Source organism: Pinus tabuliformis, chromosome 5_1, assembly GCF_031772625.1.
Source record: "Pinus tabuliformis cultivar Carrire ecotype Pingquan chromosome 5_1, CPIR1, whole genome shotgun sequence".
NCBI lineage: Eukaryota > Viridiplantae > Streptophyta > Pinopsida > Pinales > Pinaceae > Pinus > Pinus tabuliformis.
In genome coordinates this window covers 783,518,266-783,640,161 of record NC_142305.1, presented here as the reverse complement: position 1 = coordinate 783,640,161, position 121,896 = coordinate 783,518,266, and the positions used below count along the sequence as shown (strand labels likewise).

The 121,896-nt window shown below is 36.6% G+C and overlaps 1 protein-coding gene across 2 annotated transcripts; it reads left to right on the top strand.

The window, feature by feature from the left end:
* Nucleotides 1–22,309: 22,309 nt before the first annotated feature.
* On the top strand, nucleotides 22,310–95,613 carry LOC149167282 (uncharacterized). Of its 2 annotated transcripts, none has more exons than XM_089432923.1 (3): nucleotides 22,310–23,270; nucleotides 23,534–24,319; nucleotides 95,184–95,613. In XM_089432923.1, the coding sequence occupies exons 2-3, from the start codon at nucleotides 23,555–23,557 to the stop codon at nucleotides 95,448–95,450; spliced, it is 1,032 nt and encodes a 343-aa protein (XP_089289049.1). In that variant the 5' UTR covers nucleotides 22,310–23,270; nucleotides 23,534–23,554; the 3' UTR covers nucleotides 95,451–95,613. The 2 variants fall into 2 exon arrangements, with proteins under 2 accessions (XP_089289049.1, XP_089289048.1); XM_089432922.1 differs by having other exon boundaries at nucleotides 22,312–23,136.
* The last annotated feature ends 26,283 nt before the right edge of the window (nucleotides 95,614–121,896 follow it).

Below are 121,896 nucleotides of genomic sequence, written 5' to 3'. Positions count from 1 at the left end.
GGACAAGAAGGGGAAATAGAATTAATGAAAGGAGAAGGAACCAAGTGAAAGGGGGGAAAATAATGGAAGAAGGAACATAAAGGACATTTAACTAAACATGCAAGGATTAAATAAAGGGGAGGAAGAAAATTAGTAAGAAAAATTTAAAGGAAAACAATGAATATGTTTTGGAATATCTTGCAATCATGTATGGCTACGAGATATTATATTCTCAATAGTGCGCTTGATATGTTTTATTATACTATATGGTTACAAAATATTATTTTTAATCATGTCCTTTTTCGAAATATTTTATTTTTGGAAATGTTTTATTTTTTAATTTTAACGATGATTTTGATCAATTACAAATTGTTTTATGGGAATTTTTTTAACATTTACAATTTCTAAATAATAAGATAAAAATAATTTATTAATGCTAACATTATAATCAAATATGTTTAATGAAAAAATGAGATAACATCCGCATATCATAAAATCTTCTCAATAAAATTAATAAATATAAAGCATTTCCTATGACCCTGTTATATGAAACTACCTTGTTATATGGTTTCAATAGAACTTATATTGTTTCTTATCACATTGCATTTGAACCTATTTTCCTTGGTGGAAAAGATGGAATGTAAATATTTCCCTTGGGCAAGGTTTTTTTATTAGCTATGTACTTTGTAATGGCAAGTGGATTTTTCTTATTTATCGTAATTACTAGGGTAAAATTGAAGTGTGTCATTTTAAAGTTGTTTTAATTTTATGCGATAAATATAGTTTTTATTTTTATTTTTATTTTTAGTGTATATTAGTATAAAATAATGTTTTATAAAATAAAAGTGAAATAAAATAAAATATTTATTTTATTTATAAATAATGAATAATATTAATTAAAATATCATAATAATATTAAAGTTGTATATATTTAAATAACTTATTCATAAAACTATGTATCTAATGTTTAATAAAACTATTTTAAAAAAAAATTGCCACACTATCTTCACAAGTATTTTACTATACATTACTATAATTTGAGACATAATAAGTTTATGCTTACTAATAATGAAGTCTTCACAAGTACTTTAGCCTTGCTACACGACCTTCATAAGTATTTTACTATACATTACTATAATTTAAGACATAATAAGTTTGTGCTTACTAATAATGAAGTACACGATCTCTATACATTACTATAATTTGAGACATAATAAGTTTATGCTTACTAATAATGAAGTACAATGTTTGATGCAACAAAAAAATCAAATAATTATGATTAAATCTTACATATTAAGAAAGATGCCTTGCAAATTGTTAGTAATTAATTTAGGATAATATATGATTTATTATAAAAGAAAGAGAAGCTCAAAGTAATTAAATAGATTAAGGAATTATAGAGATATAATGCATAATTGCTAAAGTAAGTATTAATATCCATATTCACATTGAGTGAATGGTTATTATAAAAAAGAGGAAGGTTTTGGAGAAATCTATTTACATTACAAGTTCTCTTAATAATTATTGAATTTTGTCCTAAGTGAGGTGAATGTGTTTGGATAATTGCAAGCTTAGTTCAAAGTTTAATTCCCAATTCACTTATATGTTTGAGTTGCTTCTCTTTGACTTAATTGTGTTATTATCAATAAATGAACCATTAACAATTATAAAAATATGATTTCTTTTATTGAAACTCAATGTTTAGTTGGACTCAATGTGTTGCTTATGTGTTTGAGGAAATGGATTGGCCAAACCTAGATAATAACTATGCTTAATGCTTCCACAACAATGTCTATGATTCTAAAGTATGTAAGTACATATTGTAATGAAAGATATGAAAATCTATATTTTTATTGTTTTTCCTAATCAAAACTACTCAGCCTTTTGAAGGTATTGTAATTTTTCAAATGGGTTTTGATGTAGGTTTCATGAATTGCAATCCTATATAAATTGATTCTAAGAATTTACATCGACCTCTATGGTTACCAAAATCTAAACCTAAAATTTTAACATAAAATACAACTCAATTGACAATGTTTCCATAAGTCAAAATAATGAATAATATTAATTAAAATATCATAATAATATTAAAGTTGTATATATTTAAATAACTTATTCATAAAACTATGTATCTAATGTTTAATAAAACTATTTTAAAAAATTCTTGCCACACGATCTTCATGAGTATTTTACTATACATTACTATAATTTGAGACATAATAAGTTTATGCTTACTAATAATGAAGTACAATGTTTGATGCAACAAAAAAATCAAATAATTATGATTAAATCTTACATATTAAGAAAGATGCCTTGCAAATTATTAGTAATTAATTTAGGATAATATATGATTTATTATAAAAAAAAGAAGAAGAAGAAGCTCAAAGTAATTAAATAGGTTAAGGAATTATAGAGATATAATGCATAATTACTAAAGTAAGTATTAATATCCATATTCACATTGAGTGAATGGTTATTATACAAAAGAGGAAGGTTTTGGAGAAATCTATTTACATTACAAGTTCTCTTAACAATTACTGAATTTTGTCTTAAGTGAGGTGAATGTGTTTGGATAGTCGTAAGCTTAGTTCAAAGTAATTCCCAATTCACTTATATGTTTGAGTTGCTTCTCTTTGACTTAATTGTGTTATTATCAATAAATGAACCATTAACAATTATAAAAATATGATTTCTTTTATTGCAACTCATTGTTTAGTTGGACTCAATGTGTTGCTTATGTGTTTGAGGGAATGGATGAGTCAAACCTAGATAATAACTATGCTTAATGCTTCCACAACAATGTCTATGATTCTAAAGTATGTAAGTACATTTTGTAATGAAATATATGAAAATCTATATTTCTATTGTTTTTCCTAATCAAAACTACTCAGCCTTTTGAAGGTATTGGAACTTTTCAAATGGGTTTTGATGTAGGTTTCATGAATTGCAATCCTATATAAATTGATTCTAAGAATTTACATCGACCTCTATGGTTACCAAAATCTAAACCTAAAATTTTAACATAAAATACAACTCAATTGACAATGTTTCCATAAGTCAAAAGTTTTATGAACTTACATTTTTTCAACAATATGGACTTTTCTAGTAATTTTAATATTCTATAGTTGTCAATGTTAACAATGAACCCCAAAGAAATGAATTGACCTACTTTTAAAGAAAAACTCTATGGTAATCTAGATTGCATTTGCATATTCATAAGCATTAATCACTACATCAATATTGCTAAAATTTCAATCAATGATCTGGAATGCTCAGAAAAAGAAAAGGGAGGTATGCAAGTCTTCATTTAAATTTCTTGACATGTCAATACATATAAATTTAAAGATATAACTATGAAATCATGAAGACAATCAAACCTGGATATATCTATTGACATTCAATATGTAAATGCAATATGTAAATCTCCATGGATATATCTTTTGACATCCAATAGGTAAATCTCCATGGATATATCTGTTAATGGCCAACATCCAAATCTCCATGTTTAATGTCTAGAGAGAGGCACATTCACATTTAGTTATGTTTGTCATGTTAATTAGATCAAAAAGCCTAATGATTCGATTGACAACAACCTCGTGGATGGAATAGCCTTGGAATGGACAACCCAAACATTGTTGATGAAGAGGACATGTCACACATCCTAAGCCCCAATGATATATATGGGCAACGAAGAAGAAGAATAAGAAATATTGAACCCACCAAAAGTCTTAGTAAATCATCACAACACAATAAAATAAACATATCACGATAATGCATCATAGTTATCATAATTAAGAAAGAACAAAATAATGCATTATAGTTATCATAGTTAAATTAGAACAAGATAATAATAGAGACACCACATAACCAAAATTCTAATTAATATGTGTAAACATCATTACCTCGCTAACATAAATTAATAATATTTAATTGTTAACCTTCATTAAAAAAACAAAATAACAAAATATAAATTTTAACCAAACTCGAACTGTTTTGAGACTGAACTGAAACGTAGAAATCATTTTCCAAAACTTGTATAACAAGAATTCAAATGGTTTGGAAATGAAAACAAAACGCAGAAAAATTTGAAGGAAAATCTTATTAATGAATATAAACTGAGAGTGTTTTGACGCTAAAGTGAAACATACTGAATTTTATCAAAAATAATTATATATCAGCTCAAGTTAAAATAAATCAGATAATTTTGGGCCTCGACATTCAGAGATTAAGGTTTTTTAAATTCATGTGTCCACCCATGGAACACTACGTTACCATTATCGTTCATGTAACCTAAAACCCGACGTGGAACTAGAGTAATGCTTTAATTGTTAGTCCATCTGGCCACTGTATCTCCTCTTGGAACTCCCGTCCAATTCGACGACATGGATTAACCCTCGTGATCATACGGTGGAAAGGTTTCGAGGTTATTCATTTCTCAATTTTGCTTGGGATTCGAACTCATTGCTTGGTAACAGTCTCTTGGAGCCTACTCTGTTGCCGCTCTTCCTGCATCCGCTCCATCGGGTTCGACCTCTAGACTTCATGCATCGAAGGGCTCCGTAGACCCAGCCTTTCTGTCTGGCATCTATCTCTCCATTAACAGGTATACTTATCTCTTTTTAACCATTCAGGATTTTCCTACTTACTTCCATTCTGTCGCAGCTTTTGCCTATTCATACTTCAATCGCATTAATCGTATCTTTATGACTATGATACCTTGCAGGATGCCGGTTCACAGTCTCGGTTCTCTCTGCTGCTCCTGGTGGAAAATTGCTCCTTTAGCGTTGGTCTTTAAGGAATGCCGGGTAAGAGCTCATCCTGATCTGACGCCCTCGGGCTAGAGGGCTATGGTGGAAATGTTTCAAGGTTATTCATTTCTTGATTTTGCTTGCGATTCGAACTCATTGCTTGGTAACCATCCCTTGGAGCCTACTTTGTTGCTGCTCTTCCTGCATCCGCTCCATCGGGTTCGACCTCTAGACTTCATGCATCGAAGGGCTCCGTAGACCTAAACTTCTGTCTGGCATCGATCTCTCCATTAACAGGTATACTTGTGTTTTTTTAACCATTCAGGCTTTTCCTAATTACTTCCATTTTGTCGCAGCTTTTGCCTGTTCATACTTCAATCGCAGTAATCATATCTTTATGACTATGATACCTTGCAGGATGCTGGTTCACAATCTCGGTTCTCTCTGCTGCTCCTGGTGGAAAATTGCTCCTTCAGCGTTGGTCTTTAAGGAATGCCGGGTAAGAGCTCATCCTGGTCTGATGCCCTCAGGCTGGAGGGTTTGGGTTAGGGTGTTATCTGGTCCTTAGTACACTGTATTCTGATGGCTTCTTGGCTTGTTTTGTTCTTTCTTAATTATGATAACTATGATGCATGATCATGATATGTTTATTTTATTGTGTTGTAATGATTTACTAAGACTTTTGGTGGGTTTAATATTTCTTATTATTCTTCTTCGTTGCCCATATATATCATTGGGGCTTACAATGTGTGACATGTCCTCTTCATCAACAATGTTTGGGTTGTCCATTCCAAGGCTATTCCATCCACGAGGTTGTTGTTAATCAAATCATTAGGCTTTTTGATCTAATTAACATGACAAACATAACTAAATGTGAATGTGCCTCTCTCTAGACATTAAACATGGAGATTTGGATGTTGGCCGTTAACAGATATATCCATGGAGATTTACCTATTGGATGCCAAAAGATATATCCATGGAGATTTACATATTGCATTTACATATTGGATGTCAATAGATATATCCAGGTTTGATTGTCTTCATGGTTTCATAGTTATATCTTTAAATTTATATGTATTGACATGTCAAGAAATTTAAATGAAGACTTGCATACCTCCCTTTGCTTTTTCTGAGCATTCCAGATCATTGATTGATTAGCAATATTGATGTAGTGATTAATGCTTATGAATATGCAAATGCAATCTAGATTACCATAGAGTTTTTCTTTAAAATTAGGTCAATTCATTTCTTTGGGGTTCATTGTTAACATTGACAACTATAGAATATTAAAATTAATAGAAAAGTCCATATTGTTGAAAAAATGTAAGTTCATAAAACTTTTGACTTATGGAAACATTGTCAATTGAGATGTATTTTATGTTAAAATTTTAGGTTTAGATTTTGGTAACCATAGTGGTCGATGTAAATTCTTAGAATCAATTTATATAGGATTGCAATTCATGAAACCTACATCAAAACCCATTTGAAAAATTACAATACCTTCAAAAGGCTGAGTAGTTTTGATTAGGAAAAACAATAAAAATATAGATTTTCATATATTTCATTACAATATGTACTTACATACTTTAGAATCATAGACATTGTTGTGGAAGCATTAAGCATAGTTATTATCTAGGTTTGATCCATCCATTTCCTCAAACACATAAGCAACACATTGAGTCCAACTAAACATTGAGTTTCAATAAAAGAAACCATATTTTTATAATTGTTAATGGTTCATTTATTCATAATAACACAATTAAGTCAAAGAGAAGCAACTCAAACATATAAGTGAATTGGGAATTAAACTTTGAACTAAGCTTGCCATTATCCAAACACATTCACCTTACTTAGGACAAAATTCAATAATCATTGAGAGAACTTGTAACGTAAATAGATTTCTCCAAAACCTTCCTCCTTTTTATAATAACCATTCACTCAATGTGAATATGGATATTAATACTTACTTTAGCAATTATGCACTATATCTCTATAATTCCTTAATCTATTTAATTACTTTGAGATTCTCTTTTTTTAATAATAAATCATATATTATCCTGAATTATTTACTAACAATTTGCAAGGCATCTTTCTTAATATGTAAGATTTAATCATATTCATGAAACCTACATCAAAACCCATTTGAAAAATTACAATACCTTCAAAAGGCTGAGTAGTTTTGATTAGGAAAAACAATAAAAATATAGATTTTCATATATTTCATTACAATATGTACTTACATACTTTAGAATCATAGACATTGTTGTGGAAGCATTAAGCATAGTTATTATCTAGGTTTGACCCATCCATTTCCTCAAACACATAAGCAACACATTGAGTCCAACTAAACATTGAGTTTCAATAAAAGAAATCATATTTTTATAATTGTTAATGGTTCATTTATTCATAATAACACAATTAAGTCAAAGAGAAGCAACTCAAACATATAAGTGAATTGGGAATTAAACTTTGAACTAAGCTTGCAATTATCCAAACACAATCACCTCACTTCGGACAAAATTCAATAATTATTAAGAGAACTTGTAATGTAAATAGACTTCTCCAAAACCTCACTCTTTTTTATAATAACCATTCACTCAATGTGAATATGGATATTAATATTAGGGCCCACTAAAGACCATAAATGCCTACAATACTACATGCTTTGCACCAAATGTAATATCTGAATATTAATTTCACAAGCACTCACATACCCTATATTAAAAGCTTGTAATTTGATAGATTGTGATGATAAAAAATCTGTAAGTAATTAGCGGAGACCTCCAAATTGACCAAAAAGAATAAGGGTGCCTAGTAATCATGTGGTTGTGTTTAAGCCCTGACCTTCCCGACCTGGAATATCTACTTTATTTCAATTGGACAATCCAGTCCTACTTGATCTCTGTGTAAACAGATGTGATAACATAAACTCGAGTTGCTCTGGAGTGTATCTCAAATGCTTGCTTTCACTGGCAGAATGATCAAGCAATATGCTGAAATTTTCAATGTAGTTCCTATAAGCAGAGATGGATAAACCAACACATAGAAAGCAAGCTGCAACAAAAAACCCAAATTTCTCATTATGGTACTAAAACTTAAGGAGGATGAAGCACACAGGTATGATGAAATACTAATAATTCTGTCCTTGACATATAGCTTGGAGCTGGATTGATTTCCTGTTGAAATGGCCCATGTCTGCAAACATGGCCTCGGCACCTAGATCCAGTCAAGACAAAGAATTGATGTTAGTGTTTCTATTTGTATAGCTTTAGCATAAATAATTGGGATGAAGTTATGAATTTTGTTTGAGAAAATCATTGGTATGGATTTATCAATTGAGTTAGAAAATAGTTCCAAGTATACTATATGATAAAATGAGACACATATCATCATGCAAATAATCAATACCTGTTATAAATAAGACTACACCTCCAAGCATCACCCATCCTTATTAGTGATATTCATGAAAGAAATAGTATATATAATATGGGTTGAATGCCTTGAATGCTCCAGGATAATATTTCACAATATTATATTGTCCTATCATGATGTTGGTCACAAACCAGGCAATCATTATGGGTGAGAACATGAAGCTAACTTTACTTGTACCGAGTTTTTGAAAAAGGAACAGTAGTAACAGGATAAAAAATGACACGAGTACAACAACGCCTGCATGAGTTAACATACGAAAACATAAATTATGTCAGGAAGTGGGATGCCATAATTCACATTATACACACAGATGATATCATGTTTATGATAGGGAGCTGCATCCCTCCTTCAAATAAACTAACCCATACTGGAAAACTTGATTACATCCCAATATACTCATGGAAGCCAAGCTAATAGTGTCTACTTCGCATTCTTGTATCATCTTACCTTGGCTCATGTTACTGTTCCTTGACTGAATTCCTTGCACAGCTGACAACACTGCAGGATTAAAAAAGGCATCATAATTTGGAACAAAATCAACATGTGTGATGGAGCATTGAGTTGAGGTGCCAAGCTGATACCAGTTTGACATGAAAGAATTTTTTGAGATTCATTTATGGGAAGACCTGATATTTCAATAGTCAGCGCTCTAGCCAATCACCATACAAGTGCCCATCATAACAACAATCAAAAAAAAATTCTGAGTCGTTGCACTCTTCTCAAGCAATTCCTTTGTCTTCGAGTTGATAGCCTTTCCACCATTTTGCGTACTGAAAAACTTCAATCTAGTATCTGATGCAAGGCGCATGAATTGCTTGCCAGTGCTTTTTTCAAGGTTGACAACCCCTGTATTCTTTGCCAATTCAAGCTATTGCAATTCCTCATCTACACAGTAATTACTTTCTGCCACTGTATTTCTACTTGCATAACTTCTCTCATGTGAGGAGGAATGAGTTCCTCTAAGCTTGAGATAATCTTTTATGCTTTCAACAACCTAGTTGATAAATTCAAATCCTTCCATGTTTGGGGCATCTTTGTAACCATATTGGGCTATGCATTTATATACACCCTTTGGCTCTAGTTTTCCAACCATAAATCTCTCTGACAAAAGCACTGTCTTGACTGGAACCCTTCTTATGGTGACAATGACAAGAACTTCATGCAAAGACCCCACATTCTTTACATAATGCTCAATAATCGGTGGTAAGTCGGAAATAAGGTCACTGCAGAAGAAACAAATTCCTAGTACACGTGAATTCACCCTGGCAAGCAATCCATTCAAACCTTCTATGCTAAGTTTTCTCTGTGCTAAATATTTATACTTTTTCTGCCTTCCATAGTTCCAAGAGAACATTATGGTCAGAAAAATTTATGCAATTAGGAAGGGACACCAACCTCCTTGTGGTACCTTATTCAATATAGATGATAGATAAACGCCTTTAGAGATAGCAAAAAATAGAGTGAAGGGTAGTATAAGCAAAATATTTTGTGTGAACGATGTCTTGTGCACTATTTCTCATAGATTATCCTTCTAATATTCTCACAAGTGAAGGAAACAAGTTTTTTCAAGTCCCAAAAGTCAATAAAAACAACATATTATCAATACAACAATGCAAAGGTTTCTATCTTCCTATATTTTACATCACAACTGAGCATCAAGGGCTGGCAGTTCCAAAGGAGCGTGATCAATTCTTCTTAAAATTTTCCACAACCAAAACAACACCATCAAGACCAGTAACAATATAAGTAAGAAAAATAAAATATCTAACCATATATATGCTATTATTCTCCGCTGGTATTCCATAAGTGGTGAAGTTTCAAGAGCTGATGCAGATTCAAGCAGCAAGCTAGCCAATGTTGTCAATTTGCCAGCCCGAGGGCGTCAAACCAAGATGAGCTCTTACCCGGCATTCCTTAAAGACCAACGCTGAAGGAACAATTTTCCACCAGGAGCAGCAGAGAGAACCGAGACTGTGAACCGGTATCCTGCCAGGTATCATAGTCATAAAGATACGATTAATGTGATTGAAGTATGAATAGGCAAAAGCTGCAACAGAATGGAAGTAAGTAGGAAAAGCATGAATGGTTAAAAAAACACAAGTATACCTGTTAATGGAGAGACCGATGCCAGACAGAAAGGCTAGGTCTACGGAGCCCTTCGATGCATGAAGTCTAGAGGTCGAACCCGATGGAGAAGGATGCAGGAAGAGCTGCAACAGAGTAGGCTCCAAGGGACGGTTACCAAGCAATGAGTTTGAATCCCAAGCAAAATCGAGAAATGAATAACCTTGAAACCTTTCCACGGTAGGATCGCGAGGGTTAATCCATGCCGTCGAATTGGACAGGAGTTCCAAGAGGAGATACAATGGTCGGATGGACTAACAGAGCCAGGTACATAATGGTTAGATGAGTTTAATGTTAAACAGCAATAGCTGCATGCTATGCCATGTGCTGGCACCATGCACAAACCATAATCGGAAAAGAGTTGCGAGCCGCGTGGCTCACATGTCAGAAAATCAGTCCACCTCAGTTAATACAGTGTACCATACGCATTGACACTCAGAACATATCCCAATCTGTAATTAATGATGATTTTTGTAATATTTAGATAAGATCTTTTGTGGTGGAACTGCCACGTCACACCACCATCTACAGCAAAGTCGTGGACCAAAACCAGTGGAAGCCTTGTATGTTCTATGGGGACCCAACAATGAATCGTTGTTCCTTCTTCAATCTCAATGAGCTTGAATTCTACTCCTCCCCATGTCAGAACTGTGGCCAACAATGGTGTCTGTATCTCCACAAAATTAATCCCACAGAATGGCATTTCGTATATTCTTCAAATAAACAAAACCAGCCTTTGTTGTCTATATATATAGGTAAACCGGAAGCTCTGCAAGATAAAAGCTTCAAGTCCATGGATTTCAGAGAGGAGAACCAAAAAAAATATAAAAACCGTTATTATTTTTTCTATTAAATGATTGGGCAGATCAACAATTAAAGCATTACTCTGGTTCCATGTCTGGTTTTAGGTTACATGAACGATAATGGTAACATAGTGTTCCATGTGTGGACACATGAATTTTAAAAACCTTAATCTCCGAATGTCGAGGCCCAAAATTATCTGATTTATTTTAACTTGAGTTGATATATTTCATTACAATATGTACTTACATACTTTAGAATCATAGACATTGTTGTGGAAGCATTAAGCATAATTATTATCTAGGTTTGACCCATCCATTTCCTCAAACACATAAGCAACACATTGAGTCCAACTAAACATTGAGTTTCAATAAAAGAAATCATATTTTTATAATTGTTAATGGTTCATTTATTCATAATAACACAATTAAGTCAAAGAGAAGCAACTCAAACATATAAGTGAATTGGGAATTAAACTTTGAACTAAGTTTGCGATTATCCAAACACATTCACCTCACTTAGGACAAAATTCAATAATTATTAAGAGAACTTGTAATGTAAATAGGTTTCTCCAAAACCTTCCTCTTTCTTATAATGGGGCAGATTTTAATACCAGCATTAATACACAGCTGATTCACGTGTTAATACACAGCTGATTCACGCATTGATACATAGTTGATTCATGCGCGCAGATCCCAACCAAGGAACTTGATTCACACATGGTTCTTCAACCTTCTGGTTTTGTTCAACAGATGGTTACAGTGGCAGTGACTACAGAGTGGTAGCGACTGTGGAGGGGACAGAGAGTGTAGTAGACAGTGGACAGAGAGCAATAGGTAGTGGACAGAGAGCAGTAGGTAGAAGGGAGTTACAACTATTTTGGGAGCTGGCTCTGAAATTGATTCGTATGTATTATTCCTTCAGGTTGGTCTTCATTATATACATGAGGGAGACTGTTCACTTCATCTCCCGATGACTGTTCATGTCTCTTATTATTTATTTACATTGATTTTATTTATTCACCCAATCCTGATGATTAGGTGTCAACATAAATATTACAATTAAAAATAAAAATAAGCATCCAATTATAATTTTTTTAATATAAAATTTAATAAATACAAATCCATTACAAATAAACTTATTTGTACTTTTAAAAACAAAAAGACCATCCAGCAAGGACAAAACCACTATTTTTCAGTTGAAATTCGTCGTGAAGCCCAAAATGTGGGATTGCATGAACTTCACCCACTTTGACCTCAGTCTAAGATGTAGATGTTGCACCAATATGGGCGACCTAAATAGAAGTTCAAACTCATCTCAACTTTTAAAAAAAGCAAAGACCAAATGAAGCATCAGTATTCACACTTAATAATCTTCTTTTAGTTCTTTGATGGTAAGTTTAGCACGTTATAATTTTAACCTTCTAATGGAGTTTCAAGGTAAAAGATTTTAATTTATAATTCTTTGAAAATCAAATTTCCATTTATAGTGAGAAGCATAATGATCTTCCTTTAGTTCTTTGATGGTTAGTTTAGCACGTTATAATTTTAACCTTCTAATCGAGTTTCAAGGTAAATGATTTTAATTTATAATTCTTTGAAAATCAAATTTCCATTTATAGTGAGAAGTGTATTTGTTGCTGAAAATTCCGAGATCTCCTTCTGTTTTTTTACGAATTTCGCAAATGCACTCTCTGTCAAAGGTTGGGCACAAATATCCATTTGGGGAAATTATATATTCCTCATTTGAAAACAACGTGCTCCTCGATTCCTGTAAAATACTTTTCACTTGATATAGCTTGTGGTTGATATGTTGATCTAGAATGAATAAGTTTTGTGTTGATAGTTATATAGTTCTCATATGAGGATTTTCCAATTTTCTTTTTTTTATCCTTTCAATCCTACATCGATTTGGATAATTTTATATGTCCAGGTTGCATATGTAGACTCTTGTCATATGTAGACTCTTGTCCTATGTACCAGTTGTATATGTGGACTCTTATCTTGACTCGTGTTTTTCTTTTTACCTTGGACACTAAATCCTTTTCTCTTTTTAAATATCTAACTTCATTAACCATTATCATTATCTTTTTCAGAAATTATTAAGGTACACCCATTTAATCAATAAAATAGTTATCATTTACATGTAAAAGGAAAGAAAATCACTCCATATCTATCTATTTCAAGATAATTTTGGAATTTTTTTAATTGGAAAATGATAACTTTGAATATATTGATAATAGTATTTTTAAAAATTATATGGTAAATGTTAATATTAAAAAAAACAATTAAATTATATAAATACAATCACGAAAAATTTAAATTTTTCCACCTTTTTACTAAATTTTAAAAAAAGTAAACTTCTACCAAAAGTTTCAAATAGAATCCACTTGGAAAACCTGCCCACAACAAAAAGTAATTTGCTTAAAATATGCCATTATGTGGGCTCAATTGTGAGGTCATTTCTAATTATGATTGTGGCCTAACATTACTATACACTATAGACTAGTAAAGCCATCGAGGAATATTGCGATTTTTGTTACTGTAATTTCTCCCTAAAACATGTTCAAAAGACTAAGACACTTACGTTAACAAAAGATGTTAGTGACCCTTTCTCACACCAAACCATGCAACTCTACTGTAACTTGTATGGGAGGACCAGGGAAATCATACTCTTGGCTATAAAGGTACACACCATATAATCTAAAATGAAATTAGTGGAAGAGAATTGCACTCCGTGGCCACAGGTTCCGCTGAAGACAGATACCCTTGAAAAGATTTCCCTATCGATTGCCATTGATGGCCCTCCTCGCACGGGGCTGTGGATTTAAACATGGTGCTATCTCCTATGCATAATCCCGAACGGCACGATGAAGAGCAATGCCAACAGAACCTGCAGACATCTCCGGAAGGGCAACTCTTCCCACCAGTGGCAATGGCGCCCGCAATCATTGCGAGTTTGAAAATCAAATTTCCATTTATAGTGAGAAGTGTATTTGTTGTTGAAATATGATGATCTATTCCCAAATTAAACATAGAATTTATAAACAATGAAGGTAAATGGAATTGCAACTTCTAGTGCTTTAAAAAAATTCTTAGTAGATTATGTAGGGGATTTCAAATCAATCTAGATACGTTTCCAAGAAAACATGAACATAATCCATTACGGAAGGGATAGAGGAAATTTTATGCTTGTAACGACAAGATAAAACATCTTACTCTAGGCCACAAGATACACAATAAATAAGTCATATCAAACAGATTACAATCTAATTTTGACATCTTTTACACCAAGTGAGATGCCTTTTAATGCAACCACCCTATTCAATGATAACGTTGAGAACATATAACTAATTTGAATAGTCATTACTGTCCTTTGCAATGCAGGGCCAAGTTTTTAGTTGGATTCATCCCCACTGGTGATATGGCCTTTTAAAGGTATTTATGAATCAAGGCTCGTTGGCCTTGAGAGTTGGTACCATTTTGTGTAATGACAATTAATCAGTGTTGATCCTTCCACAGTCAATAAAAGAATATCACAAATGTGCACCCTCGTGCACATATGCAATAGCTGTTGTTTGTGGCCTTCGATGTTGCCCCGTTCAGTCTAGGTGGATCCCATTATAAGCTTTTATAAGGTAGCAGGACAGCTGGCTGACTTGATAACATCTACCACATCCTTTGTATTCCCGACAGAAATGAAATTTTACATAATATTCGGAAAAACCGAATACGACGTGGTATCTTGAATTCATCATTTCCAACATTTTTCAGTAGAGCGGAGCTCCATATTCATTTGTATCATAAATTGCGTGATTACTTACCCTATTAATTTTAATAGGGTCAATGATTTGGTTGGCCACATATCTCAGATATTGAAAATTAAATACTGCAACTATATAAAAAACATAGGCATTTATTTGTTATATTCTATATATTGACATCTGATTTAATAGTCGATACAAGAATCCACCCTGCAAAGAGTTTGCAAGTTCAAACATAGGTGAAATTACTTTAGTGTTTATCTTTTTATCGTACATTTTGTCATGTGCAGGTTGCTATTGTAAATCAGGTAATACATTTATTTGTTATATTGTATATATTGGCATATGATTTAATAGTCGATACAAGAATCCACCACGTAAAGAATCTGCAAGTTCAAACACAGGTGAAATTACTTTAGTGTTTATCTTTTTATAGTACATTTTGTCATGTGCAGGTTGCTATTGTAAATCAGGCACTTCCTCGCATTTTGCACCTTTTAACAACCAAAGAGACCAAGAAAACCATAGTGAAAGAAGCGTGCTGGATAATCTCCAAGATTACTGTTGGGACCAAAGAGAAAATTCAGGTGGGAATGGCTAAGTATTTATATTGTTACTTGCTACCAATGTCATATTTTGTAAGACGTAACTTCAGCTTTTTGATTTAATATACTCCATTTTCATTGCAGACTGTGATCAATGCCCAAATATTTCCGCCACTTATATCCCTGCTAGCAAATGCAGAATTCAGTATAAAGAAAGAGGCAACATGGGCAGTTTCAAATGCAACGTACAGTGGAAGTGACGACCAGATAAAGTATGAAGCTTTTCTTTCTTTGCATTCTTGATTTTTTACATTCATTTATTTTGATGATGTTAGGTTGATGACATGATTTCTACAGTGCTCCGATCCGAGGACTATAACGGTCTGCCTTGAAGGTCTAGAAAACATATTGAGACTTGGCGAGGCTGAAAAAATTGCAGGCATCACAGATATTAATGTATATGTGGGCCTAATTGAAGATGCTGATGGCTTGGATAAGATTGAGGGCTTGCTGTCTTATCAAAACACTCAGGTCTACGAAACAACACTTATGATCCTTGAGAATTATTTTGCCGAGGAAGATGAGTATGTATTTCCAACATCTTGAGACTGCTTTTGGTTCTTCTTACAATAAGCAGCCAGGATATCCACCTAGTGGTTTTAATTTCATGTAGAAAGAGGGCTAATCCCCTTGTATATTGTATTTAATATGTGTATATCGAAAGAAACTTTGGTGCCACAATTTTACGATTCGATTCGTTACTGCAGGAGAGTGAAGACACTTGCACAATCCCGAATGAATTAGATGATGGCATTGATCCTATACAGCTATGGGAGACACTTTGGCCATAAACACAAGAAATTTTATGATGTTTTTCTCTGTTCCTTCTTTAATTCTGACCTTGTTATAAGTATGTCAAGTATGTAAAAGCTATATCTCTTCCATTCAATACGGTTATGTTTCCACTACAGTCAGCTGCAGTTCCACATTGTAACACTTATTCTTTCCGAGTTTCTGTGCCAGAAGTTTTATGAGAATTAAATTTATCTAAACATATATTGCAAGACATGAATACATTGCATATGCACGCTGGACATTACAGGAATACATTTTAAGTATAAAGCACAACACTACAACACTACGAACTAGAAAAGCAATAAAAACAATCAAAGTTAAGGTTTAGGAGGAAGCGCAGGTAAATTCAATATTGTTCGTATCTATGAGAGAAGAGTCTGGCCCATGCTGGTGAAGAACGCTGAAAGTAGTGCAACTTCCAACTGATCAGCCTTCAATACATTTAACATAAACCTTTAAAAATACCAGTCAAATACAGTTCTGTGGCAAGGTTTGAACTCACCAGAAGCAATGTTCGGCAGAAACATGGAGCGCTGTGCCCCGGGCTCTGTAGGATACAGAGCAGAACGAGCTTCCATGTAACCGTATCAATCTTCCTCGCGCAATTACTGGGGAGTTATTAACAGCGTGGAGTATCAATCTTCGTCGCGCAATTGCTGGGGAGTTAGTAACCGCGTGGAGGTATCCATGGGGAGTTAGTAACTGCCGGGAGGTATCCATCTTCGCTATATAGTTGCTGGAGTTAGTAATTGTTTTGAGCTATTGATCTGACGGTAGAAGATGGTTCTATCGTTTAACATAGATAATCGAGGGTCCATAATCGCACATGATAGCAGCTGGGGGTGTGGATTTCAGAGGGAACGCCTTACGACGTAATTATTTACTATTTATTTAAATATATTTATAATGTATGTATTACAAGTTAGACTAAGCCTATTATAATGTATATTATTTACTATTTATTTAAATATATCTACAATGTATGTATTACACATTCAATTTTGCTTTGACTTGTGTATTAGTTTGTTTTTGACCAAAAACTTATGTTGCTCATCCATAGTTTAATATTAGAAATTCAATTTTTGTTATTTATTATTATTATTTAAATTTATTTTTTTGTTAAATTGATTGGTTGAGGTTTTTTAATAATTTCAATTTGTGTTAGTTATCAATTTTTTGTTTTTAGATTTGTTTCCTTTTTATTTAACTTTTTGATTTTGATTTTTTTTCATTTTCCTATTATTTCCATTTTCATAAATTATAGTTTTTTCTCCATATTTTCAATTTAAAATAACTTATTATTATATTAAAAACATGTTTTAATAAATTATATATATTACTAAAAAAATAAAACACATAAACATATATATTAAAGTGTCTATATGTTAATATAAACAATATTAGTTAATTATATTTCCTAATTTTGGTGATGACACTAAATAATACAACATTTTATTGGTTGTTTTATTTTTATGATAATATTTATCTCTATTATTTTTTAGTTTAATTAAACTATAGTTTAAACTAAGTAGCAGGTACTAGCTACTAGTACTATGTTATTGTTTAAAAATATATTTTAATAAATTAAATTATAAACAATTATATATATTATAAAAATAACACAGACACATATATAAAATGTATATTAGTTAATCATATTTCTTAAGTTTTAGTGATTCAACAATACAATATTTATTAGTTGTTTTATTTTTATATTTTTTTATCTTTGTAGCTTTATATATATATATATATATATATATTAGTTAATCATATTTCTTAAGTTTTAGTGTTTCAACAATACAATATTTTATTAGTTGTTTTATTTTTGTGATAATTTTTTTTTTTATCTTTGTAGCTACTATGTATCCCTTGTTATTATATTCAAAATATATTTTAATAAATTTAATTATAAACAATTATATATATTTAAAAACATCACACTCACACACACACATATATATATATATACATATATATTAAAATGTATATTAGTTAATCATATTTCTTAAGTTTTAGTGATTCAACAATACAATATTTTATTAGTGGTTTTATTTTTGTGATAAAATTTTTATCTTTGTTATTTTTTTTTGTTTAATTAAGATATATTTAAGCTAAGCCACAGGTACTAGCTACTATGTAGCCCTAGTTTGTTATTGAGTAGTTTAAGTAATAGACAAATATTTTTTTCCCGAGCTTTTTTATTATTATTATCTATTTTACCCAAAATGTAGTATTTTTTTTTTAAATAAAAAATTTAAATTGTTTAATTTGCAAAATTCCAATGTCTCAATGATTTTGCATGACATTGAATCTATTTATCTACTAAAAATATATTTTAAACAACACGAAATCATAAACTCATTAGAAATTATATTACCAAAATTTAAAGAAAAACCTATAATTTATTAATTAAATTAAACCTATTATTATTTAAATTAATTTTATATAATAATTTTGTTCACTATTATTAATTAAATTAAATTTTATAATATAAAAGAGGAGTCGTGTATTGATTCACAACCTTCCCATGATAAAATAAATATAATTATTTTAAATTTTTTTTTTTTTTGAGATTCACAACTTTATTATGACTTTAAATAAATATGAATTAAATATAAAGAAATAAAATGTTTATCCGAATTAGGTTATGCGATGATAGTGAAGAAAGATGTTAAAGAGTATTTTATTGGCTATAACCAAATACATGAGGTAAAATATTTAATATTAAGTTTTAATTTTATTTGTTTGCAATTTTTTTTATTTATTAGTAAACTGGGGTTTACATTGCAGATCACAAAATTGAGGTAAAATATTTAATATTAAGTTTTAATTTTATTTGTTTGCAATTTTTTTTATTAATTAGTAAACTGGGGTTTGCATTGTAGATCACAAAATTTTGTTCAAGTTTTTTTATTAAGAAAGCTAGATCATATCAAAATTAATGGTTGATATGCAGATTAAGATGACAAATTACAAATAGGTAGTAAATATAGAGATGTCAAAAATAAATAACAAAATTGTTAATTTGTGGGTTTTGATTTAAAGAAATGGTTGAAAAAGTAAAGAGGGAATAGCTGGTGTTGCCTAAAAAGCCTCTTGAGAAGTCTACTAGAGGTGGAGGGGTGGATAGAAGCATGAAGAATATAAAAACAACACAGTCAACACTGTTGTATCGAAACCAATTGAAATGGATACTTGTAGTCTAGATCTTGTTGCTAAGCACCCAGAGAGGAGAGTAGACAAAGGTAGAAGCTTGCGTTGTCACCTTCCAAAAGGAATGTTAAGTCGAATTGCTAGCCAACAAACTAGAATGCCGTTAGCGTTGTCACCTTCCAAAAGGAATGTTAAGTCGAATTGCTAGCCAACAAACTAGAATGTCGTTATATATATATATATATATATATATATATATATATATATATATATATATATATATATATATGTGTGATCTAGGCAGATTCACTCGAAGGGATCACATCCCACCGACTTATTAGCAAAGCGTAACCTCGAGGGCATCGAGGAGAATTGACCCTGTGACCCCTTATTAGCAAGATGCTTTAACAATGAGAACTTGACCAATTAAGCTAACCCTTAAGGATATATACATGTTTATTTATTTTAACCATTTTTTTTGTAAGCACGTGTATTTACATTATATTAACACTGAAGAAATACAAATTGTACAGTCTTAAGAACATGGGGGGGGTGAGCCTCTCACCCATCATAAACCTCTGTCATTGTGCGGGGAAACTGAAGAAGAAGTCACAAAAAATTATCAACCCCTCGAAGGGGAAAATAGAGATAGAAGCCATACTTCTCATGCTTACAAATTAAGTAGGGTTGACAAAAAATCAAAATTTCAAGCTATGAACCTAGTGGTTCTAAGCCAATTGCATGCAAGCCGAACCAAAGGGCCAAAATGACCTACCTGAGATAATTCGTGGAGCATAGGGTGTATAATTTCATGTAGTTTCACAAGCTCATGCAATTTACTAAAGCATAGGACAATAATCTACTTCTACTTTCGACCAACGGAAGCCAATAGATCGATGAAAATAATATGAACAAGAAGAATACAAATCAATGTCACATAACACAATAAGTTTCCCCGGGGAAAGCCACTGCTCAAAACCCCACCTATTTGTATTGCATTAAATCAGAAATATGAGTGAAGATACAAAGCTTGTTCTCACTAGAACAATTCCGCACAAGTATGCTCAACTCTCTACCTCACAAGCCCGCTATTAGCCAACACTTAGCCAATTTCCACTGCTTGCCAAGCCCCTATTTCCTTGCACAATTCCTAGGATGAATAGCCCGTATTTAAAGGGAATTCATGCTTCCAAAACTGCGCAATCCAAACATAGGTCCTTCTCTGATTGCATGCATGATATTTACAACTCAGTAAATCATACAACTGATAGTACATTGTCCCTACACTCTAGTCTCAACTGGGTCTTTCTCTGAACTGACATGCATGAGTTTCTCATGAGGGAATCTTCAGTTAACTAGAGTAACACTTGTGGATGCACCAGTGCACCAATTGACTGTTAGTCCTCTATTAGTTCCACAAATAGTTAGAACTAATTTAACTGATCATAACTCAGTAGACTAAGTTTATCTAATTACAACTCAAATAAACTCATCCTGGACCCCTAAAATTAAGGGAGAACACTTACATGACTTTCAAGAGACTTCCAATTTGAAATTCCTAATCTAATTAAGTTAATTAAACTTAATTAACTATTTACAAGTTGCTATGAGAATAGAATTCGATTTTTAATTCACATTTTAATTCAAGGACAAATTACACATGAATTTCTTGTTGCCATTTCTCAACGTAGGGAATTAACACTGACCTGTGGAGGGGCCACACTGGAGTTGCATTGAAACAATACTGGAGTTGCCTTGCACTTGAGCATTACCCGCTTCCCTTGGAACCTCTTCAAGTATGTAGCAGCCATAGGGGCTAGGATGAGAAGGGGAGGAGGGGGGGATTCCGCTGTGGGGTGAGGCAGAGCACATATAGCGTAACTGTGAGTGGGAGAGGTACAATGAGCAAGGACTAGGATAATTGGGGGAGAGGACAAGTCCATAGGGGAAGAATTCGAAGGTGAGGGAGCAGGAGAGGAGGGGGAAGGCACATTTGGAGGGAAGTCAATATTCAAGTCCTTGGCAAGCCTTTTGAGGGAGGAGGAGGCATGGCTGTGAGAAGCCGAGAGCTTTGCAATCTACGTAGTTGCTCTCAATTTCTCCCGCTCCCTTTCCTTAAGTTGGTGAGCCAAGAGGTTGCGAAGAGCCCAGAGTATGGCCCGACCATGAATCGTCTCTGCCTCCTCTAATTCAAGCACTTGATGTCTTATGTGGGGAGGAATGCCATAATTAAAGAGGGCGACAACAGTGTTATCATCAAAGGTGGTGGGAGAACGCCCTCTTCCCCTCCCCCTGTTAACGCTGCGGTGCCCACAATTCATCGCAGATTTATGAGAGTCAGGGGAAGCATAGTGAGGCTCGGTTCAAGCAGATGCCACAAAGGGGAGGTTGGAGACCAAACTCTGAGTAAAACGACCAAGGGAATGAAGTGCAGGGAATTCATGATGTAGAGAACTATACGCTGGGGAGTGACAGGTGAGGCAAAGGGACGAGCGTGCGAGGACATACCTCAGCCGCTATGAAATTTATTGTTCATTGAAACCACCTAGAGGAAGACTGCTGCCAAGTGGAAAGCACTACCAGTTTGCTTGGGATCACGTGGTTTCATCTATGCATACACCTAGATCCGGGGATAACCAACAAAATTGATAACTTAACAATTTCGTATTTAAACTGCGAAAATACCATACATATATAATATTTATAAATAAAAATTAAATTGTAATAAAATTAATATTTACTTAAAAAAAAATTAATTTCGGATGGTATTAAAATGTTCACATTGAAAGCAGGTTGAACAAGAAAAACCTAGATTTTTTTCCAAGAGAGACGAAGCCATTTTTTCACCTTCCCAAAAGAACACCCGATAACGGAATCATTGAATGTTATCACATGGGAGGAATGGGAGGAAACTGCAGCATTAAATGCTATTGTGCGGAAGCTCTCAAAAGAGGAAAAGCCAAGATCGTCGAATAACAGGCATGTCATCGTCACTTCGTTAAATTTAATTAAACGATTTAAAATGCGAATGGCATCCGATCTTCTGTTCTGGCGGCCGAAATGGTTATGTCTCTCGGATAATCTCACAACTTCTCGGATCCCCAAAAGATTTTCACAAATTCCTTTTTTCAAATCACATCTTGCCTCGGTGCGAAAAACTAGATAAATTTCCGTACCCAGTGCTGCAAATTATGGCTTATATGTTTTATGCTCTGAATCGGTTTTGTTTGATTCTTTAACCTCTGGATCCGAATCGCCTGCAACTGTTTGGAAAAGATCTCAATTGAGTTCGTAGAAAATGATGGTTGCACCCAGCAAATTTCGTGTTTCTGTGGCTCTGCAACAGCGTTTTGTTCTCGAAATTACTTTCTGTTTGCCTTACAAGTGAAATTTCACCATTGCGGTGTTAAGTTTTGTGAAATCGGCTTCTGGCAATATATTCAATGTAACAGTTTAATGACTGGAGCTTTTAGGTTTTTCAGTGAGCGAAAAAATTCGACAAACACGGAAATTGAGGTTACGCAGCGATTTTGTGGAGAAAAATTGACGGGGATTCCGGGCCACCAACTATTTCGCAGTACTTTGATCGATGTAATCGATGTTCGTGTCAATGTTTGAATGGCGCCTGTAAGGGTTTAACTTTACACTTTACAGATGCGGTTGCGGTGATTTTCTGCAAATGCAGAGATTAGCAAACGGCAAATAGTCCTCGACGCCTATTCCGTCTGTGCAATCGGTACGAGTCAGTGGATTTTACATGTTGGAATTTTCAGCTCCTGATTTTTTATCGAATGGCGAAGCTTTCGGCCGACATTGTTGGCGAATTTCTTTTATTGATAGTAGAAGAAAGGTTTTAGGTCCGATTGCAGGGTAATTTTATGGTTCTGCATCATACTAATGTTAATCTGATGAGGAATGAGTCTTCACTGTGTGATTTTCTTATGAATTTAGAATTTAGAATTTTAATATCTTGTAAACTTCATAAATTTGCCATTTTTCCCTTTCTCTAAGTGAGAAACTCTTCACCGAGGGGTTTTTTAGGCTTTAATTTTCGTTCTTGCTGTGAATGTATTATCAGCAACTTGCTTTACTTGCGTGAATTTAATTTCTGTAAATTTGTCTCTGTTTTCCAGCTTTAAAGATCTTGCAGGAAAATGCCAGTGGTGGATAGCCGTTCAACAGGGCAAAGCCCCTCTGCGACAAGTAGTTCGTCATCCAAGAAGGAGAAGAAGAAGCAGGCTAAGGAAGAAAGAGACAGACAAAAGCAAGCCGAAAAGAAGAAACGGCGGCTTGAAAAGGCTCTTGCAACGGCTACTGCGATTCGGATAGAGCTTGAACAAAAAAAACAGAAGAGAAAGGAAGAAGAGCAAAGATTGGATGAAGAAGGAGCAGCTTTGGCTGAGGCTGTTGCATTACAAGTACTGGTGGACGAAGATAGAGCAATTCAAACTTCGTATTCAAATTTGACTGAACTTGAAAATATGTGTGATCCCAAACCCTTATCAAATTTAAGAAGGAAAGAAGTCGGGCAGCAAATTGTAGTAAAGGAACGGGACAGTAATGGGAGACATATAAGGATATTGGACACCAGGGAAATTGATGACCAATCCTGGATCAATTATAGAGTCTTGGAAGGGAGATCGGTTTTAAAAAATGAAGAATTTTACCAAGGTGAAGATGGTTCGTGCTATGCTGGTGAAAGCACTAGCAGCGTAGAAGAAGAATTCAGAGTAACTAGTAAAAGGGCAAGGGATGCTGAAATAGCTGCTGGATTGGCTGCTGCACGCGCCGTGGCTGCGCTTCGGATCGCTGAAGAGGCAAGAGCCGAGGCAGAGGCTGCTAGAATAGCAGCAGAGTTGTCCATGGCCAAGAGTTTGGAGAAGCGAAACTCGTCACAAATGGACCGGATTTTGCACGAGGTAGGCATTTTTAAGGAATTTTATCTTCTCATTTCCTATTTCTTACATTACTTGATAGGCATCATTGATGCCTTAATCAGTGCAATAGCTCTGGCTTTCATTTTCTTCGTAGAGTTTGGATTGGAAAAGGATCATTGGTAAATAATGCAAAGGATTATATTGATGAAACAAACTTCAAGCACTAGAAAAGGCAGGAAATATTTGTTATAAGTCGTATTCACATGTACTAGAACATCTGCCCAAACTCATGTCACTCTGTCAGATTGTCCATTTCTATTTTGAGAAGCTGCTGTGCAAGCTATTAATTTAATCCTTGATTCATATCCAGGAACTTGATGTATTTATTTTTACTTTAAGGGGGCAGATTATGAAAGGAAGCTTTTATTCATCTCATGGCACAACTCCATCGGAGAGTATCATATCCTATCTTTGGTGAGAAGGGTGTACATTTTAACTTTTTTTGCGGTATAATACCATCACTGTTGTCATACCTCTTTAGAGACACACCTTAACTAATTTGTGAGCTTTGGCCACCTTTCTTATATAGGATTAGGAGTTGGATTTGCATGTTAAAGAACAAAAATTATAATCTAAAATCGTGTTCTGAAAGCAACACCAAAATTGCAAAACAACCTATAGCGAAATGTTAGGACTGGATAATTTAGATAGTCGGATTTCAGTACAATTTGTGGGAGCGAAGTAAGGCAGGAGATCTGGCCAGAATAAGGAACCGGGTCAGCTTCAGATGGAATCATATCTGATAGAATTACCCCCATCTTTGGCTCTTGTATGGATCAAGTTTTACTGACATCCTTTGGACTCTGGAATATTGTCCAAAGGAAGTATTCAAATACTTGGTGGAAATGCAATATGACAATGAATTAGATCTGCTGATATTACAAAGCAGAGGTATAGACTTGAAACATTGAGAACATTGAGTTAACAATTAGCAACATCTCCATGTTCAACCAAAATACCATTAGTATGGTAGGTAGTGTTGCATGATGTCACACCTTTGAGGTATGTAATGCCTTTTTAATGATAAATCATTGTAACTTTTAGAGGCACCGTTTCACTTTTGGAGCCCTTACATGCTACTTGGAGTGAGCCGTCCACCTTAGGAGAGCATTTATACCATGCATGTGGTCTCTAACACACATTTATGATGGGCGATTTGATATTTAGAGCATTATTCTTCATTTATGAGGCATCACTTGGGGTCGTGAGACCTATTCACTTTTGTATCATGGAATTTTTTATGTTGTTTCCTTATCTCTAGGGTTAGTAAGAGATAAGGGAATTAGTTTATGTTTTTAGGGCTTCTATTAGACGAGGAAGTGCTAAATCTCATATAAATAATAGAAGTGCTCTTCATCATTTGTAGATCATTGCTACTTGTGGAGATATATAACTACTTGTCTACTTTTCTTCTCTTTATTTTAAAAAGCTATAGTCGGATGACTAGAGCAATTTCTGGTGGAGATGTTATTACGGATATCTTGCAACTTTTATGGATTTTTGTGGCTAGAGTTCATGGATGCAAATGATTTCTTGAGTAAGTGGTCTCTCTAAATATTGTTGGATTTATTTATGAATGATTAAGTGTAATCGTATTTTTCTAGCGGAGAGTTTTCTCTTGATTTTCTTGGATTTTGTAAGATAATAAGTAGTTTTTTCAGGGTTTGTAGCAGACAGCCCTATATATCCCACTAGATCCACTTACTTTTTCCCAAGTGAGTCCTTAGTTGACCCCATATACCCCAAAAAATTAGTGGGCACTAGTCTTCGCATGATAGTTAATATTAAAACCCAAAATTTAACTTTTATTTTATTGTTTTATGGTTAAATTGGGGTTTATAACAGCTTTATACGAATTTTCAGCCATAGTTAGGCTAGACATCTAGGGTAATTGTACATTTAATAGAATTGATCTTATCATCATATTTTACAAGGTGATTTATTTTACAGCCCTTCTAGGGCTAGATGTCTTGTTTCCTCTGGCTGTTATATGCATTTGAATTTTCAGTTTTAGCTATTTAATTAAATCGTAGTTTAATTCATTATTTAAGCCCTAGTTTCATTTGCTAATCACTTGTTTAAGGGACGAGTTTATTGCTGCTTTCATTACTCGTTCTATTGTTGTAATACATAATCTTTTATGTAAGTTTTACAAAAGCCAATAGCATTTTCTTCTTTTGTAGTGTTTTGGGATCTTCCTTTGATAAATATTGTCTTCTAGCCTTATAAATTGACCTAGATTCTCATGTGTTCAATTATGGAAATTGCATCAATCAACTACTTTGTCCTTACCTTGAATTTCATATCTTGTTTGGTGGTAATTTGAGTAGCTAGATAGGTGTCCTCAGACTTGATTTTCCTCTTGCTTGAGGAACTTCAGAGGCTTCAAAGGAAGCCTCCCTTGTAGGATCCTTCCCTCACTAAAAAGAGTGGTGTTATTGCTTATGTGACAACGGTAACACTTCGATGTTACACCAGTCTTATTCCCTTGTGAAGGCTTTGCACAAAGGTGTTACATTTTGTAATAACATGGCAACAAAGCAAAATGTAGAGCCTCACATAAATGGAAACCCTCTATCTAGTTGCCATGTTTCAGATTGGGAGGACAATCCACATGCTCAGTGCTCTACCTGACACATCCTCCTTCACCCATCAAAATCCTGGAACCACTCAATCACTGCACATTGGAACCATGACATTACATCCTGTACCAACTATAAATAAAACTAGTAAATATAGACATGACCAAAAAAATAGTTTAGCTCCTAAAAAGTAGGAAAGACAGAGAATGAAGAGAACTGTGGCATTACTGCCAAATATAGCACATCTAAAATAATGTATCACACATTGATGAAAACAATCTCATTAGACTCCTTTTTTTGCAAGGAACCCAAATATGTACTCAGAGTCAACATGTAAGCCTTGAAAAGCAAATTGCTAAAATAGTAGTGTCATGAAACTACTTGCATCTTGCCTGAAATAGGCTCAACGACCTCATGGCTTGGTGAGGACCAAGAAGGTGTAAAAGTTTCCGACATATGGGTTTTGAAAGTTTGGCTCTTCCAAAAGGAAAATTGCTAAAATGGATCAGTTTCTTGGAATTTGATGAAATTGACCTTGCGACAAGCATTGATCATCGTGAAGACTTGGATGCGTTTGTAGTGGAACCAACCTATAATGGAATCTAGCTGCATCTTAACCGTCCAGTTGCGTAGGCAATCTGGGGGTTAACATGACTATGAGGAAGCCTTCACTTTAGTAGCCAAGTTGACTAGCATATGAACTATGTGAAGTCTTGTAGTGCATTTAGGTTAATAGTGCACAAATGGATTGATGAAGTCTACATGTAGCAACCATTAGGATTTTCATAACCTAGAAAAGAACATATTGTGCCCAAATTGTGAAAGGCTTATGTGGCCTAATCATTGCACCAAGAGCGTGTTATTTGAGCAATTGACAACCTAATATTGCAGTCCTAGAAAAGGATTTTTCGCAGACATTTGAAATGATAGGCCTCGAAGGCTACATTAATAACTTGTGATGGAGGTTTGCCAAGAATTTGAGAATGTTTTTCTATCTTAGACCATTAATGCCAACGATCTATTCAAGAAATATACAGTGTTTGGTTATAAAGCCTATAGGCACTTCAATGGATATTTTCACAAAGTTAACAAATGATGAAGTAGGGTAGCTTATTAGCAAAAATTTGTGTAAACAGTTAGTGGGAATCTTAATTTATCTAGCTAGAACTTGGCTAAACATCAAATATGTTGTTGGTGTAGTGTCAAGTATATGGCATAACCAAAAAGTAAGGTGTTAGAAGAATACCGATAGAATTTTGTGGCACAAGAAGTTGGGGAATGGACTGCACTAATATGAAATAATGTTGGTTGGATATGTTGATTTTGACTGGGATGGATGTGCAAATGGCATAAAATTTACATCTGGATATGCTTTTTACATTTGATTGATGATGAGAAGTTGAAGTAGTAAGAAACAAATAACTATGGCAGTGTCTTCAAAAAAAGTAAAAAATAAGGGAGCTTTCTTGCAACTTGAGAAGTTTGGCAAAGGAGAATATTAATTAATATTAGAGTTCTGCAGGGGGAAGAGACAATACTATTTTATGATAGTCAGCAGACAATTCAATGGGCAAAATATGTAGTATTCCATGCAAGAAACAATCATATAAAAGTGCTAGAAATCCACACTCCAGGTTTGGTCTATATTTTGACAATTACACGCGATTGAAAACATAAACACATTGAAATGCCAAACTTTAAAAACAACTTGCACGACAGAAAATACACCATCAATGTCTAACTTTAAAAACAACTGCATGAGAGAAAATACACCAGCAATTATGTCATACACAGAGCACGCAATTATAATAGCCAAAACCAATTTCTTAGTTTTCCTTCAATAAGAATCCTAGGGCTCCCATCCCAGGGAACGTGGCCCTTTACAACTCCTTGAAAATACCCAATTTAAGAGAAAAAGCATTGTCCAGAATCCCTGGGCTGAGGCTAAATCCTTCAAGCCCTCAACTGCCCAAAACACCACTGCTGTGGCAATCCTTCACCATAGAATTTATCAGCTGTTCGACTCTTTGCTGCTGTAGCCTTAGGGCACTTCCAACCCTTCTTCCAATCCTCATTCAGGACTGTATTCCTTTACTAGCCTTGCAGGATAACCAAAAGTTCTCACACAGACCTTGGCCTGTGCTAAACTAGCAGGCCGACCCTTCCACAGGGTTTGACACCTTGCTGCTTCCCTGCGGATGCACGTACAAACCCCCTTTTCTTTGTGGTCTGCCACAACAGGGCTCACAACCCCATCCTTGTTGCTGTGTAGACCTCGCCCTTTCCTTTGGGCCCTAAACCCTTGCACACAGACCCTGTGGCCTTCCTTGTTTGTAGTGGTTTGTGTATATCACCGGGCTGGCCACCTGCCAGACCTCGGCCTTTCTGTGGTTTCCTTGCAAATCAGAACCCCAATTAAGAAGAAACATCCATTATTCTCCTTTCCATAATTGATCTCAAGCCTCTCCATTGGCTTCTAATTTATACTTTTCCTTAAAGTGTTTAATACCATGGGTCATCAGAATACCATGGGTATATACCATGGATCATTAAAAAATCATGGGTCTATGGGTACAAAGCCCCATCACTTAGCCCATACACTCATAAAATCATTTTTATGAGTGTTTTCCTCTCATATAGCCAGCACTAAGGGTATGTGAGAGTGCCTCCCAATGCTACCAAGTTTCAACACTCCCTCTTAGTGAGGGAGCTTATTCCATTCCGTGGAAGTCTCTTTGTTTCCCACGTTGGAATACAATCCTCTTCCACAACTACTCTCCGACACTCATCGTAAGCTTCTTCTCTGTCACTGAAGCAAAACTTGTTGTAAGAGCTGATACCTTCTTGGAGGTTACCTTGCTACTAGAAGCCTCTTGCTTCTCCTTATCCTGCATGGTCTTTAAGCTAGACCATGACACCTTCTTGTTGGTTTTGGAAGACTCCTTTCTTCCATCTGAAAGGCACACTCTTTTGAGGTTGCTGAATCTCCCTCTGAATCTGCGAACTCCCTCTGAAACTTGACTCCCACTGAGTCTCTGAAACCTTGTTTTTTCCTTGGTCAATAGTCTTGCATTTTAGCCTATATATATTATTGACCACTCTCTCTAACTCCAAGAACCACCCTTGGGTTAGAGTTATATCCACTAGGTTTGAAAATTACCTTTCCATCTTGGAATTGTGAAAATTCCTACACTGGAATCCTATTGCAGCAATTGGTATTATTTCTCCTAATTGTTAATTAATTTAACAATTATCTTCTACGACAAATATCGAAATAAACACATTGCAACCTTCAAAAATAAAATACTGCGGAAAAATAATGCGCTGGAAACTGAGAAATGCTAGCACACACATAAAATTAACACAATTATTTTTGGACAAAAGTCCCTGGAAAAACCCAATGTGGGAAAACCGGTGCAACAACTGAGGGTTTTATTATTATGCAACGGTGAGAAATTCTGAGTATGACTGGATGCCGATATTTGGCAATCCTATAGAGAAAAATACTGACAAAAAATCTAGTGTGGAATTTCCTCACCCCACAGGGAAACCTCGACACAACTTGCCTTCAGAAACTCGGCCATCTGACCCTCTGTGCAGTCTGCTTGACGTCAAGCCTTTGACTGGTCTCTGATGAAGTCGTTTTGCCTTCTACTGGCTAGAAAAATGCTTCTCCAGCACTCTGGGACTCCTTCCCTGCCTTTGGAACTGAAGACGTCTTTCCCTTTCAACAAATCGAACTTGCCTCTAGAAGCTACTGCACAGCCCTTGCGTTAGCTTCTCTGTGGCTCTTCTGCCTCTTTGAAAATGCATTCAATGGATCTGGAAATTCTTCCTCTAGCCTCGTTGTCTCTGCCCCTCACACACTGCTTCGATCTCTAGCTCTTTCCGGCAATTGACTGTTGCTACTCTAGAAATCGATCTGCCAAGAAATTGAACTGCTCAAGTGTCTCAAGTGATCTCTCCATCGCCACATCGTTCTCCTCTTAGAATCCTCTATTGGAGCACCAACGACCAAGATTAAAACTTAATCAATGGCTAGGATCATCTTTGGATCGATCCATGTGGGTTTCTAGATGATTCTCGCCTTGACTTAATTAATACTGATTAATTAACCATATTCCCTAAGTTTAGACTTAGGAAATATTTAAAAACTGATTAATAATCTAATTAAGTCATTTTTAGGTGGAATTTCCAAAAACGATTTCTGGGTTTTGGAAATCTCATGCATTCTAGCCTCTCCACCAAATTTCGCTGCTAGAACACATCCGATGCTACAAAAACTAACACCCCCTCTTAGCGAGGATTGTGTTCTAGTGTTGAACACCCTGTGACAACACTCTGTCTCTGTATCATCTCCTGTCACGCTGCTGTTGCCCACTAGCTACTACGTAACTCTGATGTTGCATCTGTGCTGCTGTTGACACTGCCATACTGCTGCCAACACTGCATCTGCACTGCAACTCCCTCTCATTTGTTGCTGCTGCAACTGCAACTATTGCAACTGAGAAGCATCCTAATTACCGAATCAACTGTGATCAATATGATGCATCTGTCTCCCGAGTCTCTGACTGCTACTAGCATCTGTACTATCACTGAAGGATCTGCGCTACCGCTGACTCTGCTCTGTGCCAACTGCACTGCTGCTGACTCTGCTCTGTGCCAACTGCACTGCTACCAACTCTGCACTGCACTCCCCAACTTTTGGCTGGTACTAGTCTCTGTAACTGTCACTCGGTCTTTGACTGCATCAACTGCCACTGATCCATCCTGCTACTGAATACTGTGGGCCCTCGTAGCCAGGTAATGATCCATGAGGTGGACTCCTCAAGGACCCTGCCCAATCTCTCTAGCTCTTTGGGGCTACAACACCAGATCTCCTCACCTCACTCCTGGAGGTATATCGGCAAACATTGCGAAGTCTTCCTTTAGCTTAGAGGAAAGCCTATCGATCTCCGCTGAAGCTGCCCGATGGTCTTGCTTCTCCTCCTTGTCCTTCTTCCTGAGAGGACACTGGGTACTGTAGTGACCAAGCTCACCACATCTGAAGCACTTGACCTTTGATAGGTCCTTCTTCTTCTTTCTTTGCTCCCTCTGTCCCTGACTGGGATCCTTTGATGTGAGGGCTACATTCTCCTCCTCCTTCACCACCTTGAGTCCGCTGCCACTGTTGCCGCTGATGGAGCTCTTTAGCAGAGCTCGCCTCAACTCCTCCTGCTACAAGTCGACCCACGTCTTGTCCCACTCTGGTAGCTTGTTTCTGCCCAATATGCTTTGGACAAATACTTGCCACTTTTCAGAGACACTATTTAGTGCTAATCTCACTAGCTCTGTTGGTTGAGGCACTGCTCCAACAACTACGAGCTGGTCTTAGACCCCCTGAATTCTGGTAAGGTAGGGGTCTATGCCTTCCCCTTTCTGCATCTGGATGAGTCTCAGAGTCTCCTCTAGCTACATCTTCCGTTGCTCAGGAGTACACTGGTATAACATGGAGAGAGCATCCCACATCTGTTTGGCATTATCTTTCCCAGATATATGTGAGACTATATGATCCCGGAGTCCATCCAGGATCAACCGCTTCGTTGTGCCATTTCCTTCTTATATTTCTTCTATTGATCTGCATCCATGGGAACTGCCACTACAACATCAACGTAGGCTTTTAGGCCATATTCATCTAGCAAAAAGGACATCCTTGCCTTCCAGATGATGTAGTTGGAATCTCCATCCAACTTGTCTTGATCACGAAGCCCAACAGTGGCCATTTCAACGAACTTTTGAAAACTCCCTCTTTCCTTCTGCTCGATTGTTGCTCTGCTACTCGCACTCCCTTCTAGAGTGAGAAGATTTGCTTACAACTATTGTCAATCTGCAAGGAAAATCGAACTTCTTGAGACTATGTGCTCTTCTCTCTTCCACCCCGACACTGGTTTTGCTTCAGCGTACTACTACAAAACCCCCACGTCTAGGTAGAGATTTGCCCAACGAAAGCACTGAGGTGCTACCTTTTCCTTTGGAATCACTCGATTTGGAAGGATCAAATTTTGCTGCCCCTCTTTCAGAAAAATTGGTCTTCCTCTAGCAACTTGACCTCCTGGCAAAAGACTGCACTGCCCTTGGGAATTTCGGCTTGCTATCCTTGCTGAGCAGCGTCCTTTCCTTCATTTCTGATCTCTCCAGCTGATCAACTATGCTCTGATACCATGTGAAAATTCCTACATTGGAATCCTATTGCAACAACTGGTATTATTTCTCTTAATTGTTAATTAATTTAACAGTTTATCTGCTATGAAAAATATCGAAATAAACACACTGCAACCTTCACAAATAAAAACTACGGAAAAATAATGCATTGGACACTGAGAAATCCTAGCACACACATAAAATTAACAATTATTTTTGGACAAAAGTCCCCGGAAAACCAGTGCAACAACTGAGGGTTTTATTATTATGCAGCAATGAAAAATTCTGAGTACAACAGGATGCCGATATCTGGCAATCCTACAGAGAAAAATACTGGCAAAAAATCTAGTGAGGAATTTCCTCACCCCACAGGCAAATCCTGAAACAACTTGCCTTCAGAAACTCGGTCCTTTGACCCTCTATGTCAACCTCTGCGCAGTCTGCTTGACGTGAAGTCTCTGACTGGTCTCTGATGAAGTTGTTTTGCCTTCTGCTGGCTGGAAAAATGCTTCTCCGGCACTCTGGGACTCCTTCCTTGCCTTTGGAACTAAAGACATCTTTCCCTCTCAGCAAATTGAACTTGCCTGTAGAAGCTACTGCGCAACCCCTGCGTCAGCTTCTCTGTGGCTCTCCCTGCTCTCTACAAATGCACTTGTTGGATCTGGAATTCTTCCTCCATTCTCACTGTCTCTGCCCTTCACACATTGCTTCGATCTCTAGCTCTCTCCGACAACTGACTGCTGCTACTTTGGAGATCGATCTACCAAGAAATCGAACTGCTCAAGTCTCTCAAGTGATCAGTCCATCACCACATCGATCTCCTCTTATAATCCTCTGTTGGAGCACCAACGGCCAAGTTTAAAACTTAATCAATGGTTAGGATAATCTCTGGATCGGTGTGAGTTTCTAGATGATTCTCACCTTTGACTTAATTAATACTGATTAATTAATCATATTCCCTAAGTTTAGACTTAGGAAATATTTAAAAACTAGTTAATAATCTAATTAAGTCATGCCTCTGCAGAATTTCCAAAAACGATTTTTGGGTTTTGGAGATTTCATGCATTCTAGCCTCTCCACCAAATTTCGTTGCTAGAAGACATCCGATGCTACAAAAACCAATAGGTATATAACTTTAAACCCCTGTGCCTCAATTGTTGAGACTGAAAGCATGTTGCATCTGATTTTTGGTACCCAAAGCACATCTTGGACTCGCAACAATCCACCTGACTCCATCCTGAATGGTACAAATCTTGATTCCTCTCACTACATGCTGACTCTGATTGCCAATCCCAGTCGGTTAGGCTCTCAAACACTTCTCATATTCCTGTCATATGCTTCGAAGCCCTGTTTTCTAGGAACCAAGCACCCTCATGAATGGTGCTCCTTGAGAAATGATAGATAAGAGAAAATTCATCCTCCTCGAACCTCCTAACGAAACCATCCTTGTCGATTGTAGCTGGAGCAACCACCTCATGCTACATCCATTTCCCTCCTTTCTTCTTATGTGGACACTGGCTCGAAAAATGGCCAAACTCATCACATGCAAAACATTTCACTTTGCTCATGTCCTTCTTGCTGCTATTACTGGACTTCCTTTTGCCCTTCAGATTACTAGCGAGGGCCAACATTCTCCTAATCAGGACGCTTCCGCTGAAGATCCTTGTCCCGAAATTCCTCTTGGATGAAATCCTTCCACAACTTGTTCCAATTTGGAAGTGTCTTTCGTGACATTTACTCCTTTACTAAATGGCTTCCATTGCTCTGAGGAGCTCTTCATTGTAGTCCTTACCAACTCTGGTTTTGCCAGTCTCCCCTACAGCTGTAAGCTCATCACAAACTTGCTGAATCCTGGTAAGACAGGAAGTCACGTTCTCTGAACCTATCATCTTGATTTCTCTGAGCTTCTCTCTCAATCCCATTTCCAATTTTGGTTCTTGTTTTGAAACAACACTTTCAGAGCTTCCCACATGTTCCATGTGGTTCCTTTTCTAGTAAGATGAGATATCAAATGATCCTTTACTCCATCAAGGGTGATCAACTTGGCCTTCATATCTGACTTGTTATACCATGCCAACTCTGCCGCGTTGGTTGGCATAGTGATCTTGGTGTTGTCATACTCCCATGGATGATTCACCAACAACACTAGCTTGATTTTCCTTCCATGAACTGTAGTTGGATATCCCATCCAATCGGTCCTTAATCCTCAAGCTAGAAACCGACTTGTCCGTTGAATTCTTACCCAAAAATCTAAGAGACCAACTATCAATTCTTTAACAACAAAACAACTCGGCTCCCTCTTAGAGCTGCCACTTGTGCATGCACAAATTTGACCCAACTTCTCTTCAAAGTCCTCTGATACCATGTTAGAAATCGACACCCTAGTTCGGTTTATATTTTGATAGTTACACACATTTGAAAACATAAACACATTGAAATGCCTAACTTTAAAAACAACTTGTACAACGAAAAATACACCAGTAATTAGATCATAAACAAAACACACAATTTTAATAGCCAAAACCAATTTCTTAATTTTCCTTCAATAAGAAACCCGGGGCTCCTATACTAGGCAAAGTGGCCATTTACAACTCCCTCCAAATACCCAATACAAGAGACAAGAGACAAAACCTTGTCCAAAATCCCTGGGTTGAGGCAAAATCCTTCAAGCCCTCAACTTCCCAAAACACCATTGCTATGGCAATCCTTCCCCACAAAATTTACCAGCTGTCCGACTCTCTGCGGCTGTAGCCTTATGGCACTTCCAACTCTCAGCTAGGATTGTATTCCTTTACCAGGTTTGCGGGCTAACCAAAAGTCCTCACATAGGCCTTGGCCTGTGCTAAACTAGCAGGTTGGCCCTTCCACAGGGTTCGGCATCTTGCTACTTGCTTGCGGATGCACCTACGAGCCCCCTTTTCTCTGCGGTCCGCCACAACAAGGTTCACAACCCCGTCCTTGCTGCTGTGTAGACCCTTTCCTTTCCTTTCCTTTGGGCCCTAATTGTGGCCTTCCTTGTTTGCAGTGGTCTTTGTATATCATCCATGATATCGAAGCAGAATCCAAAGAGAACCAGCACTGAGAAGTGCTCTAGTGATCCTCGACACTGCCTGCCCAGTCAGCATTCGAATAATCATGCAGTTTCATATTTTCGGCAGTGTATCTCAATCCATGAGAGATTGTGCCTCGAAGATATCTTAGAAGATTCTTGGCACAGATCCAGTGAGGCTCAACCAAATATGAGCTCACCATGCTAACTGCAAAACATATGTCCGGATGGAAGTTCACCAAGAACATCAACGCGAATGAGTTTATGAAACTTAGAGGCATTTCCCAAATCTGGTCCGACATCACTACCATATAACTTCTAAAAGTTAAGATTCTTGAAGTAGTCACAGGCTTGCAGTTTATCATTCCACATCCGGAATCCAACTCCCTCTTACTTCTGCAAATGAGAGGGACTGCACCTGTCAGAAATAGGTCGTCCTCATAAGGTGTTGTTATGAGAGGTCTATCATCCACAACCTTCGGGTAATGGTTTGGATCGGTTTCACTCCTAGTGAATCTCAACTTCATCAGACAGCTATCAATCCTCTCATACTACACTCGGGTGTTTTTCTTCAAGCCATAGAGGGCTTTCTTCCACCTGTATACATGAGATTCCCGATCATGAATCTCAAACTCCTCGGGTTGTTCCAAACCTGTGGACCTGCTACATGAGGGGAACGGTCCCCTTATAAGATTTTCCTTCGGTACATCTTAGACATGTACCTTCATGCTCTACTTGAATTTAGACATCCCTATCACCATTTGACTCACATCAGGTAGGGCCCCATAGGTAGACCTCCGGTGTTGTAGATGCGATATGTCAATTGACATGATCCCCAATGGACCATCCTGCAACTTGATACAAATTGCCAACCCTGAACCCATGAGAAAAAGCATCTTTGAAAATTATATTTTTTAACACGTACCTTTCCATCAATGAATGCCACCCTGAAACCTTTGACTTCCATTTCCGAGATGGACACCATGTTCTTCTTGCGATCAGGTACATAAAAGAGATTCTGTAAATGAATCGAGTTACCCTTATTCAATTGAGAATTAACATTCCCTACACCCTTTCCGGGATAGGTGGCATTGGCTCCAAGTATAATCCCACGATTGTTTCCATCTCTACCAAATTAGAGAGTGCACCCATCTATTCGATGAAGTACCTTGAAGCACTACAATCTATAAGCCAGATTCCCAAAGAATGTGAAGGAGAGGGCCAATACAAGATAATGCTTCTTTATCTTATCAGAAACAACATTTGATTCTTCATACCTGGGGTTCCCTGCTTTCTATGAAGAGTCGGCCATTTCCTTGATGACCTGCATTACCTGTCATTCCTTTGATAATTGAAGATGTCCCTGGAATGATTGTTATCATCATCAAGTGATGTGTCCTTGCCATTCGGACACTCCTTCGCATAATGGCCGAACTAGTTATCTGCCTTTCCTTCCACCCTGAGATCCGGTCTTCCAATGAAGTGATCTTGAGGCAGGCCATATTTCGTTGTGCCATTCTGATAATATTCTATGCTTCGACTTCACCCTTGGTGAATTTGAAGAGGGATGAGGAATCCACTGATCCTTTTGTCCTTTCCCAACTGTCTTTGGTGATTGCTCTTTCACTCTTGCTTGGGCATTGTCTTCACCTCAGCTCCGATACCATGTTAATTTTAGGTATGTTCTATGCTTAGAGCAATTTATTTCAATTTTCACAGTTAGCTCCATATCTTTTTTAGATTAGCAATCACATCAGCATTAAAGTAAACTGCAAATAGAACATAAACATAAATCGCAGAAGACAAGCCAAGACAAGAGGACACAAGATGTGGCGCTAGCCAGGGACAAACCCCAATGTGGGGAAACCCTTGATCAATTCTTCTTATATGTTCTTCAATAGTTCAGCAGAGAGAGAGAGAGATAGTATGTTTACAACGAATTCAACACTTTGACTTATCTAGATAAGAGCATAGATCATCTCTAAGAAGATGATACATGAGATCAGTTGAAGACATGTTGCTTCAATTGATTCTCCAAGGTGACTCCTTCACCTATCGTTGAGCTGCATTTCGTCATCATGCTGCACCTCACCGTGCTGCACCATGCTGCACCCATCATCACTATGCTGCATCTCATCACACTTCATTAATCATGACTGTACCCATCACTGTATTGCATTATGTGCCATTGCTGCACCATGTTGCCATCCTGACCTATGTGTTGGTTGCACCTTGCTTGCTTGTTGTCCCTTGCTTGCTTGTTGTCCCTAGCATGCTTGTTGTCCTTAGCATGCTTGCTGTTGCATGCTAGTTGTCCCTTGCATGCTAGCTGTAACATTGCATGCTTGGTGTATTTGCTGCTAAGTACCATACAACTGTCCCAATGTTAGTTAGTTGTCCCTTGCATGTTGCTTTCCTTCGGAGACAGATGCTCTCGCTGTTCCGACAGTTCTGGTTGTTCCCGGCAGTTCTGGCAGTTCTCGGCAGTTCCGATAGTTCCGGCTTTTTCGGCAGTTCCGACTTTTCCGGCTTTTCCGGCTTTTCCAGCAGTTCCGGCTTTTTCGGCAGTTCCGGATTTTCCGGTAGTTCCGACTTTTCCGGCAGTTTCAGCTTTTCTGGTTTTTCCGGCAGTTCTGGTAGTTCCGGCTTTTTTGGCAGTTCCGACTTTTCTGGCTTTTCCGGCTTTCTGCCCTTTGGATCAGGGCAGTGTTATCCCTTAGGATCTCTCCTCCTACTAAAACCCAAAGACAAGTAGAGAGAGGAAGAGATCCCAAGTGTGTGTTGAAATGACTTGAAGGCCACCTCTATTTATACTAAAACGTTGGGCACATGTGGGGTTTATTTGGTTGCTGGCCGACCTTGACGAATTGTCTTATAACACAAATAAATTCATAACTCCATGAATACTAATTGGAATCAGATGATCTTTAGATTAATCCTACACCTCTCGATGAGAGGGATCCAAGAAAAATATCAGCTGCCATAAAATGATAAATAAGATGACCCACATGGAGTTTGGCCCTAGTTGCCAATTTGAACAACTTGCCAGTCCCGACCTAGCTACGGTTTCCTTGCAAATCAGAACACTAATCAAGAAGAAACATCCATTATTCTCCTCTCCATGATTGATCTCAAGCCTCTCCATTGGCTTCTAATTTATACTTTTCCTTTAAGTGTGCAATACCATGGGTCATCAGAATACCATGGGTCTATGGGTGATAAGCCCTATCACTCAGTCCATACACATTAAATCACTTTTATGAGTGTTTTCCTCTCACATATCTAACACCAAGGGCACATGAGAGTACCTCTCAATGCCACCAAATTTCAACAAAAAGTACATGTTCATAAGCTGAGTTAGTTGTAGGATGTGTTGATGTTTGTAACGTAGGACATCTATTTCTGCATTTACTAGGTGTCAAGCATGCGGTGATCGTTCAGAGCCTCCTTCGGAAACTTGCTCAATTTATTGAGTCAATTGTATCTTTGATTTAACCTATAAGTCTAAGTTAGGAAAAAAACATTAATTAAATTAATTCATTAATATTGCCTATTGAGCTAGGAAAACTAGGGAAATTGAATTTTAATTACATTAGTGAATTTGTTTCAGCTTTCAATCTCAACCACTGATCTCAGGTGGGTAAGGATTCAATCCTATCCATTCATCACTTTGGAGATTAGGGTTAGGGATTTAGCTGAATGAAAAATTGTAAAAGCAAGCCTAGGGAGAGGCCATCACTTTGGAGATTAGGGTTAGGGATTTAGGTCAATGAGAAATTGTAAAAGCAAGCCTAAGGAGAGGAGAAAGACATAATTCTAAGAGTGGTTCTTTTAGTGAGTGTGATACTCAAGGCCAAGAGAGGAAAGTTGAGAGATATTTTTGCAGCAAGGAAGTCACCATAGTGCATGTCGTATAATTGAGTTTGCAGGGTTGTGCCACTAGTGGAAGGAGGAGTTCGATTTGGAGGAGCCACATCCTCACATGAGCTGCAGATCCAATTCAATCATACAGGTTCATGGAGCAGGGTTGTTGATTGGGGGTTTGATCCGTGATTTTTCACAGAGTCATATAGGCCATATAGGTGCCCAATTTATTTCAGAAAATTTGTTGTAACTTGTAATTTTCTCATTGGGCGATTTCCCTGGCTAGAGAGCCCTCTCTATTTTGATAATTACAGGTTCGTGGAGCAGGGTTGTTGATTGGGGGTTTGATCCATGAATTTTCACAGGGTCATATAGGCCATATAGGTGCCCAATTTATTTCAGAAAATTTGTTGTAACTTGTAATTTTCAGATTGGGCTGTTTCCCTGGCTAGAGAGCCCTCTCTATTTTGATAGTTAAAAGTGGAGATTAGTTGGAGGAGAATTTCCTGTAGGTGATTGATTTGCTATGTTTTGCTTTTGTTGTCTAATTTTTTTTAGTTAAAATTCCAACGTATTTTATATTCAGTAATTGCAGAAATATTTTCTAGGGTATAAAAATTACTAGGAATTAAAATCAGATATGGAATTTAGAAATTGACATGGTATCAGAGCATCAAATTTGAACAAGGGGAAATTAGATTTCATACAGGTTTACAATAGATTTACGTTTCTAGTTGCAAATTTATTTTTACAATAAAATTTCTTATTTGGGAGATGGCTGCAACCCGGTTAAGATTTGAGGACACATTGGAGGGCACATCAAGCTTCCTTTCTTGGAAGGTGAGGGTTACATTGATCCTAATGTAGAATGGTTTATGGGAGTTTGCTAATAGAAAACTCACTCTACCGACAGATGCTGTAGAACTGGTCATCAACAATCAGAAAATTGCAAAAAATAGGAGGATAATCTTGGATGTGGTGAAGGATCATGTGATTCCTCACCTATTCGAGAAGAAGAGAAGAAGGGAGATGTGGGTGGCTCCGTTGAAGCTTTATCAGAACGATAACACAAACATGAAGATGGTGTTGAGAGAGAAACTTAGGAACACCAAGATGACCAGATCAAATACTATGACTAGTTATTTCACTTCGATCACTTAGTTACATGATAAGTTGGCAATAGATGGGGAGACCATGATTGTTGAAGAGATGGTAAGGATGGCTTTGAATGACTTCATCAAACTATGGGCTCCTTTCATCAAGGGCACTGTTGCGCGAGAGCATCTGCCCGATTGGGACAGGTTATGGGATGATTTTGTCCATGAGGATTTGGGAGGAATATCTAGGAGGCCAATAAAATGGTGATGATAAGAACCTTGCCCTTGCCAACCAAGCAATAAAGGGTAAAGGAAAGGTCAATAAAGATATAGATGGAAAGGCTACTTCATAGGTTGGAAAGAAGGAGGATTTGAGCAAAGTAAAATGCTTTGTGTGCCACAAGAGTGGGCATTATGCTTCACAATGTTCGAATAAGAAGGGCAAGGGGAAGTAGCAATAGGTAGTGACATTTGTAGATAATCGAAGTCAAAGAGTCTGCTTCGGGGTTTGAGAAGGAGTTCTTGTTGGTATCTTTCCTTTTTGGCACAATTTCCAGGGGTGCTTGGATAATGGATGGTGGTGCTTCTCGTCACATGACGAGATCACATGAGGTATTCACTAGTTTGTTAGAGAGGGACTTAGATTTGTATGGTGTAGAGGGAGTTGAGACCATTTTGTTTCAGCTGGAGTTAGGAGGTGAAGGATGTGTTGTTTGTTTCAGGGCTAATGAAGAATTTACTCTTAGTGTTAGCCATGGAGGACATGGGCTATGTTGTCTATTTCTAGAGTGGACAAGTCGTCGTTCGGTCGAGACTCGCCTTGACTCAAGACGAGTGATTGGAGGTAGAGAGGGTAATCTGTACATGTTGAAGGCTCAATGTGTAAGAGCCCTATTTCATGACTGTTTCAACCTATGCAAGCTTTGGCAAGAGGATGGGTCACTTGCATCATAGAGCATTGCCCATACCAAGGGAAATTGTCACTTGTTTTTTGTGTTGATGTTTTTAGCTTGGGCAGGTACTTCTGCACAAGCTTATGTGTTTAGGCCTTTAGATGTTGCACAAAATATCCTTAGAACAGTTGCTATAGTGTGAGCAAGTTGCATTTGTAACTTAGCCTAAGTTAGACTTAGGAAAAGCATATGATTATTATGTTGGCTTATTGGGATAAAGTAAATTTAGGAAAAATAAATTAATTACTGTAATGGTGATGTTTTAATCTTAACCCTTGATCTCAACTGAGGTGAGATCTAATCTTGGCCTCAATCGCTTTGGAGATTAGGCCAATGTAAATTTATAGAAGCAAGGCTAAGGAGAAGGAGAAGACACACCATACAACAACACAAGATTGAGAGAGGCATCTTAGTGAGTGTGTTGGGTTCGAGGAAGCGAGCAACAAGGAGATCCAGATCAACCAAGGAGGGTTTGATCAACTGGATCAAATCTAACTGTTGTATGCATTTCCTTAGTTGGGCCATTTTTCCAGGACGAGAGCCTAAGTTTGTTTTGAAAGTTAATGAAGCACTGTGATTGGGTTGAATATGTTTTTTCGTTGTGATTGAGATTGGTATATTTTGCTTCTACTGAATGAATTAATGTTAAGAACCAAGCCGTGCAATTAATCAATAGATTTGTAATCTGCTAGGAATTAAGCATTGGGTGCTAGGTTTGCAGGAAAACTAACATTTCAAAGTTCAACATGGAGTAATAGGGAATGTGTAGGGGATGTGCTCTTAGTAAGTATGCCAAGGTTTCTTTTCCAAACAACAAGAGTAGGTCCAAGGAAATCTTGGATCTACTGCATGAAGATGTGTGTAGTCTGATGTCACTAGCATCTTTAAAGGGTTCTAGTTATTATGAGACCTTCATTGATGATTTCTCTAAGAGGATGTGGATTTTGTTTATAAGGACCGAGGATGAGGTAATTGCTTCCGACAATTGAAGGCTCTTGTGGAGAATTAGACAGGAAGAAAGATTAGAGTCTTGAGGTCAGATAATGGGGGATGAGTATACCTTTAACGACTTCAAATATTTTTGCAAGGAGGAAGGGATCAAGAGGGAACTGCTGGTGCTGTACAACCCATAACAAAACGAGGTTGTTGAAAGGAAGAATTAGGCCAAGGCGATGATTAATGACTAGGATTTGCCCATGTTTCTTTGGGCGGAGGCATGCAATACGATATTATATGTACAAAATAAGAGTCCTCATAAGTTCTTGGGGGACAATACTATAGAAGAAATATTCTTTGGAGTAAAGCTGGAGATTGGCCACTTTCACATTTTCAGTTGTCCTATATATGTCTGTGTACCAATGTAGAAGAGGACAAAGTTGTAGCCCTGGAGCCCTTGATTGTGAAGGGCATTTCTTCTGGGTTATAGCGAGACTTCAAAGGCATACATGGTTTTCATTCCAGGGTAACAAAAGACCATAGTGGGCTGAGTTGTTAAGTTCAAGGAGGGACATGCATTCAGGAAGTCACATGAACCCCTTCCAACTTAGACAAAAGACAAGGAGCAATAGGATTTGAAGATTAAGAAGAGTTCGTTGCCACCCACAGCTAGGACTCAATCTTTAGGTTTGGAGGAGTCGGAGGCTCCTTCCAGTTTTGTGAAGAGGAGGCCTCGATGGCTAGAGCGTAGATATTGAGGGATGCTCAAGCGCATGTGGATGCTCCTTGGAGCACATTAAGGGAGAGTAGATTTCTAAGGTAGTTTCCAAATTATATGGCTCTCATGAGTAGCATCATTGATTCTAAGTCTACCAGTTTTAAGGAGGAAACAAACCAACAGGTTTGGAGGGATGCCATGATGTAGGAGTATCACTCCATTATGAGGAATTGTGTGTGGGACATAGTTTCGAGATCAGAGGGAAAATCGATGGTGAGCTCCAGGTGGATCATTAAGATGAAGCACGCTACAAACAACAACACAAAGAAGTAGAAAGTGAGGTTTGTGGTGAGAGGATTCTCCCAGAAAGATGGAGTGGATTATGAGGAGACTTTTGCTCCAGTTGCCAAGTATACTTCCATTTGAGCCATCATATCTATTTTCTCAATCATGGCATAGAAGTTACATCAGACATATGTGAAGGTGACATTTTTCAATGGAGCTATTAAGGATGAGGTGTACATTGAGCAACCTTAGGGCTTTGTGATTCATGAAAGGGATTCTTATGTATGTAAGCTTAGGAAAGCCTTGTACATACTCAAGTAGGCACCGAGGGTGTGGTACTCGAGGATTGATGGGTACTTGTTGAGCATGGGTTTCTCCAACAGTGAGGTGGATCCCAACTTATACTTTATACTTGTTGGAGATGATCCACTCATCTTGATATTGTCTGTTGATGACCTATTTCTCACAGGTGCAGAGAAGCCCATTGCTATGTGCAAATAGGATTTGGATTTAGAGTTCGAGACGAAGGACATCGACTTGATGCATTACTTCTTGGGGTTGGAGGTGTAGTAGCGGCGAGGTGAGATCTTCTTTGGACAAGGGAAGTATGTTGTTGATATTCAAAGGAAGTTTGAGATGGTGGATTGTAGGCCTATGACTACACCTATGATCACCAATCTGAAGAAGCTCAGTGCTTCGGATTTAGAGATGGTGGATTGCTTGTTGGATAGGCTGCTAATTGGTTCCTTGATGTATCTGGTCAACATTAGGCTGGATATATCCTTTGCTATGAACACCCTAAGCCAATTCATGGTGGAATTAAAGCAGGTGCATTGGATTGTAGTGAAGAATGTGCTTAGGTACTTGCATGGTACAATGGAATATGGATTGAGATATGTGAGTGATGGAGTGAAGCTGCAGGGGTATACAAACTTAGATTGGGCACAAAGTGCAGTGGATAGGAAAAGCACCTCATGATGTTGCTTTAGCAGGTTTATTTGGTCAGGTGTTGGAACCTATAGTGATACATTGTGATAATCAAAGTTGCATCAAACTCTCGGAGAATCCAATGTTTTATTACAGGTCCAAGCATATTGAGATCAAATATTACTTCATTAGATATAAGGTCTAGAGAGGAGCAATGAAGCTTCAATATATCTCCAGAGATGAGCAGGTTGCAGATATCTTGACCAAATTGTTGGTATATGGGAAATTTGTCTTCTACAGTGATAAGCTAGGAATGGTGTAAAATACCTTCCTCGCTAACAGGGAGTGTTGATGTTTGTAGTTGCAGACATGTATTCTGCATTGGCTAGGTGTCAAGCATGTAAGAATCATCCAAAGCCTCCTTAGGAAACTTGCTCAATTTATTAAGTTGTCTTTATGATTTAGCGTAAGTCTAACTTAGGAAAAGCACATTAATTAAGTTAATTAATTAATGTTGGTTATTGAGCTAGGAAAACTAAGGAAATGTAATTTTTTTGTTTTTTTGTATCCCAGTGGAACCCAACAACCTGCTTGACACATAACTACCAGTGAACCTTTAGGGGTCTATGACCTATCCTCCTCTCCATAAACCAGGTCACAATCGGGGGATTTGAACCTTACATCTCTTAGTTTTCTTAGGACTCACATTACTTTGATCACCAATTGAGCTGCCACCCCTAGGACTAAGGAAATGTAATTTTAATTACATTAGCGAATTTGTTTTAATTTCAAGTTCAACCATTGATCTTAAGTGGGTTAGGATTTAATCCTAGCCATCCATCACTTTGGAGATTAGGGTTAGGGATTTAGCTCAATGAGAAATTATAAAAGCAAGCCTAAGGATAGGAGAAAGACACAATTTTGAGAGAGAGATTTTCTCAGTGTGTGTGATACTCAAGACCAAGAGAGGAAAGTTGACAAGAGATATTTTTGCTGCAAGGAAGTCATCAAGCATAGGTTGTATATATGATTTTGCAAGGCTGTGCGATTAGTGGAAGGAGGTTGATTTCGAGGAGCCACAACCTCACACGTTCCAAAAATCTAGCTGTACAACGTTTATGAGTTGAGCTTCAACCGTATAGGGTCATGGAGCAAGGTTGATGGTTGGGAGTTTGATCTAGGATTTTTTTGAGGGTTGTATAGGTCATACATGAGCCCAGTTTATTTAAAAAAATTTGCTGTAGCTTGTAATTTTCTCAGTAGGCCATTTTCCCGGTTTTGGAGCCCTCATTGTTCTAATCAATGTTGCGAAAATTGCGATTTTATCGCGATAACATCAAAAAACTCACGATTTTTTCATTTTCCCGATAATATCGCTCGATTATTACGAGCTTTTTTTTTTTCAAAAAAATCGCTGAAAAAATCGCGATTTTTTCAAAATAATTGTGATTTTTTCGAAATAATTGCGATTCAATGGGTAATAATCGTCAAGCTCCTGGACAACGTGTTTTTAAGGAAAAATGATTTTTTTTTTGTTATTTTTAGTAGACAGCGGCGTGGTTTGAGAGCCGAGGAGGAGAAGAAGGCGTCTACTAGGGCAAATGAGGAGAAAAACAAGAGATTTTAGCATCCCAAGCAAGAGAACTTCGTCTTTGGATCAAATTTCTTCGGCAAACCATGGTTTCCAAGTATGGGCACCAAATTTAGCCATTTTGTTTTGGTTTTTTCTTGTTTTTGCTTGGTTTCTATAACCCATTGATTATCAATGATTTTTGAGTGGATTTGATGGTGGTTTTTTTTTTTCATTTTTGTTGCATAGAGTGGAGAGAGTTCATTTTGGATTGAGTTGAGGTTTTTTTGTTTGTTTGTCAAAAATTCAATGTGTTGTGTCATGTATGTAATTTTTTTTTTTATTTTTGTAACTTGCAATTCTTATTGTGCCATAGGTTCAACTTCAAACTTCATCTTACATTAAAACTCAAGAGTTCAACCAAGTTACAAACATGCCAAGGAAATTGGACCCTCTGTGGGAATTTGGTGAACCCGATGGAGGGTTTGATAGAATGAATTTGTCTTGCAAGTTGTGTGGGTAGCATATGTCGGGGGGTTTATAGATTGAAGTATCACCTTGCACAAATCCCTGGACATGATGTAGGGCTTTGCACCAATACAAATGCGGAAATCGTCCGAAGAGCCATGAGATCATTGGAAGAATTAGAGCAAGAGAAAGTGACTAAAGCAGATCTGAAGAAGCAACTAGCATGGAGAGTGTTAGGGGGTGAACATGGAAGTGGCACTGGTTCTACTTCAACATCAATGTCTACAACCAACCCTGTAGCTACCTCATCGTTTCTTGTTCCTAGAACCACGTCTGGTTCACAACCATCTATCACTTCAATGCTTAAAAACAATAAGAACAAGCTGACAAGTTGTTGGACAAGTTTCTCATTTGGAGTGATATTCCTTTCAGCGTTGCAAGGAATAATCCATTTTTCTAGCCTGCTGTTGATGCTATTGCAGTTGTTGGCCTAGGGTACAAAATCCCTTCTTATGATGACTTTAGAGGCCACATTCTTCAAGATGAAAAGGTTGACTGCACCAAAAGATTGGAGGATTTTAGGGCATCATGCGCACGAACAGGATGCACTGTGATGTCAGATGGTTGGATTGACCAAAAGAGGAGAACCCTTATAAACTTCTTGGTTAGTTGTCCCAAGGGGACAATGTTTATGAAATTTGTTGATGCATCTTCACATATCAAAGATGCAAAATTATTATGTGATTTGCTAGATGTGTTTATTTTGGAGGTGGGTGCAGAACATGTTGTCCAAGTCATAACCGACAATGCTGCAAATTATGTCGCTGCTGGCAAGATGTTTATGGAGAGGCATCCTACTTTATTTTGGACACCTTGTGCTGCACATTGTATTGATTTGATGTTGGAGGACATAGGAAAAATTTCATTTGTCAAAGATATTGTTGACTCATCAAAAAGCATTACAAAATTTATATATAATCATGCATCTGTGCTTAGCTTGATGAAAAAATTCACCAACAACAAGGAGTTGGTGCGTCCCACCATTACACGGTTTGCCACCAGTTTCATATCTCTTTAATCCCTCTTGAATTCTATGTGGGATGTGAAGAGAATGTTTCTTTCAGAGGAGTGGCGTGCTTTAACATTTAGCCGCAAACCAGAAGGAGAGGCCATATGCAGATTAGTTTCATACTAGGAAAACTTTTGGACGAGAGTGCAGGAGGTGTGCACCGTTACTGAACCTTTGGCAAAGGTTCTTCGATTAGTTGATGGTGAGAAGCCCACAATGGGCTATTTGTATGAGGCCATGGACATGGCCAAAGAATCCATTCGGGCCTACTATGATGATAAGGGAGATGAGGGTTTCAGAAACAACTCCTCCTATGAGAAGTGATTGATGAACGATGGAACAACACACTCCATCGTCCCATTCAGGCTGCAAGGATCTACCTGAACCCCGCATTTTCTTACCCATGTGGGTTCTTATTTGATACCGAGATCATGGATGGATTCTTAACCTGTGTTCAGAGGATGGTGCAATCTCCAACAGAACGTGCAGAAATTTCCAAAGAAATGGAGATATACAGGATGGCAGGTGGCACATTTGGCTTTGAGATGGCTGTGGTTAATAATGCCAGGTATTTTTTAGTTTGTTTAAAATTTCATTGTTTCTTCAAGTTCATAACTTCATACTTTGCTTCAACTTTCAAATTTCATTTTTTCTTCTTCTTATGTTTATCTTATTTGTAATTTTGTTGTAGATGCATGGTGGACTCGCTATGGTGCCAGAGTACCCCATCTGCAAAAGCTTGCCATTTGAATCCTCAGCCAAACATGTAGCTCCTCAGGATGCGAGCGCAACTGGAGTGTATTTGAAAAAATACACAACAAGAAGCGCAACAGGTTAAACTTAAAACTTAAAATATTCCAAATTTCCAATTAATTTTTTGAATTCATTAAATAATATTTTTTTTATAATTATTATTTTATGATCTTTGTACAGGTTGGAGTCCCAACGACTTAATGACATGGTCTACGTCTACTACAATCTTTGATTGTGGGTGAGGCAACTTGAGAGGATACCTGATATGGATGCCATCTCATTGGATGGGATTGACACCACTGCTGCATGGAGGGTTGAGGCCGAGAGGCCTCTCATGGAGTCTACCGATGATTGGTTAGAGCAGGAGGTAGTGGAAGGCGTAGAGGAGGAGGAGGAGGAGGAAAAATAGGAGGAGGAGGTGGCACCACCTACCCAGGGTACCTCTGCCACCAGTAGAGGACGTGGTCTACCTCCTCTAGCTCCTACTTCTTCAGCTTCTAGAGCACAGCAAAGTCCACTACCAACTCCACCAACATCTACATCTAGAGGGAAAGGGAAAGCTATTGCATTTTTTCGTAAAAGGGGTAGAGGAAATTAGTAGTATTAGTTATTTGGTTCATTTCATTGTATATGACATTATGACTCATGATATGAGATATATTATTATATTTTTTGTTGATATTTTGACGCTAAGTTGGGACTCAAGAGTCAGGACTTACTATTCAAGACATAATTCACTGTTATGTGTGATGTAGCACTAGAAATGATATTACACATCTTATATATTAGTTCTTTTATCATATTTATGTGTCAATGTATTTATTTTATGTTGTAGATGCTTTAGATATTAAAAAAATTGAAAAAAATGAATATTTTTGTATTTTACGATTTTTTCCCGATTATTTCCTGATTTTTACGATTTTTTTCCGGTTTTTTTCCGATTTTTCCCCTCGCCGATTTAATCCCGATAACGATTTTCGCAACATTGGTTCTAATAATTAAAAGTGAAGATCAATTGGAGGCGAATTTTCTGTGTGTAATTGATTTCCTATATTGACACAATGCACTTCACTTGTCTAAGCAATAATTCACTTGCAACCTGCCAAATATCCAGTTCCAAAAAATAGTGTAGCAAACCAATGTCAATGTTAAACTCATTGGCTTCTTCTTTCACCACAAAATGAGTCAATTAGAACTTGCTATAATGATATGGTCATCTACATATATGACTAAGACAAGTAGATCATATTTATTAGATATAAATAAATATTAGTTCGACCAAGTCGTGAAAAGGGTCAATTGTAATAAATACTCATCAATCATGGAGTGCCATGTGTTGAAAATAGTAGCGAGAAATTGATTCCTTAATTTGTGCCTTAATTCAAGGAGTCAAACTCGAGTTCCTTCTTGTGTATGCTCGAGTTCCTAAAATTTAGGAGTGTCCCTAAAAATAAGGACGAGTTAGGTTGTAGTTAACTGATGTGTTGAAATTGAAGGTTGAGTTCTTGATTTTCTAGTGTGATTTAATTGAGGAAAAACACAAGTGATTGAGTTTCAAGTGGTTGACTTGAAATAGGACGAGTTGCATGAGCAGTTAACTCATGATAACTCGATCAATCACAAAATTATTCCTTAATTAGAAAATCCACTAATTTTAGCCATCCAAATTGCTATAAAGAAGGAACGAAGGCACAATCTATTCATTATCTTGTGAGCACGAGTCTGTGAGACAAGATAATAGAGCTCATGGGTTTGTGAGCAGGTTGCACGGGTTTGTGGGTGTGAGCTTGTGAGAGGAAGAGTGTGCCAGAGAAGCTTGTGCATAGGTTGGTAGAGGACAACAGAGATCAACAGTCTTGCAAAGCTTTCAAGCTTAGATCAAACAAAAAAGACAAGTGTGTCTTTCAGATTGAAACAATTGTATTTTGTAAGGGATCAATTGCTCAATTTTTGCTATCAATAAAATTCTCATCAAGTAGAGGGTTTTTCCAGTTGGGTTCCCTAGAAAAGCAATGTGTTTTTATTGTGTGATTGTGTTTATTTCTGTTCCTATTCCGCTGCAAATTTTCGTAGAGAAATTCTGTGTTTGTATGAAAAGAAAGTGTCTTTCAGATTGTTAATTTTAGTAGTTGCAGAATTTCGTGGATTTTCTACATGGTATCAAAGCTCCTAGAACAGATTTAAGATCAAATCACAAGTGCGAAACATAGCAAGAGGGAGGACGTTTGAGCTAAAAGCGCTGCAACCTCTATAGGTGTCCATTCAAAAGAAGAAAGACAAGTTTTCTTGGTTTCTTTCTGTGTTGGAGCAGGCCGAGTTAGAGGAGTCTGTTGGCAGATTTAAGGATAGTTTCTGTGCATGGTTAGGGTTGGAAATTCTCTTCAAACAGGCCGCAAAAATTCTGAGTTATTGCAGGTGGAGAAGAGGCCTAATTGAAGTTTGTTTCAGGGTTGGATCAGTAGAAAAAGGGGTCGCATTCTCATGGAGCAATAACGCAGAAGTTGGGGACTGTTGAGGAGGGTTAGCTCAGATAAAGAAGGGATTTTCGGCCAGGAAAGAAGCAGACCTGTAGTATCACAGTGTGCCCTAACCAGAGGGCCGAAAATCCTGAGGAAAGTGCACAGGATGAAGTGTTTCAGAGGCAGAAAGGACTCTTTCTGAGGTGCATATGTCCTTCTATGGTGGATGGTTTTGCTAGGTGATTGTCCAGTTTAGGACAATATTGGATTGGCATCTTAAGGACAGTAAGGAGGGCTGTAGTAGGTGCCAAGGGAGCCCTAAGTACAATCACTTATAAAGGAAATTAAGGACTGTTAGAAGGGAAGAAGCAGAGAAGCCCTAAGGGCTAGTTCTTGAAGGACTAAGGACCATCGAAGTGGGTTTATGAACAAGCCCTAGAGTTTGCAGACTTTGAAGGACTAAAGGAGCAGTGAAGTGGGCAACCTCCAAGCCCTAAGTACAGTGTTTTGTGAAGGATTACAGGCTGTTAGTGGGCAGGTTTTAGAGAGCTCTCAGGGGAAGCAGGATGGCTTACCAAGGGTTGAGAGCAGATCACTGTTTAGAAGGATCACGATAGTGCTGGAAGATAATGGGGTGGAAGAGTCCATAGAGCAAGCGATATCACCACCTCAAGACCCCCAACAATTGGCCCAACATAATAAGAATGATATCAAGGCAAGGAGGATCATTCTAGAAGGGATCAAAGATCATATAGTGCCTCATATCCATGAGAAGAAGACAACGTTTGAGATGTACGATAGAATCCTAAAGTTGTATCAGAGTAGCAGTGATACTAGGAAGCTTGCTCTTAAGGAGAAGTTGAGGAATATCCAGATGAGCAAGGATGAGCCCATGTCCCATATTTGTCAAGGTTCGATCAGGTACGAGATGAACTAGGTGGGGTGGGCGTGGTTGTATTTGATCATGATCTTGTGAGTTTTGCCTTACTTGGACTTCATAAGTCGTGGAAAGGGTTCCAAGGCGTTGTTAGTGGGAGAGAGAACTTCCCAAATTGGGAAAGGTTTTGGACTCACTGCATACAGCAAGAGATCCGAAGAGGAACCATAGAAGGGAGGTCAATTATGACAAAGGATGAGGAGAATTGTGCCCCAGTAGGCAAGAGTAGCAAGGCCAAGGGCAAGAAGGGCCAAGGAGAGGCCGAGTCCAGTCAGAAGGGCAAGAAGAAGGATCAAAGCAAGATCAAGTGCTTCCATTGCCATGAGTTTGGGCTCTATTCTACTAAGTGTCCTAATCGGAAGGAGGAGTCCAGTAAGGATCATGTTGCTGTGTCAATGGAGGTAGATGCATTTTCTGCCTTGTTCAAGAAAGATTTCTCATTGATTGCTTGCATGGCAAGCTCAACAGATAACAATATATGGTATATTTATTTAGGAGCATCCTTCCACATGACCAGGAACAAGAAGAGTTTCAACCACCTGAAGGAGAAGGACACGCAATTTCAGATCGATCTAGGAGATGATGGCATGTATGCAGCTAGAGGAGTTGGTATTGTCAACTTTCAGAGGGAGTTAGGTAATCCTCTTCATCTCAGAGATGTTCTCTATGTTCTAGGATTGAGGCAAAATCTTGTTTCGGTAGCTACCCTTGAGGACAAGGGTTATGGTGTCGTCTTTAGCAGAGGTAAGGCATACCTCCAACACTTAGCTTCTGGATGTAAGAAGCAGATAGGTGTGAGGATGAAGAATCTCTACGAGTTGCAGGTAGAGGCAAGTGCAACCTTGAGCAGCAAGGCAGGGAGTTCATAGAGTAGAGAAGTGGCAGTTGAGCGAGAGCAGGATAGAGCTCTCAAGATGGAGCCTCAATCAATATCTCAGTGTTAGGTTAAGCTAGTTGGCAGTTGGACTGACCAACAGGATGATGATGACGAGGACCATAGCCCAAGGCGAGTGGAGGCAGCTACTCAATCAAAGACTTTTAGTATAGGGAAAGTTCAAGCCAAGTGGGCAAAGGAGTTGGTTAAGGGAGATCATAAGAGAGTTGAGTCTTCTAACATTAAGAAGCAGCCATAGAGGTACACAGGGTACATGGCACTTATGACTAAAGAAGTGGACTCGTAGAGCATGGTGGGAAAGAACATGTCTTCAAAGCAGGTTTTGCAGAAGAAAGTAGGGAACTCTTTTAGTTCAAAGGGAGCAGCTGCACCAACTGAGAACTTGGTAGTGTTGGGGACAGATCGAAGTGGACGAGGTTCTTCCAAGAATCCCTTCCTCGCTAAGAGGGGGTGTTGAAAATAGTAGCGAGAAATTGATTTCTTGAATTGTGCCTTAATTCCAGGAGTCAAACTCGAGTTCCTTCTTGTGTATGTCTGAGTTCCTAAAATTTAGGATGATTTAGGTTGCACTTAATTGATGTGTTGAAATTGAAGGTCGAGTTCTTGAATTTCTAGTGAGTTAATTGAGGAAAAACACAAGTGATTGACTTGAAATAGGACAATTTGCATGAGTAGTTAACTCATGCTAACTCAATCAATCACAAAATCATTCCTTAATTAGAAAATTCACTAATTTTAGCCATCTGAATTGCTATAAAGAAGGAACGAAGGCACAATTTATTCATTATCTTGTGAGCACGAGTTGGTGAGACAAGATAATAGAGCTCACGGGTTTGTGAGAAAGTTGCACAGGTTTGTGTGTGTGAGCTTGTGAGAGAAAGAGTGTGCAAGAGAAGCTTGTGCACAAGTTGGTAGAGGGCAGTAGAGATCAACAGTCTTGCAAAGGTTTCAATCTTAGATCAAGCAGGAAAGACAAGTGTGTATTTCAGATTGAAACAATTGTATTTTGTAAGAGATCAGATGCTCAATTTTTGCTATCAATAAAATTCTCATCAAGCAGAGGGTTTTCTTAGTTGGGTTCCCTAGGAAAACTATGTGTTTTTATTGTGGGATTGTGTTTATTTATGTTCCTATTCTACTGAATTCTAGAGAATTTATGTGTTTGTATGGAAAGAAAGTGTCTTTAAAATCGTTCATATTAGCAGTTGCAGAATTTTGTGGATTTTCTACACCATGCTTGTGGTGCTTGCTTCAACCCATAAAGGGATTTCTTCAACCTACAAGCATGGGTCTCTTTCCCATGGATCTCAAAACATCTTGGCATGATTTGGAGAACCATGCTTGTGGTGCTTGCTTCAACCGATAAAGGGATATCTTCAACCTACAAGCATGGGTCTCTTGCCCATGCATTGCAAAAAATTGTTGTAGCCCTAAGTCACATGACAGGAGACACATAGGACGTAAATATGAGTATTCGAGACGAGTCATAGCGACCTTGGAAATAGGACATGGGGGACACGTTATATATATATATATTAAAAAATACTGAAATATGGTGTCTGATCCATATTTTTTAGAAATTAGAACATCTACAGATATGAATCGTGATGATAACTATTTAGTAATTTAGTATTTACAATTTTACATTTTTAGAACTAGTTAGTCTATTAATTTACATAAATTATGTTCATAGTTCAATGTTCATTGTTCATGTTATTAACAATTGTTCAAGCACATAAGAAATTAGAAATTTAGAAATATCATCATTGATAAATTAAAACTAGAAATTTAGAAGTAGAACTTAGATATTAAAACCGTAAATTGCATATTTTTTATTAAGTCATCAAAATCAAAATGTATCACATAGATACTGAGGGAATGCATCTGGAAAACACAAAATAGAGTAGATAAATAGGTAGGAATATCATAGCTTGTCAGTGGTATTGGTCATGACTCTATCAATAATCCAGGTCCTCCATGTCATAATCACCATCACTACCATTGCCATCTGACTTTGCTCCATCCTCCTCTATGCCTAATCCAAGATTTCCTGCTGCATTTGCTAGTGTGGAGGATGACCCCTCAAGAGGCCCATCATCAAAAGTGATTGGCTCTAGCATTGGGTCATTACGATCAATGTTGGCCAACGCCTCACGAACATACGTGAAATTGACAGAAAATATGAAAAAAAATCAAGACGCGATGCTTTTTACTTTGGAATTTTAGTGGCACACGTGTCCTAAAATTAGGACATGTTAAGGTAATTGTTCGACACAACCCAAACACGTGTTCTTATTCTAGGACATGTTTTATGGGTCATGTTGTGTCTGACACGAAATATTGGACATGGGACCCCTAAGGACGTGTCCTGTGACTTAGCTATAACCTGTAACTTATGCAACTTTGATTATCATAGTAAATAATAGTGGCCTCTTGCTTCTCATTGTTCAACACTGCTACCAACTTGGGAAGCCAATATTTCACATCTTGTTGAAGAAGCTGCTATATACTCTACCTTTGTTGGTGCAATTGTCCCTTGCTTTATATTGAACCAATATCTCATCCATGTGTCCAAATTGAAACAATAGCCAATTGCGCTAATTCATGTGCTTGCATCTCTTGCCTAACCTAGATCAACAAATCCATGGAGTAGCAACTCACCATCTCTTGCTTCCAACATGTTGTAATGAATTATTCTCTTCAAGTATTTTAGCACATGCATATGAACTTTCCAATGATATCATTGAGGTTCAACCATGAATTGAATTTATGTATTCACTGCATATCATATCTATGGCCTGCTATTCACAAGGTATGTTAGAGATCTCATCATTTGTTTATATAGGGTAAGATCAACCAAATCTAAATACTCATTACAAGTTAACTTTAGATTTGGAACCATAGGGGTAGACGTGGGTTTGTTGTCCAACCTCTGGAATCTTTTCAAGATTTTTGCAATGCACTTCACTTGTCTAAGCAATAATTCACTTGCAACCTGCCATTCCAAAAAATATTGCAGCAAACCAATGTCCATGTCAAACTCATTGGTGTTGAAATTTTGATGTTCTATGCTGTAACAATTACTTATTACAAAACTTTCTTAAGTTGCAATATTAGTTAACCAATTGTAGATAGAACATAAACCAAATGCACAATAGAAGACAACTAAAAACATAATGAGACACATAGAATCTAGGTCCAATGATCAGGGAGAAACAAGGGGAAAACCCAACCACATTCTTCTTCTATTAGATATAAATTGTTCAACAAAGATACGAAGTACAATGAGAGATCAAGAGAATGAGTAAGTTCACCCAAATCTAAACAAGCTGTAATATGAAGATCACTAGTAGCAACGACTGATGCAAAAACTGAATCAACTTTCAAGTTATGCTCGTACTCTCCAAGTCTCTCTCTCTCTCTCTCAATCTTCTTCAAGTCTCTCCTGTTGTCGCTCAGATTGTACAGGAACTACGATGATGACTCAGGTCGGGGGATGTCACTCTGATCCTCAACCTCTTTGTTCTAGTTGTCTCCCAACAACAGACTATAGGGGGTAGTCCCTATGGAAATGTGAAGACAAAAGACAAGTTGACAACTGAGTCCAGGAGACACAATTGAGTGGCTTAGCTACTTGGTTAATTTAAGCAAAATTTAAGGATTAGATTAAATTCAAATTTGAGACGAGTGCCTTATGGAGTCAATTTCTTGCTTATTATCAATCAGAGATCAAGTAACCAGATGGACAATCGCTACTTAGATGCTTCACTAACCTATATGCTATGCAAATCTTAAGACCTAAGTGTGATGCAAGAATTTTAGTTACTTTTAGTTATATGCCTATTCTAAGTATGACCTTCCTCTTAATTGTTTTGGAACCAGTCTTTAGAGGAGGTTGTGGGATGGAAGCCAACGGGAAGCAAGCAAATGCATGATTAATGATACCACCCCCTGTGTTCCAACCACTTGATGCCTCCGATGCTGTAGAGATTGTGGCTCTGACGACTACAAGGTCACCGTGTTAACCACTAGAAAGGGGTTCTGAATCCCTCGAGCTAATTTGAGAAACGATGGTCCTAGAAGTCTATCAACCAAGTTTAAGCTTGGAGGTAAATTATTAGTGCAACTAGGCTTAGAATGCTTATGCAAGGTGGATGAGTGATTCTTGGGTTAAGATTGTTTATTGCTTAAGTTATGATTAATCTTCAATGACAAGAGTACTTATCAATAAATGGAAAGACAATCTTATTACCAAGAATGTGCCAATTATCAAGTGCCAATATTAAACAATCCAAAGATAAACTTATATCTCACGAGATGCTTAACCAATGATGGTAATTTAAAACACTTATCCAATGATGACAATTATTTCAGATCTTAAACAAAGTAAATGCCAATAATGATCTTATGCCAATATTAAGAGATGCTCACTTAGAATCAATAACTCTCAAGATGCCAATGCTTAAGATAGACAATACAATGTGTTTAGCAATTATCCAATGATTCCCTTAGCAATATTCCTTAAACAATTAGATGCTCAACACAATAATGCCAATTAGATGCCAAGACACTTAAGAAGGAGAGAGTTACTTCAATGCCAATGAAATTTCAATGCCCAAAGTAACATAAACCATTCAACAAGATTAGAAAATTAGAGCTATGATGTGTGAGTGCTTACTTAGTGCAAAATTAATGATTCTTAGAGGCTATGAATGAGCTTACAAGTAAACAAACAAATGTTAGCCTTCAAATAACCAATGTTAAGACAAGCTTCTTCACAATAGCACTTAGAAACACTAGTGAAATGAGCACTTATTAACCTTTAGGACAGCAGCAAGTAAATCACTCTAGATCCAAGAAATGACAAGCATGTAAGAACCAAATATGATCAATGAGACACTAAATGACTTGCCAAGTGAATATGTGAGACAACTAACTTTCTTATGATGTGTTATTTAGTATTATATCAGATCTGAAATTGCTTATGACAACAGTAAGACAATGAGCCACCAATGTGAGGGTGTGTGCCCAAATGTGCCCAAAAATTACTAAATGCCAAAACAAGCTTGCCAATATGAAATTTTGAGTTTTTAGCCCTCTTAAGATGTAGTATTCAGACTGTATCAGATCTGATCACACTTTTATGCAGAGATATCAGTCATGAAATTATTAAGAATTATGCCCAAGAAACAACTCAAAATTCACCAAGTGACTAGTAGATTTTTACCATGAATTTATTAATGTATTTAGACCACTTAGATGTGATTTTTAGGGCACTTAAGCATGAATTTTATCACTGTTATGAATGTATTCAGAGAGCTGTAGCAAACAGTGAGGAAAATGGAGGGTTTAGAGATCAAACCCTAGGCCCAAGGCCTTGAAGATTGCTTGCCCAAGTTGCCAAATTTTTTCCAATGGACTTGGCACCTGAAAACACCAAACTTGAGCCAATTTTTCCTTGCAAAACCCACCAATATTTAGTCCAAAAATTTTAGAGACCAACCACGGATGGAGGAGAGGCAAACTAGGGCCAAGAAAGGCTAACACTAGGCCTAATAGGGCTAGTGGCTAGGGAAAGAGGCCAAAGATGCTGATGCAGGGGCTAAAGGGGGCAGCAAAAGGCTTAGAGAGGAGGTTGAGAGGGAGAGCGGTAGCCCAAAGGAGGAAGAGGAGGGCTGAAGGGAGGAGGAGGCCTTAAAAGGGTTGCGGCTAGGCCTTAGAGGCCTTAATGTCCCACTATAAGCCTTAAAGGGTTGTTGTCCAAGCTAAAGGAGGGAGGCCAACGCCCTAGGGGCTCACAGCCAAGCCAAAAATGGCCTTAGAAGCCCACGACTAGGGCTAGAGAGGAGGTCGAGGCCCTTTTAGGCTTGCGACTATTCTCTAGGAGAAAATGGTTGACGCAGGGCCTCAAAGGGGTGACGTAGGGGCCAAGGAGGGTTGACTCTGAGGTTGGAGGAAGACGTTGGGCCCTAAGGCCCTAAAAATGTTTGAAACCCTCGCAAGAAAATCAATTTGCTTTAGATCTTCAATTTTCCTGCAAATTTTTCAATAGTTTGGCCCTGCAAAAATTTGTAGAGGCTAGATCTTACCCTCATGGGCCTAGATCTAGCTCTAATCCAACTCTTTTTGCTTGATCTCACCTGCACAAATGAATTTACAATAGCCCAAACCCCCAATATATATAAAAATTTAAAATAAATCCCAAAACACTTAAGCCCCAGCTGCAAACAAGGACCATAAAATAAAATTATTTACAAAATTCTATTTTACAAATATATTTACAAAATATACATGTGTACAATGCTTAAAAGAATTTTTGAGAATAAGGTTTTTGCAAAATTTTGATAAACGACTAAATGTATTTCGAAAGATAAATGCCAAACCACAACCTTAGCGAAGTTAGAAAACCATAAAAATATTTAGGATTCAAACTTAGTCAGCCTGCGCCCATAGTTTGTGAAATTGGAGTCCAAGCGCTGGAGAAACTGCAAACACTATATATTTTCTGAAAGATAAACCATTAGAACACACAGTGAATCAGATCACCTAAGATAAGCCCACAACTTACCAATAGAATGTTCCTATCACCTACAATGAAATAATGATTCAATAAAAATTATAAAGCACAATATAGGAATGCCTGTACCCAACACATACCACAAATCAGTAGATCAGAGACACCATGAACTGCACCCCAAAGTCTTTATTATGATTATTCAAAACGTTCCCAGCGGGACAATAGCTTTACATTAGCTTTTCAGAGTTACATTAGCCAAACATCAGATGGCTTGAGACACAAATGACCTCTAATTTATAGATAAATCCTCAAAGTGGAAAATAACGACTAGTTGGCTTGATCCCCGTCAAAATAATATCTGTCGTTGATAAATCTTTGATGATCCTTTAATCTCTGTCGTTGAAATAATTGTTTTTGAGGAATTTTCGAATTTCTCATTAAACCCATTTTTTATTGGCTCAAAAATAATTATTTTGAGTTAATTTCCTCAAAAAATTGACTTTGACTTGATCACCAAAGCCAAGGATCCAATTTTTCTTGAAATTTTCAATATTCCCTTGGTGGGGGACCTCCAAAAAGTAATTTCTTTAAGACCCACGATTTTTTCCACTTGAAGAATTTAATTTCTCTAGCAATTTAATTTTTTGACTCAAATTAATTAATTTTCTGGCTTATGATTAATTTTATTTTTTGCCAAAAAAATTAATTAATTGACACATGAGGGGATTAATTATTTTTCCACCCTCAAATATTTTAGCCATGGTGTCTAAGTATGAGGGACCATGCACTAAAATATTTTTTACATAAGATTTTACATAATTCAACCCTCAAAGGGGGAATACCCATTCGTTATAGACCCTCAAAATACATACCCAATTTTGTGACACAATATGATTTAGTAGACCAAGTGACTTGTAATAAAATAATTTAGCCAATTAACTTAAATTATTCCCAAATCACTTTTATAGAAGACTCGACTAAAACACTAGGACTCACTTAAGACTTTGACGATAAATTCCACCCTAGCTTTGGGGTGAGGTTGGAGGGAAAACTCTTCCGATCATCTGTGTTTAGAAACTGAAATGAATCAGAGACGAAAAACCTCTTAGGATGAAATTCGTCACCAAAATAATAGGCTTATCTAGGTTGTTACATACATACATGGTTTTACTAACATCATTTACATTAAAATTTTTGTAGAATGGGTTTACAATGACTCAAAAACTAATGGCTGATGATCTTGATCCTTTGAAAAATTTTGGTACAACTGCTTCCTGGGAACTTTGACAAAATGTGTGGAACATCTCCAACTCTCTCTCTCAAGTTCAAATCTTTCTTTCACAATGCACATGTAGTGAGGGGAGAGGATATGAGGCACGCACATATATATATATATATATATATATATATATATATATATATAGGAGGAGCAACGAATTCATGCCATAAAGGAGGAGCATGCCTTAGAGTAACTCGTATGCCAAATAGGGAAGAGTAACTTAAGCCATTATGGAGAGAGGCAACACATGCCTTCAATGGAGGAATCTCGCATGCCTTGAGGAGTGTAACTCATGCCCTTTTAGGAAGTGTAACTCATGCCATTAAGGAGAGAGGGTAACAAATGCCATTTAAGGAGAGGTACACATGCCTTTGTAACTTATGCATTTAAGAGAGAGTGTAACATATGCTTTAAAGAGTGTGTAAGAGGAATCTTTTATGACATGCCTTCAAAGATTGTAAGAGGAATATGCCATGTCTTTAATGAGTGCATAAGAGAGAGTGCAACATATCCATTAAGAGAGAGAGAGTAACATATGCATTAATTGAGGGGAGTTACATATGACATGATTGAGTTCCATGATTGAGTGACTTGAATTTCTCTTTAATAATAATATAATAATATCATAAAGAGGATAATAATAATAATAATAATATTGATGATTAAGTCAAGATTGAACTATTAAGATTGATTAATGATAAGTTAAGTGATTTTCCATCAACTATATTTGATTACCAATTGATGCAAGGTGATTTACTATTTTGGAAAGTCATACTTGAGATGCCAGACATGACTTTCTAATTTTAGAAAGTCACTCTAGAATTGTCAGAAATGAAATTTTAGATAAGGAAATTCATCCCTGAGCTGCCAATTTTCAACACTCCCTCTCAGCTAGGGAGGAATTTCTTTTTGCATCAAACTTTGCTTTCTTAGCTCATCTTTCCTTTGCTTCATTTGAAACAATGATGTCTCAATCTAAAGAAGAAGAATCATCATAGGCGACATTCATCTACCATCCTATATCCATTGATCTTTCCATCTTGACACAAACTTGGGGGGGGGATAATCACTTGTCAACCTAAGTCACCTGACACGGGGATTCAGGACACGTAGGATTCGAGATTCGTGGTGTCCGATTCGGACACGCTGACCCCCCAGAACAGGACACGTTATATATTATTTTATTAAAAATATATATATATATATATATATATATTTAAAAAATATACATATATATTAAAAATTAGATATTATCATATTTCTTACACAAATTTTAATTAATGATACAAATTTATTGATTTCAAACATGGATCTTCATCTATAGCTATTAGCATGCATAGTACATACAAAATTCAAATAAATGTCAGTGGTACTGGTCACATAAATGATAAATCTATTAAAAATTTAAATCATGATTCATAATTCATAACTGAAAGACAACTTACAACTACAAGATAGTAAGATAAACACACTGACAACTATAGTTTTCTCATTAAGTCATCAAATCAAAGTGTGTTACATAGGTAGTGTTGGTGCAATGCCAATGGCAAATAGAAATAGAAAATATAAAACAACTACAGGTATACAAGCCTCAAGGCATCAATCAGCGTCAGAATTAGCATCACTGTCCCCATCATCATGGTCCACACTGCTCTCCTCTACATCCTCCTACTTCGTTGTATCCATAGTCGCCTCTGCATTTGCTGGTATCGAGGTTGACCCCTCTAAGTCATCAAATCTAACAGGCTCTAGCACTGGATCATTGAGATCCATGTTGGCCAATGCCAACTCAACAGTGGTGTCTAGACCCATATCATCAGGAACAGTGTTACTTGGGAGCGGGAGCGACATATTCAGAAGCTCTTGGTTTGGTGCTCTTGATTAAATACGAGTTCCATACCCTAATACATGACAAAATTCAATGGAAACATTGCAATCCCCCAATCCTAAAATCCTGAAAAACTGATAAGTCTGCTGGATTTTGAATGAAATCTAAAATTCTACTTTCTCCATATGAAATCCAATGAGGCCGGAACCACTCTCAAACATCCTGAGTCATTTCATGGTAATGTTAAAAATTTAAGTAAAAGGATGAAAATGAAGATTAAGGAGAATGTCACTTTTACTTTAAGAATTTAACATTACCATGAATAGCATATCAATACTAGGGCCTAGACTTGATCATGAAGCTGCCAAAATGCTTTACTCCTTGCTCCAACAGCACAAATCACTTGCCAAATGACAATTTTAATGAGCAAACACGCCCTTTTCATTCCCGCGCTGAGCTTAGCGAGTCCTGGAAACCGGACACGTGTCCTAAAATCGCGACACGCTTTTGAAAATCTTGACACGCCCTCGGGCACGACGTGTCCTGTGATTTGGACACGAATCCGGACCGAATTGTGTCAGATTCGCCGAATTCGGGATTTGCAGGGGGTTTAGGACGAATCCGGTGACTTAGTTGTCAACACATGACAAGGATCGCGCACAACTAAGTATCATCTCTACTTGGGGGGATTACCACTTGTCAACACATGACAAGGATCACGCACAACCAAGTGTCATCTCTGCTTGGGGGATTACCACTTGTCAACACATGACAAGGATCACACACAACCGAGTCTCATCTCTGCTTGGGGGGATTACCACTTGTCAACACATGACAAGGATCACACACAATCATGCTTCACCACATCCGTTGGCGAGATGGGTGGCAATCCTCGATTACCACTTGTCAACACATGACAAGGATCACGCACAATCATGCTTCACCACATCCATTGGCCAGATGGGTGGCAATCTCAACAAGCCCAACTTGTGGTTAAGATGCATACTGGGGTATACTCTTGGCAAGTCCCATACTAAATGGTAGGTTGGATTACCACTTGCCAACACATGACAAGGATCACACACGTCCTATAGTTAAGAGTTCCCTCAACCCCAGGAGCTCTCTTGGCTCCATTCCCAACTTGTGAGCTCAAACAATAGGGAAGAGCATAACTCAATGTTCTTAATCATCCATGACTGCCCCCACCAGGAATGGTCACATTCGTCAGTCCAAGCTGCTCTCTGAATACCAACAACTTCTCTTTCGACAAAGGCTTGGTAAGTATGTCAGCGATCTGATCATCTGTTGCAATATGATGGAGCCTCACTGCTTTTCTCTGCACCATACCCCAAATATAGTGATATTTAATCTCAATGTGCTTGGACTTGCCATGGAACATGTGATTTTCTGCAAGTGGAATCCCACTCTTATTGTCATAGTATATTACTACGTATCTGGTACATGCTCAAACAACTACCCAAAGAGCTTCCTCAGCCATATTGCCTCATAGCTAGCCATGCTAGCAATAATGTACTCAACTTCAGTTGTGCTAAGGGCTACAAACTTTTGTTTTCTGCTCATCCAAGATATCATGGCAGATCCCAAGCTAAAGCAACATCCATATGTGCTCTTTTTGTCAGCAGAGTTACCAGCCCAATCAACATCAAAGTACCCATGTAGTCTCACATCTCTGGCAGTATATCTCAATCCAAGATTGATGGTCCCATGCAGGTATCTCAACACATGCTTTGCAGCAATCTAGTGTGCATGTGATGGCTTAATCATATATTGGCTCAGAGTATTGACTGCAAAACATATGTCTGGTCTAGTGTTCACTAAGAACATCAATGCCCCAATCAGTGGTCGATATGCGGAAGGATTAGCCAAATAAGGTCCTATAGCTTCACCACATAATTTTTTGAAATTCATTTCCATTGGTGTATTCACGAACTTACATTCTGTCATACCAAATCTTTCTAGAAGCTTGACAACATATTTCATTGAGAAAGGAAAATCTCACCAGGTCTCTGCCATACCTCTAGGCCTAGAAAGTAGTGCATCAAATGAAGATCTTTCATTTCAAATTTAGAAACTATCTCCCTCTTACACTGAAGGATAAGAGGTTCTCCACCTATTAAGAATAAGCCGTCAACATATGACACCAAAATCAAAGACAAACAAGAGGTTCTCCACCTGTCAAGAATAAGGCATCAACATATAGTAACAAAATCAAAGGCATACCTTGGATTGTTTTGAAGTAGAGATTTGGATCAACATTTCTTCTGGTAAAACCAAGCTTCATCAAGAAGCTATCAATGGCAGCATACTAGGCTCTTGAGGCTTGCTTCAATCCATAGAAAGCTTTCTTCTATCTGCACACATGAGTGTTCTTGTCATGTATTTCAAAGCCTTGTGGTTACTCCACAAATACTTCTTCCTTGAGAAAGCCATGTAGAAAATCAATTTTCACATCCATTTGGTGAAGAGTCCATCCCTGGCTAGTAGCTAGAGCCACAATAAATTAGATGGTAGTATATTGAGCAATAGGTGCAAAAATCTCATCATAGTCTACTCCCTCTTTCTGAGAGAAACCTCTAGCCACAAATCTAGCTTTATATTTTTCAATACTGCCATCCGCACCATGTTTAATTTTGTACAACCACTTAGAAGTCACAACAAACTTACCTTTGGGTCTTGGAACTACTTCCCATACATCATTATGTACGATGGATTCATATTCTTTAGCCATAACATCTTTCTATACTCATTCTTTCACTGCTTCTTCAAAAGTACATGGTTTAGCCTGAATAATGTTGCTCATGGCTACAACGTATCCCTGGAACCACACGGTTTCTTGCTTTCTCTGAAGGTTCCTCTGGGGGCAACATGTCTATCAACGTCTTGTAGAGTGTCACGAAGCCATAATGGTCTCTTTCTAGCAGGAGGATCATATGGAGGAGGATCCAAGGGGTCCATGGGCACCATTGGATCATCAACATGATTAGGCTCAAGCTCAAGATCTTCTTTTGTATCCATCGCATCATCTTGTCTTTCAACATTAGCAGGGGGAGGAGTGTCTCTTGCTTTTCCAAGAGCTGCATCTTCATCAAATTTAGATTTCTGCTAAACTCTATATTTCTTTGACCAGACACATATATTCTGTAAGCTTTAGAATTTTCATAATAACCAACAAATGTACCTTTCTTACTTGAAGCTTTTGGCTTGGTCCTTTTTTCCTTTGGCACATTAAAGTAGATAGGGCAACCAAAGATCCTCAAGTGTCCAACCTTGGGTTTTTCACTAGTGAATACTTCTTCAAGAGTCTTGAAGTCTTTCAACATGCCAAATGCTTGACCCGAGTGGTTTTACTTTTTCTTGAAGGGAAGGGTCCCTTTACATGCATTCCACTTGCGCACCGTTGGCAAATTCCATGACGATCCACTCTAATCTCAAGCATTCCAGAAACCATTTTTCTCACATAAGACAATGCTTGATAGTGAAGATGAGTGACCTTTGGTGCCATAGTTCACATTGATGATTACTATCATGAATCAATGCATGGATAGGTCTTCCATTGATTTTATAAAGATCTTCAAATCTTGATCCTAGAGTGAAGGCATGTAATAATAATTATACATATTGACTTCATTGCCTGCAATGATATTAGTTATAATCCATCTTTGATTGCTCCAAAAGAGGTTAGTTTAGAAAACTATCATTTCATCCTTTGCAAAGTCATGATGATTTCCTGCAATCACTATTGTCAGTAAACTCTAATATCAAAGTTACCAAAAACCATACGATTATGACCTTTCTTATCAAATGTAATGTGAGAGAATCAAAATCCCCTATCTTCAACATTCAATTTCTAGTAGTTATTCTTTCATAACCTTGCATTATACTTCTTTTTAAGGCAACACTTTCTTGCACATGTATAAACAGAAGTAAAACTACTCTTTACTTTTACATGCATCAACAAGTACCAAAACCACAACTATTAAACACATGAAACACCTTAATTACTATTTGCGAAATTACTATCATGTCTATTTATTATTGGATCAGAGAACAAACTTTCTTGAAAAGTGATTACCTCTTTTTCCTTTCTGCTTTTTTTCTTGGGCAGAAAAGGCAGTAGGTTCTCTCTCTTCATGCTTAAGAATTCTTCCTCTAGAATCATTCTGGCCTTTTCTTGACTACACTTTCCCAGTAGCTCATCAAATGTGGGACACTTATCATTGTTGCTGATGGTAGTAATAAAATTTTCCCAAGTTGGAGAAAGACCTCCAAGCATAATCAACACCAACTCTTTATCATATACAATTTCACCAACAATTGACAGCTGATCCTTGATTTTAGATATCCTCATGAAATATGCTTGAATGGTATCCAAGAGAATCAAGGATAATCATCTTAGCCTTTACTTCTCTCTTCTTGTATCTGACATTGACAATAACATTTGAATTTTCTGGTGGTTCTGTTACCTCGCCTTCCACATATTCTAGTACATCATGTTCTTCAAGAGTAATGTCCAATCTTGCTTTCCATGGACCAAAATTTGAAGCATCATTTTATGTCTCTTCATTCTTGAAATAAGAAGAAGCCATCTTGATCATGTAAGATCTTCAAAGGAACAAGAAGTAAGATTTCAACAAGAAGTAAGGAGCAACAAATAAGATTTGAGCAGCAAGGAAGGAGCAACAAATAAGATTTCAGCAACAAGGAAGGAGCAACAAAAAAGATTTGAGCAGCAAGGAAGGAGCAACAAATAAGATTTCAGCAACAAGGAAGGAGTAACAAGTAAGGACTCCTTATTTCAGCAACAAATAAAAAGTGACAACTCTTATCTTCTTTGGCTTTTCTTCACCAAAGCTCTGATACCATGTTGTACTTTTGATGATCTACGCTGTAATAATTACTTATTACAAAACTTTTTTAAATTGCAATATTAGTTAAGAAATTGTAGATAGAACATAAACCAAATGCACAATAGAAGACAACCAAAAACAGAATGAGACAGAGAATTTAGGTCCAATGACCAGGGAAAAACCCACAAGGGGTGTTGCAAATTGTAACTAGGTTCAGTTTTCATAATGACCTTTTGTAAACATGACATTGTATGTTTTATATAAAGAAAGAAAAAAAAGAATTTTATTTTATTTAAAGCATGTGTTTCATGCTCAAGTCAAAGCATGTTCTCCGTGCTTCTAGGTATTTCTAGGACAAAGAAGAATTTGTCCTGTATTATAGTCCCATTTGGACCCTATTGTCGCACAGAATGTCTAGGCACCACGACAACGGCTCAGATCGGGGGCTGTCACCTTGATCCCCAATCTCTCCGTTTAAGTTGTCTCCCTACAACAGGCTAAGGGGGGTAGACCCTATGGAAAAATGGAATGAAGAAGAACTAGTTGGGAACCAACCAGTTCGGGAGACACAGTGAAGCGATCAAGTACTTGATTAAGATTTAGCAAGACTTATAGGATTTTATTAGATTTTAAGCAATTAATGCTAGTGCCTTATGGAGTCAACTATATTGCTAGGAAATTTAGGACCAAGTAATTGATTTGCAACTGCTGCTTGGATGAATGACTACCTTATATGAAGTGCAGATCTTAAAGCTAATATGAGATGCAAGAATCTTGGTTAATTTTAGTTAAATGCCTATCTAAGTTTTAACCCTTCGATCCTTTTTATATGAAGCCTGATTTCGTAGTAATTGGCAGAGAGAAGATAAGGTGAAGCACACTAAGGTGTGATTAACGATACCTCTCCTGAAAATCTAACATACCCGGTGCCTCCGGCGCTGCTGATCGCTGTGGCTTTGACCACTGCAAGGTCATCGTTCTAAGTACTATTAAAAGCAAGCTTCTCAAACAAAGATGGATGGATACCTATCTCTCTATCGACCAAGCTTATGCTTGGAAGTAAATTTTATTTATGCAAAACTAACTTATATGTAAATGCACCAGATGATGAAAAGAAGTTAGACATGAAGTGCAGATCCTAAAGTTAATATGAGATGCAAGAATCTTGGTTAATTTTAATTAAATGCCTATCTAAGTTTTAACCCTTCGATCCTTTCTATATGAAGCCTGATTTCGTAGTAATTGGCAGAAAGAAGATAAGGTGAAGCACACTAAGGTGTGATTAACGATACCTCTCTTGAAAATCTAACATATCCGGTGCTTTCGGCACTGCAGATAGCTGTGGCTTTGACCACTGTAAGGTCACCGTTTTAAGTACTATTAAAAGCAAGCTTCTCAAACAAAGATGGATGGATACCTATCTCTCTATTGACCAAGCTTATGCTTGGAAGTAAATTTTATTTATGCAAAACTAACTTATATGTAAATGCACCAGATGATGAGATTAAGTTAGACCCGAGGATTAGAAACACTTGTGTCACAAAAGCCCTCAATCACCAAAATAAAATGTTCGCTTTACTAGATGAAGACTTAAAAAAAATCCCTGAAGATATTACAATTAAACCACAAGCTTATTTCAAATCTTTATGATACAATTATAGCTCAAAGATAACAAAAGCGTCTTCACAAATTAATATCAGATGCTCGAAAAATACTCAGTTTATGAAACAAAAGATATGCATTTTATTACAATTCCATGACAGAGTACTTAATTTTCAGAAAATAATTTTTAGGACAGCAGTAAGAAAAACTTTATGACAACAACAATATGACAATGAAAACAGTAAACTATCAATGATATCTTTATGCCAAAAATTTACCGAAATTTTTCCAAACTTGCCCGCATGAATTATAAATTTTTTTCAACCTGTTATGATGTGATTTCCAGAATTATATCAGATCTGATATATTTATTACAACCAACAATTAAAACATGAAATAAGCCTAATGATGAGTGCCAAACTCAAGAAATTAATTCTTTAATGTATTAGACAATTTAGGAACTGATTTTAAGCTAACCCACATGAAATTTTGCCACTGTTATATTTCAGACTTCAGAAACAGAATTATTCAGAAATAACAGTGATCCAAAATGTAGATCTAGGCCAAATTTTTGATACACATCAAACATAAATGACAAATTAATGTATTTAACAATTTTTTTAGTTAATTTCAAACCACTTAGATGTGTTTTTCACACTATTAGAATGGTATATGACTACTGTAGCAAACAGTGAGGAAAAATATGGTTTAGAGATCAAACCCTTAGGCCCTAGGTCTTGAATATCACTTGCCCAAGTTGCCAAAAAAAATTTCAATACCTGAAACACAAATTTTTACCAATTTTTCTGCAAAAACCCACCAATGATTAGCTTCAGAAAATCAAATATTCAAATCAGAAATGGAGCAAAGAGAATCTAGGGCCAATGAGAGCTAGCACTAGGCCCAATAGAACTAGCGTTGGGCTAAGAGAAGGCAGATTTGGGCTTAGGAGCCCCAAAACTTGAAACCCTTGTTCTACAAAATTATTTTGCTTCAGATCCTCAGATTTATTGCAAAATCTTTAATGGTTGGCCCTGCAAAAATATTTGGGACAAGATATTACCCTCCAGGGCCTAGATCTGTTTCAAAACCCCCAGATCTGCTTGAAAAAAATCTCAGATTTGAAAATTTACTTGGCTGATTTCTCAGATCTATTCCTGCACAATATTTGAGCCCAGATTTTGCCCTCGAGGGTCTAGATCTGAAAATTTTCTTGGTTGATTTCTCAGATCTATTCCTGTACAAGTGAAAAGAGAAAAACCCAATACCCAATGTGTACAAAAATAGAGAAAATCCTCAAAACGCAAGTGTTAAAATTCAAAATTATGTTACAAAATTTCAGAACTACACAAGTAAATAACAGATCTATGCAAATAATTTACAAATCTGAGGAGTATGAGTCTAACTCCGTTCCAGATCTGATAATCTAAGACTCTTAATAGCCAGATTTATCAAAATTTCCACAAAATATTTAAAAGATTTTGAAATTTTAGAGAGGTACTAGCCCAAAAACACTCTGCAGAAAAAAGATTATCATTAGATAAATCCTGAGGCTTATATGAAGTAGGCTCTTTAGAAAATATGTGTTGAGAGTTGGCTGGTCCAACCGAAGACTATCCTCAAACGCTCAATGAAAACATGAGAGATCTTCTGTAAACACTAGATCAACCATCAATTCAAGTAGAGAAATAGAACAACAATAAAATTTTGAAGAAATAGAGATGCCTGCTACTTCAATCAAAATTAAAAATGTTACTCTAGATCCAACAAACTGAATAAGATACCTGTATTTAGATTATTCTATTAGAGCTATTGATTGATAGTTTTCACATAATAATAAGCAGAAATTAAAACAATGTTACCATAAATTCATGAAGATGAACACTACAACACGTTGAAACCCCAAAGACTTTTGCATTAATTCAAAAAAGTATACAAGAGAGCTTGAGAGCTTAGTACACGATCCAGAGATCGGATGAATTGACTGACAAATGACTTCCTATTTAAAGATAAATTTTCCAATGACTAGTTCGAGTGATCCTCGTCAAAGCAATCTTGATTGTTGATGAGGATCAAAATTTCTTTTAATCTCATCTGTCGAAATTTTAAATTCTTGAGGAAATTCAAATTATTCAATTAAATGTATTTTAATTAATTTAAAAATTAAATTTTTGAATTAATTTCCTCAAAATTTTGACTTTGACTTAACCCAGGGACCAAAGGCTTAAAATTTAGCAAAATAATTAATTTACCTTAGTCTCGGGACCTTCAAAAATTTGATTTTTTAAGGACTGACGAATTTTGCCTTTGGAGAATTTAAATTTATCTAGGACCTAGAAATAATTAAATTTCTGGCTTAGAATTTTAATTAAATTTTGGCCAGAAAATTTAATTAATTAACCTATGAGGGGATAAAGTATTTTTCCAACCCTCAAGACACTTTACGTCATGATTTTCATATTTTTTACATCTCAAAGGGGAAAACCCATTAAAAGACTCTCACAGACTACCCATTTCTGCGTCACAAATATAATCCAGTAGACCAAGCAATTTGTAATAAAATAGCCTAACCAAATAGTCAGGATTATTTCCAAATCACTTTTACATAGACTCGATCTAGAACACTAGGACTCGCCTAAGATCCCAGTGACAAAATCCATTCTGGCTTTGGGGTAAGACTGAAGGAAAACTCTGCTGACCATTCGAGAATGGATCGGTGAGACAAAAAACCTCCTGGAATGTAGATCATCACCAGAAAAGTAGGTTTACCTAGGCAATTACATACACGACACGGATCTGCTGAAATTATTTACATTATACACATGCATAATGGGTTTACATTATAATATGATAATCACACTGATGATGATCGCTGAACGACACAGACATGTCGATCAGGCGCTATCCCTTTTGCGAAAAAAGGGGGTGTACTGCTATGGGTTGTTGACACGTAGTGGTGGTCAACAGACCCATTGTAACGAAATAAAATATTTATTTTTGTCAATAAAAAGCCATTTATTCCTCCAAGACCAAGTCGGCCCCAGTCAAGGAGAAGGCAGCCTATTCTATCCCTCAAGAAGGCTATAAATAGAAGGATATCGACTCATTTGTGACACACATCCAAGACAAGTTCGATTTGCAATAGTAAAGGAGAAGAAAGAGTTGGAAGGACGAAGGAAGGAAGAAGAAAGTGAAGCCTCTTGGGTTTATCTCTTTTTCTATCGACACGTGTGAAGTTGCTAGGGTTTCTGTGTAGCTACCAGTTGCAAGAGGCCAAAATCGCAGGGCCAAAATTTTGAGGAGAAGTAGCAAGGGATGAAATTCTAGAGCAAAGCTACAGAAGGTCGAAGTCTTGAAGCTTGCCTTGGAGAGATCTTGTTGGGGGGTTGACTTGGTGCTTGGGAGGATTTTGGGCTTTGGTCTTTGGGTCTTGGAAGTTTCATTGTAAGAAGATTCTATAAGAAGAGAAGCTTTCTTTTTGGGTTTTCCCCTTGGAGGGTTTTTCCTTGGCTTGGAGCCTATATCTTGTGTACTTTGTCTCTTTGTGATTTTCATTGTTTTGGTAATTGCTTGATAAACAAGAACTAAAGAACTAATAAAAGGCCAACTAGCATCACAAGTAGTTATCAAATTAAGGAAAACCATCTATAATCTACAAGTCTCTTGATTTTCCAACATGATATCAGAGCTAAGGTGCAAGGAGACTGAAGATCACATCCTAGTTGGCACTATGGCAAGGGTTATGAAGAAGGGTTTCAAGCTTCTTAGAAATCTCGCTACATCCATCAAGGGTTACATCTTGAAGATCATTTCCAAGCTAGAAGTAATGGATGGAAGTTTATTTTCCGCTTTGTTTGGGACTTTCAAGGATGAGAATGTATGGGTTATTGATAGTGGTGCCTCCAGACATATGACAGGAGAATGCAGTCAACTCCAGACTTTGTCAAAAGGAACCTCCTCTCATTCAATCGAACTTGGAGACAAGAAGAGCTATCTAGTGAAAGGGATTGGATCTACTTCGTTGGAGCTTGAGTCTGGTGGAAGCATTCACCTCAACAACATTCTATATGTTCCAGGTTTGAAGAAAAACTTACTTTCTATTTCTTGTCTAGAGGATAAGGGTGATAGAATTGCTTTTGTTGATGGCAAGGTTTTGGTTTGGGGCAAGGACTCTAGTATTGATCATGCTAGGGTTATTGGGATTCGTGAGGGGACATTATATAGACTGTTTACACCTCTCGCTCAAGCCCTAGTTCACTTAGATGTGAATCCTTCCGAACTATGGCATAGAAGGTATGGACACCTTCACTATAATATTTTTCCATTTCTAAATCAAATGGTTAATGGCATCCCTGAATTGAAGGAAGAACATGAAGGGACTTGTAAGGGTTGTGTTCTAGGCAAGAGTTCGAAGAAACCATTTGCAAGAAGCGATACTAGATCTAAGGAAGTTTTGGATCTCATACACTCTAATGTATGTGGTCTTATGGCAGTAAAATCTCTTGATGGACATCAATATTATGTGAACTTCATTGATGATTTCTCAAGGAAAACTTCGTAATACCTCCTTAAGAACAAAGATGAGGTGTTCAAGAAGTTTCAAGAATTCAAAAATGAAGTAGAGAATATGACTGAAAGAAAGATCAAGATTCTGAGGTCCGACAATGGTAGAGAATATAACTCTAAAGAACTGATAGTTTTTTGCAAGGAAGCATGGATTAAAAGGGAGCTTATTGTTCCTTACAATCCCGAACAAAATGGTGTGGCCGAAAGGAAGAACAAAACAATTGAATAATGTGTTAGGGCCATACTGCATGATTAAGATCTTTCTCAATTCCTATGGGGAGAAGCATGTGTGACAGTTGTTTACTTGCAGAACCGAAGTCCTCACAAGATTCTCAACAACATGACTCTAGAAGGAGCATTTACAAGAAAGAACCCAGTGTGGATCATCTTCGAATATTTGGGTGTCTTGTTTATCTACATATACCAGAGGACAAAAGGAAGAAGTTGGATCCTACCAGTATGAAGGGCATCCTTATTGGGTATAATTTTTAATCAAAGGCTTACAAAATCTATATTAAGGAGGGTCGTCAGATCGAAGCAAGCAGGGATGTCATCTTCAATAAAAGTATAGCTTACAAGAAATCAAGAGATGTTCCAGTCGATTTTGATGAAGAAGCGATACCTATCTTTGAGGATATCTCAAGGGATAATGATTGTTAAGATCCAATATCAACTCAAGAAGGAGGTATTGAAGGTCCTAGTGAGCCTGTGCAACAAGTAATTGTTCCTGAAAATCGAAAGAGGCTTTCTTGGTTGAGAACTACTCTAGAAGAAGCAAGACACAAAGAAAAGGGGACCTTTAGGGAAAGTAAAAGACCGAAAAGGTATTTTGGATATGCAACATATATAATGAAGCTCATTGAAGTTGAACCTTCCTCCTATGAAGATGCAACTAAACATCAAGAGTGGAGGAATGCGATGCAGGAAGAATACCAGTCAATTATGAAGCATGATGTCTAGGAAATCGTTCCTAGACTAAGTGGCAAATCGATAGTCACTTCAATGTCGATATATAAGATAAAGCATGCTGCGGATGGGAGCATCAATAAATACAAAGCAAGGTTTGTAGCAAGAGGCTTCTCATAGAAAGAAGGCTTCATTTGGTGGACATCTGTTCCCACATGACTTTCTAATTTTAGAAAATCACTTCTGAGTTGTCTGAAATGAAATTTTAGATAAGGAAATTCATCCCTGAGTTGCAAATTTTCAACAATTGGCTTCTTCTTTCGCCACAAAATGAGTCAATTATAATTTCCTATAATGATAAGGTCATCTACATATATGACCAAGACAAGTAGATCAAATTATTAGATATAAATAAATATTAGTTTGCCCAAGTCTTGAAAAAGGTCAATTGCAATAAATACCGGTGTTGCGAAAAGCATGCGAGTTTTCTCTTCGACGATTTTTTTTCATTTTGAAAATATCATTTTTTTCGAAAAAAATCGCAATTTTTTTTTCCAAAAAATCATATTTTTCGTACCTTTATTTTTTGTATTTTTTTTTTTTAATTTTGCTAATTTTTACCGGTTTTTTCTTTTTTCTGGACTCACCGATTTCATCCCAATCGCCATTATCGCAACATTGATAAATACTCATCAATCGTGGAATGCCATGCTTGTGGTGCTTGCTTCAACCCATAAAAGGATTTCTTCAACCTACAAGCATGGGTCTTTTTCCCATAGATCTCAAAATGTCTTGGCTGATTTGGATTACCATGCTTGTGGTGCTTGCTTCAACCTATAAAGGGATTTCTTCAACCTACAAGCATGGGTCTCTTGCCCATGGATCTCAAAACATCTTTGCTGATTTATATACACCTCTACGTCAGTCATGTTGTTCAAGAGTATCTTTACATCCATTTGATATAAAGACCAATCAAGGCAATATTGAGCATTATAGCTCGGCTAGGAACTTCTGTACATGTTCAATGTGAATATGTGAGAAGTTATTCGAGATATTTTTGAAAAGGTTATTTTCGAAAAGTAATTATATTTTGTAATTCACTTTAGTAAAAAAGTGAAATGCAGACCCCTTTGGGCGTGTTCGCCTAGGATAACTACGTGGGAAAAAAAAGAGTAGTTAAAGTCTTATTTTTAGCAGTTGAGTATAAAATTGTACCTAGACTAGGAGTAAGATTGCTTCTTCACGAAGACAATTTTGTTCGAAGGTGAAAAAAGGGGTTCAGGAAAGCAGAAGATAGTGCAGTAGTGAGAAGAGAAACCCTGTAGTGATTGCAGGTTGCAGATCTATTTGTGCAGTGAATTTCATATAGTTGTACGGATCAATACCACTGTATGGATAGTTTGTATAGTTGTAGAGAGAGTTGTACTGCAGGTTTGTCAGGCCTGTTTTGCAGTTTTCTCATTTAGCAGGCATAAAACTTCACTTTTGAGGTGTCTTTGTAAGTTTTGAGGCATTAATGATAAGTTGATTTGGTGGAAAGATTTTGTGTTTCATGTTTTATGCTTTTGTTTTATTTTCCAACCACCTGTGTGATTGATGCATGCTCAATTTTTTCTTTTTAGTTTTGTTATTGAGTAAATTCAAGACTTGGTTTATTTAATAAAAAAACACAGGACAACGATTACCTAGGGATTGGAAAATTTGGAAGCAAAGTGCCAAAGACATGATAGTTTTGATAGAGGTATACGAAGGAGCTAGGGTATAAATGTCATCACAATCAATTCCCTCTCTTTGAGAGAATCCTTTGGCAACAAACCCGGCCTTATGCTTTTCAATGCTCCCATCAATTGCATGCTTGACCTTGTGCAACCATATTCGAGTACTTCTTGGAAATATCTCCCAAACATCATTTTTGAGAATGGAGTTGTACTTGTTTCTCATGGCTTTGTGTCGTACTTGCTCTATAGTGGCTTCCATGTTGTTGGAAGGCTCCATCTCAAGAATCAATGTCATTAATGTAACATTAGTAGGAAACTTGAAATTTCTTAGGTGGATGACGCACTTGAAATGTAGATTTAGGTGCTCCACTTGTTCATGTGCATCTTGCAATGTTTGGGTTAGGCATCTTGGTTTTGTAGCTTAACTTGAAGGTAGTGAGACTTGTTTCACTTGGATGGAATCTTGTAGATATGAATTCGATTTATCTTTTATTTCATATTTGAATGCTAAACAATAATAAGCTTTTCACCGTTTTCGATCATTGTAGGAGGCTTTTGTGACCTCGAGGATCACCCATCCTTATCCAACTTCACATCCTTGTTTATTGTTATTATTTGCTATGCTGGGATGTAGATCTAATACCTTTTTTCAATCTTATTGTATCCAACAAAGGCCCCCATAATACTCAAGGGCTCAATCTTTAGTCTATTTCTCATTAGGAACATGATTATAAACTTGAAAACAAAATACATGGAAATGAGATACTTGCACATCTGCTCACTAGTAAAAAATCCCCCTCGTTTGTTTTGTCCTTGAGGGTCCTATGTTGACATTGGCTCAAGGTGTAGACAATAATATTACATGCTTTTTCCCAAAGACATATGAGTATGTTCTCAGGTTCAACAATCCCATTTAGTTCTGGTTTGTTGTTGATTTTTGTAGCTTCAGAAGGTCTTCTGCATAGGTTGGTGTCTTGCGTGCAAGAGAAGTCATCTTTAGGTGATTGTTTGAGAGGAGTGTTGAGAAATCTAGGGCATAAAAATTAAGTGATTTCTCTTCTATTAGTAACTGCTTGTGAGTGCTTTTTACTTCTTTAGATTAGGATCTTCTTTTACTTAGGTTATTAGTGTTCTTCTTCATCAAACAACTATCAATGCATAAACCATAAAGAGACAAGAGATAGGGAATATAGGCTATCAACCATGGCCAAAACCTCTCACTCTTTGAGAGGAAAACCCGAACAAATTCTTCTTATAGAGATTCCAATTGATGAATACCAAGACCACGATTCTTGACGATTCTTGACAGTGAACCTTTTGCTCCTTTCCTCTTCTCGAATCCTCTTCCACTTCTACCTTCTTAGCATCGAGACATTATCACCACCGAGATCTAATCACTGTCATAACAACGAGATCTAAACACTGTCATAACACCGAGATCTCCTTACTGTATCATCACCGAGACCTTCTTTCTGTGGTAGTAGCGAGATCCTCCTACTGTGATGACACCAGAACCTTCTTACTGAGGTGGCACCAAATTCTTCTTACTGTGGTGACACCTAAACAGAGATTGCACCGAGACCTTGACTGTGAGATAGTGATACTGAGATACCACTGAGACCTTCCCTCTGAGATTATCCGAAATCTTCTTCACTGTGATCTTTTCTGTGATTTATCCGAACTCCTGTCACTGTATACCGAACTTATCTTCTGAAATTCTATGAGCTATATCTCATAGATCATCGAATTGTTTTTACTGTGATATCCACACCTTATTTCAGAGACCAATCCGCATTTGTTTCGGAGACCAATCCGAGCTTCTGTGGTGTAGTAATGCGAAGACCTTAGATTGGTATATATAGTTGTTTCCCACAATAAATAAGTCGACATGACTTTGTTGAAAGGTTGTGTCTCCATATATGCCGACATGAGCTTAGTTATGGAAGCCGACTTGAAGAGGGATGACTTATGTTTGTCTTGGAGGGCTACTTGACAATACTATTGACTTTTATATAAGTGTAATATGCCCAAGAAGGATCCTTCATACATGACGTAGACTCAAATTGATTTTATGACCAATCCTAAGGACTCACAATGGGAGTCATACTAAAATAAAATTCCTTGCTCATGAAACCCATGAGACAAGCATAATAATAATTTTATTTTTCTTCTTTTCATCAATTACATAAAATCACAATTACACGTCATTATGAAGACCGGACCTAGTTACTTTTCAACACCCCCTCTTAACTAGGGAGGTATTCATAATGGTACTTGTTCATTCTCAATCTGAATAATTTCTCATAAGAAGAATCAGATTGGTAACCCATCTGTATAGCATCATATCAATCGACATATCACATAGCAAGGCCTTGACTGATAACTCTATCTCTCCACGAGATCCAAGCACTACACTGGCGAGACCAATGATGTATAGACACCCTCATCATTATCTCTCTCGGAACATACCCTACTCGGGTTCTCAGAGTGTGTTCCACCAGGACCATTCTTATCTTGGATTCCTAGTCTTCAAAGAATATTGGTCCTCTACGACTACTCTTATCTTGGATGCCCTAATACATCCCCAAAGAGCATCGGATGCCAGATGTTTACCCAATCCTCCATTTTGTCTTCCCAATTGAAGACAAGAATGATGTGTCTATCTCTCCCTCTTAATTAGGGAGGACATATCTATTCCAATAAAGGAATGTACTCATTCTTACGGAAGGAATGTACCTAAGCTCCCTCTAGGTTTAGGAATTTCCAAGTTTCTTCCAAGTAAGAAACTTGTTTCCAGGCTCCCTCTTAATTAGGGACCTACAACAACTCCTCAGGTGGAGATGATAGGACAACCAGCTGCTTGAAGAACTTCTCACTATGTCATGAACTTCTTTTTGTTATCTAGGAGTCTGCGTGTTTGGGACTTCTACATAGGGCACCGACCATCCATCACTTTCATCCACGAGTTAGCCATGCCATCATCAGAATAGTGATCCATTAGTCCATATCTGGCCTTCCTTCATGCCATGCTGCCTTCTTCATGCCATGTTTACTTAAGGATATTTCATCCTACTACATGTGTATCGACGGTGGAAGACATCCATAGATCTTCCCTTGGAAACCTTGCATAAACCCATCCAAATAAAGAATGAACATTTAAAATCAACATTACCTTTGTGATGGTCTTTCATCATGACATCTTCCAGTTTGCATCAACATCCTGCATACATATCGACACATCTCCCAAAGATATATATTGTCAAGGGTCTCTTTCTTTTTCAGACTCCATCAGAGTCTTCATATCTTTCATGGAGATATCTAGTCAAATCTTCTTGGTCTTTCGGATGTTGATTGTCTTTACCATGGTTGCATATTCCATGATCTCTTCCTTCCTTTTGTCACATATCTCATTCCCAGGAGCTTCCATTCAGAGTTCCTCAATTGTTGTCAACCACCTCATACTTTATATGAGAACATATCATGTTGATTTCATCTAGTGAATGTGTGACCCATGCATTCCTGCATTCCTTTGAGGGAGGAGATCCTTTCTTTTGATCATGCTCTTAAGATAGAGCATTGGTTCATGATATCTGTAACCATATGACATGACTTCCACAATATCAAATGTAAGCATACATACCTCATTTTTCCTTTGGGTCATCTAGGCTTCTTGCAACAGTTTCCTTGATTGAAAGAGCTTCAATCCCTTGATCTGCTTCACTTTTATGTCATCATACCACCATCCCATGAAAACACTTCCTTTCCCTCATGATAGGTGAACTTTTCAATGAAAATTCCATCAGAGAATCTTGAGAATCTAAAGTATCCCCATCAGCGGATGTTTCCTTTTGACAAATGTATGATGAACCTTGTATTAGATGACCTTGCCACTTGTGTTCCCAATGAGATTCCCAAGAGCTATATCCTTGACTTCCAAAGATACTAATCGTCTTTAATGCTTCTCTATGATGATGTCCCAAGCTCTTGTTCCCAATGCTTCTATGATGCCTTGATGCATCCCATTTAGTGAATCATGATAGCCATATCTTACAATAGATGACTTAGGAACTTGAAAAGACCGTAGGTGAGGAAGACTATCTCAATAGTGGAGATCTAATTCATCCTCCTTCTTGGACTTCTTCTTTTCAGTTTCCTCCACTTCTTCTCTTCTTCTTTTGTTATTGTCCTTCATGATCTTAGGACAATCTCTTTTGTAGTGTCCATATTCTTGACATCCATAGCATTGGATTTTAGATATGCCCCTTTTCTTTTTCCAAGAACCAGACTTTCCAAAATTTTCCTTTCTTCTTGTTATTGCAGCATAAGCTTGATTTTTCTCACCTTCTCCCACATCAGATTTGGCCTTTAGTCTAGATTCTTCAATCTTTCATAGCGACCATAGATCCTGGAATGGAGTAGCTTCTTTCTTCCTGTAAATACTTGAAGTAAAGTTACCCCACTCCTCTGGTAGTGCATTTAATACTATTGTAGTCATTTCATTATCAAACATGACTTCTCGCAGTTTTTGTAGTTGATCTCAGATATCCTCATAAAGTATGAGGCTATTCCATCTTCTTTAGACATCTTCATCTTGTAGAGTTCTTGTTTTAATGATATGACTTCTCCAGCAGTGCTTACGAAATATAACTCTACTAGTTTGTCATAGATTTCTTTTGAAGTTGCAAGTTTAGATACATATGGGATGAGGGGATCCTTAGATGGATTCTATGAGAATCCTTTGAACCCTAACTTCCCCTTTCATATACTTGGCAAGTGCTTGAGCATCTTCTTCTCCTGGTTTGGTGATAGATCATTTGACATGATCCATGACCTCATTTTCAATGAGATTTAGATTTGTCCTTTTCTTCCATGTAAGATAGTTTGAAGCCCCAACCGATTTGTTGCTTTCCTTACAAAAAGACATTTGGACAGATTCAGAGAAGGTCATATACCTATTTGATAGAATGCTCCTTTCTCTTTGTTGCTTCCTTGATGTTGATGATAATATAGAGGATAGAAAACTTCTCCTTGATGAAGTTAGTTTTCTTCAAGAATGATCCTTGATCCCATAGAGAGTGAGATGACACTGCCTTTTGATCTAGCTTCCTTTGGATGAATAGTCTTCAAAACACTTTAACTTGATTTGTAGATCTCTTCAATTTGAGTAGATGTAGGATTTTGGCCTTCTTGTCTTGATGATGATCCCAATACTTCTTTGTAGACTTCTTTGATCTAAGGGTTATGATGCTTCCTTTGACTTCAAGATGATCTTCGCTTTGATGCCTTCCTTGAAATTTGATCCTTTTGTGTCTCTTGATAAGATGCCCTTCCTTGACTTAGTTACCTTAGCTTTGATACCATGTTGAGAAATCTAGGGCATAGAGATTAAGTGATTTCTCTTCTATTAGTAACTGCTTGTGAGTGCTTTTTACTTCTTTAGATTAGGATCTTCTTTTACTTAGGTTATTAGTGTTCTTCTTCATCAAACAACTACCAATGCATAAACCATAAAGAGACAAGAGACACAGAATATAGGCTATCAGCTAGGGCCAAAACCTCTCACTCTTTGAGAGGAAAACTCGAACAAATTCTTCTTATAGAGATTCCAATTGACGAATACCAAGACCACGACCCTTGACCTATTTGCCACTCCAAGACCAAGACACAAGTTCTCTTGACAGTCAACCTTTTGCTCCTTTCCTCTTCTCGACTCCTCTTCCACTTCTACCTTCTTAGCACCGAGACATTATCACCACCGAGATCTAATCATTGTCATAACACCGAGATCTCCTTACTGTATCATCACTGAGATGTTACAACACCGAGACCTTCTTTTTGAGATCTTTCTGTGGTAGTAGTGAGATCCTCCTACTGTGATGACACCAGAACCTTCTTACTGAGGTGGCACCAAATTCTTCTTACTGTGGTGACACCGAAACAGAGATTGCACTGAGACCTTGATTGTGAGATAACACCGAGACTATGAGATAGTGATACTGAGATATCACTGAGACCTTCCCTCTGAGATTATCCGAAATCTTCTTCACTGCGATCTTTTCTGTGATTTATCCGAACTTTTGTCATTGTATACTGAACTTATATTATGAAATTCTGCGAGCTATATCTCAGAGATCATCGAACTGTTTTACTGTGATATCTACACCTTATCTCAGAGACCAATCCGCATCTGTTTCAGAGACCAATCCGAGCTGCTGTGGTGTAGTAATGCGAAGACCTTAGACTGGTATATATAGTTGTTTCCCACAATAAATAAGCTGACATGACTTTGCTGAAAGGTTGTGTCTCCATATATGTCGACATGAGTTCACTTATGGAAGCCGACTTGAAGAGGGATGACTTATGCTTGTCTTGGAGGGCTACTTGACAATACTATTGACTCATACATAAGTGTAATATGCCCAAGAAGGGTCCTTCATACATGACATAGACTCAAATTGATTTTATGACCAATCCTAAGGACTCACAATGGGAGTCATACTAAAATAAAATTCCTTGCTCATGAAACCCATGAGACAAGCATAATAATAATTTTATTTTTCTTCTTTTCATCAATTACATAAAATCACAATTACACATGTCATTATGAAGACCGAACCTAGTTACTTTTCAACAAGGAGCAACTAATATGGTTTTATCTTAAGAAAAGTACATTGATTAATTATTTGATTAATGTAGACTTTGGGCTAATGTTTTTCTATGGATAAGTGATTAATAAGTGACTTAGATCTAATCTCCAATGTTGATCAAAGAAAGCTAATATTTAATCCTAGGCCTCAATCACTTTGGAGGTTATTGTTTTGATCTATGGAGGTTAGTGTTTTGAATCTCTTTCCTATCTAACTCTATATCAAGGCTTTGCATTCATTAAATTTACTGAATGCTTCATCATTACTTTCCATAAAATAAATCCAAGGTTTTTGAGCAAATCATCAATGGGAGAAACATAATATAGATTACCTATCAATGAAGAGGAAGACATGTCCCTATACATTAGAGTGTTTCAACTCTAGAATCTTTCTCAATCTTTGCTCATTGGATCGAAAAATAGTCTTAGAATACTTAAGACTTGCACATCCTCTGCACACACCAATTTGCAATATCTTGAAATTGGCAATCCTTGCATCATGCCTTTTAAGAAAGAAACTATTCCCTAGTACAATTGACCAATATGATTATGCTAGAGCTTCATGCACAAAGGCGTCGTGATTTGTAGTACAAGTAAGGATCCTATAAAGACCTCCTTCACGCACTCTTTTGGCTAAGAACTACTAAGGAAGTTCTATACTGCAATCTTTTATGATGCATTGTTGATCATTAAACCTAGTGATACGCTTCATATTGGTAATAGCCCAAGAAATGGGAAATTATTTGATATTCATAGCACAAAAGGAACATCATGCAAATTAAGGACATCACCTAGAGGCATTTGAAGGAGATGGTGGGATTCAAATTTCAAATCGCCAGATATGTAGCATCATCATTGAACTCCATGTTGAAGAATGTAACTAGTGTCGGTTTTCATAATTGTATTTGAGTCATGATGTAATGTATTTGTCAAAAGAAAGAAAAAGAAATTTTATTATTAAAGCATGGGTTTTATGCTTGGGTCAATTGTTTTCAGGTCAAAATCTCCGTTGAATACTTCTAGGGTTTATGTCAAGTGTCCTTGTCCATGTCATAATGTAAAAGACCCTTCTTGGGTTTTATTTGTCAAGAAAGAAATTTATTTTATTGTAAAATAGGTCAATTAGGGCTCCTCCACCAAGTCGGCCACAAGAAAGGACAAGTCGGCCTCAACAAGGGAATTCGACTTCACAAACTCTATATATTGGAGCAACTCGGCTCATTTGGAAGCACATCTCTCACAAGTTCGAATTACAATAGCTAGAAGCAAAAAAAGTGCGAAGTTCAAGAAGGAAGTTGGAATTGAAGTTTTTGGGTCTCTCTCTCTCTCGTGTGCAATGAAATTCTGAAGCTGCATCAAAGCTTTGAAATTGCATCAAAGCTGTGAAGTTGCATCGAAGTTTATGACACTGCATCAAGGTCGAAGCTGTGACGTTGCATTGAAGTCGTGAAGCTTCATCAAAGCTGCGAAGCTACATCAAGGTCGACGCTGCATCAAGGTCGAAGCTGTTAGGCTAAAGCTACTGAAGTTGTTAGATAGAAATTGCAGTCCTAACACTGGGTCAATGTTCTAAAGTTGGGGGTCAAAATTTTGGGTTGAAGCTGCATTTGAGAAGCTGGTACTTGGTAACTTTGGAAGAGATCATCTATCAGAAGGAAGAGCTGACTTGGTGGAGGAGGAAGGTCTTTTGGTCTAGGGTCTTGGTTTATCTCAATTTGAATCTATTGAAGGAAGAGTTCTGACTGGGTTTTCCCTTATAAAGGGGTTTTAGCCTTCGCTGAGTCCCTACATCTGGTGTCCTTGATCTTCATGTTTTTACTTTCATGATTGCTTGATGAGAAGAAGATAAAATAAGAGCATAAAGAAGTTAATAAGAACATAAGAATATCACAAGTAATTATCAATATAAGAAAATATATTTGTCTTTTTGATTTTCTAACATGGCATCAAAGCTAAGGTGAAGAAGAAGGAAAAAGGTAGGTTGAAGATCTGTTGAGGAAAAGGAGATCAAAGGAAGGTCATTAAGGAAAAATGATCATATAAAGAGACAAGCCTACTATCATCAGGAACTATGTCAAACTAAATGAAGGGAGAAAACAAACTAGAAGGTGCCTCCAACTACAGGGCTTGGAAAAAGATGATAGATCTCATCCTCGAAAAGAACAAAGTTTTAGATCTTGTTCAAGGAAAAATCAAGAAGCCTACAGATGAAACAAATGAAACAGAGAAAGCAAAGTTCAGAGAAACCAAAATCTTGGCTATGAACCTAATAGTGGATGGAGTTAAGGACAACCTAATTCCATACATATCCAACATAAATTCCGCTCAAGAAATGTATGAGGCTCTCTCCAAATTATTTACCATCAAGAACATTGGTCAAATAGCAAGCCTCAAGAATGAATTAAGAACTATTAAGATGACGAAAGATGATACTGTATCATCCTACGTTATAAGAATATCTAGAATCATAGATGAACTCCAAGCAATAGATGAAGTTGTCCCCAGAAAAGAGTTCGTCATTACTGCTCTTCTAGGACTACCAAAATCTTGGAGTGCCTTTACATTAGGACTCAACAGTTGGAAAGATACTCCAATATTTGAACAAATGTGGAATGCATGCAGTCAAGAAGAAGCTCGAATATCATTAGTAATTAACAAGAAGGATGATGAAGAAGAAAATACCTCTAATGCCTATTCTGCTCATCACAAGAAGAAGAGAATCTTCAAGAATTTCAAAGGACCAAAGAAGAAAGTTGACCTATCCAAAATTGAATGTTACAATTGTCATAAGATGGGTCATTATAAAAGTCAATGTCCTGAGAATCCAAGGAATAGGAAGAGAGAAAGAGATCAAGCAAATATTGCCGATGAAGCTCCACCGAAGAAGAACAAAACTAAGGAATCGAAAGTCAAGGACTTATACTACTAAGTCCTCTCCTACATATCCTTCTTAGTCTTGTATTATTTTCCTTTATATTTTGATTTCTAGAGTTTGTAGGTCTAACATGTCTCGTTAGAACATTTTTGAATTATTTTGATAAGTTGTAGGTATCCCTCAAAAGGATTGGGTTAAGAGGGAGCCTTCACCATTTTACAAAAGATAAGTATTTTGTTCTTTGTATCATCTTTTCATGTTTGGTTTCCTCCTCACATCAAGACTTGTTTATATTGTATACTAATAACCTTTCTCTGTATATTTTCCTTGGTTAGGAAAGCTTGCTGAATGCTCAAGGGTTATGGAGGAGACTTCAAAGGATAGACTTGAAGCATGGTAGAAGTTCTATTGCAAAGGAAGCCCTTCAAGAATTGATGTCCTACAAGGTTTGTTAAGGAATAACTCAAAGGTATGTCTTAGAATATAAGCTTTGTTATAAAGTTCTCTTCATGTAAAAGGTACGATCATTCTTCTTTTGAAATTTGCTTTACATTACTGACACCGTTATGTCTAGGGTTTTGAATCACAAAGATTCTTGTTAGGGTGATTAATCATTAGATTGAATCTACCCTCATGATATTATTTGATCATTCTTGTGTAACCCTAACCTTTAGGGTTCACTATAAAACCCTAGCCTCTTGTTGCTAAGGGTATGTCAATATTGATTATGAAACCCTAGTCTACTTAGGGTTGTTATTCTTTTGATGTTTAGGTTTTGGTATTATAGAAACCCTAGTTCTTTAGGGTTTACTGTTAATGTCTAAATTATGTATTGAATCCCTAGATCTTTAGGGTTTGATGAATTAGGGTGTATGAGCAAAACCCTTGCAGTATCTATAGTAAGATCCTAGGAATGAAACCCTAGGTGTATATTAGTCTGATCGAAACCCTAGCCTGGAGAAAAATTATTGTTTGTTTGACTTTGATGTATTGGTGTTTGTGTCCTAGGTTTACCTAGTAGGTATGAATGTTGACATGGGATGCTGGTACATAAAATCCTAGATATGTATATGCTAGTATGCTAACCTAATTGTTGATATTTTATGAATTCTAGGGTTTGTAAAGCCCTAGTAGAGATTGATATTCTAGGATATAATGATATTGTTTTCCAATATGATTTAGTTTTGATGATAAAATCTAGGGTTTGCAACAAACCCTAGTAGAGTCTAAAATTGTTGAAACCTTAGATGTATAGTAGGATTGTTATTTGATTGAATTGTTGATATCTAAGGCTTTGTGACAAAAACCTAGCAAGAGGTTGAAGTCTAGTATGTCTCTTGTTGATTATGAACCTAACTAGGTTTAGGTATTTAATATTTGATTGTTTTGATGCCTCCATTATATTGACATAATTTTGATATAGTTAACTTCATGCTTCTGTATATGTATTTTGGTTGTACTTGCTATTAAAGTTTTTGCAGGTACATAATCTTCAAGATAATGAAAATGTTCATATAAGCATGATAAAGGAAGCTCCATTATATTGACATAATTTTGATATAGTTAACTTCATGCTTCTGTATATGTATTTTGGTTGTACTTGCTATTAAAGTTTTTGTAGGTACATAATCTTCAAGATAATGAAGATGTTCGTATAAGCATGATAAAGGAAGCTATAAGAATGATGATGATCAAGATGACCTTGATGCCATAAGAAAGAAATAAAGCCTTGAAAGGATGAAGTTTCTCCGATATCATGAAACTGTTGATTTCCCTAAATTAAGAGGGAGTCTAGATAGAAGAAAGGGTATATCTCCCCAGTTGAGAGGGAGGGCATATTATGACAATGAGTACTGTAAAGTAAGAATGGAACCAAATGAATGAAAGTATTACAGATAAAGGTTCGTGATTCATGAAGACTTGAGAAGTACTGAGGCTGTATTTGGTGTTGCTGAAGAAAGCTTCTGACAAGATGTATTTGGATAACTTAATGATGATATTAGCAACATTTGAATGATTGAGGACCTCGAAGGTTTGTGTTTACTTGTAAATATATTTGAAAGTTTATTACTTATTAGGGTTTGTGTTTGTATAAATAGATCTATCCATAAGTAGAATGAACACTTTGGAAGCATGCTTGGACAAATGGATATATCTCATTTAATTTACAAGGAGAGTTGAAGCATCTAATGGAAAGATGCTTCTGGCCAACCTGTGTGTTGATGTCTAGATCCCGAAGAGGGAGGGTGGCGTTGGTCATGGAGCTTCGACCTTGGATACGCACCTAGACCCCTAGGTTGATGGTTATCAAGTAACCCTGATGGTACCTAGTTTGGCTGAAAGCTTGAGTCCATCTTAGTCCCACTCGGATAGATTACCATGGTTAGGTATCTAGTCTGCAACACTGAGTGTGCTAGAACTCTTTGTAATTCATTTTTGAGAACTTCCATGTACCTCTATATATATGTAATTATGAATAAATAACTAGTTAAGAGGGAGTGTTGAAGAATGTAACTAGTGTCGGTCTTCATAATTGTATTTGAGTCATGATGTAATGTATTTGTCAAAAGAAAGAAAGAAAATATTTATTATTAAAGAAGTTGAATTATTAAAGCATGGGTTTTATGCTTGGGTCAATTATTTTTAGGTCAAAGTCTACATTGAAGACTTCTAGGGTTTATGTCAAGTGTCCTTGTCCATGTCATAATGTAAAAGACCCTTCTTGGGCTTTATTTGTCAAGAAAGAAATTTATTTTATTGTAAAATAGGTCAATTAGGCCTCCTCCACCAAGTTGACCTCAAGAAAGGACAAGTCGGCCTCAACAAGGGAATTCGACCTCACAAACTCACTATATATTGGAGCAACTCGACTCATTTGGAAGCACATCTCTCACAAGTTTGAATTGCAATAGTTGGAAGCAGAAAAAGTGCGAAGTTCAAGAAGGAAGTTGGAATCGAAGTTTTTGGGTCTCTCTCTCTCTCTCTCTCATGTGCAACGAAATTTTGAAGTTGCATCAAAGCTGTGAAATTGCATCGAAGCTGTGAAGTTGCATCGAACTTATGAAGCTGCATTAAGGTCGAACCTGTGAAGCTGCATCAAGGTCGAAGCTGTGAAGTTGCATCGAAGCTCTGACGTTGCATCGAAGCTCTGAATCTGCATCAAGGTCGAAGCTGTGACGCTGCATGAAGGTCGAAGCCGTGAAGCTACTAGGCTAAAGCTACTGAAGTTGCTAGATAGAAACTGCAGTCCTAAAGCTGGGTCAAAGTTCTAAAGCTAGGGGTCGAAATTCTGGGTTGAAGCGGCATTTGAGATGCTGGCACTTGGTAACTTTGGAAGAGAATATTTATCAGAAGGGAGAGTTGACTTGGTGGAGGAGGAAGGTCTTTTGGTCTAGGGTCTTGGTTTATCTCAATTTGAATCTACTGAAGGAAGAGTTTTGACTGGGTTTTCCCCTATAAAGGGGTTTTAGCCCTGGCTGAGTGCCTACATCTAGTGTCCTTGATCTTCATGTTTTTACTTTGATGATTGCTTGATGAGAAGAAGATAAAAGAAGAACATAAAGAATTTAATAAGAACATAAGAATATCACAAGTAATTATCAATATAAGGAAATATTTCTGCCTTTCCGATTTTATAACACTCCACTTGTATGTTAACAATTAACATCTTGTTCTTGAGACTTGTTGAAAATTTTCTTGTGGAACGTCATATGCCTTGATGCTCTGTTGTCCACATACGAAGCGACACCGAAGGGATATTAATAGGAAGGCATGAAACCATAGAGGAGGGAGTTTCAAGCTTGAATGCCAACTCATCCACTTCGGGTGAAGTATTGACACTCCTTGCCAATTGCTTTTGTTGCTGCTTGCCTTTTTGTTTTTTTTCTTATTTGGACGTTGATTAGCGAAGTGTTTACTTGTGAAATTTGTAATATGTTACATGACTTTGGTCCTTGATAACATGATTTGAAGAAGATCTCTCGTCCTTACCTTTTGTGGTCCCCTTTTCTTTCTGTCTTTCCTCACCTTCCTAATAGATGATGGATGCCCATCATTTTCAAAAAGGGTAGGCTTGACAGGTTGCATTGTGCATGGTGTGTAATAAATAGCAAGCAACACTGATTGCACAATATATGGAACACAAAAGGAAGAGTTAGTGGTGTGCATTTACAAGACTTTGTGAAAATGGCAGGATCCATAACCTTACCATAATGCAAGTAGTGCAAGTTTAGTGGAATACAAAGAGTGGTTGTGGAACTTGAAGATATGTGACACATCCTTGAAACTTGAAACCCAACCTACTGAAGTAGAAGGTATGCAATCCAGCTTTTCTGAATCAATCGACTTGCAATCCAACTTTACAGGAGTGAACTTATAACCCAACATCACAGAAGCAGCAAAACTACAAACCAACCTCGAAGAGGTAGCTGACTGAAGATCTAATGTTCGAAGAATATCCTTATTTAATCGGCAATATGATGGAGAACCATCACTTTTAAAAAAGGGGAGGCCTCATTAGTGGCCAGGCCACATTGAGCAACAGCATTATGTAGTGCATAGTGTGCAATATATGGCATGCAAAAGCCTAGTGCACAATATATGGAACACAGAAGGAAGAGTTTGTGTTGTGTATTTGCAGGAGTTTGTAGAAATGGAAGCATCCACAACCTTAATACAGTGCAAGGAGAGCAAGGACAGTGTGACTTAATGAGAGGTTGTGGAATCCGATGATCTACAAGAGAATCTTAAGGCTTACAAACCAGTCTGCAGAAATAATAGGTCCACAGTCCAACTTGCAGAAGCAGCAAAAGTTTAAACCCGTCCTTGCAGAGGGAGAAATCCCACAACTCGATGTTGGATAATGAAAGACTTACAAGAAAACATTGAGATGATGAATCCACACACTGCGAGTTGTTCCCAGAACTTGTCAGTGGCAACAGCCTCGGGAATCTTACAGAGAAGTCTTTACTGCTTTGCTCTGGGATGCGTGTATCTGTTGTAATTGACAAACATTTTTTTTCCAATAGTTTATTGAACTCCAAAAATAGTTTATTGGTTCTTTTGGGTCTTTAGGTTCTCAAGGTTCTTCTGATTCAGTAGTGGATATAGTTAGGAGCACACAGGGTTTAGATGCCAGATAGAAAGTGGGAACAAAATTCCGGCTGATTAAATCTGATTGTTTTCAGAGGCACTAGTGTTGGTTAGGGGATTCATGGCTTTGTAACGTACATTGATAATGTGTGAATACATATTTTCACTTTTTCTTTGTTTGTGCAAACATATTTATCAAACTCTGTTGGTTGATGCAAGTGTTGTAGTTGTATTGAAACAAACATGAAGGTAGGTTGAGTGAGGAGTGGATTGGTCTTGTCCTAGGTGGGTCATCTAGCCAAGCAGAGATGACTTGCCAAGTTTTTCTTGCCTATGTCTTGTTACTATGGTAACGATTACAATAATTCTATATAATATCCTTATAAGATTTTGAATCAAAGGCTGTAAATCTACTATGTTGAGTAAGAATTCTAATTGCAAGTTTTCAATGTATCTGTCTTGGTTGCAGACGGTAGTAGGTTATCTAATGCAGCAATCATAGCAGCTTGCTGTTCTGAAATCTATAAAAAGGTTTCTTCACCTAAGCAAGCTTATGCAAAGTGATATGTTGTTTCAGAAAACCATCATACAAACTTTAAATTTTAGTTTTCGAGTCCTAGAAACTACCAAAGCTCATGCATATTCTGACCAATTTATGACAACCTTAACCTTTTCAGGATGAACTTGCAATATACCCCAAATAGCAAGTAAAAACAATTGAAATGAACTTTATTTCACGTTTATCTGACACTTCCCTTACTGAACTTTCTAAGTCTTGACAAATATGATGATGTTTTTCTCATGTACGACTTAAGATGAGAATATTTGTCCAAGTCTACCATGACAGAATCATCAAGAAAGGGCCTAACATCAATCACGAGTTATTAATGCTAACTTCTGGGTTCAAAATCCTTCAAATGGGTGTGAATGAGGCCAGGTGCAATCACTAGGTGATTTTGATAGCATAGAAACGCCCCCGTAGCACTGCTACATAGCTGAAGAATAGCTGTAAGAAGCATTTTGGAAGAAAAGATTGGTGGAGTGCTGGTTGAAAAGAAGGCATCAAGCTTGTGAATTCCTGTTTTGTTTTCAAAGCATTCATTCAAGTATCCTCCTCCACTGTGCACACTTTATGGTGACAAGCCTAGTTTGCTGAAATACAAAGGTTAATGAATCATTCAAGTATCCTCCTCCACTGTGCACACTTTATGGTGACAAGCCTAGTTTGCTGAAATACAAAGGTTAATGAATCCAACAAAGCATTAAGCCAAGGTAGATGCTATTGACTTGCAATTTTTGTTGATGACTTAATCCTCAATACAGGCACCATGAACGATCCTTTCAAGGTTGCAAAATCACTGGAGAGCCACAGGGAGATGAAGAGGGATGGATGTAGCCATCTCCGAACAACTCTTCTGATTGTCTTTGTATTTCTGCATGCTACAAGACAGGCATACAGTACAACACCATAAATCATTGCAAGCTTGTTTTGAGGTAGTCTCTAGGGCACCTCAGCCTCAAATACCTCTAGGCTCTAGTAATTCAGCCAATGCTCAAGTCTTCCTCTTGTTCTGGTTACTTTATGGCTGATGTACTAGCCCAAACCAGTGGTTTGGTCTCTTACAGTTAATCATAATCAAATGCATCTCTTTTGAGAAACATGACATGCTTCCTTGCCTGAGAATTTCTTACAAGGACATAATGCATGAATAGTGGTACTGCCCATAGAAGGTATGAAGCACCATATTCAAAAAACTTATCTTTGGAACTGTTATTTTAGGCTTCATTTATTTGAAGCATCTGCTAAAGAAAATGCTTGAACAGTGTCGAAGGTTCCAAGCCACTCCATGGAGTCTACATCTAAGTTGTTGTATTTAGAAATAATAGAAAACTGAACTTACGCTGAAAGAAACTTATTTTCTGTTTTCATTAGTCTTTTTTTGGATGATGGTAGGGGTTTAGATGTGGTTGAGTCCTTATTCTTATATTTTCCACTGCAGAACTTGCTATCAGGTTCCATGGAGCTCCATCGATAGTAACAACCACTCTGTCTTGTTTTTAGCTTCTATCTTTAACATTTAAGATGAGAGAATATTCCATATTATACAAATCAACCACAGAATCATCAAGTATGGCCCTTTCAATTGATACTTCTCATTTTATCGAGAGGAAACATCTTGAAGAAAAATATCTTCTCCAATTTTTGCTGCTGGAAGCACCAATTCATCAAACTAATGTTACCCCCACTACTGAAGACCAGGATGCAAATGGGAGGAATTGATGGGGAATGATAGCTTACTAGTTCTAGGTTATGCCATTATTGATGGTTCTCAAGTTGTTTTTTCTAATGTTGTAGTCCTAATGCATCCTTACCTTCGAGAAACAGTTACGAGGGCCAGATCAGAAGAAATATCAAGACACTATCTTGAAAAGGAGGTCCAACCAGCCTATAAGTATTCACCTAGTTACTTGTATTCTTCAGGTTTGAGGCTTTAAAAGTGTTTGCATGATACGCATAAGTATGCTGACTATGCTTCTTGTTATGTGCAGCATACATTTCTGTATGCTGCTGATATTCTGCTCCATCTTAATCTTTGCCTCACTCTCCCCCCATCTATTTGACTCTCATTTTAATTTTGCTACTTTGTCTAATTTCTTGACATTGTTCAACTTACCTTTGTTATGTCAGCAATAGAATTGGGTTATTGGGGCTACTGATCCATATAAGGGCATCTCCAGTTCTGAGAAAATGAAATTCCCACTGTTTCTTGGTAAATTATGGTGTTCAAATTGAAATGTTCAGGCGGTTTCTAACTAGCATATGATGACTAGGGAAAATGGAAACCTCTGAATTGAGTAAATCAATAAATGAATGATCAGAGAATTTTTTTTACAAGGTAATAATATAGAATATCAGATAAGCGTAGTAGTACGAGGTAATTAAAAGTACAATGATGGAACTGAACACATAAATAAAAAAGATTTAGCTAGAAAGAGAATTGTATTGGCTCAAATGCAGTGATATTACTTGTATTGGCTCAAGTGCAATGATATTACTTTCTTCTCTAGAGCTAGTGATATTACTGTATCGATAATCAGTATTTAAGGAGGTGCAAGGTTCGGTGAAGTTGAAGCCATGGCAGTTGTAAAAATATTCGGAGAGAATATCTGAATGTTGATAGAAACCCTTAGGTCTATTGTTGCAAGTAGAAAATTGTAGAAGTGTTATTGGTGAAGAAAATAGCACCTCCCTTTCTTAAGAAATCCTTTGGTAGATTTGGAATTGTGTTTGGATATGTGATTTTCTCATATGATGTATGACTAGCAAAATCCTTGGGTTATTTGGGTTTGTTTTTCGAGTATGATTACTCCTCCAGGCATTACTTTGGTGATTATATTCCTCAAGGCATCACTTTGGAGGAAGAAATTGAAGTAATCTTTGCCAATCTGCTGTTAGTAGGATATCTGGTCCAATGAAATATCCATCCTAAAGGTACAAACTCTAGGGTGCCTAGTATGCTGTATAACCGTCACAGTCGAAGGAACTGATAGATTAAACTGATAGGCTAAGGCAGAAGGAACAGTTGAACGAGTGACCCAAGTGTACTAAAGATATCAGGTCCACCAAAGTACCACAGGAAGGATAACAATGCAATTTCAAGGTTTGTGCATGTATTGCATTAACATCTTTTGTTTCTGGAGTCTATCTCATTCACTTATGACATCTTGAAATTTACTCTCCATGCGTAGAATCCAGATAACAGTGCTGACCTTTTAAGTGCAGTAATATTGTTGGAGACCAATTAACAGAAATGGGAAATAGGAATCAAACGTGAAATAAGAAAAATAGTTTTGTTTCTAGATTGTATTTTGTTAAATTCTTCAATATACAGACTCTTGCTTTAATTATGTATAGTTGAATTACTTGCTTTTGGGTTGAAACAATAAGGGAGTGTCATTTATTTTTTGATAATCATAGAAGACCACATATTCCAAATGTGATTCTACTAAACTGAATGAATGAAAATAGATGAAATTCTGTGAAAATAATGTCAGAGAGTTCAATTGAAACTGAATATAGCTTTCCAAACTATAAGATAGAGAATGGTGGATAGACTTCTATTTTAGGTGTCATGTTTGTGTTGGCGCAAATCAATCTATGCATTGTCCTTCTAACGATGCCCTAGTTTATTTTCTTTGTCTTGCAGTCTATATTGCGACCTAAGAGTGCAGAAGAGGAAAGGAATGAGCTTAAGGCACAACTGCTACAGATGGAGCACGCACTTCAAGAAAAGACAAAAAAAGTTTTTCAGCTAGAGCAGGACTTGGAATATGTTAAGGAATATCTGACAGGTTGTGAAGCTACAACGTCAAATTCAAACAATAATGATGCCTCTGAAGAGAGCACGAAGAGGGAACCAGAAATATCAAGTATCACAGCCACTAAATCATTTGGTGATTCTGCTGACTTTTAGGCCCAACGGCCATAATATGGAAGATGATACAGCTTTGTCGCTGTTGATTCCTATAATGTTTAGTTCTTTTACACTAATATAACGATCTTTATTTGACGATGGACATTAGGTTTCTTTTGGTGGAATCTCTTTAATTAAATCTGAAATTATTTTTGAATGCTTATCTATACTTGATCATTTATGGAATCAGCTCCTACATATTTGTGATTATTAGAGTGTCTGGTAGATTCTCTTATAGGGATGGGCATTCCTAGAAATGTGGGGATTTGATACTTGTCTTTTCTTCCAGTTTTAATTCTGCTCTTCCTTTGCGATATCAACGCATCTTTCCTCGTAAGACTTGCTATCTTATGATTTTATTCCATTGTTGCCTTGGTTCTGTAGGTCATACAGTGTCCCTTTGGTTTTTCCGCCTCTCTTTTCAGATGAGAGTATGAAAGCCATACTTGCATTATCCGTTCATTATGAGTATCCTTTGAAGGGCATGACTTCATAAGGGATGGTTTACCTAAAGAAAGAGGGACTAGCGAAGGTTCTAGATATGGTGTAGAAGTCTATAGTTTGCTTCGTCGGCTCTTTTATGTTGCCCTTAGAAAAGCTGATTTTGATTTCGCAGGGTCGCTGAATCCTTTTGATTGTTTACATAGGAAATAAACTATTTCAGCTTCACGCGCGGATTTGCTAATTATGCCCTACTTGGTTTTGGCTTCTGCTGCAATTCCGTTTTGCGGTACAAAAATCGTGTTTAAATATGTGATACGATAGAACATAAGAATATACAAATCAAGTGAAATTGTAGTGAGATTTATGGGGTTTTCTGATCTGAAGTTATAACTAATACTAATAATTATTCATAATGAGAAATAAAGGTTTTATGCATTATAATTATTCATAATGAGAAATAAAGGTTTTATGCATTATTTTTTTTAGATTGCAAATATAACTGGGAAGTGGTATATGTGGAAACGTGACCTCAAAAATCAATTAAATATTATTATAGATTTAGTGACTGGGGACATAGGTTCAAATAAATACCGAGTGATTAATAATCATATCAATTATGATTTAGATTTAATTGAATTTAAGAATCATTAAATCATTGTTTTGATTTCGCATGACTTATGTGAGTGACCTTTGCATGAACGATGCAAGGGGGTTTGGTGTGGAAACCATTAAATGTTCACTTAAACTTCTTGATGGAAATTGCTATTGCATGTAAACCATTTCAGGGCTCATAACTTTTCAAAGCAAGGGTAATTGACTTCAAATAACCAAAGTGATTGATAAACACATCAATGATGCTTTAGGTGTAATTGGGTTTAAGGATCATTATATCATCATTTTAATTCCTTACGACTTACGTGATTAACCTTTGCATTATCGTTAACCATTTACTTCTTGATGATAATTGCTCTTGCACAGAAAATGTTATGTAGAGGTCATAGCTTTGATGACGAGAGCATAATTGACACGAATGATGAAATCTGAAACAAAATTGAAACTTAGTAAGTGATTAGAAGCCTATATCCATAGATAAACTATATATGATGATTTGGGTGTGAGTGGGCCCCACAGGTACTACCCTATGCATGCAACCAAAGTATTGGGTATTGAGGTAAACCATGTAAGCTACGAGTGAATTAGTGACAATATGTGTATTTTTGGATGATGAATCTCATCATGGGATAGTAAGAACTTTTTGGCTTGTTATAAATCATGTTAATGATTAGAGTTATGTAGCTTGTGTGGTAATGCCCATGTTTTATGTTCTTTTAGAAAAGGCATTTGCAATTGATGTAGAAAGGACTAGACCTCGATGGTCCCTATGCATTGTTGTAAAAAATTGTGAGGCTTAATAAATTGTGAAAACCCTTAATGCTAACAAGAATTCCCCTTGCTAGGAGCTCATTTTTATTTCTTTACTTACAATTGATTAAGATACCATAATTTACATGAATGATGAAATCTGAAACCAAACTCGAAACTTAGTATGTGATTAAGTATTGGGTAATGAGGTCAACCATGTAAGCTATGAGTGAGTTAGTGACAAGATGTATATTTTTGGATGACGAATCTTGTCACATGATAGCAAGAAATTGTGGACTAGTTAATAGAAATTATGTTATCCATTAGTGTTATGTAGCTTGTGTTGTGATGGGCATGTTTTGTGTTTAAAAAAAAGGTATTCGTAATTGATTTAAGAGGACTAGATCACGATGATCCCTACACATTGTTGTAAAAAACTTGTGAGGCCTAATAAATTATGAAAACCCTTAATGTTAATGGGACTTCCCCCTTGCTAGAGGCTCATTTGTACTTCTTTACTTACAATCGATTTTCTTCCAAGCATTGTAGTACCTTATCTGCATGATGGATATGGTCTTCCCATTTTCTCTTGTAGATTAATGTGTCACTAAAGAAGAGTAAGGCACATTCTCAAAGAAAGGAATTGTACAACCTATTCGCGAGGCTCCTAGAATGTGGGAGGGGAATTTCTCAACTAGAAGGGCGTGATCATGAAGTCATAATGCTGTTCATGAACCTAGAAGGTTGTATTGGGTGCAATCCTTTCTAACCTCAATTGGTTGGCCCTAAATTTTAGATTTAATTGTGAAGAAGATGCATCATTAATTTGCAATAAATAGTTCATTAAGAAATTGAATATGAAACTTATGTTTAATGGAAATTTTATTAAGCTATCTGTATTTATACACAATTTCATGTTGATAAATCTAAGGCAACTAGATTAGGTGACTTCTCTTACTTTGATAATTGCTTGTGATGTATTTTACTTGACTTGATTAACTTCTTCTTTTACCCTATTATAATTAGTGTTCTCATCATCAAACAACTACCAAAACAATAAAGAATATTGAGACGAGGACACAAGATATAGGCTATCAACAATGGCCAAAACCTCTCCTGTTGAGAGGAAAACCCACAAGAACTCTTCTTTTCTTATAGGACATTCAATTGACGAATTCCAAGACCAATGACCCTTAACCAAGTCCAAGTCAAATCATTTCTTTGATCAACTCTTCTTCCACAAAGTCAACGATGGTCAAACTTGTTGTAACACTACAAACTTTAACTTCTCTTCAAATTTTAGGCCTCTATCATAGGTATGCAATACTTGGCATGCCTATAATCTCTACGGTTCCACACATGTGGATAGATTAGGGCAGATTTGCAATTCTTCTCTTCCTTGCGTGGGATGATCCGTATTCCTTGTCAATCCGGCTTAGTGAACTGATCCTTGACACCTTGTTTTAGCCTCCTGAAGTGACTGTAATTTTTAATCTTCGTTGCAACAGAAAGTAGCCCTAAATATCTTGCATGTGTGAGGTGTATGGCCCAAAAACAATCCTTCTAAACTTCACTTTTCTCCTCTTTGGTTTCTCTCTTTTTTTGGATATACTCGAGCTTGTTGTTCTTCAAAACAAACTTGATTGATTCCCCTACTAATGAGGTCGAGCTCTCTATATATAGAATTCATAGGGTGCCCTAATACGCTGACTTGATCCACTTGGTATGCTGACTTATCATCCTTTTGAAGGCTGACTACTTGTAGCACTATGACGAGGTCTTGGAGGGTATTTGACTCTAATTTGACTCGAATATTTTTTTATTTACAATATGTAAGATGCCCAAAAGGGTCTTCCATACATGACGACGACTCAGTTGATTTGTAGACTCAATGACAAACCCTAGAAGCACTCAATGGGTACTTGACCTATAAAACAAATAACCTTGAGCATGAAACCCATGCCTTAATAATAACAATAATAATTTTATCTCTCTTTACTTCAAAATACATAAAATCATGATTACATATGTCATTATGAAGACTGAACCTAGTTACATATTTCAATGCTTCCTCTTAACTAGGGAGGTATTCATAGTCCATACAAGGTACTTGGACATTCTCAAACTGAGGAATTCTCGTAAGAAGAGTCAGATTGGTAAGCCATCTCATAAGCTACTTAGCTTATGTCATAGCATCTCATCATACCAACCAACATTTTCATAGAGCAAGGCCTTGACTAACAACTTTATCTCTCCACAATATCAGAGCACAATGTTGACGAGACTAATGACTGATAGACACCACCATCATTGTCTCTCAAGGAATATACCCCACCTGAGTATTCACAGGGTATGTCCTTTTAGGACAATTCATATCTTGGAATAACACATCCTCAAGGAATTTCCTCTTCGACTACTCTTACCTATTGGATGCCCTACCACATCCTCAAAGAGTATCGGAATCCATCTCAGATGCTTACCCAATCCTCCATTATTTCTTTACAATATGAAGACAAGAATGATGTGTCTCTCTCCCTCTCAAGTAGGGAATATATGCTCATTCCTATAAAAAGAATATACCCAAGTTCCCTCTTAACTAAGGACTTGTTACCAATACTATCAGCTCTTTGGTGGAGATCATGGTACTATCAGCTGCTTGTAGGGATCCTTCTTTCGATGTCATGAACTTCTTCTTCATTATGGAGCCTTCATCTTCTAGATTTTCTTTGTAGGGCATTGACCATCCATCACTTTCCTTCAACAAACCATAGGGTTGAACCAATAGACATGTCATCCTTGTTTGTTGTTTGCATTATGAATTACGTGTTGTCTTTGATGGTGACCTACCTGATGAATGACAACCTACTTGATGAGTTGTCTCTTCATGGAAACTTACCTGTTGAAGATGTAAACAAGATGTGACATAATGTTTTATAGATGTGACAATGTTTTGGCAAAGGCATAGCAATTTAGAGGCAGAGGTATGATAAAGTTGAGAATTCAAGAAGTATACGCGGGTTTTGTTAAACAAAACTGCGTACACACATGAGTATGAAGAAGCAAAGGCTCGTACAGTTTCCGCACCATGGTATTCTAAATACCAAGGGTCCTTACCATGGTATTGCCCTGTGGTATTGAGCACAATAATAGATGCTTTGATCCTGTCTAAGAAAACCATCCGCTGGAGTATGGTTTTGACCTGTGGTATTGAAAAAGGCTAAACTATATAAGGTGACGCAGATGAGTGTGTGCAACTGATGGAAATATTATGAATAGCTAGATCTGAAGCAAATATGCATGTTATGGGCTATTGATGCTTTGCTTGATCTAAACTAAGTATGCACCCGAGAGTTTGATGATGGATCAGATCCAATAGTTTTGAGATGATAATCATGGTTATGGGATGATTTGATTTGTGTTGATGGCATCTTAACGCATGATTTGTCTGTGTATGTCGAGATTTGGGTATCTCTGAAGTTATGTGTTGCAGCGAAGATTTGACTCTGAATTTGCAGATATGTACAGGGGTTTTATAGCTTGAAAAGTGCTTACACATGTGGATGTGTTTCTGGTAAGTCACGTACATGCGGGTTTGGTTCCTGAAAAGCACGTACACACGCGAATATGCTTTGAGGAAAGCACATACAAAAACTAGGGTTTTGATGAAAAAGAATGTTTGATTAGTTAATAAGTTTTTGATGTGTTTTCGTTGTCTGTCAATGAAATCTTCTTAATGATCTGTGCTTAAACAATGATGGTCTAATTGTGAATTGATTAATTGAAGAATGTTGAAGTTACTTGCTGATTGAGATTGAAGATCATAGAAAGTTTTGTGATTGGTTCAGAATGTTCCAGTAGATTTGAGTATGATTCAATGTTTGTTTCAGAATGGTAGTTGTTCAATTTTCGGTTTTAATAGGTTTAAGATCTGTACGTGGGTATGATTCATGAAAGACGCGTACATACACGGGTTTGCTATTGTAAAGTAGCGTATACAGCTTGACAGATTGTTGACCAGGGTTTACAGTAATAGGATCTAGTGTCTGTGATGTGCAGTATGATGTCTGATATTCTAGATACAATGATCTAACTAATTGGTTGAGTTTTGATTGAGTTTCAGTGATTGGTTGATTCAATTGTGTCAGAGTTTGATGATTGAGTTACAGTTATGAGTTATAGTTTCATGATTGATATTGAGCTTAATGTTGGTAGTGGGTCCAGTCTGAAAATTTGATTAAACGTGGCCTACAAGTTATGATGTGTTGTAGCAGGTGGATCCAGTGTGAAAATTTATGAAATGTGGTCCCCAGAGTTGAGGGAGTTGGAGTTTCCTTCCAGTGGTCATTGGTAAATCAGATCAGGGGGTTGGAGCTCCCTTCCAGTATCAGCTGGAGAACGAGTGAAGGTTGTAGTCTTCTGCAAGTTGGTGCTTGCGTACTGGTACAAGTTCACACCAGTACAAGCGCCAGGGTGTTAGAGCTCCCTTCCAGTAGGAGCTGGAGAATGAGCGAAGGTTGTAGCCTTCTGTAGGTCGGTGCCTGGTACTGGTATGAGTCTGCACAAGTACACGATTGTAAAATGATTATATATATATATATAAAAGAAGACATAGACAACAACAGCGGGTGGTTTTTTCCCGCATTGGGTTTCTACCTTAAATCCCGGTGTACATGTGTGTTGCTTAGGTGTGATGGTTTATTTTTCTTACTGTACATGGTTACTATCTATCTAATGTTTAATAAAGTACTGATGCACTGGCTGAAGATAAACATATGATCAATTAATTGAAACATAGGTTTATTGGATGTACTCTAGTTGTATTAAGAACAATTGCGTACAGATGCAGGTACCTTTCAGTGAAGTGGTGTACATAAATCAGAATATGAAATGAAAAGTTTGTGATTTTGAATATATTGATTCACCCCCTCCCCCCTCGCAGTATTTTTCCCAACAATTGGAATCATAGCCGGTCCTTTGGCAAAAGCTTGATCGCTTGAAGGAGATTCGTCAAGACAATGGGAAAGACATAAAAGAAGAAAGCAACCCCAAGGAAGAAGATAGTAAATGGAAGCAGATATTCGGAAACATTATCAGGTATGGAATTTTGTTCTAAATGTGATCAATTTCCTTGTGTATGCAAAAATGATAGTAATGAAGAAGATGAGTTTGATCAAGACTGTCAATTACTTATGGCATTTGAAGATGAGTATGATGATAATTTCATGGATGCCCTAGAAGAAAAATATATTTTTGTTGAAGAAATATCTTAGCTTAAAATTTGTTTAGAAGAAGCTAAATTAATAGAAGAAACTTTGAAGAAACAAATCATAGAAAAATAAGAACATAATGAGAAGCTAGAATGCAAAATAGTTAGCCTAAGGAAAGAACTTGAGAAAGAAAAAGTCTTAATCTTAGATTTTCTAAATGATCTAAAACCTTGGATGAAATCATCAAGGTTCAACGCTCACCTCTTATAAGGACAATACTTGGATACTGTGAAGAAACATAAAAAACTGTAAATTCTTCTACAAACACAAGAAGCTATCTCAATGTAGTAAAAGGAAGCAGTGAACATCACTCTGTCCTACAACAAAAGAATAAAGAACCAAATACAGAAACATGAAGCTATTTCAATGCAGTAAAAGGAAGCAACCAACATCTCTTTTTCTTACAACAAAAGAATAAATGACCAAATACCTCCCAGGTAAACTCTTCTCTGTTCAATCAAAATAATAACACTAGACAGGACTATGCTTCCAGACGATTCTACTTTAATGGAAAATGTTTTGCTTGTCACAATTTTGGTCATAACGCTGCTCAATGTGTTGCTTACAAAAGTATCATGACTAGGGAAGAAATAAAACAAAAGAGTGAGAAATTCTATCACAATGATTTCTTGCCTCTTCAATATGAAAGTAAATGCTCCATTTGCATAACTTTGGGCATAAGGAATCTGAATGCAGGAGCAAAGGTCGATCAATATCTCAAGATAAGCAGATGGAAACAACATCTAAGGTATGGAAGAAGAAAACCATTGAATCTGAGAATTGTGGTCTAGCTTTATATGCAGGGGATCAAGAAAATCTGTGGTACATTGATAGTGGATGCTTAAAACACATAACATGTGATAAAGATAAATTTATGTCTTTTAATGAAATCAATAAAGAAAATAACGTAACTTTTGGAAACAATACACCTGCTACTATCAAAGGAAAAGGAATTGTTATGTTAAAAGAAAAGGTTAAAGCTGGAAATGTTTTATTTGTTGATGGATTGAAGCATAACTTGTTAAGTGTCAGCCAAATGTGTGATCAAGGGAATGAAGTTGTTTTCAGATCAAAGAATTGTGTAGTTCAAAGTCTCGATACAAGAAATACCATAATAAAAGGAACAAGAATTCCAGGTAATGTCTATGTCTTGGAAGACGGTCTTGAACATTGTTACTTAAGCAAAACAGAAGAAGGTTGGTTATGGCACAAAACACTGGGACATCTAATCTTCTGTCAATTACATAAGTCAAACAAGCTAGGAGTAGTTCATAATTTGCCAAACATCTTTCTACCAGAAAATACCATATGCAAAGCATGTCAATTTGGTAAGAAAATCCGGGTACAATTCAATGCCAAAGAAAGTTTAGAAAGTAGGCCTCTTGAACTTGTTCATACTGATGTATGTGGACCCGTAAAGAAAAAGTCACTTAGAGGAGAACAATATTTCATCTTATTTATTGACGATTTTACTAGAATGTGCTGGATTGGTTGATTGAAGTATAAAGATGAAGCATTTGATAAATATAAAGTCTTCAAAGATTTAGTACAGAATGATTTAGGCTTGAAAATCAAATGTCTTAGATATGACAGGGAAGGGGAATACATATCAGACAAATTTTTCGAATTTTGTGAACAACATGGCATCAAGAGGCAGTTTTCTATAGCTAAGACTCCTCAACAAAATGGGGTAGCAAAAAGAATGAATAGAACAATTCAAGAAATGGCATCTTCCATGCTTGATGAGTCTGGGACATCTCATATCTTCTGGGGTGAAGCAGCACATAAAATGACTCATATTCTTAACATAGCTCATATTCGTGTGAATAGTGATAAAACACCTTATGAACTTTGGTACGGTAAACACCCAACTGTTAAGCGTTACATAGTTTTTGGAAGTAAGTGTTATATAAAGAATAATAAGGATAAACTTGGAAAGTTTGAAGCTTGAGTTGATGAAGGAATTCTTCTTGTGTACTCTGCTAGAAGCAAATGATATAAATGTTACAATAAAAGACTAAAAAAGATTGTTGAATGCATTGATGTTGTGATTGATGAAGCATCCACAAGTATCAAAAGGGAAGCACCAATAGATGACGAAGATCCTCTTACATCTAGCCAAAATAATGAGGAGGAAAGAATCAATGAAGCATCAGATGAAGGAAGTGACAATATAGAAGAACCAAAAAAGACTCCATCAAGGTATGTTCAGAAAAACCATCTAGAATCTCAAATTCTAGGTGGTAAGGAATCTGAAATACAAACTAGAAGAACTCTTGTTGGAACTGCTAGTCATCTAGCCTTACTATCCACAATTGAACCACAAAATGTAAATCAAGCTAGCAAAGATGAATGTTGGGTTAATGCTATGCATGAAGAACTTGATCAGATAGAAAAGAATCACACTTGGGAATTACTTCCTAGACCTCATGATAAGAATGTAATTGGGACAAAATGGGTTTTTACAAATAAACTAAACGAGAATGGAGAAGCAATTAGAAATAAATCAAGACTTGTTTGCGAAGGTTGTGCTCAACAAGAAAGAATAAACTTTGAAGAAACATTTTCTCCTGTAGCCAGACTTGAAGCGATAAGAATGTTTCTTGCCTTTTCAAGCTTTTGTAATTTCAAAGTCTATTAAATGGATGTTAAATCTACATCTTAATGGGGACCTAGAAGAAGAAGTCTATATCGAACAACCTGAAGGGTTTATTCTAGGTGATGAAAAACTTGTTTGCAAACTCAAGAAGGCATGGTATTATCGCCTTGACAAATATCTTTAACAATAAGGCTTCACTAAAGGGTATGCAGATAGAAACCTATATATAAAGGTGGATGATGGTAAACTTTTAATTGTTATTGTTTATGTGGATGACATCATCTTTGGTAGTAATGAAGAATCCATGAGTCAAAGGTTTGCTTCTGTCATGCAACAAGAATTTGAAATGTCTTTACTTGGTGAACTAACATACTTTCTTGGTTTACAAGTTCAGCAAGAAAAGAATGGCATCTTCCTCTCACAAACAAAGTACCTTAAGCAAATTCTAAGGAAATATGGAATGAAAGATTGTAAACCGATCTGCACACCCATGGTGACAAGATGTAGTCTTAGTTCACATGCTAATTCTCCTGCAGTCAATCAACTAGAATACAGATCCATGATTGGAAGTTGACTTTATCTTGTAGGAACATGACCATATATCATTCATGTAGTTGGGATTGTTGGACGATTTCAGACCAATCCAAAGGAAACTCATCTTCATGCGGTCAAAAGAATCTTCAAATATCTACAAGGCATTCAAAACCTTGGTTTATGGTATCCCAAAGATGCAAATCTTACTCTTCATGCTTATACAGATGCAAATTGGGCATGAAATGTGGATGATAGAAAAAGTACTTGTGGAGGAGAATTCTATATGGGGCCTCGCTTGGTATCATAATTTAACAAGAAACAAAGCTCGATTTCTTTATCTACTGCAGAAGCATAATATGTAGCTGTTGCATCATCCTGCACACAACTTCTTTGGATGATGCAAACATTGCAAGACATTCAAATCAACTGTTCTCCACCCATTTCTTTTCTATGTGGCAATGCAAGTGCAATTAGTATTTCAAAAAATCCGGTTATGCACTCTAAGGCCAATCATATTCCAATTAAATATCATTTTCTAAGAGAACATGTGCTTGAACAAAAGGTTAAACTGGAATGTGTTCCTTCAAAAGAACAAGTTGTTGATATTTTTACAAAATCTCTTCCACATGAGGCATTTGAATATCTCAGACATAAATTAGGAATGGTATTTGCTTCATCACTTAGTTGATGCTTCATGTTCAAGGGGAGTAATACATATGTGAATTGATGATGACTCCCATGGTTGTTTTTGTTTTTCATGCTGCTTATACTACTGACAGTGTTTCTAGTGTAGTCATAATTCACAGGTACAGAAAACACAGACTTAGGGGGAGCTGAAGGTGTGAAATTTTAGTATTTCACTTTTTGTATGCGGATCCTATAAAGAAAAGTTGTGTGTATACACGAGTTCTGAATTGAACAATCGCGTATATATTGGTATGATGAAGAAATAAGCTCAAATTTTGCTTGCTGGTTTTGGAATTGGTCTGCAGAGATGGCACAAGTTCAGGGGGAGCATTTGCTTCAAATAATGCATTGTTGGCATTATGCTTTCTTAATGATAGTTATCAACAGGGTTTTCTTCTTGATGGTACTATCAAATGCTCATGGTAAAGATCATATGTGGTGTATGTAGTTGCTGATGACTATCATGATCTTTTTGAGGTCTTTGGTCTTGGTTATAAATATCTTATCTATCATTTGATGTAAAGATCATGTAAAGACCTATGATGTAATCATTGTAAAATTCAGTCATGTCTGGACTATTGTGGTCAAGTCCTTTTGGATATGTGATGTAATTTGTAACCCCATTGTGTTTGGGAAGTTGATGTAATAATGATGTAAAATATGTAAACCCAATGTGATTGGGTGATTGATGTAAGTTTGATTCCTTGGTGATAGGACAAGTCATATGAGTCATAGAGTCATGTACTTCATTGTACATCCGTCAAAAAATTCAACATGTGCTTAGGGGGAGCATGATCAATGTTCATACTCAACAGTTCATATATGGAATCCTTCATTCAACGTTGGTTAGCGCTTTGCCCTTGATGTAAAAGGGGGAGAGTAGCTTGGTGTTTGGAGAGTAGCTTGGTTTGGTGCTTAGCTTGATGTGTTTTATAGGTATTTATAGGTTGTGGTGATCAAACACCAAAGTGGTTTCCATCAAGTCCAAAGGAGGAGATTGTTGACATTATTAATTATATGTTGTCCTTGATGGAAACCTACTTGATGAATGACAACCTACTTGATGAGTTGTCTCTTGATGGAAACCTACTTGTTGAATATGTAAACATGATGCGACAAAATGTTTTACAGATGTGATACAATGTTTTGGCAAAGGCATATCAGTTCAGAGGCATAGGTGTGATAAAGTTGTAAGTTCAAGAAGTATATGTGGGTTCTGTTAAGCAAAGTCGTGATTATGAAGAAGCAAAGACACGTACAGTTTCCGCAACATGGTATTCTAAATACCAAGGGTTCTTACCATGGTATTGCCCTATGGTATTGAGCCCAGTAACATATGTTTTGATCATGTCTAAGAAAACCATAAGATGGAGTATGGTTTTGACCTGTGGTATTGAAAAAGGATAAACTATATAAGGTGATGAAGATCAGTGCGTGCAAGGTGTGCAAGTGATGGAAATCTTATGAATAGTTAGATCTAAAGAAAATATGCATGTTATGGGCTATTGATGCTTTGCTTGATCTAAACTAAGTATGCACTCAGGAGTTTGATGATGGATCAGATCCAATAGATTTGAGATGAAAATCATGATTATGGGATGATTTGATTTGTGTTGATGGCGTCTTAATGCATGATTTGTCTGTGTATGTCGAGATCTGGGTATGTCTGAAGTTTTGTGTTGTAACGAAGATTTGACTATGAATTTGCAGATATGTACGCGGGTTTTATAACCTGCAAGGCACGTACAGACGTGGATGTGTTTTTGGTAAGTTGGGTACATGCGGATTTGGTTCTTGAAAAGTGTGTACACATGTGGATATGCTTTGAGGAAAGTGCGTACAAAAACTAGGGTTTTGATGAAAAAGAATGTGTGATCAGTTAATCAGTTTTTGATTGGTTTTTGCTGTTTGTCAATGAAGTCTTCTTAATGATCTGTGCTTAAACCGTGATGGTTTGATTGTGAATTGATTAATTGAAGAATGTTGAAGTTACTTGATTGAAATTGAAGATCAAACAAAGTTATGTGACTAGTTCAGAATGTTGCAGTAGATTTGAGTATGATTCAATGTTTGTTTAAAAATGACAGTTGTTCAGTTTTGAAAGGTTTAAGATTTGTACGTGGGTATGATTCATGAAAGGCGTGTGCATACACACGCGAGTTTTCTACTGTAAAGTAGAATATACATTTTGACAGATGGTTGATCAGGGTTTACAGTAACAGGATTTGGTTGGGGAGCATTTGCTTCAAATAATGCATTGTTGGCATTATGTTTGCTTAATGATTGTTATCAATAGGTTTTTCTTCTTGATGGTACTGTCAGATGCTCATGGTATAGATCATATATGGTGTATGATAGTTGCTGATGACTATCATGATCTTTTTGAGGTCTTTGGTCTTGGTTATAAATGTCTTATCTATCATTTGATGTAAAGATCATGTAAAGACCTATGATGTAATCATTATAAAATTCAGTCATGTCTGGACTATTGTGGTCAAGTCCTTTTGGATATGTGATATAATTTGTAACCCCACTGTGTTTGGGAAGTTGATGTAATAATGATGTAAAATATGTAAACCCAATGTGATTGGGTGATTTATGTAAGTTTGAGTCCTTGGTGATAGGACAAGTCATATGAGTCATAGAGTCATGTACTTCATTCTACATCCGTCAGAAACTTCAACATGTGCTCAGGGAGAGCATGATTAATGTTCATACTCAACAGTTCATATATGGAAGCCTTCATTCAACATTGGTAATCCCTTTGCCCTTGATGTAAAAGGGGGAGAGTAGCTTGGTGTTTGGAGAGTGGCTTGGTTTGGTGCTTATCTTGATGTGTTTTATAGGTATTTACAGGTTGTGGTGATCAAACACCAAAGTGGTTTCCATCAAGTCCAAAGGAGGCTATTGTTTGCATTATTAATTATATGTTTTCCTTGATGGAAACCTACTTGATGAATGACAACCTACTTGATGAGTCGTTTCTTGATGGAAACATACTTGTTGAAGATGTAAACAAGATGCGACATAATGTTTTACAGATGTGATAGAGTGTTTTGGCAAAGGCATATCGGTTCAGAGGCATATGTATGATAAAGTTGAAAGTTTAAGAAGTATGCGCGGGTTCTGTTAAGAAAAGTCGCGTACACACGCGATTATGAAGAAGCAAAGAAACATACAGTTTCCACACCATGGTATTCTAAATACCAAGGGTTCTTACCATGGTATTGCCCTATGGTATTGAGCCCAATAACAAATGTTTTGATCATGTCTAAGAAAACCATAAGATGGAGTATGGTTTTGACTTGTGGTATTGAAAAAGGCTAAACTATATAAGGTGATGAAGATTAGTTTGTGCAAGGTGTGCAAGTGATGGAAATCTTATGAATAGTTAGATCTAAAGAAAATATGCATGTTATGGGCTATTGATGCTTTGCTTGATCTAAACTAAGTATGCACTTAGGAGTTTGATGATGAATCAGATCCAATAGATTTGAGATGACAATCATGATTATGTGATGCTTTGATTTGTGTTGATGGCGTCTTAACACATGATTTGTCTGTGTATGTCGAGATCTGGGTATGTCTGAAGTTCTGTGTTGTCACGAAGATTTGACTATGAATTTGCAGATATGTACGCGGGTTTTACAACCTGCAAGGTGCGTACAGACGCGGATGTGTTTTTGGTAAGTCAGGTACATGTGGATTTGGTTCCTAAAAAGTGAGTACACATGTGGATATGCTTTGAGTAAAGCGTGTACAAAAACTAAGGTTTTGATGAAAAAGAATGTCTAATCAGTTAATCAGTTTTTGATGTGTCTGCTATCTGTCAATGAAGTCTTCTTAATGATCTGTGCTTAAACCGTGATGGTCTGATTGTGAATTGATTAATTGAAGAATGTTGAAGTTACTTGTTGATTGAGATTGAAGATCAAAAAAAATTATGTGACTAGTTCAGAATGTTGCAGTAGATTTGAGTATGATTCAATGTTTGTTTGAAAATGACAGTTGTTCAGTTTTCAATTTTCAGAGGTTTAAGATTTTTACGTGGGTATGATTCATGAAAGGCGTGTGCATACACACGCGGGTTTTCTACTATAAAGTAGCGCATACATTTTGACAGATGGTTGATCAAGGTTTACAGTAACAAGATCTGGTGTCTTTGATGTGAAGTATGATGTCTGATATTTTGTTTACAATGATCTGACTAATTGGTTGATTTTTAGTGATTGGGTTTCAATGATTGGTTGATTCAATTGTGTTAGAGTTTGATGATTGAGTTACAGTTTGATGATTGATATTGAGCTTAAATGTTGGTAGTGGGTCTAGTCTGAAAATTTGATGAAACATGGCCTACAAGTTATGATTTGTTGTAGCAGGTGGATCCAATATGAAAATTTATGAAACGTAGTCCCCGGAGTTGAGGGATTTGGAGCTTCCTTCTAGTGGTAGCGTGATAAATCAGATCAGGGGGTTGGAGTTCCCTTCCAGTAGCAGCTGGAGAACGAGTGAAGGTTGTAGCATTCTGCAGGTTGGTGCCTGTGTACTGGTACAAGTTCACACTAGTACAAGGGTCAGGGGGTTGGAGCTCCCTTCTAGTAGGAGTCAGAATACAAGCGAAGGTTGTAGTCTTCTGCAGGTGGGTGCGTGTGTATTGGTATGAGTCTGCACTAGTACAAGATTGTAAAAGATTTTCTTTATATTAAAAGAAGACAAAGACGACAACAACATGTGCTTTTTTCCCGCATTGGGTTTCCACCTTAAATCCTGATGTTCATGTGTGTTGCTTATGTGTGATGATTTATTTTTCTTACTGCACATGATTCCTGTCTATCTAATGTTTAATAAAGTACTGATGCACTAGCTGAAGATAAACAGATGATGAATTAACTGAAACATAAGTTTACTGGATGTACGCTAGTTGTCTTAAGAACAGTCACGTACACACGCGGGTGCCTTTCAGTAAAGTTTCGTACAAAAATCAGAATATGAAATGAAAAGTTTGTGATTTTTGAAACATTGATTCACCCCCCCCGGCCTCTAGTATTTTTCCCAACATTTGCATCTAAAAGTGATCTTCTAGTCCACATTTGGTTTTTCTTCACATAGCTACCTCTTCCAAGTCATGTTTCTGTTAGGGTCTTCCATCCATTCTCATGAGTACTAGTTGTAGGTGACATCTACAACTTTCTTTCGGTATCCCTGTTTCAAGCAAACCAGATGTTGTTCAAAAAATAAAAAATGAACATAAAATCAAAGTTACCTTTTATAATGGCCTTTCATCATGACATCTGCTTTTTGCAACATCAACATCTTGCACAATTGTAAACACATCTCCAAGACTTTCAATCTTAAGGGTCTCCCTCTTTCACAAACTTTATCAAGGTCATCATACCTTCTCTATGGAGATGTCATAGCTAGTTCTTCTAGTTATCGGATGTTGATCACTTATCTTATCTTACGTGACTATAGTTGCATCTTTCACAGGTTCTTCTTCCTTTCTTCACATATTATTTCCTAGGAACTTCTATACATAGTTCATTCATCTTGTCAACCACCTCATATTCCATATGATGACATATTATGTTGATTTCATCTCAATATGTGAATGAGTTTAAGACATATGCCTTCATGCATTTTTCCAAAGGAAGAAATCCTTCTTCTTCGATCATGCTCATGAGATAGAGCATTCAACCATTATATCTGCAACTGTATGATGACATGAATTAATATATCAAATACATACATACCCCTTTTCTCCTTTTCGTAATTTAGATTACCTTCAGAAACTTCCTTTCCTTGCTTGAAAGTACTTAAATCATCTTGACAAGCTGCACTCCTTTGTCACCATATTATGATCCTTCTAAACAATGGATCCCACACAAGGTGGATTATCAACAAGACATTCGCTTCTTCCAAGTAGAGGTGAATATTCAATGAGGATACCATGAGCTACTTCCGTTCCAACATAATGACTGCTACAACCATGTAGACTTCTACTTCAGCTATCCTTTCATGCTTCTATAATGATGTCATGAGCTCTTTTCTGCTTCAATTGAATGCTTTTAATATGATGCCATTTTCTAATATGATGCATCCTATCATAATTATAATGCTTCTTGTCTTGACAACCATGGTAGAGGTATTTTCACCTCCTACTTCTCTTTGCTATGTACTTGGGAGACCTTAATAGTGAAGATCTATCCCTTCCTTCTTGGATTTCTTCTCATCAAGTTCTTCTACTTCTTTGGTAATATGGGCTTCCTTCCTTTCCTTTCCTTTCATGTTGTCCTTCTTGAGTTTATGACAATCTTTCTTGAAATGCCCATATTTTTGACATCCATAACATTGAATCTTTTTATATATTGATCTTTTTTGTTGGACCAAACTTTCCTTTTCTCCTAGACATGGAAACAAATGCTTGAACTTATTCATTTGATCATACATCACTTTTTTCTGTTAACCTAGTTTCTTAAATCTTATATAATGACCAAAGTTCACTGAATGGGGTGGCTTCCTTATTTCCATAGATGCTCGATACAAAGTTTCCCCATTCATCAAGTAGTGCACTGAGCACAACGTGGTCATTTCTTTGTCATACATTATTTCCTCCAACTCTTGTAGTTGGTCTCGTATTTGTGACACCCTCATAAGATATGAGGCTATCCCTTCTTCCTTTTATACCTTCATCTTATATAGATTGGTTCTCAAAGATATCACTTATCTTACAGTGCTTACAGAGAACAATTCTATCAATTTATCATAGATTTCTTTTGAATTCTCCAACTTTGTTAGGTAAGGGATGAGGGAATCCTTGATTGATTCTATAAGGATTCTTTGAGCCATTATTTATGCTTTCATATATTTTAATAAAGCTTTAGATTCTTCTTGTGATGGTTTGGCTATTGAACCCTTAACATGCCCAATAACTTCATTTTTTATGAGGATCAAATCTGTCCTCTTCTTGCATGCAAGGAAATTTGATGACCCAACCAGTTTGTTTCTCTCCTTACAAAATGAAGTCATTTTGATAGTAGATTCAAACATAGATATAAAGATACTTTTCAAGTGAATATTATTATTTGATGATGATATCTTCTACTTGATGCCTTATTGATGATGTTGTTAATAGAAGATGTCTTCCTTCAAGTATGCTTTGAAAGGTGATCCTTTTCTTCAATGAGTGGGAGATCACTTTGATTTCCTTGATGTTGATGATGACAATTCCCTTGGATGTAGAGACTTCAAGATGCTACAATGTGTAGTCATTTGAGTGGAGGTAGGTTCATTGAGGTCTTGTTTTCCTTGTGAGGATGATTGTGAGCTTTCCAAGAATGCTTCAAGTGTAGAACCCTTCTTTGAATGAATGAGTTAATCCTTCTTGTTGATTTCCTTTTGCTTGATCCTTATGTATCCTTCTTGATAGTTCGATGTCCTCTTTGATGTCTTGAACTTTCTTGATACTTATTTTGATGGTCCTTCTACAAGCTGCCTTTCTTTGTATTGTCACCTTAGCTCTGATACCATGTTGAGAAATCCAGGGCAACTAGATTAGGTGATTTTTCTTACTTTGATAACTACTTGTGATGTATTTTAATTGAATCGATTAACTTCTTATTTTACTTGATTATATTTAGTGTTATTATCATCAAACAACTACCAAAACAATAAAGAACAATGAGACAAGAGGACACAAGATATAGGTTATCAGGTAGGGCCAAAACCTCTCCCGTTGAGAGGAAAATCCATAAGAACTCTTCTCTTCTTATAGCAATTTCAATTGAGGAATCCAAGACCTATGACCCTTGACCAAGACCCGTCCAAGACCAAGTCAAATCACTTCTTTGATCAACTCTTCTTCCAAAAACTCAACGCTGGTCAAACTAGTTTCAGGATTACAAATTTAAGCGTCTCTTCAAATTTTCGGCCTCTATCACAGGTCTGCAACTCTAGGCATGCTTGTAATCTTTGCGGTTCCACACATGTGGATAAATTAGGGCAAATGTTCAAGTCTTCTCTTCCTTGATTGGGATGATCCTTATTCCTTGACAATTCAACTTAGAAAACTGATCCTTGACACCTTGTTTCGGCCTCCTGAAGTGACTGTAATTTTTGATCTTCGATGAAACAGAAAGTAGTCCTAAATATCTCGCACGTGTGAGCTGTATGGCACAAAAAAAATCTTTCTAAACTTAGCTTTTCTCCTCCTTGGACTCTCTCTCTTTTGTTGGATATACTCAAGCTTGTTGTGCTTCAAAATGAACTTGATTGATTCCCTTATAAATGAGGTCGATCTCTCTTTATATAGGCTTCATAGGGTGCCCTAATAGGCCGACTTGATCCACTTGGTAGGCCGACTTTTCATCCTTTTGAAGGTCGACTTGTTGTAACACTATGTCGAGGTCTTGGAGGGTCTTTGACTCTAATTTGACTCAAACAATTTTTTATTTACAATATGTAAAATGCCCAAAAGGGTCTTCCATACATGACAATGACTCAATTGACTTGTAGACTCAATGACAAGCCCTAGAAGCACTCAATGGGTGTTTGACCTATAAACAAAATAACCTTGAGCATGAAACCCATGCCTCAAGAATACAAATAATAATTTTATTTCTCTCTTTACATAAAATAAATAAAATCATGATTACATATGTCATTATGAAGACTGAACCTAGTTACATATTTCAACATTTCCAAAAGCTAGTTTCTTTTTACCAAAATGACTAGAGATAAGAACAGAGTTTGACTTGGTCTAAAGAAGCGAATTTGCATCATTCTTTGGATGAGGTTGTTATCACTTAAACATTGTTCATAGTGAGTTACAAGTGATTAAGGAAAACATCATTAGGAAAGGTGTACCATGGCGTCAATATATCCATTAAATGAGGTGCTAAAATACTATAAAACATAAGATTTTTGTATAGTTGCACGCAATCCCCTCATATACCTTGGGCAATTCATGCAAACCATTCTTCAATATCCTTGCAAGTCAATGAAAACATATATAAGTGGTAAATTCCATTATGTAAAAATTCATCCATAGCAGCTTTAGTTCTAGTTTGAAATGCCTGGCTTCATTCCTTCTTTAATGCCAAAAAATCATAAGGAAAGCTTGACTTCACTCAACCTTTAGTGATTGAAAGCAAGAGATCCATCCAAGGTGCATGAACATGTACAATTCTTGGTACCAAGCTTTGGATATAAAAAGGAGCCATGGATATGCATTTCATATAGTTCATTGGGGTCATTTAATTCTTGAGATCCATTTTTTTATAGAATTCTTGGTATTCGCAGAGAGAGAGAGAGAGAGAGAGAGAGAGAGAGAGAGAGAGAGAGAGAGATCCATTTTTCTTTTCTTATGATGCAAAACACTATTTCTCTTACAATGCTATCTTCTATTGTTTTCCATTGTTAGTAATGGTTAACCTTTCCGTGGATTAGAGGAGATTATTTTGCTCACCTTAGCAATCAATTTCTCCCAATAGATTGGTGACTCCACTGGGTTTGAATTCTACCAATTCACATTTTGATTGGTTGCAGGGTCCTATTTCCTAACATCTTTTGTGGTGCAGGTGCTTAAATTGGAAACTACTTTTGTATGTTTGCATAATTTTTTGTTTAAAGTATGGGCTTACTTGTGCAACTTTCAAAAGAACATACATTTAGGTTGTGTGGAATTAGTGTTTTACCCCATGCAATTGTTATCATTTCTATGTTTTCAATTTTGTTGTCTAGATTTAATTTTTTCCACTTTATAAAGGCTTTTGAATTTTGTGTTACTCACTCTTTCTTAAGCATGTGGGTGTGTTATCATGTAGATTTAATTGATTTTTACAAAGCCATATTGGGATTTATAGATATCTTTACATATTTATTATGCTTTCCTCTTTGTGCCAATAAAGAGATATGAGTGGATTAGAAACAACTTACAAAACTTGCTTCATTTCCGTCTCGAACGCAAATTGAAAGAAAATATTAACTAAAACATACCCAAATGTGAACGTGTATACCTAGTTTGTCATTTATTATTTTTTCAAATTCACATAGAAAATTAGGCCAAGTGTAAGCACCCCAAATGTGTAAATTTTCAATTTGTTTTCGCAAAACAACTTAGAAGAATTTTCAGTTTTTTCAATTGCAAACAAACATTAGGGGACATTTTAAAGGAAATAAGGATTACTAATATCCACATATTTCAATCTAGACATAGTTTCTTTTTCAACCATCATTTTGGTGCTGAGTTGCTCTCCCACGTAGTTTAATTAAGGGGAATTGTAAGGACCAAAATGTGTCTACATACTATAATTCAAACTTGTGCAGTTGCTGACATTCACCTTCACTACAACAAAACAAGCCGTCAACGTCAAAAATAGTGCCAAAAATAATTTTATTTGAGCCCGCAAATTGAGTTCAATTGGAGGTGAAAAACCCAACGCTAGAATGCATTTTCACTTGGGCGCCATAAATAACGTTGGTAATAGTGCTGGAAATACCACCGGGTTTAGCATCAAGAACTGTTTCTTTCATTCTTGCTTCCATTGTTGCATCTATTTGCACTTATAGTTTTGCTCCCAATTGTGCTTCTTGTTGTACTTCTGGTATGACATCAAAAATAACTTCTTTTTTGGCTTCCTAATTTACGCCAAATTATGCTTCCACTATAATGTCATTTTTTGCTTCAAGTTTTGCTTCCAATATGGCATTGCTTGTTGCATCTAGCTTTGCTTCCATTATGACATCTTCTTTAGCTTCTAATTTGGATTCCCTTATAGTGTCTTTTGTTGCTTCTAATGTGGCTTCCCTTATAGTGTCTTTTGTTGCTTCTAATGTTGCTTCTCAGTTATCACCAAGTTTGGGTTCTAGTACTTCTTCCATTATTATTTCTTTGTTTTCTACCTTATTTTTGCTTCTTTTTTTTCCTTTTTAGGTAACGCCAAGTTTGGCCTCCAAGATTTATTTTGGTGCGCAAATTGGCTTCCATTGTTGCTTCATTTTTGGCTTCTAGAATTGCTACCTTGTTAGCCTCATGATTTGCTTCCTTTTACTTGCAAGGTTTGCTTCATGTTTAGTGCATGTGATTGCTTCTTTTTCAGGTCCAGGGTTTGCTTCCATTGAGCGTTGGGACTTGCTTCTTAATTAGCCTTCAATTTTTATTCCTGTTAAGAAACCAATTTAGCTTCCTATTTATAGCTATCAATAGCTCCAAATATGAATTCCAATTTAATGTCCAATTTTACTTCCATTTTAGAGCCACATTTTGCTTAAATTTTAACAATTCATGTTGTTTCCTTTATGACTTCCATTGATTAATTTAATATTTTTTTATTTCAATTAAATTAGTTAAGTGTATCATGTCTCTTAAATAAATTATATGATTATAGAGCAAGTAATATTACATTTGAATTATTTTATAGCATACCATTTATAAATAACTTTTAGGGAAATGGACATCCACACAAACTAACATCATTATACTTATTAAATCTCCATCAAAATAAAATAGACAACTTTTAAGGTTTCTTATAGTTACAAACCACACCACAACATTGGAATAAAATAACAAGATATATATATATATATATATATATATATATATATATATATATACATATATACTATAACTGGTATTTTTATATTATTAATAAACAAAATTGCTAGTCCGTGACTAACTACACATAATGAATGGTTAGATAACACATGTCCAAATGATATAAGTCAAAATGATACATGTAAAGTGATACAACTCAATATGGTACTACAGGTGAAAATGATACATATGACAATAAACATGAAAATAGGCATCATAATTATTTATCAACAATGATCCATGATGGAGTCTATATAATCAATGCCACTCACTACTACTAGCAAATTGCTCATCATCATCATGATCATCGTGATTATTAATGTCATGATCATCATCAATGTCATCATTGTCGTCGTCTACCTCGATGTCCTCTCCATCTACCTCATCATCATGTCTCGAATTTATGAACCAAACCCAACATAATTTGGATTGATCTTAAGATCAATTGGATCTTCTGGAAGGATCGTATTCTGCAAAAAAAACATTCAAAATGGAAATTTATTATTTATTTCATGCAATATTTAATATTTTTGTTATATTTCTAATATTACAACATATGAAATAATGAAACAAAACCATAATCATAGTACATCATATAAAAGTACACATATATACCATAATAAAATTTCAATTAAGTTACAACTAAGATGCCGTTCCAAGCCCCAAGGGTTAGCTTAATTGGTCGAGTTCCTGTTGCTAAGTACCTTGCCAATTGGGATGGTACGGGGTCAAATCTCTTCGACGCCCTTGAGGTTAGGCCCTGCTTGTTTGGTTGGTGGGTAGATCCCTTCGGGTTGATTTGCTTGGATTTTCGTGTGAGAAAAACTAAGATATCATTCCAATCAAATGTAAAACATGTAACATTTCTAATAAATGTTGGTAAAGATCATAAAATATTTGGTTATACAATTTAATTATTAATTGTAAATTTTATTACATAACCTTAAGTTCCAAACCTCTCTTGTCAATATATAAAAGTATTTTGTGTGTCAACATTAACTTTGTATATAAGTCTACAATCAAATAGAATTATACAATATGCCATAATTCAATTGACAAGATTCCATAATTCACTTGTGTCTTTAGAATTGTGTTGAACGAGGGTCTAGGCACTGTGGCCAGCTCACCCTTGACCAAACACACTTGCAAGATTTAACGAAACTCAATTTCGTTCCTAACCGTGCATGTAAGATAATTTTTTTTTCCAGATTGGAAAACCCTATACCTTCTAATACGAGAAGGAAGGATACAAGTTCAAATGGTCTAGATTCATCGAATGGGTTTTTATGCCCTCAGTTGAAATTTGTCATGTGTCCTTGAATGGTGTTGGGAAGTGAGTTGAAATTCGCCATAACTGGAAAACCGAGGTTTGGTTGGAAAAAATGTTAGTTCTGTTGGAATCGTGACATCAGATTATTGCCAGGGACACCCCTCTCTAGTGACTTCATGGACCAATCATTGTCTACATCGATGGTTTTCACAACTAGGGTTTCACTCATTAGCATGCAATGCAATTTTTGCATTATATGCTCAGATCTTGAGAATTGTGCCAAACAAGGCTCTGGGGATCATGGCCATGCCTACATGGGTTGATGGAACTCAATCCCGTTGCTCTGTTTGGTTTTTATGCCTCCGATTTAAATTTGCCACATGTCCTTGAATGACGTTGGGAAGCGAGTTGAAACTCGTCATAACTAGAAAACCGAGGTCTAGTTGGACAAACTGCCAGTTCCGTTGGAATCATGACATCAAATTATCTATGTCATTGTTAGGTATTCGAAGTACAGGAAACTATCCTAAGTTAAGCATTAGAAAGAAGCACCTATGAGTTAAACTTAGTGGAAAACATTTTATGTGTCTTAAAAACAACTGGTACTTACTCCAATTATCAACTTGGGGGATCGTAGGCTTTGATACATCAACACAGTATGTGTCAGCTAAAATCTATCCTAAACCTGATCCTATGTCATTGTTAGGTACTAAAGTACAAAAAACTATCCTAAGTTGAGCATTGAAAAGGAAAATCTACGAGTTAAACTTAATATATCTTAAGGAAATTATCCAACAAAAATTTCAAAGTAAACTAAAATCTATTCTAATATGGTCTAAAACAGAGTATGTCCAAAGATGAGGCTTATGTCTTTAAGTTTGATGATGGAGGTGTTCAAGAACTGCATAAGGATTACAAGTTTTGGGGGTTTAGGAGAATGAAAAAACTTATGGATTCACTATGAACTAGGGTATTTCTACTAGCATTCAGTATTTAAGATCCAATCAGGTGCTAGTATGCCATGATAATACCTCAAGAAAATACATAACGTTTCAATGTTAAACAAATATTAAAAATGAAAACTTAAAACCAATCTAAAAAAAACAAATAGTACCTCATAAACCAACACATTTCATCACCATGAACATCAATTCCACAACAATGGTACTATTCCTCAATAGCAGTAGAATTCCAAACAAGAAAAAAACAAAAGGTAAAAGATAGTGAACTCCTAGGCTCTTGTCACCAATGCGTTACAATTTACAAATTATAAGTCTCGTTCTATTTATGCATGACCTAAGAGATCTTTGAAATGTTTGGGGAACATGCCTTCTCACATAGCATGAAGTACACCCTCATTAAATTTGGGTGGACAATAACTCATCCTCATTAAATTTCTGCTGTGCACGAATACTCCAAATTGGATTGATTTTATAGGGTAAAAGATAGGGATTATGTGCCTCAAATAAATACACACCAGGACTTGTAATTAATTGGTGGTACAACAATGATCATTCCATCCTAAAGATACACAAATTTTCTACAACATATCATACTCATTATCCTAAAAGAAATCTTACTCATTAAAATCCAAGTCTACCAATGTAGCAATTCATCATATCTGCCAATGTTCAAGTTGGAACAAATGTGCATTCACGGGCCAAACCAATGAAATTTGAAATGAGACATGATTGGACAATACTTAACCTTAAGATATAACCTTGGATCATGTCTAACAAATATCCTACATAACTATGTTTCCCACTTATAAATAACTTTCACATAAGGCAAGTTGATGCAAAACATACAATGTTGTATGAAATATGAAGTATAAATATTTAAGCTCAAAGTAAGATATAACAATGTAAACGTGTGTAAAATCATCAAATAAACAATCTACAATTTGAATCAATCAGATTAACCAAGAAATGGAGCTTGAGTGTGCATTTTAGTGAAGTAAGGCAATTTTGGTGTGCTTCACAAAAATGCACGCTCAACCCTCATTTCAAGGCCAAATTGAATGATTAAACTTAGATATTTTTTTTAACTCATAAATAAATTTAATACAACTATTTTTTTCTAATTTACTGATCTAAAAGTCAAAGTTAATGTAAATGAAAGTGTTGCACCAATCATAGTTCACGGTGTCACCCCAAAAGTTTCAACAGTTTTTTAACAACACAAATTTACTGGAAGCAAATTAGTGTGTAAAATTAATAATTATATAGTATACAATTTGAATCAATCAGATTGGCTAAGAAATGAAGCATGGGTGTGTATTTTAGTGAAGCAAGACAATTTTGGCATGTTTCACAAAAATGGACGCCTAGCCTTCATTTCAAGTCCAAATTGAATGATTCAACTTGGAAAATATTCTTTTACTCATAAGTCACACTAATGCAACTAAAATTTTCTAATTTAGGGATTTGAAGGTTGAAGTTAATGTCAATGAAAGTGCTGCAACAATCACAGTTAATGGGGTCGCCCCAAAATTGTCAACAGTTTGTGAACAACATAAACTTACTGGAAGCAAATTAGTGTGTAAAATTAGTAATTATATAATATAAAATTTGAATCAATCAAATTGGTCAAGAAATGAAGCCCGAGCTCGCATTTTAGTGAAGCAAGACAATTTTGGCTAGCTTCACAAAAATGCATGCTCAACCTTCATTTCAAGGCCAAATTGAATGATT

Coding starts and splice junctions, on each gene's coding strand:
- LOC149167282 (XM_089432923.1), top strand. CDS start 23,555: ATGCCAGTGGTGGATAGCCGTTCAACAGGGCAAAGCCCCTCTGCGACA. Junction 24,320..95,183: donor TGGACCGGATTTTGCACGAG/GTAGGCATTTTT, acceptor TTTGTCTTGCAG/TCTATATTGCGACCTAAGAG.